Source organism: Oryza sativa, chromosome 6 (genome assembly GCF_034140825.1).
Source record: "Oryza sativa Japonica Group chromosome 6, ASM3414082v1".
Taxonomy (NCBI): domain Eukaryota; kingdom Viridiplantae; phylum Streptophyta; class Magnoliopsida; order Poales; family Poaceae; genus Oryza; species Oryza sativa.
In genome coordinates, this window is record NC_089040.1 from 25,315,611 (window position 1) to 25,456,063 (window position 140,453).

At 43.3% G+C, this 140,453-nt stretch overlaps 12 protein-coding genes and 2 long non-coding RNA genes across 28 annotated transcripts in view; 7 read left to right on the forward strand and 7 right to left on the reverse strand.

Moving 5' to 3' along the window:
- Positions 1-2,833, forward strand: part of LOC4341518 (zinc finger protein WIP2) — a 3,284-nt gene extending 451 nt beyond the window's left edge. The window contains exons 1-2 of the mRNA XM_015786670.3: positions 1-549; positions 1,956-2,833. The exon at positions 1-549 is cut by the window's left edge and continues 451 nt beyond it. Coding sequence (XP_015642156.1) covers positions 1-549; positions 1,956-2,411 — 1,005 coding nt within the window. The 3' untranslated portion in view covers positions 2,412-2,833. The remainder of the gene's footprint in view (positions 550-1,955) is intronic.
- A 35,559-nt stretch (positions 2,834-38,392) lies between these two features.
- Positions 38,393-40,546, forward strand: LOC4341520 (zinc finger A20 and AN1 domain-containing stress-associated protein 8). Its single transcript, NM_001402878.1, has 3 exons — positions 38,393-38,481; positions 38,658-38,719; positions 39,459-40,546. The coding sequence occupies exon 3, from the start codon at positions 39,472-39,474 to the stop codon at positions 39,985-39,987; it is 516 nt and encodes a 171-aa protein (NP_001389807.1). The 5' UTR covers positions 38,393-38,481; positions 38,658-38,719; positions 39,459-39,471; the 3' UTR covers positions 39,988-40,546.
- Positions 40,547-40,585: 39 nt separating this feature from the next.
- On the reverse strand, positions 40,586-47,474 carry LOC4341521 (uncharacterized). 5 transcript variants are annotated; one of them, XR_010741805.1, is made up of 14 exons: positions 46,760-47,474; positions 45,459-45,661; positions 45,133-45,330; positions 44,960-45,031; positions 44,725-44,820; positions 44,413-44,492; positions 44,264-44,339; positions 43,959-44,169; positions 43,653-43,849; positions 43,421-43,526; positions 43,230-43,322; positions 42,498-42,674; positions 41,642-42,414; positions 40,586-40,948 (listed from the first exon to the last, which is right to left on the reverse strand). XR_010741805.1 is itself a non-coding variant. In XM_015787700.3 (13 exons), exons 1-12 carry the CDS (start codon positions 47,310-47,312, stop codon positions 41,645-41,647), a joined length of 2,655 nt encoding a protein of 884 aa, XP_015643186.1. In that variant the 5' UTR covers positions 47,313-47,474; the 3' UTR covers positions 40,586-40,948; positions 41,642-41,644. The 5 variants fall into 5 exon arrangements, 3 of the variants coding, with proteins under 3 accessions (XP_015643186.1, XP_066167353.1, XP_025882420.1); XM_015787700.3 differs by lacking the exon at positions 42,498-42,674; XM_066311256.1 differs by lacking the exons at positions 40,586-40,948; positions 42,498-42,674 and adding an exon at positions 41,129-41,148.
- A 1,392-nt stretch (positions 47,475-48,866) lies between these two features.
- On the reverse strand, positions 48,867-54,024 carry LOC4341522 (uncharacterized). Its single transcript, XM_015786443.3, has 12 exons — positions 53,442-54,024; positions 53,116-53,318; positions 52,600-52,797; positions 52,438-52,509; positions 52,247-52,342; positions 51,214-51,293; positions 51,048-51,126; positions 50,729-50,972; positions 50,466-50,659; positions 50,246-50,351; positions 50,076-50,162; positions 48,867-49,944 (listed from the first exon to the last, which is right to left on the reverse strand). The coding sequence occupies exons 1-12, from the start codon at positions 53,959-53,961 to the stop codon at positions 49,115-49,117; spliced, it is 2,709 nt and encodes a 902-aa protein (XP_015641929.1). The 5' UTR covers positions 53,962-54,024; the 3' UTR covers positions 48,867-49,114.
- Positions 54,025-56,152: 2,128 nt separating this feature from the next.
- Positions 56,153-59,187, reverse strand: LOC4341523 (putative pentatricopeptide repeat-containing protein At3g13770, mitochondrial). Its single transcript, XM_015786424.3, has 3 exons — positions 58,648-59,187; positions 56,566-58,104; positions 56,153-56,372 (listed from the first exon to the last, which is right to left on the reverse strand). The coding sequence occupies exons 1-2, from the start codon at positions 59,057-59,059 to the stop codon at positions 56,669-56,671; spliced, it is 1,848 nt and encodes a 615-aa protein (XP_015641910.1). The 5' UTR covers positions 59,060-59,187; the 3' UTR covers positions 56,153-56,372; positions 56,566-56,668.
- A 3,742-nt stretch (positions 59,188-62,929) lies between these two features.
- On the forward strand, positions 62,930-65,673 carry LOC4341524 (protein gamma response 1). 2 transcript variants are annotated; one of them, XM_015787182.3, is made up of 3 exons: positions 62,930-63,179; positions 63,366-64,340; positions 64,651-65,673. In XM_015787182.3, exons 2-3 carry the CDS (start codon positions 63,368-63,370, stop codon positions 65,397-65,399), a joined length of 1,722 nt encoding a protein of 573 aa, XP_015642668.1. In that variant the 5' UTR covers positions 62,930-63,179; positions 63,366-63,367; the 3' UTR covers positions 65,400-65,673. The 2 variants fall into 2 exon arrangements, with proteins under 2 accessions (XP_015642668.1, XP_025881897.1); XM_026026112.2 differs by having other exon boundaries at positions 62,930-63,064.
- A 2,992-nt stretch (positions 65,674-68,665) lies between these two features.
- Positions 68,666-74,952, reverse strand: LOC4341525 (transcription factor bHLH48). 6 transcript variants are annotated; one of them, XM_015785978.3, is made up of 8 exons: positions 74,438-74,952; positions 74,201-74,341; positions 73,852-73,917; positions 73,727-73,771; positions 72,411-72,479; positions 72,224-72,298; positions 71,174-71,360; positions 68,666-69,163 (listed from the first exon to the last, which is right to left on the reverse strand). In XM_015785978.3, exons 1-8 carry the CDS (start codon positions 74,780-74,782, stop codon positions 69,120-69,122), a joined length of 972 nt encoding a protein of 323 aa, XP_015641464.1. In that variant the 5' UTR covers positions 74,783-74,952; the 3' UTR covers positions 68,666-69,119. The 6 variants fall into 6 exon arrangements, with proteins under 6 accessions (XP_015641464.1, XP_015641462.1, XP_066167356.1 ...); XM_015785976.3 differs by having other exon boundaries at positions 71,174-71,411; XM_066311259.1 differs by lacking the exon at positions 73,727-73,771.
- Positions 74,953-78,239: 3,287 nt separating this feature from the next.
- Positions 78,240-80,244, reverse strand: LOC4341526 (cytochrome P450 93A3). Its single transcript, XM_015787242.3, has 2 exons — positions 79,214-80,244; positions 78,240-79,138 (listed from the first exon to the last, which is right to left on the reverse strand). Exons 1-2 carry the CDS (start codon positions 80,147-80,149, stop codon positions 78,488-78,490), a joined length of 1,587 nt encoding a protein of 528 aa, XP_015642728.1. The 5' UTR covers positions 80,150-80,244; the 3' UTR covers positions 78,240-78,487.
- Positions 80,245-88,950: 8,706 nt separating this feature from the next.
- Positions 88,951-100,133, forward strand: LOC9272153 (uncharacterized). The gene is made up of 14 exons (XM_066311764.1): positions 88,951-89,023; positions 89,292-89,422; positions 89,513-89,785; positions 90,002-90,132; positions 90,518-90,591; positions 91,311-91,379; positions 91,560-91,628; positions 91,757-91,810; positions 91,886-91,951; positions 92,049-92,168; positions 98,711-98,838; positions 98,913-99,188; positions 99,319-99,443; positions 99,528-100,133. The coding sequence occupies exons 1-14, from the start codon at positions 88,951-88,953 to the stop codon at positions 99,529-99,531; spliced, it is 1,593 nt and encodes a 530-aa protein (XP_066167861.1). The 3' UTR covers positions 99,532-100,133.
- A 1,722-nt stretch (positions 100,134-101,855) lies between these two features.
- LOC4341529 (FT-interacting protein 1) lies at positions 101,856-105,207 on the reverse strand. 2 transcript variants are annotated; one of them, NM_001421647.1, is made up of 2 exons: positions 104,657-105,207; positions 101,856-104,574 (listed from the first exon to the last, which is right to left on the reverse strand). In NM_001421647.1, exon 2 carries the CDS (start codon positions 104,533-104,535, stop codon positions 102,061-102,063), a length of 2,475 nt encoding a protein of 824 aa, NP_001408576.1. In that variant the 5' UTR covers positions 104,536-104,574; positions 104,657-105,207; the 3' UTR covers positions 101,856-102,060. The 2 variants fall into 2 exon arrangements, with proteins under 2 accessions (NP_001408576.1, XP_066167264.1); XM_066311167.1 differs by having other exon boundaries at positions 101,877-104,574; positions 104,716-104,907.
- Positions 105,208-107,861: 2,654 nt separating this feature from the next.
- On the reverse strand, positions 107,862-117,981 carry LOC4341530 (transcription factor TGAL8-like). Of its 4 annotated transcripts, XM_015788513.3 has the most exons (11): positions 117,720-117,981; positions 116,868-116,962; positions 113,806-113,936; positions 113,277-113,335; positions 113,076-113,186; positions 112,586-112,729; positions 112,150-112,227; positions 111,876-111,909; positions 111,417-111,688; positions 108,638-108,943; positions 107,862-108,234 (listed from the first exon to the last, which is right to left on the reverse strand). In XM_015788513.3, exons 2-11 carry the CDS (start codon positions 116,954-116,956, stop codon positions 108,076-108,078), a joined length of 1,383 nt encoding a protein of 460 aa, XP_015643999.1. In that variant the 5' UTR covers positions 116,957-116,962; positions 117,720-117,981; the 3' UTR covers positions 107,862-108,075. The 4 variants fall into 4 exon arrangements, with proteins under 4 accessions (XP_015643999.1, XP_015644003.1, XP_015644002.1 ...); XM_015788517.3 differs by lacking the exons at positions 116,868-116,962; positions 117,720-117,981 and adding an exon at positions 114,788-115,163 and having other exon boundaries at positions 113,076-113,206; XM_015788516.3 differs by lacking the exons at positions 116,868-116,962; positions 117,720-117,981 and adding an exon at positions 114,788-115,129 and having other exon boundaries at positions 113,076-113,199.
- A 2,919-nt stretch (positions 117,982-120,900) lies between these two features.
- LOC4341531 (uncharacterized) lies at positions 120,901-128,590 on the forward strand. Its single transcript, XM_015788511.2, has 9 exons — positions 120,901-121,497; positions 122,790-122,930; positions 123,848-124,252; positions 124,428-124,532; positions 124,848-124,988; positions 125,543-125,746; positions 126,419-126,505; positions 126,902-127,013; positions 128,185-128,590. Exons 1-9 carry the CDS (start codon positions 120,991-120,993, stop codon positions 128,226-128,228), a joined length of 1,746 nt encoding a protein of 581 aa, XP_015643997.1. The 5' UTR covers positions 120,901-120,990; the 3' UTR covers positions 128,229-128,590.
- An 8,327-nt stretch (positions 128,591-136,917) lies between these two features.
- LOC9270305 (uncharacterized) lies at positions 136,918-137,930 on the forward strand. The gene is made up of 3 exons (XR_001546453.3): positions 136,918-137,418; positions 137,509-137,691; positions 137,780-137,930. It is a non-coding gene; the product is annotated as an uncharacterized lncRNA (long non-coding RNA).
- A 1,174-nt stretch (positions 137,931-139,104) lies between these two features.
- Positions 139,105-140,453, forward strand: part of LOC112939398 (uncharacterized) — a 2,191-nt gene continuing 842 nt past the window's right edge. The window contains exon 1 of the long non-coding RNA XR_003243085.2: positions 139,105-140,453. This exon is cut by the window's right edge and continues 498 nt beyond it. This is a non-coding gene — a long non-coding RNA (uncharacterized lncRNA).

A 140,453-nucleotide genomic window follows, 5' to 3' on the forward strand; every position in this document is an offset into this window, starting at 1 on the left:
CTCCCCCTCCTCAGCCTCACTCCCTCCACCACCCACGACGACGATCACCACCACCGCCGCCATGATCAAGATCATCACCACCATCACAAGCAAGGCCAAGAAAAGAACAGCCATGGCGGCGGCGGCGCCGCTTCTTGCAGCAACAACGACGACAAACGAGAATCACCATCAGCAGCAGCAGCAGCCGATGATCAGGCGGCGGAGGTGACCGTGGCCCTGCACATCGGCCTCCCGAGCCCGAGCCCCTCCGACGCCGCCGCCGCCGCCGGCAACCAAGCTGCAGCAGCAGCAGCAGCAGAAGCATCGGCAGCAGGTGGAGGAAGCAGCAGGATGCAAGTGGAGGAGGAAGGAGGAGAGGAGGAGGATGAAGACGAGGCGGCGGCGGCGGCGGCGACGGCGACGCTGCCGCTGGGTTGCGCGTCCATAGGGATAGGGAAGCTGACCAAGGGGCAGTACTGGATCCCCACACCGTCCCAGATCCTCATTGGCCCTACCCAGTTCTCCTGCCCCGTCTGCTACAAGACCTTCAACCGATACAACAACATGCAGGTTAATCTAATCTCAACCATGAACAATCCTTGCTTTATCCTTTCTTTCCTTTGCATCCATCTGGTAATCAATTATCTTAGCTTTAATTGCTGTTCTCTGATTAACTCTTCTCCTCTTGCTGTGTTCTCATGCGGTTTTAATTTTCTTTTTTTTTTTTGGTTAATAGTGGTTCTTGGTGTTTAAATTTGAGTTGATCATTAGTCGTGAACGATCGAATTGGAGCTAGCAGTGCATGCATCGATCGATCTGTATGCAAAGCTTCTTGCGTCTTCTTGTGTTTGTACATGTGTGACACTGTCTGGATCAGTAGTTGACTAAAATCGGAGGAGTAGCTTGAGTGTGTATATCTGGTGGTGGATCTGGGAGGAAGAGCCGCTAGCTGCTCGGCTCGAGTACGTACTACCAACTGTACTCGCCGTGTGGAGTAGCTTTGATAGTATCTGACGCCTCTCTCTTCTTCCTCTCGCCGTGTCCGGCGCTGGATCTCTGATGATTTGATTGAACCGGGCAGAGAGAGTAGACAGACAGAGAGGCATGCAGTAATGGCTACTGCTACCTCCCAAACGGCCATTGACATATGGAGATCGATCCATCGATCGATTCAGTATTACTGGTACTACTGGGAGTAGTGTTCTTGGAGTTTGAGCCGGCTATGCTCGTTGTGCCTTTTCAATTCGGAAGCAGTGAGAGATCTGATGAAAGGAGGAGGAGGGGAGTAGTAGCAAAAAGGCATCTTTATATATCTCTTTCCCTGCAGATTGATCAGTTCCTTCAAGCTTACACACACACAAACGCACAGATGTGCATCTCAAGCAACAGCTCCTCTCCTTCCTCCTTCTCCTCTCCCTGACGTCTCTCCTAGCTTCTCTCTCTCTCTCTCGCTGTTTTGTCAGTGCAACAAACCCCACCACGAGCAGTGCCATTCAGACCTTCACACACACACACCACCTTGCTGATGCCACTGTCCATCTCTGCATGCTCTGACCCTCTCCCCCTCTCCTAGCTTCGTAACATCCCTTTTGCAGCTTGCTTCTCTCTCTCCCAATCCCTCTTCTTGGATGCCATCTCTGCATAGATCCATCAATCAAGGAGAGAGGGAGAGAGAGATAGAGTGTGAGCTCCTCTCTGATACATCCAGCTGGTCCCTCTCTGCAAACTTAACTTATTCCTCCCATCTTGAAACACATCCACACACACTTCACTTGCACCGTTCTAGCTCCAACCTATGCATCAACAACAAGCTTGTAAATAAACAACCATATTATCAATGGAGGATCTTTAAAACTCAAACTCATTCACCATTCTAGCTAGCCGCTAGCTTTGCAAACACAGCCTTATATGTTATCAATAGAGGATGTATCATTGATTGATGATAATGGTAGGACTAATATGTTGATAATTTGCAGATGCATATGTGGGGGCACGGGTCGCAGTACAGGAAGGGGCCGGAGTCGCTGCGGGGGACGCAGCCGACGGCGATGCTGCGGCTGCCGTGCTACTGCTGCGCGGCGGGGTGCCGGAACAACATCGACCACCCGCGGGCGCGGCCGCTCAAGGACTTCCGGACGCTGCAGACGCACTACAAGCGGAAGCACGGGATCAAGCCCTTCATGTGCCGCAAGTGCGGCAAGGCGTTCGCCGTCCGCGGCGACTGGCGCACCCACGAGAAGAACTGCGGCAAGCTCTGGTACTGCGCCTGCGGCTCCGACTTCAAGCACAAGCGCTCCCTCAAGGACCACATCCGCGCCTTCGGCCGCGGCCACGCCGCCTGCGGCATCGACTCCTTCGACGACCTCGACGCCGATGACGACCCCTCCTCCGACCTCGACCACGCCTCCGCCTCCGCTTCGCGAGTAGGGTGAGTGTTTGATCGATATCGAGATCGAGATCGAGCTGAGCTAATTAATTTCCATGATAATTAGTTAACCGTGCTGCTACTACTACTATGTCTGTGATTCTGTGTACACCACGGGATTGGAATGGAGAGGATATGGGGGTATAGATGATGCATGATACTGCGAATTTTCAAGGGTTTTTTTTTTAATTTTGGGGGTATATTAATGAATTAGTTGATGATGAGGAACAAATTAATTACTACATTTGCAGCAAGCTAGCAGATGTGTGTGTACGTACTTTGTTCTCTAGAAAGTACTACGTACGACTTGAGTTCTAATCGTTTGGTTGGATGGAGATACAGAACCCTATAGCGGCTTCATTGTATGTGCAGACTTTTCATTTGATTTGGTATATGGTCAAATTGGTGATACGGGTTAATTAAGATTAATTATCTGTGTCATTTTGAGAAGATTTATATCTATACATATATATATATTAGAGCACTATATATGCATGCATTCAAGTAAGCAGGGTTTTTGTACTGCTCTATAGCTCTAGCTTGATTTCTATTGATATACTGCTGTAGATTGGCGCCATCGCATGTGTTCCTTTATATATGTTTTGAAACAATATATGTTAATTTCTTTAATTATATATGAAAGCTAAGAGGTTAATTTGTTTCTCTACTTGTACTATATGTTTGTACTCTCATAATGTTGCGTTTGACTGGGGAAGGAAGTGGGAATAGGAGTAATTAAATAATTACTAGCTAGCTAATTAACAATGTTGAATTGATTAATTTCAAATCTGCCAGTTTAAATTTACCAGGGAAACAATTAGATGGCCAATGCAAGCTAATTACAAGCTCTAGCTAGCTACTACGTGCTACTCCTTACGTGAGCCATTACTGTTTTGTTTCTCTTGTTCTGTGATGCACAAAATAGAAATCCAACACTCATTGCCATGCATGCAAGAGGTTGATGTGTGTTATTCTTTGGCAGAACGCATGTACAAAGGGTTTTAATTTTTAGCCTTATGCAGTCTTAAATTTTAAACGGTTATATATTATCTTATAAAAAGGGTTTTTTTTTTGTGTGTTCAAATGTGTATGACACTAACACTAGAAAAACATCGACCTGGTGTATGACTGGAAAAAAAATCATGTAGTAGAATATGTATGTGCGCCCATTTTCTTTAATTTTGTAACATCAACCTAGCTATTTGTGAAACTCGATTCTGCAACTATTGGACAGTACACATTGTTTTCCTGAATTTGTATATTTTGTTCAAAATAATAAATTGAAAATGGCTATAAACTAATTAAGAACATTTTTATGATAACAGTGTCCGAGCTATGATGCACAATAAAAACTGAGATTTCTTTCTGAAATGTAACAGATCTGTGGGTGCATGCATGCATGTATCTTCATGCATGTAATTGAAAAAAAATAATTAAACAAACATAGTTGAGAGTTTCGTTTGCAAGTGTTTTCTGCATTGCAAATTTTTCAAATAATGAAATCTCTATGCTGTTTGCTCTGGATAGCTGAACTCAACTGTTTTTTTTTTTACTGGAAAGACTACCGGGGCTTTGCCTAGTAGTATGAACTCAACTGTATTGGCCCGTCTATATGTTTAGGGTGTGTAGATGTTTGAAGCTGCAGAGAGATCTCTCTACCATTTGAATCCAACTGCATCGTGTATAACAATAAAGGCTAGTCAGCATGAATGCAAACATTTCCTAATTTGCTTTAATTAGATCTGTGCAGAGATCAAATAGCTTACTCCCTCCGTCCCAAAATAAACAAACATATATAGTACGAGATATATAAGCTAACTAAAATAAATAAACCTAATACAGGATGAAAGATGGATTTTCTTCTTTTGGGATGGAGGGAGTATATATTGATGTGTTATCTTTGATTTGCATACTGATATATATTAATTGGACAAGCTAATTAATTCATCAATTTTTCTGATACAGTAAATATTATTCATGTAAGCAATTAATGGGAGGAAAAACTTGTCTTGAAGAAGTATGATGACTTAAGCCTTCACCGTTTGCCTATGGAAATTTAAATTTTAAATGTTAATTTTGGTGTTGAATTTGAGGTGGTTTCATCATAGTTTACTTTTACATTAGCTTTTAAATTGCTTAAAACATAGTACTCCCTCTGTCCCATAAAAAATCAACCTAGTACCGGATATGAGGTATCCAGCTTCATAGTAATAGAATATACCACATCTGATCTTAGATTCGTTTTTATAGGATGGAGGGAGTAGATATTAAAGTTTTATCTATAAGTTATTTTTTGGTTGCTAAAACGGCTCATCAGAAGACTGAAATGGCATGTAGTAGAAAAATGGTGGAATCTTTTATTAATTTAGTACTCTCTTCGTCTTAAAATATGGTAATTTTTAGCTATATATAAATCTGGAGATACGCTTGTCTAGATTCAGATTATATTTTAGGACAGAGTTAGTATAATATTACAAGGATTGATTAGTGGAGTAAAACAGTCGTGCATGCAAGATGTGAACAATATAAGTGGAAAAGAATAGGGTTTTGTTGAAAAGAAAAAAGAACAGATGGGAATTGGAGGAGCTGTGTATATGCTTCATGTAGCTCTTTCAGTATGCATGCCTGCATGCAACACACACCCTGGTGGATCCCAATCCATGAGAATCTCATAGCTAGTTTTGCTTTAATGGTCTCATCTTTTGCATAAAGATATGTGCTTTGCTAGGCTTTATCTCTTTGAGAGACCTCCCCTAACCTAATAGCCCTGACAGAACCCTTTCAACAGTGTGAAGCCCATCCATGCAAGCTAGCTTTGCCCCAATGGCAAATGCAATGTGCTTTCAGCTAGTTATAAGAATCACGAGACATGGGTCAATATATCCCTGTCCAATTTGCATGGGTTAATTGAAAAAAAAGGAGTGATAAAAGGTAAAGGTAAATGATTGCACAAAATCTAATGGCCTATATCTGATGAACTATGCCCTGTCCTCTACAGTTTGTTTTATCTTTATCCGCCGCTGATTACACCCTGCAATGATCAAAGCTATAAAAGAGGGCTTAAAGTATTTTTCTTTTCCTCCTGCCTGATACCTTGAGCTAGCTTTTCTTCTTTTCTTAGCCTTTAGCTTTGCTACCTTTTTCAGGTTTATTTAAAGGATAATCGATCCCAAACAAAAAAAAAGGAAGAAGAAATCAACTATTATTTACTATATCCCATTTTTAAAAGTTTAATTAATCACACAAGCTAGATTTCCATTTTCCATCTGTCAATAAAAAATTCATCATATATAACCTTCAATGTGTATATAGTGGTAGTAGTGAATGCATGCATGCTATGTACAATTAGTAATAAAAAAATAGCATGTCAACATAAACTGTTTCATATTGTGCAAGCCTAATTAATTATTAAGCAGTTAATTGATTTAAGTTGGCAATTAGCTAATGAATTTTGAAAGGAAATGCGCGTGATAGTGCCAGGTTAACTGTAGATTTCCACAGTGGAGAGCTGTTTACCTGTCAGTCATATGACGCAGCAAGCGCCAACATACAGTTTTAAGCGTCATGTAGAAAATGTGTCATGATAGCGTTTTGTTTGTTAGCTTTTGGTTTCTTTTTCATGACTGCCGGCAGCCTGCGTACCGGGCTCTACTAGCTGTCTATCTCTACAAAACTGTAGCTCTGTCATTCAATTCTGAAGATAAATAAAGCCGACGCAGCCGTTAACTTCTTCGATCGATCATGTTCTCATCTTTAATTTGGTCCGAGAGAGAAGGAGCTAGCAGATCTATATTTTCTCTGTTCCCAAATATAAATATTTTTAACAGAGACTAAAGTAATGAAGAAAAGACCATTGAGCTTATCTTTAAATGAGGGGGTGATTGGCGAACGAGAGAAATAGCGCTCTAAGAAAAATACTTATATTCGACTACAAGTTTTAAGTCATAAAAAATATTTTTTATATATTTAGGAACTGACGGGTAGTAGCAGACCATGGCAGTCGGGATAAATGAATAATTTTATGATCATATCGGAGCTAATTAACTGATGAAATGCATTTTTTTCTTGAATTATTTGAATTAACTGCTTTGTTGAATTATATATCATCATATAATATGCTTTGGTGAAACTTGATGTTGGAGTTAATTTTGTGATTTCTTCTCGTAGTTTATTTTCTACCACTTGCTTTTATATATACTGCACTAATAACATAAATTTAATTTTTTTACCTTTAATTTTTTTTATTACGCTGTTCATTTTTCTAGGATTTATTGGCTTAGGTTATTTTAGTTAAGCTAAGCTTTTGGCTTTTATGGTATATAATCAAGTGGCTTTCAAGGCTTACCTCTAGTCCATATTAGCCAAAAGAAAGCCACTGAAACTTAGCTTTTGGCTTAAACAAAAGCTAAATAGTTCAAGAGCGGGGTTTATGTACGGCTATAGAAAAAAAAACCTAAGTAAAGCATGTCTATTTGTTTGGCTTCTACCTTTCGCCTTATAAGTTGCTCAAACAAGGAGAGACCATAGTGTAGTAGCCCATTTTCCTGTGTAAAAATGTTAGTAGATTTTGTTAATTACACACGTACTTGTGGGTTACGTGTGAAACGGTTATTCCATTGTAAATCCATGGCAATGCATGGTTCAGGCATCAATGAAAAAAGAGGTGCTTAATTCCCATGCATGTAGGAGTATGCCAACTTGCCAAGTGCATTATTAATTTGCTGTTGTTTGATAACAGTGAAAAAAAATTAAAAAAAGAGATATATACTTAATATATATAGGGTATATCCTAAAAAAATCATATGTATATAATAATTGATTTCCATCTGGATAATTTTTAAACCCTTTTTAACAAGAAAATATCGTGTGCAATTTATTTTCATATATATCGGAGCCTTTCGTTTGTGGCAAGATAACTCTAGAACGAAATTGATAATGCGACGTTAGACACAGCACTCGCATGCGTGGTATGGCTGGCCACACTTATTTGTTGCTATTCCATAGCTGGAGGCGTTGAACACTATATTTATTTTATTAGAAAAAAAATACTAAACTACTAATGTTTTATTCTTATTTGAAAAAAGGTTTTAAAAATCATAATATTCATTTTCCCTCTCCTATTGCTCTTTTGTGGACTGAAAAAAGCCCCTTCTTTTGCTCTACTACTTCCAGTGTAATAAATCTGGACAACGCTTTATCTGAATTTATATATAGTACGAGTCACGTCTTCTCTTAGGTTAAGTTTTTATGCCACGGAGAGGTATCTACTTCTCTACTTGTCCCTTTCATGCTAGCTTCTTCCGTGACCGGTCACTAAGATTCTTTCACATAAGGCCAAGCACATGTCATAATTGACTGCAGCAAATATACTCTAGGAGAGTAGTAGTACTGGTAGTATTTTTCATGATAAGAAAGAAAGATACCCTCTAGCTACTCATTTATCCCTGTCACGATTTGCTTTTTCTTGAGCACAACAAGTGAGCACTTTCACCTGCTCCATGTACACTCCATTCTGTTCCTATGCTTTGTTTCTTCCAGGATCAGCCCATACTGTACACCATGGACTCTCACTGTACAGTGATGTCAGATGTGTTAGGGAGAGAGTGAAGTGAAGTCTAGTCCCAAGGGAGTACAGGCCTTCCCAAAACAAAAATTTCCACACTCTCACATCGAATGTTTGGACACATATATAGAGTATTAAATGTAGGAAAAAACCAATTATACAGATTGCGTGTAAATTGCGAGACGAATCTTTTAATCCAAATTGCGTCATGATTTGACAATATGGTGCTACATTAAACATTTACTAATGACAGATTAATTAGGCTTAATAAATTCGTCTCGCAGTTTCCTGGTGGAATCTGTAAATTTTTTTTGTTATTGGACTATATTCAATACTTCAAATATGTGCTGGTATATCCGATGTGACAACCAAGTCCAAAAATTTTCCCCGACGATTGGAAGTTTAGTTCACGTCAAAATTGGAAGTTTGATTGAAATTAGAATAATGTGACGAAAAAGTTAGAAGTTTATGTGTGTAGGAAAATTTTGATGTGATGGAAAGGTTGAAAGTTTGAAGAAAAAGTTGGGAACTAGACTAGGCCTAAACAAGGCCATATAGTAGTTCTCCTAGCTCTCACTGCAACAAATTCACAGTTGGATGTGGCTTTTGAAACCTTCTGCCTCAGCATTGATGCAAGGCAAAATGGCAGCGAAGGAACAGCTTTACAGTATTTAATATTCGTGCTGCTGCTATCCCTGCTTCATGATAGCTTCTGCAGAGTGCGAAGTTGCTTGGGACGGTATTTTGAGGCCAAATTTGAATTTAAAATTTTCAAATTAACTTAGGTTTATATTTGTGTTATACGGAGTTTTTTTTTAATCTTGGTTTCTTTACGACTAAAAAAATAAAAGTCTTATGCCACTTTGTTTAAAAAATCATTGTTTAAGTACGTTTTCAGTTTATATATAAGCCTTAGCTGAATAAATCATTCGCCGAGCAACCAGTTAGCTGTGTTTAGTTCCTTTCAAAGTTAAAAATTTGGGTTAAAATTAGTACGATGTGACTGAAAAGTTGTATTTGTATAATAGGTTGATGTGATGGAAAAAGTTGGAAGTTTAGATCTAAACACAGCCTTACTATATAATGCTTTCTCTATCCCTCCCCGTTGATCAATGTCTGATTGACATCTATTTGTTCATTTATGCACGAGCAAATGGCATCGCTGCCTGTCTCCTCGTTTATTTGTGTACGCGTATATATGCATCCGCGCGCGTTTTGCATTTTACTCCTTCACCTTCACCTTCACCTTTGCATGCACGCAACACTTAAACAGCATCACATCTCTTGATCTATATATGAGGTTTACTGTGGGAACAAAGGGGTTTTTGTTGTCTTGGTCTCAGCATCTTTTGCAGATTTGATTGTCAAATAGGGATAGAGGGATTGGAGTAGTATTTAATTTTTTTAAGAAAAGAATATTTTTTAAATGCATAAAGTACTAGTATGTAGTAATGGTAGGTTTTTAAGGTACCCTTAAAATGTTTGTGAGCCATTCATTTCTTTAAATCTAGTGAATCTGATTCTATTATACTACATCCGATTCTATGTGTAGTAGAAACTTCATAGGACTAAAATTAAAGGAAAAATTACGAATTACCCCCTTAAACTATCGCGGTCGACCGAATTACACCTCTGAACTCGAAAAGCAGATATTGTTCACCCTGAACTTTTAATACCAGACGAATTACCCCCCTCGATCCAATTCAGAGCGGTTTTGTCCTACGTGACGTACACGTGGCAACCCAGTCAGCATTTTCTATTTTTTAAAAAATGTGGGACCTACATGCCCTTCCCCTCTTCCTCTCTCTCTTCACTCTCTCTCTCTCTCACGGTCACTGGGTGGTGCAGGGGAGGATGTGGGCGGCACCGCGAGCGGCAGCGGCGGGCACGGCGGCGGATGGGCGGAGGGCGGCGGTGCCCGGGGGCGGTGGGCAGTGGTGCACGGGGGCGGACGGGGCGGAGGCGCGAGGCGAAGCGGCGTCGCCGAAGGAACGGCGGCCCGTGGCTCACGGTCGGCCCGTGGCTCGTGGCCCGTGCTGGCGGTCGAGCTGGCGGTCGAGTACACGCAGAGCCCCGAGGAGGAGGACGCCGAGGAGACCAACGATGACGAGGAGGCGGCGGCGGCGGAGCTGGAGCTCACACTCGCCGTGGGCACCGCCGCCAGTGTCAAGAAGAGGTACAACCGCAACAAGCACCACTCCCCCGGGCAGAGCTTCTCGTCGTCGTCGTCGACGGAGTACGACGTGCTCGTCACTAGCGTCCGGGATTGGCAGGCGCATCACAGCGGCGCGACCACGGACGCTGACGCGGCCTCGCCGCCGCCGGCCTCGAGTCCACTCTCTCGACGGTACCAGAGAGAGTGAGAGAGAGAGAGGAAGAGCTGCTTGCCTCGCCCGCCGCCGGCCGCCCGTCGGCGTCCGCTCCTCGCCCGCCCGCCGCCCGAAGACGCCTCCGTGCCCGCCCGCCGCTCGCAGCTATCCCCGCTGCCGTCCTCGGCTCCTTGCTCGCCGCCCGCACCCGCCTTCGCCCCCACCGACTGCCGTCATCGGTTTCTCACCCGCCGCCTGCAGCTGCCTCCGCGCCCGCCAGCCGCCGGCCTCGGCTCCTCGCCCGCCACCAGCCATCACCGACTACCTTCGTCGGTTCCTCACCCGCCGCCTCCACGCCCGCTAGTCGCCGGCCTCGGCTCCTGGCCCGCCGCCTCCGCGCCTGCCCGCCGCCGGCCTTGGAGCCGCGGCTGCCTCCGCACCTGCCAGTCGCCTCCTATGTTCACCAAGAGAGAGAGAGGCCAAGGAGAGAGAAGAAAAGCGCAGGTGGACCCCACCAGCTTTTATTTGTTTTTCTGACTGTATCGCCACGTGTGTGCCACGTAGGCTGAAAACCGCTTATAATCGAGCTATGGTGGTAATTTATCCGGTTTTAAGAGTTTGGGCTGTTAAATGTCCGGTATTGTAGTTTTAGGGGGTAAATCGTACTACCGCAATACTTCGGTGGGGTAATTCGTACTTTTTCCAAAATTAAAATTAAAATATATAGCGCCATGATAAATTTGTATGACATATAGCATGTTTAGATAAATTAGTAAAGATATTTTAGTGCAGTTTTGAATAAAACATTTTTATACTCATGAAAATTCATAGTTATATTTAATTTCTACTACACCCAACTACCACTATTAGTAGAATATGCTGCCCTAATTAATAATTAGTATGACCGTGCATGACAGTTTCATTGTTCTCAGCGGCCGTGAACTCGATATAAACTGATGTGTATTGCTTGTCTTTGGATTTCCTTTTGCGTAGTACTTGTTATACACTGTAGAAAGCTAGACGCTGAGGCCGGTCGCTGCAGGGATATGCTATGCATCATCAGTTTTGGTTTTGTGTGGAACTGTGGACTGTGAGTGAGAGTCAAATACCAGTAGTATTCGTTTGAGAGGTCATATCATATCTAGAATCCATCCATAGAACAGGATGTGGATCAGTGAGTGTCATTGTCCAGGACAAAGAATAGAAAGAGCATCAAAATGACTTTTAAATTAGCTAGCTTCTTGTACTATTTGGCACCAACCATCTTCTGTCTTCATATAATGATCCCAAAGAAATCACAAATTGGATTTGGATCCCACTATACCTTTTTATCATGCATGTATGCTTGAAGGTAGGCACTAAACTATATAGTACTACATAGAATATGGTAGGGATGTGATATATACCTCCCACATTATGACATTAATTGGTATCTTTTGGGTACTTTTTTTTACCGACACTAAAGAAGTATGAATATCCTTTTAAAAATGAAAAATTGCTCCAACATAATTCATCAGTCGTTGGACGGTCACTTCTTAACTTGAAAGTTGCTTTCAAGGTTACAACTTAAGCAGCTTTGTCGTGTTTGAACAAATTATAATAGAGATAGCCTGTCAAAAAACCACTTTACGGGGCAGCAAAGTTGTGATCGAGGTTTATGCCTTTCTCTCTTTAACTATATTATACAAAATAGATTTTATAGCCTTAGATTTGACAAAGACCCTTGAGTGAACATGCATTCTTGTTTCTTCAAGCGATCTAGAAGTTTTAATATATGGCGACAATAGTCTCACAACTTACATCTAAGTTATCTATCTTTATTTTTCTGAGAAACATATATAGTACAAACGTATGTGCTAACAACACGCACATATTCTTTTTGTTTGAATTAAACCAAGTATCTCTGCTTTCTATAAACAACAATAAGACTGATCACTGCATACCACATTAACAATCCATTTCTTTTTTTATCTGTAACGAAAATATCAATCCTTTTATATGCAACTTAAACAGTACTCAGAAATTGTTTAACTTAAAATATCAAGTAACCCAGCAGCTAGCTAGATTCAAAGGAAGATATTAATTTTTGAATGGGTATTGAATATTCTTTAATACTAGATGATGCCCCGTGCGCGCTTTACTGCGGGATATATATTAGATAATAGTGAAATGATGAAATGATTTGGATTGAAATATTATGAAAATGATTTTAGAATGATAATCTAGCACGTGTATGTTTAGTTTTAGAATGAAGTAAATTGTAGATATAATTATTATATGTTTGCATGTTGAGCTTTGTGTGCTTAATGTGTTGATGTGGCATGCTTGCATGTAGATTTTAGGAGTGCTAATAAATACTATGTTTGCATGTTGAGCTTTAGTTGTTTAGTGGGGCATTAGCTTTATAGAAAGGAGAGTAATAGAACAAAGTTCATTAAGAAATAAAAATACACCCAACCTGTGCATTGATCCATCAAGGATGTACATAGCTTAAAGGGAAGATAAAAAAGAAAAAAAACAACTAAGACAATCAGGCTGCCTTATTAATGTTATAGATCGAACTAACTCTATAGCATAGCGAACGAATATACCTACAAAACCATGTCTAGATTCTCATCGAAAACATAAAACAACGCTCTAATAAGGAGTAACAAACAAATGCTATGCTGTCGAATCCGAATGATCGGATCATGGGTTTTCACTCTTGGAGTCTTCGCCGTTGTAATCCATCTCCATGCCACCATTTTATTTGAGAAACACGTACAAAGATAGGTGCTCATAACACGTACACCCTCACCTCTATAAACACGCAAGCATACACCTGATCCCTATGAAAGTCATGCCACCATTTGGTTCTGAAGAGCTCATCGATAACAATTTAGGCGATCCATTCACTGAATCGACTTCATCTGTCGTTGAACAATCTTCCCAATCCAAATGGCAGCCACCTTATGGTTATTGGACATACTGCATTGATTTAATAATAACAGACATACATATATACACTATATTTAAGTATATATTTAATTTAAATAGTATCCTTATTAATGTCATTAATTTAGATATCAGAAGTGCACCCTAGGTCCCTAATACGACAGTTGGATAGATTTGCTCATATATATCATCACGCACGCGTACGGTGACTGCGGTCTCGGGAGAAGAACAGCTACAGTATATAGCTAATATTCGGCACAGGCAGGAACGCCGGATCTATTGATATTATAGGCATATAATGATTTAATATATTCCATAAATAAGTCATGGTATTGCAGATGTATATTAGCATTAACGCATCATTAGATCTACACATGTAAAATAAGCAGTAAAATATGAACAGATCAAATATGCGCAACATATTGAACACGTACCGAGGTGGTAGAAAGACCGGCTGCTCGGCAGGAACTTTTCGCGATTGCAGGCGTCTACGAAGGCGCGCAGCACGCGAGCGAAGAGGAAGACGAGCCGTCGCGGACGAACAGGGAGCAGTCGCGCTAAGCGCTTCCCAAAAACATTATTGCCGCCTTCTCCCGGTGCAGGACGTCGAAGGTAGAGGTTCCGGAGACCTGCTCTCCCGATCGCCGATGCACGCCGGCGAGCGGGATGGAGTAATCTATGAGCGACGGCGCAGCACAGAGTAGGAGGCAAACCCTAGATTGATTTTTTCGTGTGTTGCGTGAAGACGGCAGGTCGGTTTGTATAGAGAAGGGTCGCTTGATCAGGTCGCCCGCACGATCTCCACTGCGTGTAACCGAACCGGATAAGTCGCGCGTAACTTATCCGGACTCCACGTCGTTTTCACGCACCGGATTTTTCGGAACGTTTCCAAAACAAAAACGAATCCGAATTTGCAGCAAAACAAAACTGCAAAAAGAGGCTGCATCTGCGCAAGGTGAGGAACCAATTTTTGGCGGACCATTCGACGCGTACGTCGTGCACGCGCGCCGCCTGCCGTGCCCGACTAGGACAGGCGAGCGAGCGCGCACGTGTTCCCCCTCTTCTCTCCACCACACATGCTTCAAGTGGCTAGGAGGGCATCCTCCTTTTTAAGGAGGTCCCCCTCTCCTAGAATAAGCAAGGTGGTACTAAACTCCACATGCATACCATCCCATGAGGTGGGCTGTTGTGATTTTCCAAAGAATTAATCTTCGAGTGGGCTAAGGCCCATCCATTAATTCCAACAATCCCCCACCAAATCTCAAAATCCCACTGAGATTTGCCTTTTCCAATGTACTGTTTATATACCAGCGGTTCGATGGAGACCGATTAAGGTTGAACATCCATCTAGAACTCCAAGCTACACTTACTCACAACTTGAACAATGGACTACGCCTTGAATTGCAAGTCTTGTGCAAGCAAGTTTCACTCAAAGTCTTATCTGGTACTAGACCGTCTGTAGACTACCCCTCGGGTGGAGCGTATAAGTCATACTCCTATGTCTTTAGTAAACTTCCTAGAAGATTCACCCAAAATCTTTATAGACTGCGACCAACAGTCAAGCTCACAAAGGTGAGTTCTTTCAAGAATGCTCTGCAGGACAGCATCTTCTCTAATTAAAGTCAACAGAACTCATTAAGGCATAGCCAACCTGCCTTGCAGCTCACGAGAGTAGATGCATCTTCACTTAGAGAGGGTATATATCGGTACTCTCCTCTAGTTTACTAATGGTTTGTTCTTCCCAGGATCTAATTCACGGGATCTCCGATCACATAGACTGGGTTACCACCATAGTATTACTCACATGGGTCTCAAACCCATCTTCTTCGATGCATTGTCTATCACATTTCATGATAGTCCCTTCGTGAAGGGATCTGCTAGGTTTCTAGTTGTTTGGATGTAATCCAACGTTATAACTCCGGAGTTTCTCAACTTCCTGACAGACTTCAATCGTCTTTTCACATGTCTAGACGATTTCATATTATCCTTAGAACTATTCACTTTGACAATTACCGTTTGATTGTCATAGTTCATAAGGATAGCCGGCACTGGTTTTTCAACAATAGGCAGATCCATTAATAGATCACGCAGCCATTCTGCCTCAACAGTAGCAGTATCCAGTGCCGTCAATTCTGCTTCCATGGTTGACCTCGTCAAAATGGTCTGTTTGCAAGACCTCCATGAAACAGCACCACCAACTAGTGTGAAGACATATCCACTAGTGGCTTTGATCTCATCCACATCAGAGATCCAGTTAGAATCACTATATCCTTCCAGTACCGCAGGGTACCCAGAATAGTGAAGCCCCAATTCCATAGTACCTTTCAGATAGCGCATTACTCGCTCAAGCGCACGCCAGTGATCATCTCCTGGATTAGAGGTAAACCAGCTCAACTTGCTCACAGCAAAGGAGATATCAGGCCTAGTTGCACTAGCCAGGTACATCAGCGAGCCAATGATTTGGGAGTATTCCAGTTGATTCCTAGCAATTCTCTTGTTCTTGCGAAGCAACAAGCTAGGAACATAAGGCGTTGGAGAAGGCTTACTATCAATGTAGCCAAAGCGATTCAAGATCTTCTCCACATAATGGGACTGCAAGAGTGTAATCTCATTCTCACCTCTAATTAGCTTGATGTTGAGGATAACATCAGCTACTCCCAAATCCTTCATATCAAATTTTTGAGACAAGAATGATTTAACCTCATTTATCACCTCAAGATTTGTCCCAAATATCAGTATGTCATCAACATACAAGCACAGAATAACTCCCTCACCCCCACCATGGCGATAGTATACACATTTATCTGCCTCATTGACTGCGAAGCCTGCAGATGTCAATGTTCTATCAAATTTCTCATGCCATTGCTTAGGAGCTTGTTTCAGACCATACAAATACTTCAACAATTTGCACACCTTGTCTTCTTGACCTTCAACTACAAACCCATCAGGTTGATCCATATAGATCTCCTCATCCAGCTCTCTATTAAGAAAAGCTGTCTTAACGTCCATTTGATGAACGAGAAGACCATGTGAGGCTGCTAGGGAAAGTAGCACACGAATTGTGGTCAATCTGGCAACAGGTGAGTAAGTGTCAAAGAAATCTTCGCCTTCTTTCTGAGTATAGCCCTTAGCAACAAGCCGAGCCTTGTACTTTTCAATGGTACCGTCAGGCCTCAGCTTCTTTTTGAACACCCACTTGTACCCCACAGGTTTACACCCATAGGGTCGCTCTGTCACCTCCCAAGTTCCGTTAGCGATAATGGAATCCATTTCACTACGGACAGCCTCCTTCCAGTAGTCTGCATCAGGAGATGCATATGCTTCTGAAATTGACTTAGGAGTGTCGTCCACGAGGTACACAGTGAAATCATCACCAAAGGACTTAGCCGTCCTTTGTCTTTTACTCCTTCGAGGAGCTTCACTGTCATCCTCCTCAGTGACATGTTCATGTGTATGTTCAGTTTGTTCTGGTGGTGTGATTGAACTGGGAATTATTTCAGAAGGTTGACTAGAACTACTATGTGTATCCTTCATTGGGAAAAAGCTCTCAAAGAAGGTAGCATCACGAGACTCCATAATTGTACCAACATGCATGTCAGGTACCTCGGATTTAACTATTGAAAATCTATAGGCAATGCTGTGGTGAGCATATCCCAGAAAGACACAGTCCACAGTCTTAGGTCCAAGTTTGCGCTTCTTCGTTATTGGTACATTGACTTTCGCCAAGCACCCCCATGTGCGCAAGTAAGAAAGTGATGGTTTTCTCCCAATCCATATCTCATATGGTGTTTTGTCCTTATTTCTGTTAGGAACTCTGTTTAACACATGACTCGAGGTCAACAATGCCTCCCCCCACCATGCCTTAGGTAGTCCTGCGGTGTCCAACATAGCATTCACCAAGTCAGTCAGTGTGCAGTTCTTCCTTTCGGCAATCCCATTAGACTCGGGAGAATAGGGAGGCGTCCTCTCATGTATAATGCCATATTCCTCACAGAATAAGTCAAACTCTTTTGAGAAAAACTCTCCACCACGATCAGACCTAAGTCTTTTTATCTTTCTGTCAAGTTGATTTTCAACTTCTGCCTTATAAATTTTAAAATAGTCTAGAGCCTCGTCTTTCGTTTTCAACAAGTACACATAGCAAAATCTAATAGCATCATCAATCAATGTCATGAAATATCGTTTTCCACCCTTCGTCAACACCCCATTCATTTCACAAAGATCTGAATGTAGGAGTTCTAGAGGTGCCAAGTTTCTCTCCTCAGCAGCCTTGTGAGGCTTACAAGGTTGCTTTGATTGCACACAACTATGGCACTTAGAACCTTTGACAATGGAAAACTTAGGAATTAAACACATGCTGGAAAGCCGAGACATCAAGCCAAAATTAATATGACATAAACGTGAGTGCCAGACATTAGCCTCATCATCCACACTGCCACAAATATGGTTCACAGACTTATTGCAGAAATCAGAAAGGGAAAAGCGGAACAAGCCTCCGCACTCATAACCTTTACCAATAAAATATCCATGTTTAGACACGACTACTTTATTAGACTCAAAAACCAACTTAAATCCGTCTCTAGTCAGACGGGAGCCACTAACAAGATTCCTGTCGATAGAAGGGACATGATGCACGTTCTTCAGCTGCACAATCTTTCCCGAAGTAAACTTCAGATCTACCGTGCCAACACCATGAACAGAAGCATGTGACCCATTCCCCATTAGGACGGTGGAACCCCGTGCGACCTGATAAGAAGAAAACAATGAGATGTCAGCACAAACATGTACATTGGCCCCAGTATCAACCCACCAATTAGTAGACTGATTAACTGAAAAAACAGTAGGTAAATTACCATACCCGCTTCCATCTCCAATGTTGCCAATGGTCATATTAGCAGACTTAGAAGTCTGCCCTGCAGGTGCCTTCATCCCCTTACGCTGTGGACACTTCCTAGCCAGATGACCAGGTTGGCCACACACAAAGCAAGTCATCTCATCCTGATTAGGATTGTTGTTGTTCTTCTTCTGCTTCTTGAAGTTGGTGGTCTGCTGAGCTTTGTATTTCCCCTTGCTCTTGTTCTGGGCCTTGTGCACAACATTGGCACTAGACTGCCCACCATCGCCCTTAGACGCATCATCTTTTTTCCGAGCTTTCTCCTCAACATCAAGAGACGCTATCAACCCCTCAACAGAGTATTCCTGTCTCTTGTGTTTGAGTGCAGTACCGAAACTTCTCCAAGATGGAGGAAGTTTCGCAATAATGCACCCGGCCACAAATTTGTCGGGTAAGACACACTTAAGAAGTTCGAGTTCCTTAGCCATGGTTTATATCTCATGAGCCTGTTCGACTACAGAACGGTTGTCAGCCATCTTGTAGTCATGAAATTGCTCCATGATATACAGATCATAGCTAGCATCAGTAGCACCGAATTTAGTATTCAGTGCATCCCACAACTCCTTAGCGTCGGTCATATGCATATACACCTCGACCAGACGATCGCCAAGAACGCTAAGAATGCATCCCACAAAGAGAGTATTGGCTTCCTCGAATTGCTTCTGCTGTTCAGCAGTAAGAACTCCTTCAGGTTTGCCAGTACTCACCCAGAAGCATTTCATAGCTGTCAGCCATAGAGTGACCCTGATCTGCCATCTCTTAAAGTGCACACCGGTGAATTTATTCGGCCTCAGTGCATCGACAAAACCAGCCATAGTAAAATCACAGTGCCTATAATAAGGTTTTTGGATTGTTGAGATTATAGGCATATAATGATTTAATATATTCTATAAATAAATCATGGCATTGCAGATGTATACTAGCATTAACGCATCATTAGATCTACACATGTAAACTAAGCAGTAAAACATAAACAGATCAAATATGCGCAACATATTGAACACGTACCGAGGTGGTAGAAAGACCGGCTGCTCGGTAGGAACTTTTCGCGATTGCAGGCATCTACGAAGGCGCGCAGCACGCGAGCGAAGAGGAAGACGAGCCGTCGCGGACGAACAGGGAGCAGTCGCGCTAAGCGCTTCCCAAAAACCTTTTTGCCGCCTTCTCCCGGTGCAGGACGTCGAAGGTAGAGGTTCCGGAGACCTGCTCTCCCGATCGCCGGTGCACGCCGGCGAGCGAGATGGAGTAATCTACGAGCGACGGCGTAGCACAGAGTAGGAGGCAAACCCTAGATTGATTTTTTCGTGTGTTGCGTGAAGACGGCAGGTCGGTTTATATAGAGAAGGGTCGCTTGATCAGGGCGCCCGCACGATCTCCACTGCGCGTAACCGAACCGGATAAGTCGCGCGTAACTTATCCGGACTCCAGGCCGTTTTCACGCACCGGATTTTTCGGAACGTTTCCAAAACAAAAACGAATCCGAATTTGCAGCAAAACAAAACTGCAAAAGGAGGCTGCATCTGCGCAAGGTGAGGAACTAATTTTTGGCGGACCATTCGACGCGTACGTCGTGCACGCGCGCCGCCTGCCCTACCAGGCCAGACGAGCGAGCGCGCGCGTGTGTTCCCCCTCTTCTCTCCACCACACATGCTTCAAGTGACTAGGAGGGCATCCTCCTTTTTAAGGAGGTCCCCCTCTCCTAGAATAAGCAAGGTGATACTAAAATCCACATGCATGCCATCCCATGAGGTGGGCTTTTGTGATTTTCCAAAGAATTAATCTTCGAGTGGGCTAAGGCCCATCCATTAATTCCAACAGGATCCACGGCCCGCGGCTACACGAATCAACCGGCTTTTGCTCCCTCGATCGCACGTACGCTGCCGTGCCGGTTGCATACATTGCCTGCTTATTTTAAAGTATACTCCGGCCGTGCCCTGCAGCCGGCCGGCACGGCCCGGAACAGTTTGCTCGCGATCGCGTGCACGAGTATGGATTGTTCCATCATCAATCGAGATAGTACTATGGTTGTGTTTAGTTTAGCGCAAAGTTTAGATTTTGGTTGAAATTGGAGATGATGTGACTGAAAAGTTATGTGTGTATGACAAATTGATGTGATGAAAAAGAACTGAAGTTTAGATTCAAACTTTGGATCTAAACACAGCCTATATATAATTAATTAAGCTGATGATTTGTTGATCTAAGAGAGGTCAATCATGCAGCTAATTAATTTCCTTAATGAGTAAATTGCAAATTGGGCTGGTTCTTTTTACCAGTGTTGCAACTTAAACCAGGCATAGGACAATGTTTTCACTTTACACCAGGAAAATTTGCATAATGTTTCAGTTTGGTCCACTTCTTCTCCAATCTGTGTCTCCAGTCTCCACTACTACTATCCCCGAGCGACTCGCGTGCACCATGGGTCTCCAAGCTCAAGCAGCCATGCACACGCGTCAATTCGAGGAGGACAACTCATGGATGCATCTCGTGCTCACTCATCTGCTGTTGGCATCCTCCTCAACGGGGAGAGAAAAGCACAGCAGAGCAGAAGAAGGGGGGCGGCGCCTCGGCGGTGGCTTGATGCTCTCTGGCAGTCCTGCAGCAAGTGGAAAGGAGATGGAGTAGGGGCCGGGCGCTGGCCAGCCCAGCAGCCACTATTTTCTACCATCAGGGGAAATTGATGAGCTCCCTAGATTGGACAAAGTCAAGATCAGGGAATTCTAATGAGGAAGAAGGCTGCCTGACATGCGGGCCACTAGCCCAAAATGCCAAATTGGTAACAATGTTTAGTCCAAAATGAAAAGACTTGCTAATGTCTGGTCCAATTTGCAAATTAGGTAATTAAACCTAGTCCAAAGTGGAATTCACTCTTAATTTTATTTGTCAGTAGTTAACCTGTTGTGTGTAATACTGCATTTTTATATATAGAGGTGGAGATCAGTATCCCTATGACCCTAATATATATATTCGACATTTTGCGGTGTTGCTTCTGTTTGATATATACTACCAGAGGATGTATAGACTTTATATATATCCCTTGAATATTATCGATAGTCACTACTAAAAAATAATTTTCTTTTATAGGTAGCTAAAATTGGTTTGTTTATTGGGTGTTTTTTAGAATTGTTCTGTTTGGCGTATGGATGCCCCTGCTTGTATTATGGAGCTATTGAACCGTGAATCTCAACAAGTTGTTGAGTAATCAATAAAGCTTTCTCTTTCTCGAAAAAAAAAATAAACAGATGTACCGTATGTTAAGAGAGAATATTTTTCTCATTTCTTAATAGAGGAAATTGCACGCCCCCAAACCCTTACATCCCTCGCCAACCATCCTTTCATTTCCACCAGTCCTATAATCGAACACTATGCATATGAGCATTTCCTGGATGTACAACCCCACCCTCTAAATACAATGTAAGTTGAACTAGTTCATATGAAAATCCTATAAAATTATTGTATTTTGAATGAACCCTAAAGTTATCATAGCTGCCTTTCCACTTTCCTAAAATAAACATACCTTGTATAGGATGTGGCACATTCTAGTACAGTAAATCTAGACATATTTATGTGTGCTAGAATGTGTGTTACATCCCATACGAGGTTAGTTTATAGTAGATTTTCAGCTGAATCTGAGGTTTTCACAATCTTTTTTTTTCACTCCGGAAAAACACTGTACTTAATATTAGTTGTTTTAAAAAAAAATTCCAAAACGTGCCATTCCGTGATTTTAGCAGGAGGCTTGAAGGAGAAGAAAGCGGATAGACATGGGGATCAAAGAGAAAAGCAAAAGATAAGGAAAGAGAAGGAAAAGATCATTTCTTGGCCTCTTCCCTTTCCCCCCTTTACATCAAAGGACAATGAATTGAAGGCAAAGAAAGCTAGCCAAGGTACGTGGCACACACGGCCAAGATCCTATAGTAACAGCAAATCAAATCAAAGGATCCCATAGATACAATAGATAGATATGTCATAGATATATACTCCCTCCGTTTTTTAATAGATGACGCCGTTGACTTTTTCTCACATGTTTGACTATTCGTCTTATTCAAAAATTTTATGCAAATGTATAAGATATAAATCACACTTAAAATACTATAAGTGATAAAACAAATTATAACAAAATAAATTATAATGACGTAAATTTTTTGAATAAGATGAATGGTCAAACATGTGAGAAAAAGTTAACGGCATCATCTATTAAAAAACGGAGGTAGTATATATAGCTATAGGTTTTGTAGGATAATAGAAGAGAATTGAAGTAGCATCACTATATGCATAGATTGGAGAGGCCACCAAAAGGAAAACATCGAGGCTTATATGCCCTGTGGTCGTGTCCACGAAAGTGAGCCCATGTTTAAAGCAAAAGCAATACCAGCATCTCCTTGAAAAGACCTGAGCTTAGCTAGTGGGATTTATACATACTTTGGGTTAAATTCCCCTGCATGATTCCTGAATTTTTTTTCCCTTTTCTCTGCCATGCTAATTTCATAATTAGTGTGTAGTTTGACGTCCAATGTACGTATAGATCAATGCCCTGAATATAATCTTTGTACTTAAGTCCCATTTTGTGAGAAAATTGTGACCTGGAAAAAACATCACCTTAATTAATTGACCGGCTTGTAGTTAAGCTAGGAACAGACAAGCTTGCATTGCATTGTCTTTTTGTGATGCTGTGCCACAGTGCTAGGCCGTAAGCAACTTGGTTCATCATGCATGCTGCACTTGACCACTGCCCGTACCACACAGCTCAGCTGTGAATTATTGAAAGCATGCATGCATGCACACTAATTTCTAATTTCTGTTCTTCAGAATTTGTATCTAGTATATTGTCAAGAGAGTTTGGAAATGGGCCATCATGTTTGCTTTGAAGTCTAGAAATTAATTAATTAATTACCATATCAATTAAAGAAAAATAGAAAGATATATACAGTTGGATCATGATAAGGTATAATTAAATTATGACTCTGTAGATCGTTGATATATATATAGTTGTTTAGAAAATATAAATTATATTTATGAAAATAGAAGCAATTAATAGTTGTAAACAAAACATGATAGAAACAATTAAAAATATGGAAAGAGAAGCAAGATTTATATATCAAATCAAATTATTATCTTGATGGTTATAGCTCAATGCATGCAAAAATGGGCAGAAAATCCATTAGTTTTATATTAAAAAAGTTTCAAGGCAGCTATAGCTACTTAACAAAGATAACTACTTCAAGCATCAGTTTAACGTTTCAATTAAGCACATCAGAGAGTAAAAACTGAAACTCAAATTTGAAATCACACACAAAAAAGACAGGCTTTTAGGCCGGCCGATAAATCATAAATGGATGGTTCAAACAGCTCTTCCAAAATACTAAGCATTAATCTGTTTCCAATATTATGAATTCACTATGGCTATATATGCTTAAAAACCGTGTCTAGACACATTAATTTTCGTTGTACTATATTAGGTGGACAGAGAATATGAGAAGTACGCGTACCCATAAATACTCTAAACATCAATTGTATAGTACTCATCCGGTATAAATCTACTCGATGCATCGTATATACACTCCTATCATGCACATGCGTCTGCCAGCAACGAACTCGATCAATTGGCGTCTATGTAGCTATCATACTGTAGCACGAGCATTAATTATATACTCCGTTCAATAGATTGCTTATTAATATTATGCCTGCCAACCCATCTCGCACGCGGTACATAATACATTACTCCCCCATCTTATTCTGAGCGCAGCCATGAGTTTTCGTATTCAAATTTAATCATCCGTCTTATTTTGAAAGATTTGTAAAAAAAATTTAAAAAACATAAGTTCTGCATAAAAGTACTATTCATGTTTTATCATCTAATAACAACAAAAATACTAATAAAAAAATTCAAATAAGACGGATGATCAAAGTTAGGCACGGAAACTCATGGTTGCGCTTAAAATGAGACGGAGTGAGTATATATTTGTGATCGACGATGATACAAGGTACAAATAAACAGTGCCCGTCTCATTGCATCCCGGTAGTAGTTTCATCTCCTTTTCATTTTTCGATCTTAATTATCTTGACGTGATGGTTGTTGTATCAATGCAAACTACATATGCTTATTGTTTGGCCAAATATGCAGGGGGTCATTAGCCTTTAAAAGGCATCTTTCTTCGTCCCAAAATATAGTTCTTCCTCTCCTCCTAGCAGATTTACGATGATGAGGATGCACTAGAGGGTTTGTGGCTGCCTGATTTAGGTGCAACGAGCTCGAGGCAAGGTTGATAGTCAGCAGCCACCAGCAGCTCTTTCTGTCCACTTGGAAGGCGCAGATGCAGAGGGCGCAAGCTGCATGCATGGCCATACCCACATTGTGTTTTTTGAAAGAGCTTAAGACTCTAAAAAGGAGCTAATTGGTAGCCAACTTTCAATAATCTAGAAAAGCTGGGTTTTCCTAGTTTCTTAATTATAGTTAATTTTCTAGATGCTATAGTTACATATTCTCATAATCTGGATAAAAATATGCACTATTTGAGGAAGTTGGAGATTCTGGGAGAAGCTATACATCTGCTAGAAGCTCGTCTTAGCGTCCTAGGAGAGCTAGATCATCTCCAAGGTTCTGCTTGATGCTTCAATAGTTCTGCCTAGTGAAGTTGTTGATTGATGCAAATTTGTTTGTGGTTGTGTGATCCGCTTGATGTGCAAATCTTTTGATACGTGTGTATGGAGTTCAACATGTGTATGATGTTGTTGAACTTGTATATGCAATTTGTTTGATGTTGAAGTTGTGATCTGTTTTTGTTGTTGCTGATTTGGATGCAAAGCTTGTGATTCATTGTTGCATTAGGAATAACTATCGTACAGGAGTATAACAATTTTCTTTAGGGGTTGAAATTAACATCAATGTCGGTAAAAAAAAAAAACCGACAGTGATGGCTAAGGCTATTACTGTTGCCTTCATACTACTAGCTAGTTCAAAAACCATCAGCAATGTCATGTTTGAACCGACAATAATAGGATTTTTTTAAGTTGTGATCAATCATTAATTAATACTAGATATTAAGATTGATTTGTGAAAATAATGGCATTGATAGTTTTGTGAAAAACACATTTATATGTTTTTTAATAAATGTTTAAATATAACTAGAAAAGGAAATAACCAGATATATTCGTTGGAGACCTAATGTCCAAAACGTAAAAAAAAAAATGGCGACTACTGTTAATGAGCTATGGATAGCCTGGAGATGATGAGATAAATCAGCCAGCCTTTTTTTCTGGCTAGTCATGTATAGAGGCCAACATGTCATGATGATGGTCCATGGAACAACAATGCAAACAGTCAATAGAATCCTTTTACACATTCATCATGTACATACTGAATAGTGAGAATTACTCCATATACTCTCTCCGTTATAAAATATAAGAACGCAAAATCGGATAGGATATATTCTAGCTAATACTACGAATCGATCGAATCTAAATAGAGAATTGTCCATATTTTAATATTAAAACATGTTTCATCCGATTCTAAATTCTTATATTTTGAGACGAAGGTAGACGAAAGTATAGTACTACTAGTAGTATATATATTATTTACTGACAGTTATTTTTATATTGCCGGTGGGTGTATACGTAATATTTGTGGATGATGAAAATCCTATGTCTAGATTGTGTCAGGAGTGTGTATTCTATGTTTTTCTTTTTCTACTTTATAAATATGATAACATAAATTAATTACTGGTAAAAGTCTGTATAAATGCTACTGGTGATGTGTCTCTCAACGTACCTCTATCATAGAAAAAAAAATCCAATTTCTAAGGGGTGATGTGTCTCTCAACGTAACTCTATGATAGAAAAAAAATCTAATTTTTAAGCACAAATCTAGACAAATATTTATCTACATTCATCCGTAATTTTTTAAAGGAAGGGGGTAAATGGTCATCGATAGGGTGCAAAAGGAACAAAATTATTAATTACTCCTGCCTCAACATATGCACGTACTAGGCAGTACGCTAGCGTAGTGAGAAGGGTGAGCAATAACTTACTCCCTCCGCTTAAAGAAAAACAATCATAACAATATCTAGAATTGTAGTTAGAGATTGAGGTATTATAGGACGGAGGATGTAAGGTCGCTAGCTTTATATTAATGGATTACTTTGAAGATAGTACTAGCTAGGGTAGCTATAGCTTTTGCATATCCTCTACGATCGCTGGCACGTCAATGTCGGGTCCATTTGCAAATGATACTGGAGAAGAGAGATCTGCATGAAACTTAAAATTTCCTAAGCTAGCAACCAGTGTGTAAACTAAATTATGCACGATAGCTTAAATTAGTACATGCATGTTTTGTTAGACAAATACTTCTTTTGTCTCAAAAAACCAACTTCTGGTTATAAATCTAGATATAGCATATGTTTAAATTCAAAGCATTTAAACGCTGTGAGGGACCAGAAAGTTCAGACAACTAATGTAGCCTAGATGGGACACTTTCCTGGCATGGTCCTAATTGACATGTTGGTTTGCCTGGGTTGGGAACCCATTCCTCTGGCATGGAAAACGGAGCAGTCCATTAATGCGTGATTAATTAATTATTTGCTAATTTTTTAAAAAAATGGATCAATATAACTTTTTAAAGCAACTTTCGTATATAATTTTTTTTTCAAAAAACACACTTTTTAGCAGTTTGAAAAGCGTGCGCGTGGAAAACGAGTAGGGGGAGTTGGGAACCTTGACATACGAACAGAACCTAAGTCTGAGTTCTAAACTTTAACTCCAGCTTATAGTAACTTCTTTGGTTTTATTCCCCTCAAAAAAACTTCTTTGGTTTTTGTTAACAAGTTTTTAACTGCTAAACACCGTATTTTACGCAAAAAATTTATATATAAAAGTCTTAAAACATATCAAATAAATCTATTTTCAAATTCATAATAGTTAATTGAGTACCTAATTAATCATGCACTAATGAGACGCTCCGTTTTGTGTGCTGCTAATATGCTACTATTGTAATATGGAGTTTCAAAAGGGCCCTAATTCCAAACCTTTTTTAAAGCACACGGTTTAAAAAAATACATGAATAGGAGAAAAAAAATGTAAAATTGAAATGTCACGTGTTACCGAAACTTATAAGATTGTAAGTCAAAAGAATTTAACAGATGATGTGTTTGAATGGTTAATAGGAAAATAAAACTCATTTTGATATAATCTAGAGAGAAGAGAAATATGCATCGGACTTCTTAAAGAAAAACATATAAAATAAGGTTTGCGATCATGTGTAAATTTCTTATGGAGTTGAGGCATAGGATGCAATCCAAAGCAATTTACATACTACAGTCCTATATAAATTCCAAACATGCAGTTTAGAGAGAGAGAGAGGGGGGGCACTCTTTAAGGATTTGAATCCGTACAAATCCTTCCATCCAAAGGAACCCTAGCTTGCCAATAAATATTACTTATTGTCATACTTTTTTTTACAAAAAATGGTCAATACCAAAAACGTGTAAAAAAACAAAATGAGTCAATTATATATGTATATATATTACTCGTATACGGCTGTAGAAAATATGAAGATGAACCAAACATCAAATTACCTTCAAAACCCACCGGAAAACCAAAAAAAAAAACATTTCGCTCACTGGTGGTACGGTGGTGGATCTTTAGGGCATGTACAACGGTCTTTATTAGTGGTCTCTCTCTATTGCCATGCAAGTAAATTTGATGACATGGAAGAAAGAGAAATGAGTATGGTTGTTATGCATGACAACAGCTCAGAGTCGACTCTTAGCATTTATTAGAGCAGATTTTGTTGCATGGTGATGAAAGAAAGTAAAGAATAGTAAGAAAAAGTATTTTGATACATTAATGATTAGAGACTATATTGTCTCTAACTGTTGTAGAATGCTAGTCTCTAGATAATATAGAGCTAATATTTAACTCTACCTTTGTAAATGCCCTTACGAGGAAACGCATGAAGATAATTATAAACAGAATGAAGACAACTAATAGTGTAGCTGCCAGGCATTTTGTTGGGCCATCCTGACCAACTCAGGCCCAGCAACAACTGTACTAATTGGGCTGCTGTCCTGACTGACTCAGGCCAAGTTTTTTTTGTTGAAGAGAGATTGTTACCTCAAATAGCTAGCTACTAGCTAGTCATCAGACAGAAAGCTAAACTGTTGAAATATATATTCCGATTCCACTTAAAAAAACAAATATATTAGATATGCTCCCTTTGGTTTTTAATATATAACACCGTAACTTTTTGATATACGCTCGATCATTCATCTTATTGAATAAAAATTTATTTATCTATGTTATTTATTTATTTATTTTGTTGGAACTTGATTTATCATTGAAGGTACTTATATTTACACTTTTACACAAACGAATGGTCAAACAGTATATTTAAAAATAAAATACATCATATATTAAAAACGGGATGGATTAATACATTTCGGATGGTTAATCAAACGATGATACGAAATACATATATATAGCTAGCAAAACGTCCATCAATCCATCGTAAATACATGTTTTACAATCTGATTAATTAATTAGCACGGAAAATAATGTCAAAACGATGCTCTCTCTTGCATCTTGTTCCATCCCGTTATAGGTCGTAGTCGCCCATGCATTGCATTGCATGCTACGATCGATCAATGGAGGTAGTAGGCGAGGAAGGAGCAGGCGACGATGGCGGCGAGGGGCGGCGCGGCCGCCACGACGGCGGCTGCCGAGGTGGCGGCCGCGGCGCCGCCGGCAGCGGCGCCACCGGCGGCGGCGGCCTCGCCGCCGGCGCCCGGGGCAGGCGCGGTGGGCTCCGCCGCGGCGGCCGCCGCGCCCCCGGCTTCGGACTCCGAGGCGAGCACGGCGGTGGCGGACGCGGCGAAGGCGATGGCGAGGACGGCGAAGGCGACGGCGATCTTCTTCATCTCCATAGTATCACAGCCGGCGGGTGCGGTGGCGGGAGGGGATCGACGACGACGACGACGACCGGCCGGCCTGGTTTGGTCTTCTTCTTCTTCTCCGACGAGCTCCCGCCGCCGCGCGCGCTGGAACGGAGGGGGATTATTAGTGGTAGCTCTGGATTATTGGGGAGCGAATCGAGAGGCGGGTGGCCAATCTCTTCTGCGCGTCGTTGTTGGAGGAGAAGAGGGTGAAGAGGAGGGGAGTTTATAAGGGGAGGAGGGTGTCGAGAACGAGAGGTTAGGAGCGTGGTTAGGAGCTAATTTACGGTTGGTTAATGGTGGGTGGTTAGGAGCGTGCATGGGCATGGCTGTTGCTTGTGTCTTCACGCGCATAAAAGTTGAGATAAATTAAGTGAGCACAAACGCAGTTTATTGATTTAATTAAGGAAAAAAAAAAGTACGAATTACCCCTAACTATCGAGCTCGACCGAATTATACCCCCGAACTTAAAAACCAGACATTCTACACCCTCAATTATTAATATCGGATAAATAACCCCCGACTTAATCCGGAGTGGTTTTGGATCCTCCAGACAGCAATTTTTTTTTAAAAAAAATTAGTGTGCCCCACCTGTGTCAGTTCCCCTCCCCTCTCTGTCCCTCGCTACTCTATCCCAATCTCTCCTCTCTCTCCTCACCAGCACGGTGGCGACCGCGCGAGAGCAGGAGCAGGCGTCGCTGCCAGCGGCGGAGGGCGGAGGGCGGCGGGCGGCTGAGACGGAGGCGGAGCGGGCGGCCGGCAGCGGGAGGCGGAGCTCGCCCGGGCAGCCGGTGGTGGAGGCGGAGGCGGAAGGCGCTCTCCGACCTCCTCCTCATCGACCGGTGACGCGGCCGCAGCGGGTAGGACGGCGACGCCAACTTCCTCTCCTCGGACGTCCATGCCCGGACCAGGCCGCCACTCTCCTACTCGTCATCATCGTACCGAAAAGGCGACGGCATTGTGCCGGCGCACCACGGCCGATCGATCTGTTGTCTGTAGGCTTTGGAGGCGGTGCGGCGTGGGTCGACGGCGACGCGCCGCCGCCCACGACGACGCGAGGCGCGCGGGTGGAGGCGGTGGTGGCGCTGGCGTTCAAGACGGCGGTGACCGACGACCCGTCGGGGGCGCTGCCGACGACCCGTGCCGGTGGGCCGGCGTGACGTGCGTCCACACGTCGTCGTCGTCGTCGGGGCCACGCGTCGTCGGCGTCGCCATCGCCGGGAATAACCTGTCCGCCAGTACCTGCGCAGATCGATGCATCACATGCATGCACTGTCAACTTGTTCTAGAGAGCAAGATCGAAGCTAAGCTTAATTAAACTAATCACAGTGTGTGTGCATATGCATCGTCACTGCATTTTTTGGTTTCAAAGCCCAAGAAACCTGGAAGAATCTCAAGAGAAAACTAAACTAATTAAACAAGAAGCTGATTAACTTGTCATCAGAGAGACAGGGCGCTGCTTGCTGAAATTAAACCAATAGTATTAACAAGGGACAGTGGCAGAGGCCGTATCTGCCCCGGGACGGCCTGCGCCGGGACAGGAGCACCTACTCCTCCTCGTCGGCGTCGAGCAGCCGCCCGGGCAGCGACCGGACCAGGGCGCCGCGGAAGCACTGCCGTCCGTGCTCGGCTCGCTCGCGCTCCTCCGCCGCCTCAACCTGCGCGGGCGAGCTCTGCCTCCGTCTCAGCCGCCCGCCGCCATCCGCCGCCGGCAGCGCCGCCTGATCCCGCCCTCGAGCGGTCGCCACCGTGCTGGTGAGGAGAGAGAGGAGAGATTGGGATAGAGTAGTGAGGGGTAGAGAGGGGAGGGGAACTGACAGGTGGGGCCCATTGATTTTTTTAAAAAAAAATTGCTGACTGGACTGCCACGTAGACTCAAAACCACTCCGGATTGAGTCAGGGGGGTTATTTATCCAGTTTCAATAGTTGAGGGTGTAGAATGTCTGGTTTTCAAGTTTGGGGGTGTAATTCGGTCGACCTCGATAGTTCAGGGGGGTAATTCGTACTTTTTCCTTTAATTAATGGGACGGTATATACTAAAAAAACATCTCTTAAAATCTTGTGAATTTTGAACCATTATATCACTTTAAAATTCGTGCAGTGAACCTAACCCCTCCTACATCGCCGCTACCGCCCAACCGTGCCACCGCTCGGCCTCTCGCCGGAAGACGTCATCAGCACCAGTGAGACACCTCTCCCCACCGGCCTCCTTTCCCTCCCCCGCCCCCCTCTCTCATTTCTCCTCGAGCCGTCGACAGCAGGATGCTCCTGCCACCAACGTCAGCTCACCGCCCTCCTCCATCCCCATAGCTTTGGCACTGTCCACCTGTCCCGCCGCCCACCGCCAGGCTGCCAACTCCCATGACCATTCCTCTAAGCCCGACGACTCCCTTTTCTTACCCCTCCTCCTCCTCACACTGGGATCTTAATTTGCCAGCCCTCTGTCGGAGTTTGGGTTGTCGCCGGTTGTTGGAGTTGGAGAAGAAGCACTTGGAACATGAACCGTGAAGCACTCTAATGATCCAAAATCTGCAAAATTTGGTAATGCATTTTTTTGTCGACGGGAGATTAGTAATTCCGTTAACCATATACTCCCTCCATCCGAAAAATGAGTTTTGATTGGATGAGACACAATCTAGTACTATACAAATCTTGACATGTTTTGGTTGGATAGAATATATCATGTCCAGATTCGTAGTTCAGCAATTAATATTTTTTATATTTTGATGTATCTCATGTAACCAAAACTTTTTATATTTTAACGCGAAGGGTGTACTTAAGTAGTTCAGTAATTAATATTTTGTATTTGTATTGATTTTATCGGGGATTACTATTTAACGCATGGAAGTTTCCACCGCACACTTTCCTCTTTTTTTTTAGAAACTTTAGTATTGATGGACTGAGCATACATTGGGCTTTGTCACCAAATGGTATGATAGATAACACGATGTCAGGGAGAGAAAACAGAGCGAAAGCAGGGGGACACAGACAGACGAACGGCGTCAGGATGAGCATCCAAAATACGAAAAGAAACAACCGTGTACATTCAGCAATCGCATCATCGTTTACACCTTTATTCGAGCTGTGATTCAGAAAACAGTCAGACATTTCACATTAGGAATAAGTTCACTTTAGTTTCCTCTATTTGTCGCCCAATCCAATTTTCGTCCCTTGATCGCAAAACCAGATACTACCAATCCCCCAATTTACGAAAACCAGACAAACAAGGTCCCTCGGTAGTATGGAGGGCGGTTTTGACCGACGTGGCGCCTACATGGCTCCTTTGACTAGGTCATCATCCCACGTGGCATTGACGTGACGCTTATGTGTCAATTGGATCCCGGAAAAATATTAAATCATGTGGGACCCACATGTTAGTTTCACACACAAATTAATAAAAATGGTGGGGCCCACGTGGGCCCCACATGTCATTCTCACCGCTACCTCTTCTTTCTCCCCTCTTCCCATCTCCCCTTTCCGCCCACCGGTGCCCCGCTCCGTTCCGTTCTTCTAGGGCCGCCGTCCGCCCGCCCGCTCCGCCCCGCCCCGCTGCGCGTAGGATGACGATGACGAGGAGGCTGGCAGCGTGCCCTTCTGCCCGGCGTCACCATCTCCTAGCCACTGCATCAAGTCATCCAACTTGGGGCCGAAGAAGAAGTCGGCCAGCGCCACGCCCTCGACGTCCGGGCTTCCGTTGCCGCCTACCGGTGGCGAAGGCGGAGGCAACAGCGGTCCCGAAGCAGACTGGTGGTATCGTGGTGGATTGGGGACTGTGGCGGAGGATTGGCACCAGTCAGAGCGGCGACGGCCGAAGCAAAGCGCGACAGTGGTGAGAGAATGACACCATAGCAGAGGGGTGAAGGCGCGTGCGTGGCGCGGCTGGCCGACGCGACGCATCACCGGCAAGGGGGCGGAGACTGTCGCTGGCCGCCGCCCGGTGCAACTCTTCCTCTGCCCGTGACCGTTGAGCCGCACCCACGGCGCCCCGCCATCGAGCTCTACACTGGATTGCAAAGGGAGGAGACGGGGATGCCGACCAGCGCGGAGAGGCCGGCGAGCCGCCGCTACTCTTCCGCCCTCCCGTCGACCGCCGTCCCCCACGCACCGCTGCTCCTCTCCCTCCCTCCTGTCGGACGGCACGCGTTGCCTCCTCTCCCGCCAGCCGCCCCGACGAGCTTGCCTCCTCCCTCGCAGCGCTCTCGCCACGCCGCCCGCCGCCCGTTGTTGCTCAGCCCACCGCCCGTCGCCGCTCTGCTTCCACCCGCCGCCCCTCTAGTCTACCCTCCGCCCGCCGCCCGCCATCGCTATGCCCACCGCTCGCTGCCGCTCGCACTTCTCCTCGCCTTGTAGGGAGAGAGAGAGAGGGGATAGAGAGAAGAGGGAGGCTGACATGTGAGACCACGTGGGTCCCTCCTTTTTAAAAATATTTTTGTGTAGCTGACATGTGGGTCCCACGGTTTTTTATATTTCCCCGGGATCCAATTGCCACGTCAATGTCACGTGGGACGAGAACCTAGTTAAAGGGAGCCACGTAGGCGCCACGTCATCCAAAACCAGGCACAATACTGTCGAGGGACCTTTTTTGCACGGTTTTGTAAGTTGAGGGATGCGTTGTAACCGGTTTTGCGACCAAGTGACGAAAATCGGACTAGGTGACAAATAGAGGGACCTAGAGTGAACTTATTCCTTCACATTATTGCCAACAACAAAAATACACAAACGTGAGTTCTCGTGCTCGTGCTCCTTTGAATCCGTCCAGTTTGAAAGTGTTCTTCAGGCCGCGTTAGGCCCAAAAAAGTGGCTACTGGACGAGAAGTCAGCCAAAGCCCAAGATCAGCTTTCACCCGCCCACGGCGCCAGACCAGGAAGAAAAGGTCGCCGACCAGGGGGGCCCACTGGGCGCTGTCACGGCCCGCGTCGCGTGCGGATCACGCCCGCAACGCACGTCGCACGGCACGGGCCGGCTTTCATGTGCTCGCGCCGCCGGCGGCCGCCCACAGTTACTGCAGTGTCGCGCCAGGCGGCGGTGGCGGCGAAATCGATCGATGCTGGGTCGCCGTCGATCGTGTCTCCGAGCCCTTCGTCAAAATGAGCAAGTTGGGGGGTGGACTGCGGTATGGTCGTGCCAAGGTCTGGATCGAAAATTTTGAAGAACATCGGCTATAGTTTTTTTTTAAAAAAAATAATAACAGTTTAAATCCTCGGTCAGATTCTAGCTTGGTTTTTTATTCTCCGTCTCACTCCCTCCAGCTCAGAATAGTTCTGTTGACAAAATCACCAACAACATTAGAGTTGGATAGGGTAACGAGCTAAACAAACTTTATCTTCGCAACATTACCAATCCCTACTAACATTCGGTAATTTTATCAATTATTAAAAGAATATTTGGTAATTCTAGAAACTTCAACCCACATTACTTAAAAAAATAATTTTTCACAGCGTCACCCTATCATTTTTTATGGCGAATATTTATGAAAACCACAACAGAAAATATAACAAGGGGTAGGAAGTTTCGAACCGCCAGCAAAAACTGATCTTCGTTAGCGGTTGATTTAAGAGGGCCGCCATCAAAGATATTATGGTTTTTGTTGGCGGCACACTTAATACACCGCTAGCAAAAATGGCAGATCTTCACTTGCGTTCGTCTTTTTTACAAGCGGTCCACTCATGCAACCGCTTCTGAAAAGGTTTCACCACGTAGCCCCAGCGAAAAAATTACTCGAGCTATAAAAAAAATATATCTCCCCACCCTATCCTTATCCCTTCACTCCTCACCTCATACTTCTTTATCCCTTCGCTGCAGAGAGGATCGCTGCAAAGAGAGCGGTAGCAGCGGCTCGAAGCGGTGGTCGGGTGCACGCGGCGGATCCAGCGCCGGGAGGGGGTGGAGCTCAGCTGCGGCGGACCTTGGCAGCGGCGGCGAGGAGGCCCGAGGCGACTCCATCCAGCAGGTGGCGGCGCGCTGGCAGATCGAGGCGGCGGATCCAGGTCTTCCTCCCTCCTCCCCTTCCCCCATCGCCACCACCCCCTCTCCCTCTCTCAGATCTGGCGCACGGGCCGCGGTGGGGGTTGCGGCGGCGCTCTACAGCGGTGGAGGCCAGCAGGGCTCACCAGCGGCGTCGTCGAGGCGGAGGCAGTGGAGGCCGACGGGGCTCGGCAGCGGACTTCAAAATTTTGTTAATGTGTTGATTTTTGTGATACTTGAATGCTTGAGTGAATGGAAATTGTTGATTGTAAATTTTTCATGTAATTTTTTGTGGATTTTTGAATACTTGGATAAATTACTGTGAAATTTTTGAATGGTGGAGCGTTGACGGAGGGCGGACGGAGCGGTGTCGCTCCGTTTTTTAAATTTGGCCAGAATTAACACTGGCGGCTAGCACATTGTAACCCGCCAGCGATAATTCATTTTCGCTGGCGGTCGTCTTAAGTCAGCCGCTAGCGAAAATGGATCTTTGCTGGCGGTTGGCTTAAGATGACTTCCAGCAAAAATGAATTATCGCTGGCGGTCGAAAACCGCTAGCGAAGATCGTGATCTTCACTGGCCTTTGGTTTGTGGCGGCTGCGATTTCCGCCAGCGAAAAGCCAAAATGGCCGCCATGAAAGATGATTTTTGTAGTAGTGCCACACTGCCACATAAGTATAAGTACATTAAAATCTTGGTAAGTGTCAAACCAAACATTACCTCCACATATCTCATTTTGGAAAAATAAAAAAAAAAGAACATTCCTAACTTTTAGCTTTACCAACAAATGGCAAAGTTCGTTTTAGCAATGGATGGAACAAGCCCTAATGCGATAATCTTTATGCAGAATGTATGGTGTAAAATGTGATTAACATACAAGAGGAAAATATTTCGACTATTGTTTAGTTTCTTTATCTCAAATATAGCAATTTCTAGAATTGAATCCTAGAATATATTTCTATATTTTTTTTACTTTTCGTTCTAATATTCGTGGCTGATCCTAAAACTTGGAGTACTTTATGCATGAGTAGAGGCAGTAGAAATGTGGGTGCGGGAGATGCAGTTGGTGCACGTACAGGCAGGTGGACTACTACCATACACACGTAGTACAAGATGATCATTGCCAGCTCGCCACGTACAAAACGTAACGCTCTAGAGACGGACAAAATCGCCATCCTTTCCAGCCACCACCTATGCATCATCGCATACATATATGCCCAGCGCTCATCTCATTCTTCCCATCGATCTCTCGTCCGCTGCTGTACTGCCGCGTAGCATGCACACAGCTCGACCGATCTGCAAGAGTAGTTTATACGTACGCGTGATGCTGCTTGAGGGTAGAACGTACTAGCGATAGGCCGGCTAGGGCGTCGTATACTCTGTTTTCAAATATATGCTACCGTTCTTTTTTACATTGATAGATCATTTTATTTAAACGAATTAAATATAAATATAAAATTTATGTTTAAAATATTTTTAATGATAAAACAAGTCACGATAAAAACATGTACAGTCTTTCTAATCAATGAATGGTCAAATGCTATATTTAAAAGTTAAAAAGAAGTTCATAATAATTAATATGAAGGTAGCCTAGGCAACATATCGAGAGCGAGGCGTGATCGCACTATCAAAATACTCCATTCTTCCTTAAATGTTTGACACCGTTGACTTTTTTAAATATGTTTGACCATTCGTCTTATTCAAAAACTTTTATGAAATATGTAAAACTATATGTATACATAAAAATATATTTAACAATGAATCAAATGATAGAAAAAGAATTAATAGTTACTTAATTTTTTTGAATAAGATAAACGGTCAAACATATTTAAAAAAGTTAACGGCGTCAAACATTGGGATAGAGGGAGCAGTAAAGTAGGGTGAAAAATACGTGAGAATAACACGCAAACATTTTTAGGTGTTCGGCGCTGCCTTCCCAACTCAAGCAGCTTTGTGCAAGCCGAGTACAGGGCCGTAGTTCAGCCGCATAGGCTTTTGGGCTTTTGTTTTCGTTTCAATTTCTAGTTTTTTGTTTTTTTGCAAAAAAAAACTTTGCATTTGGAAATCTCTACCTTTACTTATAGTAAATTTGTGCTAAAATTTGCACATAGAGAATATATATCTTTTACATTTAATGTATTTTTTTACAGTATAATGCTTCTATAAACGAGTTCTGAAATCAGGAGAGCTCTATTAATTCCTAGAATGGGATTTATAGTCAAAAGTTTTTATATATGAAAAGTCTGTAAACATAATATATAAAAGTTTATAGGTAAAATGTTTCATTAAAAATGTTTTTTTGACTAATTTTCATTAAAATTGTAATTCAAACTTTAGTTTCATCTGACACTTAGGTTATGATTTGCCTTGTGATTAACTATGGAACGTGCACATGCTAATATGATACACAAGCGTGGGCGATCCACTAGTGCACGCCCAATGAATGGTCACCCATTATAAGACCCCGGTGATATATGGGTATAACATATGGATGATAATTTAAGCGACAATAGGGATAAAGCTCCTTAGGGAATAAAAAAGGAAGAGGTCAGGTGTTAATCATCAAGGAAACAATAGGCATACAATGTGGCGGGATGGAAGGCAGATATAATTTTTTTTTGAGGTGTATTGTGTTAAGTCAAATGTAAAAAAAAAGTGAATATAATTAAATCTTTCAATTTCTTCCAACTACTAAACTAACCTTTTGGTTTCTATACCTCCAACCTTACCTTTTTCTCCCATGGAACAAACCATATAATTAATACAATTATAAAAACAAAACCCTTGAATACCCTTTTTTTATATTTAATATGAAACTCGACAATGTTAAAGAGAGAGCTTCATTTATGATATGAAGATTACATTCCTAATTTAGTAAGTTCAAGATTCTTGCAGCAACATAAAATCTTCATTTCGCACAAGTTCTTAAACTCTAAATTCATGGACAGTCAACCAAGAGTATAAGCTACTCTATTCCACAATACCATTCTATTAGCAAAGTAAAACAACATTGTCACATGTGCTAAAGTCTATGACAGGACAAATAGCCCTTTTTAAAAAATAATTCAATAAAAAAGTGTGTTTTAAAAAACTTAACTAAAACAAGGTTCAGAAGATCTTTTCTCAAAAAGAAAAAAAAAGACATATAGTCCTCCAACTTTTGAGTTGTACAGCCACGGCACTTTCTCTTTCTCCTCTCCCTCACTGTCCATCTACAGAAGAAGAAGAAAAGAACACACACACACAAAAGAATCGTAACCCGGCAACCTGACGGTGGGGGGCCCACCCCGCACGGAAAAATCGAGGTGGGCCCCACCGCTCCGGGGGAAGGGAAGGGGCATTTCCGTAATTTCGCGGCCTCCACCTCCTCTTCTTCCTTGCTTTATCTCTCTCCCCCACCTCCCCACGTTTCGCCCCCCATTTCGAAGCCCACCGAATTCCATTCCTCGCGATTCCTCTCCCCTCGCCTCCTCGTCCTCCCCCTCCTAGGGTTCGTTCCTACTCCCTTTCCCCCCCCCCCCCCCGATTCAATCGCGCCTCGATCTCTCGCCCCCGGTGCTCCTCCCTGGCCGATCCGGGATGCTGTTGATTTGAGGGGTTTTCTTTTTTCTTTTCTTTTCTTTTCTTTTTCTTGATGGTTTCTTGATGGGGGGTTCTGTGATGCAGGGATCGCCGGAGAGGAATCGCGCGGAGGAAAAAAAAAGAAAAGGGCTTCCTCGTCGTCTAAGGTTCGTGGCTCGATTGCTTCCCTGTTCGATTTATGATTATTATTGGTTTAATTTAGCGTGTTTTTTTTCCTTTTTCCGCGGTCAAAAGGTGTGATTTTTTTTGATTTGTTGATTTGATGTGTTTGGGGTTGGGGTTGGGTGTGGAAGGAACGGCGATGAGCGGCGAGCGAATTCGGGGGAGGTATGGTGTAAAGGCGGTGTTCCCTTTACACGTATTGGGGGTGTGGTTGTTGCGCCTAGTTGATGGATGGATGAATGGATGGATGGCTTCTTTGGGGCGCTTTGGGCAAAGTCAGTGAGCAGATATGGCTGCAACTTTATGGATTTGTTGCTCTGTTGCGTAAAGCGGCGTAAAGTTGGGAGCCTCTTTCTAGAACCAATATATATATATATCCCCTGCTCTCTGATGTTGTTAGGTAATTAGTCTGTTGGGCTAGATAGATTTATAGCAAGGCAGGTTGGACTGTTAGTGGTACATCCACTTTTCTTCGGAGTTCTTTTACATGATGCTTTGCTAGAGTGAAATTTGACATGTATACTATGCTTCTTGTTTTTGTCGCGGTGTATTTTGCGCAATCAAGAACATATGCCATCATTGGCAGATATTGTCTGCTCAGTTTTGCTACCCTGAAGTGGAACATTTGATTGTAATGCATTTGCTTTTAGAGAGTGGAAAAATGGAACCTGTTTTTCTTCTTTAGTCTTGTATTTACGCATTTTTTCTTCTTCTGATTTATAGTTAAAAGGAAGCCATGGAGCACAAGGAGACTGGATGCCAGCAGCCAGAAGGCCCGATCCTTTGCATCAATAACTGCGGCTTCTTTGGCAGTGCGGCTACCATGAACATGTGCTCAAAGTGCCACAAGGAGATGATAATGAAGCAGGAGCAGGCCAAGCTGGCAGCCTCCTCTATCGACAGCATTGTCAATGGTGGTGATTCCGGGAAGGAACCAATTATTGCTGGTCACGCTGAAGTAGCTGTTGCTCAAGTCGAGGTGAAGACGCTTGTTGCGCAGCCTGCTGAGATTGCTGGTCCTAGTGAGGGGGTCACGGTGAACCCCAAGGGGAGGGAAGGACCAAATCGGTGCTCCACTTGTCGGAAGAGGGTTGGTCTTACCGGATTCAACTGCCGATGTGGCAACTTGTACTGCGCAATGCACCGCTATTCCGATAAGCATGACTGCCAGTTTGACTATCGGACCGCTGCTAGGGATGCTATTGCCAAGGCTAATCCGGTGGTGAAGGCGGAGAAACTTGACAAAATTTAGGGGTTTCATATGGTTGGTGAACGAAGCGTCACAATCTGCGGTCTTCATCATCCATCTTTGCTGCATTATCCATGCCTTTTCCTTTCATGTTGGCTGCTACAATCTAGTTGTTCGGCATTTGTGATGCATGGCACACCACGGCAGCTTCAAGAACCCTCATCTCTGGTCAGTCCGAATGGTTTGCATGTTGGCTATGTTGTGTAAGCTTTATTTATGATCGTCTTGCGCTGACGGTATTGTGGCTTCGCATTTAGCTAGCTCTGTAATGTACTATTGTATCCGAAGTGTTACATTGCAACCAGTAATAGTAATCAGCAATCGTCCGTTATATGGTACTGATGACCATTCCTGTGTGCAGTACATCTCAATCTTCTACATGGTAAACTCTGGGTGAGGATTCACAATATATATACTACCTGGATATCTCCCACAAAGACTTGTTTAGAAGTTTAGGTGACCTGGTGAGAATGTGGTTCTGTGGTTGGTTTGTGTAGGCTTTGGCTTTACCTGGATATTATACACTGGAATATATACTTTTGCATGTGGAGCTTCTCTATGTGATCTATTTTTGGTTGTCTGTTAGGTTTGAATATGCAACTAAATGAAATAGATGGTAAAAAAGATCAAACAAAAGGTGAATATCATAAATGTTTGGTTCCGTGATCAATATCTTCGCTTGCTACAGCTACACAAATTTTCATTTATGTTCTATGTTTGTTCTTTTTCTTTATTTTGATTGTGGATCTGCCATTGAATGTCTCGATTGTCTCCTCGCTGTCACCAGATCTTGGATCTCGTATTCTCATCTGTCGCAACTGTATGATTGATTTTCAGTCTTGATGATCAATTCTTCACTGGCTGACACATCAAAAGTTTTCTCTAGACACAAAAGGGTGCATCACAATTGCAGACTTGCAGCAATTTGCACCAATCAGATTAGTGCAATATGATCCATAGTTATCTGAGAAAGAGAGGAGTATGTTGTAATCATGGCCTCCAGATAATGTTTTATACACCAAGATGGTAATATAATGCATTTGGAATGAGGCATCAGATAATGAAAAGAACCTGCTCTACTTGTTCACCCACCTCGATGCATGGAATCATATAAACCTTAAGTCAAACTTGACTATATCATATTGTCCACTTTAATTCAGATAGCTTGAATAGAGTACAAACAAAGTAAATTCAGAACCTGCTCAGATTTCATATAGTCCACTTAACATCAGATAGCTTTGAATGAAGTGCAAACAAAGTAATATCTGAATCTGCTCAGATTTTTATTTTAACCCACATAGAAGTTACGCTTTAGGAATCAGGTCAAGAATATCCTTGATCCTTAAGTACTCTTTCATTTGCAGAACTTTTTGTGTATACTCAACTGCATCAAGAGGTATATACTCTTTCTAAGAAAAGAATGGCAAGATAAAGAGCTGAAATTGCAGAGTAACATCACTGCTACTCCAGTAAACACTGAGAGGCAGAGTGTACATGTAAACCAAACTCATTTTCCCATTCAACTGCTACTTGCCATGCTAATTTGTACTAATTACTAAATTGAGCATTGAAAGGATCAAAGAATTAAATTAGCCCAAATTAATTATCTTCCACCACCTTAAAAAATTAGAGAGATTGCCATGTCGTTGTCACTCACTTGTCAGGCTGCAAGGTTGAAGTAGATGGTGTAGAACTCGTCCCTCAAGGTGAACAATGGCTCGAGGAGGAAGCTCCTCCTCACGCCGCTGGCGAAGAAGCTGATCGCATGATACCGCCGCAGTGGCTCGGCCTGCGCGAAGCTCGCCGCCTGCTCGAATCCTGCGGCTGCGGCGGCGGCGGCGCCGCCGCGTGTCCTGCAGCCGACATGCACCTTCGCGCCGGCGCCGGCGACCAAGAAGCACCCCGGCTTGCTCCCGAGCTCGAGCGAGACGGAGCCGGGCTTCCCGTCGAGCCCCGGCGCGACGTTGAACAGCGTGCTCGAGCTGTTCCCGGCGCGCACCACGGCGAGGCCGTTCGACACCGCCGTCCCCGGCAGGCCGAACGGCTCGATCGTCGCCGCGGCGACCTTGAGCCTCGCCGCGCCTTCGCCGGCGCCGGCGCCGGCGCGCTGCCGCAGCTCGGCCCTCGAGCCCGGCGGCACCACCCTGAACGTGGCGCGCACGGCGGCGTCCGTGCCGCCGGCGCCCTCGGGCCGCTCCAGCATCGCCAGGGAGGTGTCGTTCACGGTGGAGAGGAGCATGGTCTTCCCGCCGGACTCCTGCGTGAGCGTGACCAGCTGGGAGTTGTACGAGGCAGGGACGGGGGTGATCCAGTCCGACGCCGCGGTGGCGGCGCCGCCGGTCTTCGCGTCCCAGTCGCCGGTGGTGAGGCCGGCGAGGAGGAACGGCCCGAACAGGATCGCATTCAGAGATGCTACCTGTGGCCGATCGTCTGAAGATGAAGATAAACCATTTTGCAGTCAATCTCTTGTGAAAATTCTGGTTCATCTTAATTAGTAGTAATTACCAATTTACCATCTTAGATGCATTGGATTTTGGTTTGCAATTTTTTTGCTATCCATGTAACAACCAGTTTTTTTTTCAGCGGTTCAGGTCCCCTATTTTTTTCAATCTAAGCACATGCAAGCCCCTAAGGCTGTGTTTAGATCCAAAGTTTGGATCCAAACTTCAGTCATTTCCCATCACATCAACCTGTCATACACACAAAACTTTTCAGTCACATCATCTTCAATTTCAACCAAAATCCAAACTTTGCGCTGAACTAAACACACACTAATTCCAAATGAGAGCACGTATTATCCTGAATTCTATTTCCAATTTTGTACATTTTTCAAATTTTTCAAAAAAAATTAATATGGTGACATTTCGATTTTTTTAGGAAAAAAAATTAAACAAGGTAGAGGTGATCTGGATAATGAACATAAGTAAAATAGATGTGAAAACAATTAATTGATTGTCAACTTAGAATTGACACTGAATTCAATATTAGAATTTGGGATAAAATTTTGGCAGGTATGAACATTTCTTGTACCGATAGTAAAGCCCAAATTCACCGAAATGTTGGTGAAATGCAAAATCACTGGATAGTACTGATTCTGACTTCTGGATACTGGTCTGTTGAAGTAGGGAAAGCAAGTAGTATTCGATTGCTTTGATATATTGTTGTGTGTGGGCTTTGTTACTGATCGATAAACCTTTGATTTATTTCTTCAAGCTGAATAGAAAATAAAACTCAAAATTCCATACCTTTTATTGCTTCTGTCCTTAGGTTAATTGGGAACTGGAGTAGCAAGTGATCATCACCACTATCCCACTGCTTGCTGATTGTGAGGAAAGTCCCTGAATAAGATCGAGATTGAGGCAGAGTTATATCTGTAGTTCTTCCAACATATTATGGGCGACAAATTACCGTGCTCTCTCAATTCTTATGAGCATACCTGGAGATGCTAATTGCAGATCTTTGTCATTCAGAGTTGCTTTTGCACCATTCATTGATGTCCATGATGGTATTCTCACATTCAGTGTTGCATATTGCCCGTTTGTCTGTGTCACAAAAATCAAACTGATTAAACTATGATCCAAGACTAATCATTGTTGATTTCTCTCTCTCTCTCTCTCTCTCTCTCTCTCTCTCTCTCTCATACAGTGAAAATCCAAGATAAATTTTACCTTTGCAGCAGAAATGGAAAGTGAGACTTGAAGATACTGATCTGATGAGCTGAGGGGCTTCACTTGTTGAGTAACAGTAAGACCTGCAGTTCTCCAGTTAAATGTGCTCGGTATGTACTGAATAATGTAGAGCCCTGGCTTGTCTCCTTTCTGCTCAAAGTAGATAGAATCCCCCAGCTTGGAGAATGATTCTATCCCTGAAAATAAAACCAGACAGTAGATAACATTACAATCCTACTTGTTTTTTCAGAGCACTTAACATTATACTGTTCAGTTCTGAACTTCTGAAACTAACTGTTCACTTACCAGTTCCATAACAACACCAAAATGAATTGTACTGTGTTCCCCACCCATGGTAGCTTACTGCTTTAGATCTTCCAGGGCCCTGGGGTAGCATGTAGATCATCACACCAGGATCTCTTCCTCTCTGAATGCTTAGGACACCATTTATCAGTGCTCGCTCGTAGTAATCTGCATACGCAATTTCCTTTGTCCATCTGAATAGGTGGCGAGAAACCTGCATACTTTGTATTTTCACTTTGTATCTAATTCTAGGAAAGAAAAATGGACTTAGGAATTTGATCATTGATGATCATGAACAAATAAATCACCTTAAGCATGTTGTAGGTAGTACAGGACTCCTCAGTCTCAGTGGTTAGAGCCTCAGCTAAATGTTTTGGATTTGACCTGACAAAATCCATTTTGGGCATTAAGTGACCGAAAAAGATTTCTGTGAACTTCAACCATTCAAGTTCATTACCAGAACTCACTGACAGATGTGCCACCAGTGGCATAGCTATGAGAAGAATTAACTATGTCCATGAAGAATGTTGCAATCTCCTGTTTCATAAATAGGACTTATGGTCAGATGCACCAAGATTCATTCAAGTTTCACCACAAGTATTGAAGTGTACAATTATTTGCAAGAAAGCACACACTGCAAGACATAGTAGCTTTTCAGTAAAACTATAACGGACACCCATAGAAGTGGATTATAGTAGCAACATCATGAAGTACCATGGACCATGTGTCTCTCTTCTCTCTTGAAATCAACATGCCCCATAAGTTTTACCTTGTAAAGAGGATCACCAGTAACTTCATATCTCATTTGCCCACCGATGACAACAGGAATGTGTGTATTTGCATGAAAACCCGAAAGACTGTCAGCCTGAACATCAAAGATTACGAGTTATATTCTGTCAGATTACGAGTTCTAGCTGGATTAGTTGTACAATAAATTACTAATTACAAAGTGAATAGCATGTAGGAGAACATAGAGTGCCATAGGGGAATTAAGATCTTCAGACCTGAACTGCAAGCAATCCTAGAAAGCAAGGCTTGTCGAAAAGATGAGCCAGCACCAAATGCCTCTGGTCTTTCTGCCCAAAATTGGAGATCATTCATAATAGCAACACAATTAACTCGCTGAAATAAAACGTGCTTCCAATCAGCACAAATCAAGATTGACAAGAACGATTACAGTAATGGTGTACAGCTGGTAGAGGACGTCGTTCATCCCGCCGGTCTCCTCGTTGAGCGACGTCCAGTGCCTCTCGATGGTGTACCTCTGGATGACGCTCCTCACGCGGCCGGCGAAGTAGTCGGCCATGGCGACCACCATGCCGAGCGCCTTGCCGTTCCCGGCCACCGTGTGCTGATCCAGCAGGCCCTGCATGATCTGCACACGCGATGCAGAGGAAGAAGAAAGGCACAGGAGATCTTCATGACTTCATTCAGACATTTGCACGAACAGATGAGATTCATGGCCATGGTGGAGATGCAGATGCTTTGGGTTGCGTTGCGTGCCTTGTGGATGGTGTAGTAGGGCGCCCAGACGGGGCGGATGGCCTCGAAGCGGTCGAAGAACTCGGCGGGGAAGGCGGAGAGGTAGCCGGTGCCGGCCGCCGCCTGGCAGTCGTGCAGCGCGTCCACCACCGCCGCCATCTTGCCGGCGAGCGTGCCGTTGTGCGTGCTCGCCCACATCTTCGCCGCCGCGCTCAGGTAGTGCCCTGCGCGCCAAATTTTGTGTTTTACTAGTAACTTTTGTCCCGTTTAAATTTGTTTAAATGGTTCCTAAACAATTTATATGCACAAAAATCTGGCTGCATTTTTCATGAACCAAATTTTAAATTTCTACTGCCGAATAAAATTGCTTGAGTTTTGACCCACTTGATGAAAATTTAAACAAAAAAGTTAGTACTACATTGTAGCAGAGCTATTTTTACATCTATGTAATTGGGCCAGAAATTTAAATCAAATCCAAGCCCTCGAACTTGAATGGGCCGGAATTACGGTCCATCCGTACTAGGCCCAACTGATAAATGGGCCTAAGTTGGGCTCTAATCTAGTTTGGGAAAGAGTAAATTACGGTCCATCCGTACTGTATGTTTTTACGATCAAAGTTGTGAAAAACCACAAGTTATAAGGTATGGCATATTATCACAGGTTTTATGATCTCAATACTTCATAAAACCCATCTTAATTGAAATCTTAACAAATTTAGAATATCTTAAACAAAATTTTGAAAATAGTAAAGAATTAAACTATCAACCTTACTCAAGAATTTATTAGTTAAAAATTTATATACACTGTATATTTCAAAAATTTCAATATATTCATGTTTAAAATGTATAAGCGTGAAGCTTTGTGAAATTTGAAAATCATATTATAAGTTATTTTGACACTTTTTCCTAATCAAACATTTATAAGTATGACTAAATTTCTAGAAAAATATATAAACATTTTCAATACAAACAAACATATTATTATAATATATTAAATGTTAGTTTTAATTGAAACTAATTTGGTTTTTGTAGATGTTGTTAAATCTTTATATAAATTTAATCAAACTTAAAGAAAGTTGATTAAACAAAAAAGGTCAAAGCGATTTATCATATGAAAACGGAGGGAGTATGTAATTTTTCTGTAGCTTTAACCATAAAACCTTTTTTTTTCTAGGGAGTATGTGGATTTTCTATAACTTTAACCATAAAACTGACCTGGTTTTTCTGAAATTTAGTCTCTATGGAAACACTAATCTAACATGTGGGACATGGCCATGGGTTAGTTGGAAGCTGAAGGCGTGGGGGCGTTGTGGTTTTTCTCACCGACGAAGTGGCCGCGGAGCTCGACGTCGGGGCCCTCCCATCCGCCGTACGGCTTCCCCGGCGCCGGCAGCCCGGCCTGCGTCCTGAAGCTCCACACCAGCCTGTCCACCTCCAGCAGCAGCAGGTACTCCAGGTTCGTCTGCTGCGCTCGCCCGTACACGCCGTCGCCGCCGCCGTCCATGTCCAGCCGCACGTCGTGCAGCGACACCTCCTCCAGGAACCCAAACCCTCCGCCGCCGCCGCCGCCGCCTTCGTCTCCGGCGACGGCGGCGCCCTTGAGCGACCTGTACAGCATCGCCCAGTCGAACTCCGACGCCGACGCCGCCGCGAGCGGCATGAGGTCCATCCACGCCGCCTCGTCGGTGGGGTTGAGGTGGTCGCCGTGGAAGTACTCCTCGCGCCACCGCCACTCCGCCGCCGACGACGACTGCAGCCGCGCCCGCACCGTGTGCGACGACAGCTGCGTGGGAATGTTCGTGCACTCCTTCGCCACCGCCACCGCCACCACCGCCACCACCATCACCACCGCCGCCGCCGCGCGCCGCCGCGCCATTTGCTGGATAAGGCGCGCCGCGACGCACGCCGACGCCGAGAGCGAGCTCTCTCGCTCACAAGGTAAGAAGAATAGCGTGTACTACACAGGCACACACACACAAACCAGCAGCACAGGTGTGGATATGGTGAGAAAAAAACTACCAAGAATCCAAAGACTTTCTATCGCTTGCGCCCACAGCGAAAAGGACACCCGTTTTTATGTATCAAACGAAATTTATAGGCAGCATCATGTGGCGTAATGGGTTGCACAAAGTACAAGCACTCATGCATGCAGAGCCGAGCCGATCGTCACACAATTAGAAAAGTGTCAAGAGTTTTGTATTGAATATGGATACAAAATTGATTATAGTTTAGGTGTTGGACTTTATTATAAGCTCTCTTTTAATACATAGATAAACATATTTATTGTGACCGCATGATAATTTAGCGCGTGTGAGACTGTGAGAGTGGACGATAGATTGAGGACGTGCTGATTGAGGGTCGTACTAACTCTACGCTATAATTATGTTAGATACGGGAGGAGTGACCAATTGACCATAATCAATACATGAGAAGCTAGGTTTCGGCTAAATCTCGTTAACTAATATTGTGCCTTAATGTCATTATCAAGTTAGGATCTTTTACATCGATCTTCCGCATTTGGTTTTTGATATCGTTTTCGGCAGTGGTTCTGATAAAAAAAAAAAGAAACAGTAATTAATCCAGTTGTTATTAAGACAAGATCGCTAATTAGCGATCGATCGCTTGGGGGATCGTTTTCTTTTTCTCCATTATTTTTGCACCATATAATTTTTCTTTTTATAAGTTTATATATCTAAAGTTTACCCACCTAAAAATTTATAGCTTAAAATTTTATATACCTGATTCAAATTCGAATTCAGATTAAATATTTTTTATATACAATATTTCCTTACATATAGTTTATACATACGAAGTTTACTATATATATTTATGGGTGTAAAGTCTATGCATATGAATATTTTCTTAAGGGTATTAGATTTTTTTATTATGTTATTTTTTTTCTAACTTTTTTTAAAAAAAAATTACGGTACAGTAGGAAGGAGAAGGCATGTTAGGAGGGGCCCTTCCTTAGTTCCTTATTAAGACACAACAGATAACTACGTCCCTTTTTCACCTCGGTCGCAAACTCACATGTCGCACACGACAACTGCGTCCCGTTTGTCACGTTGCGTCCCCTTTGTCACGTTGCGTTTGCTCTTGCTTGCGCCCGTGAGATCGAACAGAGATGGAAAGGGAGAGGCAGCCAGCATCCCAGCATCAAAAACCTCTTTTTATCTTTTTGCCACATCTGATTCTCATTTCTTCTCGTCGGAGCATCAGCTCAGCAGAAAGCCAAGAACTCAGATTGGTGTCAGGGCAATGCAATCAGTGATAGTAGTTCCTAAAGATTCGTGAAGCGAAAAAAAAATACTCCTACTACCGATCTCGTGACGGCTCTGCAATAATATTGGACGGTAGTAGTACTGTTATACTACTAAGTTGATAGAATAGAAGCAACAAAAATTCTCCAAGATTCCACGACAGCAATCAATTGGGGCCTAATTGAACGGCACAATATTTATGGATCGCCTTTCCCTTTCTTTCTGGATCACGAGCACACATGCACGCATTGATTGAATCATCACGGCCATGGTGAAGATTGTTAATTAGGTAATCAGGTCTTAGGTACTAACTATGTTTAATTTCATATCCATTACAGGTAGTGTAAGCCATGGACAAGCTTGGTGATCTGTCATTCTGTCCATGGCAAGGCTGGGCTCGCTGTCACATGGCGGTGGATCACTTGGTGAGGACGTTGAAGTAGACGGTGTAGAACTCGTCCTGGAGGCTCTGCAATGGCTCCAGGAGGAAGTTCCTGTCGGTGCCCGTCGCCGAGAAGCTCAGCGGGTGGTAGAGACGGAGAGGTGCCGCCTGGGTGAAGCTTGCGGCGCGGCGGAACGCCGTGTCGTCGTCGTCTTCGCCGCCGCCGGCGGCGGTGGGTTTCCGGCAGCTGACCTGAGCCTTGGCGCCGGCGAGGTAGGCCGTGGTGGGGGCTGCCACGAAGCATCCCGGCCTGGTGGCGAGCTCCAGGGACACCGTGCCGGGGAGGCCGTCCAGCCCGGCGACGGCGTTGAACCGCGTGGCCGGCCCCGGCCGGCCGACGCTGAGCGCGTCGGTGACGGCCATGCCCGGCCGGTCGAACGGCTCGAGCGCCACGTCGCGGCCCTGAAGCCTGCCGGTGGCGGCGTCGATGGCGCTGGCGCCGGAGGGGGAGTGGTAGGCCCGGAAAGTGGCGTGCACGCACGCGTCGCTCCCGGCGACGGGGGACTCCTGCATCGTTAGCGCGCCGTCGGCGATCGACACCGACAGGACGAACGCCGCCGCCGCCTGCGCGTCGCCGTCGCGCTGCGTGAGGGTGACGAGCTGCGAATTGAGCGACTGCGACACCGGGGTGACCCAGACGGCGACGGCGGCGGCGGCGTGGGTGGCGTTCACCTCCCAGACGCCGGGGGTGAGGCCGCTGTTGGAGTCGTTGCTGGTTTTCACGGTCTGGTTGCCGTGCGTCAGGCCGGCGAGGAGGTGAGGCCCGAACAGCACCGCTTGGATGGACGAATACTCCGGCCGATCATCTGAAAAATTTCATCAACCATTTCAGACTATATTTCAGAGACTTTTAACTTGCCGTGAAAAAGAGTTCTGATGATCATATAAATTTCATTAACTTGGGCCAAAAAAGATGTTGATCGTGTAAATTTCATACCTTTGATCGGCTCGGTTCTTAAGGTGATGGGGAATTTGAGAGATAAGGTGTCATCGCCCCAAAGTTTCGTCACCGAGAGGAAATCGCCTGAACATGAAACAAACATTGAGGCAGGAATCACACCCATGGGAGCAGAAGAAATAGCACATCAAATCAACAACAGAAGTTACCTGCAGATGTCAAGTTGAGTTTTTGGCCATTTAGAGTTGCTATTGCTCCATCCACGGATGTCCATGACGGTATCCTCACATTCACATTTGCCGGTCGGGCATCTCCCTGCATATATGAGAAAATTGAAGAAAAAACAAAGTATCAAGCATTCTTTAAGAAGGAAAAATATGTCACCTTTAATTACGTCATGGCTGAAGAGGTGATTTAGAATTAAGTTACCTTTGAAGAAATGAAGATTGAAACCTCAAAGTGAGAATCTGTTGAGGACAGTGGTTTGGCCTGCTGCTTAACAGTCAGGCCTGCCGCTTTCCAATCAAAGGTGCTTGGTATGTACTGAATGATGTAAAGCCCAGGGATTTCTCCCTCTTCCAAGAAGTAGATGGAATCCCCTAACTTTGAGAATGACTCTATCCCTGCCAATGCAAATTAGAAGATTCAGACACAAGGATGGAAGATCACTTGCACAAATATTCAGGAATTACCTGTCCCATAGCAGCACCAAAATGTAGCATTTGCATTACCCCAGCCCCCTGGGTTCTTGGGGGGTAGGCCAGAGGTGGGCATGCCACTGATGCTCTTGGATCGTCCCGGGCCCATGGGAAGAAAATAGATCATCACACCAGGCTCTTTTCCCCTCTGGTTGCCCATGATCCCATTGATAAGTAGCCTCTCGTAGTGATCGGTGTATTTACCTTCCTTCGTCCATCTGAACAGGTTTCGTGAGACCTGCAATTGTAGACGGGGGCAAATTCAGAGCTTCCTTCTGTAGAATTATCGCGTTTGATGGAAGGGATGGCTCACCTTAAGCAGGTTGTATGTGGCGCAAGTCTCCTCATTTGAGCTGATTTTGATCTCATCTACTAGCCGCTTCGGATCGTGCCTGACGTGTAGGATGAACTTAAGTAGGGACAATGGTAAGAGAGCCTAAGAAAGTAAAATGGTGATATGGCTATGGATTATCACTCACCAGTGTTCCATGGTAGATGTGCCTCCTGTTGCAAATGTATGAGAGGAGTTTACAACATCAAAGAAGAATGTTGCAATTTCCTGTGCCATATATTTTGTTTCAAAGTCAGCTAACTCAAGTTGAAAAAAGTTTTAAATGCTGCATCATTTTTTTATTGCCTGACGAGTAAGCCGATATGGTAGGGCACAATTATAAGCCCATCAAGGTGAGGACTTTTGGTGCAAATCCCAAATTAACTACCGAGAAAATCCCTTATATACCCCTGAAATTTTTCCTAATCCCTTCTATACCCCTGAATTTTGCTTACTTCCTTATATACCCCCAAAATTTGATTTTGATCCCTTGCATACCCCTCCCGTCAGTTGACCGTTAGTTGACCGTGTATTTTCTATAAAAATGACCATTTTACCCTTGGATGAACAAAGAAATTCATGAATTACATTATTAAAAATATAAAAGCTTCTCGCATGAGACTATTATAGTTATGAGTTTGTTGTGCGATGCATTATTTATCCCAAAAAAATATTTTTAGATAATGAAATAAAAAAAATACGTATTTATTTTTTAAAAAAAAGGTCATAAAAATGAGGAGCATTCATATAAAGATAGGTATACCAATGTTCACAACATTTTTTTTATGAATGCTCCTGATAAAAAAATCCATTGTCCTATTAAAATTTCAAATAAAAATTTTATTTTTTTTACATTTATTTTATTTTCAAAATTTATGTCAAAATTTTCTGCACTAATTATTTAGTCTCATTAGTTTTATAAAATGCACACGATGTGCACTCAAACAAAATTTTCAATTATTTTTGAAGCTTATATTTAAACCTAAAGCATCAAGGGCAAAAAAGACATTTGCAACCAAACGTAACAGTAAAATGATGGAATATGTAACGGTAGGGGCATGGAAGGGATCAAATTGAAATTTCAGGGGTACAGAAGGGATCGGGTAAATTTTAGGGGTATGAAAGGGATTGAGTGAGTTTTCAGGGGTACACAGTGAATTTACTCACTACTATCAGTTTACCTTGTAAAGTTGATCCCCAACTACTTCATATCTCTTTTGTGCACCAACAATAACAGGAACATGTGTGTTAACATGCAATCCCGATATGTCGTCATCCTGAAAAGCAAACAAAAGATATCACCTGTCTTTGCTGCAAAAGACTCGATTCGCAAAAGAAAACAAAATACCATAAATGAAACTCAAGTTCTCACATGCAGCCCAAGTGGTCCAAGGAAGCACGGTTTGTCGAAAAGATGTGCCATCGTCAAATGCTTCTGGTTTTTCTGCACAAAAGACAGGAACGACTTTAATTTGTAAGAAACACATCTTCCACACAAATTACCAAATACTAGATGCAACAGAATTGCAATTACCGTTATGGCATAAAGCTGATACATAACATCATTGAATCCACCGGTTTCCTCGTTTATCGCTTCCCAGTGCCTCTGAATGCTGTACTCCTGTATCAACTTCTTCACACGAGTACTGAAGTAATCAGTCATCCACACCACAATCTCAAGACCTTTCGGGTTTCCAGCCAATGTATACTGATCAAGAAGGCCTTGCATGATCTGTCAAAACATCAAGAGTCACAACCCACAGCAACACACAACACCAGATGACAGACCACCAGATGGACAAGTTATGTAATCAGAATCAGAGCATACAGAGCAATTAAATAACTGATCTAAGTTCATCACTATGTAGTGTAATCAGAATCAGAGCATGCAGAGTAAAGAACTGATCTAACTTCATCCCTATGTAATGTAATCAGAATCAGATCATGCAGAGTAAAGAGCTGATCTAAGTTCACCACTCTGTTTATGTAATCAGAATCAGATCATGCAGAGTAATTACAGGAACAGATCTAAGTTTTCATCACAATGTACCTTGTGGATGGTGTAATAGGGCGACCATGCCTCGGCCAGCTCATCATACGCGTCGAACATGGATTCAGGGTAGGCTGAGAGGTAACCCGTGTTCATCTTCTTCTGGCAAGAGTAGAGGATGTCCACCACTTTGGTCATCTTCTCCCTCAGCGCGTCGTTGTGCGTGCTCGCCCACATGTGCGCCGCCGCGCTCAAGTAGTGACCTGCAAATCAACACAAACACCTCAGATGGAGTAGAGATCGATCGAAGTGAAGTGACCACAAAAACGGTGAACAAAATTGATCGCCGCAAGATGAGATCAAGAATGGCATACGGTGATACAGACCTGTGAAATGGCCGCGGAGCTGGCCGTCCGGCGCCTCCCAGCCGCCGTAGGGCTCGCCGACGGTGGGGAGCTTGGCCTGCTGCCGGAACGTCCATGTCAGGCGGTCGGGGTCGAGGTAGAGGAGGTACTCGAGGTTGGTCTGCTGCCCCTGCCAGTACATGTTGGCGCCGTACGGGTCGACACGGACGTCGTGGAGCGACGCCGGCGAGAGGAACCCCGCCGGCTCGCCGCCGACGTCGCCGCCGCCGCGGGTGATGCTCCGGTAGAGCGCGAGCCAGTCGAGCTCGTCCCGGGGCCCGGCGCGGCGGGGCAGGAGGCCCATCCACGTCGCCTCCTCCGCCTGGTTCAGGTGCGGCAGCCCGTCAGAGTGCCTCCCCTGCGTGTCGTTGAACAGCCTGTCCGTGCACAGGTGCAGCGCCGCCGCGCCGTCGAGCAGGGACAGGAACGCCGCCGCCGCCGCCGCCGCGAGCACCACCACAGCCGCCGCCGCACCCCCGGCGAGGCTCCTCCTCCGCGTCATTGATCGATCAGCAAAAGTACGTCGTCGTGGTGGTGGTGGCGAGGTGAGGTGGGGCGCGGGGTTTTATAGAGGGGAGATTCGCGGGAAGAGAAGCAAAATATATAATAACAAACAAACCAACAAACAGGTGACGTGGATAGAGGTGAGTTATCCAAGGTGGATGTGTCGTATCTGAAACGACAGAATTGCGAGGTGAAATTGCCGCATCCTAATTCCTTGTCATTTTCTTACTGCCAAAGCCTAAAATTTGCCGCATCCTAATTCCTAGTATTTGAGTCAGAGTAAGGTCTGGTCAGGTCAAGCCATTGTTAACACAAAGATAGAAAGGTCCCATCGTTTGGCTTATTTCCTAATAAGCCAAAACGGTTTATTAGGAAATAAAAATAAATTTATAGGTAAAACTTTTATAAATATGTTCTTTGTGACTTAAAAGCCAATGTTGTAAAAGAAACTATATTGAAAATATCTCAAAATCAATCTCAAAATCAAGTTTAAAAATTTAAATTTTGACTTTTTCTTTGGCTGATTAGGCTATCCGATGGGAGCCAAAGACAGATTTTTTTTTCGTCAAAGGTCAGGTCAGGTCAAGCCAACACAAAACAGTAAATGAAGGGGAACGGCCGTAAAAGAAAGGAAACTGCCCAACCAACTTTTCCATCTAAGATTTTGGCTTGCTAATCACGAACAAGAAAGGTGATCAACGCTCCACATAGTCCAAACTCTAAACTCTAGAATTCTAGATCATGTTATTTTTGCCCTTTGATGTGAAAGTTAAGTGATTGGTGTGCAACTTCTGAGACCTGATTGGTGACCTCGTGATGAACAGAATGGCCATCAGGAGATCATCTCTGTGCAACTATGGATTAGTATAGAAAATGGTGACTGAGATATGTGAAGATGAGCACATGGTCACTGAAATGAACTACTGACGTAGTGCTTCAGACTATTCCGCTACTTTCCAATTCAGAGATTTATCTACTTGAGCAAGCATGCGCAGCTGGTACTCCTAAACCTGCACCAAGTCATCTTCCAGATCTTGTCCTTTTGCATCTGATGAACAAGCCAATTTTGCAGGGAAGGAACTGCTCTATAAGCACTGTTTTGTTATTCATGGCAAGGAAGTACTAAGAAGCTAGTTGTCAATTTGTCACCAAATGTAAATAGCTTCCATCCCAGCTAATTATAACCATGAAATGGAAGGCTTTTCTAATGAGAAATTTTACATTCCTTAAGAGATACCAAGAGGTAACAAAATTTTTAATACAAGTTTGGTATCTTCTAGTACCGTAGGTACCAAATTTTGTACTAGAAAATGTGGTACCTCCCGGTACCTCCTTAAGAATTGTAAAATAACTTTATTCTAATGTTTGGCTTTTTGCTAGTTTCATGAGTACAAACCAAGAACAAATTTTTGCTATCGTATAGTAGCTTCTGCTGTACTGACCGGCCAAGGGAGCTTTCTTTTTTTCCACCATTTTACTTGATTCCATTAGAAGACATTCAGATAAGAAAATGCTGCCTTGGCCAAGGGATGAATGATAGGTACATGCAGAATTTTTTGTCCGCATGTACCTATGATGATGGGCCAAACAGAGAAATCAAAACCCCATCTACCCACGAAAATGCTTTCTAGAATAATTTTTGCCAAGCATGATAGTATGCAAGGACCTTGGCGTTATTGAAGATTCATGATAAGACAACGATAGAATAAATATAGCTGCATGCATAATGGCTTCAGTTTTAGCTAATACTAACTATTATAGGTTCTGTGGACCTGCCATGGCACGCCCTGAACTTCCTTTCTACAGTTATACTAACTCAGTTCACAAGGTCACAAGGACTTTGAATAACAAGCTACCAATGGTGATTGAAATAAAGTGCCTAGCTTGCCTTCCAGTAATCAAAACACTAAGACATTTAACTATGAGTTGTGATATTGGATTGTTCTGATGTGAACCTTCCTAAAATATTGGTAAACCAAAAGCTAAGCATTGCCAAATCTTTCATAAAGCGTGTGCATTTATAGCTGCCAAAATTTTGGAAAATTTACTTATGGGCTTTTGTTTTATCCTTAACATTTTTTTTGTCAACAAACCAAATGAATCTATCATTCTATTGGCATTGCCAATTTTTTGTTCTGGTTGGTTTGGTCAATAAACCAAACATGCCATCAGAAAATCACAATCAAACATACAATTAACTGCCACTGGAGATAGTCTACACTTACATTTGCAGAAATAAAGACTGGTGATATTTACATTTCTGGTTCACAGTAACAGTTGCAGTTTTCCAATTGATGGTGTTAGTTGAATTTATTCTTCCTCCAGACTCCTTTCTCCATATAATCAGGTTGATGCTCAAGATTTAAAATCCATCTTTTTTATGAATTCAAAATCAGCTCAGGTTAGAGTCTGCAAGCAAAGTATGTGAAGTTATAAATGCATCCTTATTTAGGTAAGCTACTTACAACTTACTAACTAATATGGGAGTCTTAAAATAGATTGAAGAAAAAAATATTTTAGTAGCCAAAGGCTCAAAGGTACAGAGCATCAACTGTTAAGAATATCATATTGTCATTCCTTGCAGTAAATCTTTGATGCTTACCTCTAGTGGGATGACCTGAATTAAGAATATCATACTCCAGTCCTCAGTCTGTTCAATGGTTCATTGATTATCCCATCACTCACAATATCATCATAACATATCTTCACCAATAATCTCCACAGGTGCAGTTTCCGTGTGTAAGTAGATGAAATCGATTTTTGTCCCTAAGGGATATCTCCCTTTCATAAACTTTTGAAACAAATTTGGCAAAATTATGGCAATCAACACATATGCGAAGATTCTTCATAACCCGGATAGTCAATCCTGGAGGAGTGTTCATCAATCCAAAAGTTATTGCCAGCTTCTCACTGTGACCAAGAAGCATGCGTTCTTTTTGCTCATCATCAACATCATGCAGCACACAACTCAAGTCTGGAACAAAGCCAGCTGCTTTGATATCGACAAATATCTCTTTTATCTTGGCATTTATGTCTTTCTTACTGGGATGGAACCGCTCACTTGAATGGAAGGTGTGAATAACCTTGTCAAGAATTATCCAGCTCTGCCCTGGTTCCTTGGTCACTGTCTTCTCCAACATTAGCTTCCTCACTTTGAAAACATCTTTCCACATCCCAGCAGCAGCATAAATGTTAGAAAGTATTACATAATTGCCAGCATTTTCTGGCTCCATTTCCAGAAGCTTCTGAGCAACAAGCTCACCAACATGAACGTTAGCATGGACTCTGCAAGCACCGAGCAGTGAACCCCAAATTGATGGAGTTGACTCAAATGGCATATTTTCTATCAAATTTAAAGCTTTCTCTAGTCGTCCAGAACGTCCAAGAAGATCAATAATGCATCCATAGTGTCCAGTGTGGAGAAGTGCACTTTGCTCTTTGACCACAGTATCAAATATATCAAGGCCCTCATCAACCAGCCCACCATGGCTACAACCAGATAAAACAGCCAACAAAGTCACACTGTCAGGCTTCACCTCTTTATGCAAATCTTTGAAGAGACTAATAACTTCATGCCCCAATCCATGCCTTCCATATCCCATAAGCATTGCATTCCAACTGACGACTGATCTCTCTAGCATGTTGTCAAATACTCTCCTTGAGTATAACAGTTTACCACATTTGGAGTACATATCGATCAAAGAATTCTGTAGAGCAACGAAGAAAGGCAATTCTTTACGAAGTATTAAGGCATGGACTTGTTTGCCATAATCCAAAGAAGCCAGGCCAGACAATGCAGTAACAAGGGTGGTGAAGGTAACATGATTGCATTGCATTCCCTCACTATACAATTGTCTGAACAAGTCCAAGGCTTCCTCATCAAGACCCTTTTGAGCATAGCCAGATATAATTGCAGTACACGAAACGACGTCCCTTTCTGGAAGCGTGTCAAATACTCTTCGAGCTTCTTGGATGTTTTCTGACTTGGCATACATGTCAAGCAGGGAACTCCCAACAAACATGTGTGACTCAAAATTTGTCTTGACTAAGAGAGAATGGACTTGCTTGCCCTGGTATATACTTTGAGGACCAGAACAGGATGTAAGAACAGTTGCTAAAGTGTATTCATTAGGGATGCATCCTGCCAGATAGAAGTAAAATGTATTACACATTTGACAGAAATTAATACAGCATATGTTGATATAATCTGATCCTTGAAGACAATGGCATGCATTCCCAAATGGTTAAGAATATTTATAACAGTAATTGCAAAACAAACCTCCAAACTGGAGAGATTGAATATCAACTTGAGAGGACATTAAGACGGTCAGGGAGATATGAAAAGTAATTGTTGTGGCAATATTCTAAATATGGCCATGACATAACTCCATCCATATTCTTTACAGTACCAAAAATTTTATAAACTTTACTTTATAATAATCATGCCCCGCATGAAAGGTAAACCCCGCATTATGGATGCCAAATAATGTATCTAACAAAGGTAGATTATAGAGTACCAGACAACATGCTATGAAAACTCTGTTTTTGTTTTTCTGTCAATCTAAATCATTCAGCCAAAATGCATTGCAGAAAATAAATTGCCATCTCTAATCTGATGCTACTTTCTGATCTGTGTGATCTCCTTATGTCAAATGACTCACGAGAAACGATCCAAACAATTTACCAGCTCTAAGCATCTTGATGAACAGATCCAAGGCCTCGACATGTCGTTCTGTTTGAGAATAGCCTGAAATCATCGTCGTCCACGAGACCACACTCCGCTCCGGCATTCTATCGAGCACGTTGCGCGCGTCGTCCAGCGCGCCGCACCGCACGTACATGGTAACCAGCCGGGTCCCCAGGAACACCGCAGGCCGGTACCTCGCCGTGATCATGCGCGCGTGCACCTGCCGCCCCTCCCAGAGCGCCCTCCTCTCGATGCACGCCGTGATGGCGGCTTCGTACTCGTGGAACCTCGCGCTGGCCCCCGGAAGCGCCATCCCCGATGCGGCGCGGAGCGGCGCGACGAAGCAGCGCTGGAGCGCGAGGCCGCGCGCCGCCGCCTCCGGTCTCAGGAGCCCGCGCGCGGCAAGCATGAGAGGCGTTGGGCTCACGCGAGCATTTCTCCGAACACCTCGCGCGCGCCGCCGTCAAGACGCCGAGCGCTCGACGAGGTGGTGGTGCGCGTGTTGGTTGCTCTTCTCCTACGCTAACGGGCAATCCTGGCCGTCCGATCGACGAATCTAGCGGCCTAGATGACGCTTCGATCCAAAGACTGTCTCGTAAGAAATCCCAAAACTAAGGGGCGTATTAGAAGATATCAAAATATTCACTCAAGGGCCCGGGAACTAGCTGGGCCAAATTCAATTAAGGGCTGAATTTACAAACGGTACAAATGTAGCCCCAATTTGTTCGTGGGCTCAATTTGTAGACGAGAATTAAGTAGGCCAAATTAAATTATGGGCTGAATTCCTCGGCAGGAAATGGATGGGCCAGATTTAGAATTGTACCGAATTTGTTGGTCTCAAATTAAATTATGGGCTGAATTCCTCGACAGGAAATGGATGGGCCAGATTTAAAATTGTACCAAATTCGTTGGTCTCAAATTAAATTAGGAATAAGTTCACTTTAGGTCCCTCTATTTGTTGGTCCCTGAACCGCAAAACCGGGTATGACCCGTCCCCCAACTTACGAAAACCGGACAAACGAGGTCCCTTAGCGGTTTTGAGGGTGGTTTTGGCTGACGTGGCGCCTACGTGGCCATTTTGACTCGATATTCATCTGATGTGGCACTGACGTGGCGCTTACGTGGCAATCCGATCCAGAAAAATAATAAAACCCGTGGCCCCCACATGTCAGTCACACAGAAAATAATAATAATAAGGTGGGACCCACGTGGGCCCCATATGTCAGTCCAACTCATCCCTCCTCTTCTTCCTGCTCCCTCCCCATCTCCACTCTCTTCATCTCTCTCTCTCTCCAGGCAACGACGGCCGCTCCTCTCCCTCCCACCTGCGGGTCGCCGCACGCCGCTCCCTCCCACTGGTCCCCGTGCGCCGCCGCTCCTCTCCCGCCCTCCCACCGGCTGCCAACGCTCGCGCACCACTGCTCCTCTCCCTCCCTCCCGTCAGCCGGCGTGCGCTGCCTCATCTCCCGCCGGCCGCCCCGACGAGCTCGCCTCCTCCCTCGCGACGACGGACAGCGCATGGCCGGCGGCGGGCGATGGTGGGCGACGGCGCGTGAGGCGCCTGGGGTGGCGGCGGCCATATCTCTCTTGCGCACGCTCGCCGAGCCGTCCGCCGCCCTTCTCCTCGATGGCCACCAGTGGGAGAAGAGGGATCGAAGCCGTGCGCCTCTCCCCGTCCCTCGGTCGCCGCAGCCCTCCTCCCGTCGTCCTCCCCCTCCGCCGCGCCCTCTCGCTCCCGCTCCCCCGCGCCGCCGCCTCTACTTCCTCGCCGCCGCGGCCGGGACAGCCGCGCCGACACCCTCCCCTCATCGGAGCTCCGCAAGCGCCATGGCGGCTCCGCTGCTTCTGGTGGTGGTGGTGGTGGTGAGGACGAGAAGCTCCACTTGCTCCACCGCCTCCTCGCGCGGCCCGACGTCGCCATCGACCCCACGTGCCTCGCGCGCCGCCGCGCGTGCCGTCGCCCGCCGCCGGCCATGCACTGTCCGTCGCTGCTCCGCCCACCCCGTGGCCTGCCGCCACCGCCGCTCCGTCGCAAGGACGAGGGAGAGCCAAGAGGAAGAAGAGGAAGAGCCAAGAGTGGAGAAGGAGAGGGGAGGGGAGCCGGCGAGCTCAGCTTGGGGGCGGCGGGAGCGGCGTCGTCAGCGTCGCTCCGCCCACCGCCCGCCGCCGCTCCATTTCGCCCCACTACCGCTCCGCTTCCTCTCGTCGCCCACCGCCCGCCGTCGCTCCGTTCACCACTAGCCGCCGCGCCGCCCATCGTCGCTCCGCTTCCTCCCACCGACCGCCGCGCCGCTTCGCTCCGTCGCCACTTTGCTCAGTCGCCGCTCCGCCCGTCGCCCCCTCGGCGCCGCCGCTCGCCCTTCTCTCCTAGCAGTGTAGGAGGGAGAGAGAGGAGGATAGAGAGAAGGAGGCTGACATGTGGGACCACATGGCCCCACCTCTTTTTAATTATTTTTTGTGTAGCTGATATATGGGTCCCACTATTTTTATTAGTTTTTCGAGATAAAATTACCACGTAATCGCCACGTCAATGCCACGTGGGACGAAGACCTAGTCAAAGGAGCCACGTAGGCGCCACATAGACGCCACGTCGGACAAAACCGTCCTCCATACTGTGGAGGGACTTTGTTTGCCCGGTTTCGTAAGTTGGGGGACGGGTCGTACCCGGTTTTGTGGTCAAGGGACAAAAATCAGACTGACCGACAAATAGAGGGACCTAAAGTGAACTTATCCCGTTAAATTATGGGCTGAATTCCTCGACAGGAAATGGATGGGCCAGATTTAGAATTGTACCGAATTCGTTGTTCTCAAACAAGAAGGCCTAATTCGTGGGTGAAACAAATTACATGACGTGAATCTAGCGGACTAAATTTGCTAGTGGGCTGAATATGTGAACGAGAACTGAGTAGGCCAAATTCTGTGGTCGGCCTAATTCATTCAAGGAAGTGAGTGGGCCACAATTTAATTATGGGTCGTTTTGTTGCAAGGAAGTAAATGGGCCAAATTCAAACGTGGCCCGAACTCGTAATTTGTTATGTGGGCCAAATTCGTTGGATAGTGTTAACTGGGCCAAATTCATCGCAGGCTGACTTGACGGGACATAGATGGGCTGAATTCATTTAGGCCTTGGTGGGCTGAATTTGTTGATAAAAAAACTGGTAGGCCTAATTCGTTGACAGGAACTAGGTGGGCTGAATTCGTTCACGGGTTGAATTTGTTCAATTAAGGGCTGAATTCACAAACAGTTCAAATGTGGACCAAATTTATTCGTGGGCTGAATTTGTTGACGAGAATTAAGTAGGCCAAATTACATAATGGGCTGAATTCCTTGACAGGAAATGGGTGGGCCAGATTTAGATTTGGACCGAACTCAATGGTTACAAACAAGAAGGCCTAATTCGTGTCTGAAACAAATTACACGATGTGACTCTAGCGTGCTAAATTTCCTAGTGGGCTGAATTTGTGAACGAAAAATAGTGGGCCAAATTCTGTGGTCGGCCTAATTCATTCAAGGCTGTGAGTGGGCCACAATTTGATTATGGGTCGTTTTTGTTGCAAGGAAGTAAGTGGGCCAAATTCAGACGTGGGCCGAACTCGCAAGTTGTTGTGTGGGCCAAATTCATCACAGGCTGAACTCGTTGACGGGAATAGGGCCGAATTCATTTATGGCCTTGGTGGGCTGAATTTGTTGATAAGAAATTGGTAGGCCTAATTCATTGACGGGAACTAAGTGGGCTGAATTCGTTTACGGGTTGAATTTGTTCATGAGAATTAAGTGGTTGACCGAATTTTCTCTAGGTGGGGCAAATTTGCTTGCGGACTTAATTTATACTGGGCTAAACTCAGTGGGACAATTAGTACTGGGCCAAATTCGTGGATGGATCTAAAGTGGGCAATATTGTTTTTTGGGCCAAATTCGTTAGTGGGATTTTTATAGGCCAAATTCGTTGATTGTTATTAAGTGGGCCAACTTTTTACATGAATCAATCCAGGCCGAATCTGCTCGTTGCCTTGGGTGGGCCGAATTCGCTAACTGGGTATAGGTGGGCCAAGTTTACTCTTGGGCCTAAAACTACTTGGCCCGAATGTAGGTGGGCCTAATTATTTTTGGGAACTTAGTGGGCCTAATTCACTTGTGGACCAAATTCGCGGACATAAATTAAGCAGGCCGAATTCGTTTGTTGATGTCGATGGGCCGAATTCGTTCATTTATATTCTCTAAAAATAAAAAAATAACAGGGGGGCTCGATGCAAAATCCCCTCACCGGCTGAAAAATTTGAGATTGTTTCGCGAGGGAAACATACGAAAAGCTTTCTCCCCCATTTCAAGCGGCGCGAACGGCGGCGGCGGCCGGCGAGGAGGGCGACGGCTAGGGTTTTTCTCTCTCTCCGCCGCCGAAATCGAATCCCCGAGGTGAGCTCCATCTCATACCCACCGAGTCTCACCGTCCCGACCCATCTCCTTCACCCGCCGCCGCCGCCTGCGCTGCCCCGCCGATCACCGTGAGCTGCTGCAGCTTCCGCCTCCGGTGAGCACCCGTTGCCGACGGACATCGTCTTCCTTCCTCATCCATCTCGTTCTACCCGCTCCATTCCTCGAATTCGCATTAGCCTTCATCTTCTCTTCTGGATCTGGAAGCTTTTCTGTTCGTCTTAACCCTAGTACTAATTACAGTTTTTTTTACCCAAAATTTTTTTTGGTGCCCTGGCTGTAGAGATGAATGCGAATGTGTTGGGCGGCGATGTGGTGGCGGACGATTTCAACTACTTCTCCGGTGTGAGCACCATCTTTGTGGCCAACATCCAGGAGGTGAAGGACCGGGTTTCCCAGATCGAGCTCCTCTTCTGCAGCCAGCTCTTCCCTCATGTCCAGGCCATGTGGAAGGCGGCCAAGGATGCGTGGATGGAGAGGGAGGCCGCCCTATTGAGCCAATTGGAGGAGCTGAGCAGCGGGAAGCGGCACGCGGAGGAGAAGGCGCTGCAGCTGGGGTGCTCCCTTGATGAGATGAAGGGGAAGCTTGCGGATGCCGAGCGATCGGTCGCGGGGCATGAGGTTGAGAAGAAGCGGCTTCTGGGGAGATTGGAGGAGGAAATTGGGAACAAAGATGAGGTTATTCGCCGGCTAGAGAGGGAGATTGCGGAGAAGGCTGCTGATTTTTCCAGGGAGAGAGATGCCCATCAGAGGCTTTTGCAGCTGGTTGAGTTGAAGGACAAGAATTTGCTTCTCGAGCAGAATAAACGGAGGGATGCGGAGGAGATGGCACTGCAGCTGGGGAACTCTCTTGAGGATATGAAGGGGAACTTTGAGCGATTGATCGCGAGGCATGAGGTTGAGAAGGAGCGAATTCCGGGGAGGTTGGAGGAGGAAATGGGGAAAAAGGATGAGGTTATTGGGCGGCTAGAGAGCGAGATTGCGGAGAAGGCTGCTGATGTCTCTAGGGAAAGAGATGCCCATCAGAGGATGCTGCAGCAGGTTGAGTTGAAGGATAAGGATCTGCTTCTCGAGCAGAATAAGCGGAAGGACCTGATCGAGGATTACACTAAGCTGAAGACACTCTACAAGGATTTGAAGTCTCAGTACAACTTTCTTGTTGGAAAGATTGGCCAGAATGAAGGCTCCAAGTCTCCTGTAGTCAATGTGGTGGATCGGAAAACCTCCGGAAGCCCTCCAAGCAAGAGAAAGCTCAAAGGTACTCCTGCCCTTTGATTTCCTTTCATTCAGTAGAGCTATTTAAACCTTGTTAATCAATCACCATTTTTATTCTCTAATTACTGTTACCTGGAAGTTTCATTTGAAGAATACCAAGTTTTAATTGCAATTGTGTACTATAATCCATGGTGCTCTGATCAATGCCGCGGTTGAAAGTATTATTAAGCACCTTTGTAATCTGCAAGTAATGTCCTGCCAATGCTATCATATTAGCACTAAGATCTATGCCTCCTAAATCGATACTGATTGATGTCTGCCTTAGCATTTTCTTTTACTTGCTTGATTTTCAGATCTGGTGGACACTAAAAAGGAGAACAATCAGGCAGTATCTAAGACTGTAGATGAGAAAAATGGTCCTGCTTCAAGTGCAAAGGCACAAGGTACCCACCATGCTAGCTCAGTCAGGAGTCCATTCAGTAACTCGCGCCTTTGTCTACCGTCTCGTACAACCAATCCTCCACCAAAGAATGCTACTAGCAATTCAAAAACAGAGGCAGCATCTAGTTTCACCCGCCCAAGTCTACACTGGAGGGAGACTCGCGCGCGTAAAGAACCAGGCGTTGTAGATCCACATGATGATTTCCTTGACACACCTCTGGAGGCTGTCAAAAATATGATCAGGAATCCTAAAACGCCAGAAGAAGCACAAGCCCTTGCTGCCTCTCCTCCTAAAGATATGGACTTCAATAACTCTGATGATGAGACTCAAGATGTCAATATTGCCACCCAGGGCCAGAAAAACATGCCAGTTCCCAAGCAGCAAAGTACAATTTCAATCCAACCACCAAATAAAGGTTTCAAATACACAGAACCTGTAAGAAAAAAGGCTGACCGGGAGAATCTGAAAGGCGTTGAGTGCAAGCAGTGCAAGAAATTCTATGATGCTGTTCTTCCAGATGGCCGCACAAATGGTGACGGTGTGGACTCTACAAGCATGAGGTGTGAGCATCATGATGGCGTATCCAGACATCGCTACAGGTACGCGCCGCCGCTGACACCTGAAGGGTTTTGGAACATTGGGTTTGAATCAGAAATGTAGCACATGAAGTATGATGCGCTCTTCATTGATTAGTGCAGTGTCGTGCCCTAACATAGGTTCTCAGTCACCCCCCAGATACTGTTAATAATGTCAGTAGTAAATCTCATGCTGGGGAAATGATCATTTCTTTTTTTAAGATTATATGTTTGGATAGAATGCCAATTTGTTGAAGATAGAATGTACTTACTGTCACATCGATTCTATGTAAATGACATCTGACATTGAAAAGCAGTCGAATAATCTTGAATAACAAGCGTTATAACGTTACTTGACATTTTTCTTCGATATTTACTAATTACAATCACATCCATGATCTCTTCTTTTTGCTGTTACCACTTTACTTCAGCATATGCAATTGTTGGCAGCAGACTGGTGAGGTCTGTCGAATGGTGAGCCATCTCTTCTTCCCATGAAAAGCCTTTCTCCTTTCCATTGTCCATTTGATCACGAGATTCAGGTCAAGATCGATCAGGACGATTTCACGTCAGATCTGCTAAGAAACAGGATGCATAACAACAAAGCAGGTAATTCTTTTAGAGGAAACAAAATAATAATATATGCCCCAAGAAAGAGTCCCAACTCCCAAGGAAGAGTCATTCAACTTAGGGTGCAGGTGGGGTGGGTCGACCTATATAGGGCCAAAATCACATTGGCCCGGCCCACAAATTGTGTAGTCCAACATGTGCCGGCGTTGCCGTGGGCCTGTGGCCCTACACTTCCTAGCACCGTCACCCACAGTCGTCACCGCAGCCGCAGTAGCGTCGCCGCCGGCGTGCGTGTCTCCCCAACCGGAGACAGCGTGGTGCGGCCTCAGTCTCCCTACAGTCCCCTGCTACATTCTGCCGGATCGACGTAAAAACTCACAGTTTACCACCTAGGCCTCGTTCGATTTAGAGAGGATTGATCCAATCCCTCCCTCGTAGAGATTAACCGAACAAGGCCTTAGGCTGTGTTAATTCTTTTGGAGGGGTTGGGATTTGGGAACCCCTCACCTCCGCACTTAAAACAGAGCTATAGATTAACACGTGATTAATTAAGTATTATAGCTATAAAAATTTTAAAAATGGATTAATATGATCTTTAAATCAACTTTCCTATATAAACTCTTTACACAGCGTACACCGTTTAGTAGTTTGAAAACCATGCACGTGAAAAACGAGGGAGGTGGATTAGGAACCCATGAGAAATAACACAACCTTATTTGACTTATAAGTGGCCTGCTTGCATCCCTAGTTCTAGACGCTTGTAGCTCGTCGGGCGCCGGCTGGTGCGTCATACCATAAGCAACCTTAGTTCGCCGCCGCTATCAGGGGTGAATTGTCCGGCTCAACGGACATTCTTCGGTGATGGATACTGTACTGCACGTCAACAAGGCTCTACAAGGTGGTATTTGTTCAGAACTTTCAGATCACTGAGTCCTGAGTGATGAAAGGCCGTAGTAGACTACTAGTGGTTTATCTATATGAAAGCGGAGTAAGCATAGTCATCCTCCTTCCGTTCCCTTCTTCTATTCTACGTACCGTGCTTTGCACGTATAGCGTACATAGATATCCATCGAATCCTATGTTTTATTTGTTACAACCTCCGTCCTATAATATAAGAGATCTTAGGTGGATGTGACACATTCTAGTAGTCTATCTCCAGATTCGTAGTACTATGATATATCACATTCACCTAAAATCCCTTATATTATAAGACAGGGGGAGTATCACATCACTATTTATATGGGCTTGATTCGTTACAATGTAAGTCATATACTACTATAACTATAAAACTTCGTAGGATGATATGTTACTTAATCTTTCATGTTTATTCTGGAGAGTTATTTATTCCATGTTTAGATTATGTTTAGATTAAATTGTCTCAAATATAGCTACTTCTAAAGTACCAATGGACATTTCTAGCCATGAAATCTCCAAAATACTACTCATCTTCGCAACCCCATCTTCCAACAACCATGAATTCATGACAATAAAACTAAGGGTAATATAGTCCATTTTTACCTCTCCCCATCTAAGTGAAAACTTTAAAAGTAATTATTTTGAGCCGGAGGGACTAGTAGTGTATTAGTGTAAACATTTTTCCATCCTAAAAAAATCTCTGAATGTTTAAGGATCTGATTTAAAAATTTTTGGAGAGTTGTATCTTGATGCGTTCAAATTTCATCATATCATGGTTCACGAAATACGAGTAGCACGTTACGTTAACGTTGCTCTAATGATCTTGCACAGAGTCCTGTGTGCAGAATAACACGTTGGCAAACGATAAGTTCCAGAACTATCTTCCGTTATGGCAACTGTACATTTGCTCAGTTGCACGTGCTAATTGTCTTCCTAGTCCTGTCCCTTCGCACCCATGTGCTCATGTCAGTCTTTCCACCTCAGCGATACAAATTACTCTCCAGTTTTCTGTTAAAAATAAAGTGCATACTAAGGCAAGTATAAAGGTAGAGACCGGTCTCTACGTTAATTACGTTAATTAGATGCTATCATGTTACAATAGTTAAGACAATATGGTCTCTAATTATTAATGTACCAAAATACTTTCTTACTAGTCATCTTTCATTTATTAGACTCACTGCAACGAAAAATTTCCTTAATAAATGCTAAGAGTCGACTCTATACCGTTGTCATGCGTAGCAACCATATTTCTCTTTCATTCTTTCTCTCTCTTCCATGTCATCAAATATGCTTGCATGACAATAATGAGAGACCGCTTAATAAAGACCATTGTACATGTCCTAAGGGTCTGTTCACTTTGATAAAAAAAAACTTACCAAATTTTGGTATAGTTGTCAAAATTTGAATAGGATTTCTTATATAGTTACCAAAATTTGGTAGCAAACTAAATGTAGCCACTTTTGGATAACTTTATCAAAATTTGATAAGGTTGAAAATGGTATCAAAGTGAACATGCCCTAAGTTCGACATCCTTAAGAAAGTTTTATCTTAGGTTTGTTATTTCTTTCATTCTTCCAAAATTTTGTAAACCAAACATATTCTTACCATTGGTGCCCTATTTGGTAATTCCGAAAGTTTCCACTCTTATAAACTCTACCAAATGTTTAATAAGGCTTTAGAATTAAAGCCATGCAATACTACCAAAATATGCCAAAACTTAGTACTACAAAATTTTTGTAGGATTGGAATTGCCAAAAACAACCCATTACTGCCCTAAAGTTTTTTTTTTCACATTAGACCACCATTTCTTCACTTCCATTTAACTTTGGACCCCTTAAACTTCGTTTAACTTGTTCACCAAATAAATGCTGCTCATATAACCTTGACATTAAACCATCGTAGTCAGGCATACACCAAGAATACATCAGCAAGAAAAGAATCCACAGTATCTCTCGCTCATCTCTACAAAAAAAGATAGCAGCAGTAAAACCTCCATATCCATCACCTCCAGCTCCAAGAGTCTCCAACAACAGCAACAACAGTATCTCTCTATATCTTGCATTCCATATGTACATCGTCTCAGAATCCGGCCTCCAAAATCAATGAAAGTCCCATGCACCGCACTGCTGCACTGCACAAGACGTTGCCAACCATCCACAGCAGCAGCAGCAGCAGCAGCAGCCGTCAGTCCACAGCTCACGCCTAGCTAGCTAGCTAGCTCTCCTGACATCCAGCCGCCATTGTCCACAGCTCACGTATGTTTGTTTGGCTTGCTCTGCTGACCTGCTTGCTATCACTACCACCACCGTTGGTCACAGGCTCACAGCTCCGTCTTTAGCTTGTTGCCTGTCTGGGCCGGCGCTCCTGCACAAAGACATGGGGAAAAAAAAAGTAGAAGAGGTCAAAGTTAGTGGTAGGGTTCCTGGGGTACAATGATTTCAAGAGGGGAGGACAATAGTAGCTAGGACAGCATCAAGTGACCAGCTGGTAACAGGTAAAAAGGGGGTTCAGTTCAGATCAGTCAAATTCCAAGAATTTGCCAAAACCAGTCTTGCATAAGTTAATTGAGTACTCCTATAGTCCTATTCAGTAGTTTCTTGAAATTATATACGAAAGCCAAAAAAGAAAGGTCCAAAAATGCATGCATAGGATAACATTGTCAGTAGCAAGGGGAATTCAGCAAGACCGTCTATTTTCGAGGAATGCAAAGCGAATGAGCTGAACCACAGAGATTAGAACGGCACCAAGTTGGGTCCATTTCAATGTGAAGCCATGAGGTTGAGATCTGCCCTGCTAAGACAGAGCTGCAAGGGGATGGGCCGCGTGATAAAGATGATGGCTGGGGAGGACTGGACAAAGCTTGCTGTATACCACTCAGCTTTGAGCGCAGACACCGGTACACGAAGAAGCTGCAATAATTTCTGGCAAAAACAGATTCTGCCAGCCGTAATGCAGTACAGATATCATGTAGTCAGGGCCTCAGGGGAGGGCCCTAAAGGTTTAATGATCCTTGAACGCTTTGCATGATTGGGTCTGTACCTCCAATAGCATTTGTCCCTCCAAGAGCTCTGCTTGGATCCAGAGCTGCAGATCAGTTAACCAGATCCAAACGGCAGATCACCTCTACTACACACCTTTTCTTCCATCTTACTCATTAGCAAATGCAAGAGTATAACTTCATGATAGTGCTAAAACATGATTCTTAGACAATGGAGCTGGCTCATTTGGCTCTCACAATATCTGTACTAGTTATCCAATCCACTCTCTTAGCCAAGCTATATAATCGACCTCTTAAACTGAACCATGTGCTACGGTGTATTCCTTGATAAATATATAGGATCCACTACAAACTTCAGTACCCAGCTACCCAGTGATAAAACTACATCTCTAGTTACAAGGACAGTCAAATGGCACGCAAAATGTATGTCATGCAATGCAAACGTAAATCTAGCCCACATGAATTGCCATAATCGAATGAAATTATCGTCGTTAGATATGTCAAATTAAGATCCAAACCCTTAGATTCGCTTATGTATTTGCTATTCAACTAGTTGAATAGAAAACAATACTACAGTACAGCGTACAAATAGTAGCACTGAGATTAAAGTTGTTTTAGCTGGCTCCCTCCATTGCAAGAAAGGGGATCCCTAGACAGGCACTGGACAACTTACAGAAAAAGTGGACCCTTCACAGTTGTACAAGTGATCAGAAGGGCCAAAGGGACCAGATCTGCATCTACAGGCCTTATGCAGCCAAGCCCAAACGGAAAGCCGGGAGCGATATGGTTTCTAGACATGCATTTATTGATTCGGGCCCAGCCACACCAACCAGTTGGGTCCGCTGGTGCCAGAGAGAACAGATCCACCAGACGAACACATCTATGGCCCCTTACCATCCAAAATGGTGGCGATGATGGCAATAATGATTGAGTGAACAAACAAAGGGAAGAAGAACAAACAAAGCATTCTCTAATCTTTCTAGAAAGTTACAAGTTCCTGCTTCCTTAAACCCCCTAGTTGCTAATAAACATTCACTATCAAATAGAAGCGGGCCCAATTAGGATAGTCATCTCCATCACATCCAAATCAGAAGGTAAATATTATTTATTTATGTAGAATTTATAACAAGTACTTTTATTAGCATGTGCATGAGATAAGGTATGATAATCTTTCCTAAAGATGTAGTAGTAGTTTTCCCTGGAAGAAACTGGTTTTTCACATATTTTACCACAATTTCCCATTTACCTATGTACTTCTAAACACTCTGGAACAACGAAAGAGACAAAAGTTGTGGTCCAATCAAGGCTGAAAAATTTTAAAAGTAAATGACAAACAACTAAATTCAATGAGATATAGGTTTGGTTGCAAGTTTTACCAGAGCTTGCTAGATCATAGCCGAAGAGGGAGGAACTTGAATTGCTAAAGACAGGGGGATTGGTATCCGTCCGCTTTTCCCACTGTGAAGGCGGCTGGAGCGGGTGTGCTAAATCACCATGCCAGAACTGCTGTTGTAGTTGCATGAGATTCCTTGCTCCATGGACGCCCATGTCTGGCCAGGTGACCTGCTCCAAATCCATTCCATTCTTGTAGTTCAAGCCTGTTATCCTTCCACACTATAAATACCATAGTAAGCAGAGTATATGCCCAATAGCATAATCAATGAACCTAAAATGTGAATCATGATCAACTTTAATTGAATTTGTTATTTCTGAGAGATTTACAGAATTACACGACATGCATAATAGAAAATTTACATGGAATTTCACAAATGCAAAATTCTGCAGAAAACATGTGATCCAGCTACAATGGTCTAATCATGCATATATCTCCAAGAGCAATATTATCATTATCAATGATGCCTTAATTGTAAAAGTAACTAGTTCTAGGCATTCTAAGGTAACCATTGTTCAAGTGTTAGCCATCTAGATACTACTTATTGTACTAATAGTAGTAGGCATTCTTTCTCTTTAAGAGGTCAAAGGCAAAATTTATATGGAATAATTGTAGACTGTTGGCTGTCAAGGCAAAGTCAAAAGCACGAACAATAAGTTTCACAGAAATGCACACTCTCCTTACTAGTACAAAATAGTGCAAATAAATGATGGGAAGAGATAAATTTCAGTTTTCAGCAGAGGCCAAACTACTCAGTTACAAAATAATTTAAAGGAGAGTTCTGGGCCAAAGAAATCAGCTATGGTCTATGAATCACTGATACTTCCCTAAACTGCCATCTCAGTATCCAATAGGCAACTGATACGGATATATGCGTATTGGCGAAGTATCAAAGCATTTTCCAGTATTAAAAAAAAAGGTCGATATGTGGGCAAGAAGGGAGCAATACATATACACAGGAAATTGTTGTTGTAAATCCACGCAAGCTAAACTTGCAGAAATCTTCAAGAAACAGTATTTGTCATAATGGTACCTCCGTAGTCAAGAAGTTGTCTAGCCCACCAAAGTCGACCCTCGGATTTACAGCTGCGAGCCTCATTGACAAGTACTGAAACAATCAAAATTACCAAACAACAATGACATGAGTGAACATCTTAAGGTAAATGGGTTATTTGGGACTTAAGGTATCATAAGCAAAAAAAAAAAAAAAGAACAGTTACCTCAACTTGCCTTTGAAGAGATTGGACATGATTGATGATCTCATCCAGTACCAGTGCTGTTCCTGATACCTGCTACAAAAAACAGATCAAACAACTGTTGTCGATAAAGTAATTACTTTTCCTGAGTTACTACAATAAAACAATGAATCTCATGATGGAAAAAAAAAACAATTCAAAACTATGACAAAACCACATAAAGTTTAACCTCAGTTTTGGATATAAAGAATGGAGCTACCACTATAAAACAAGAACATGAAACAAAATAGCAGCAGCAGTTTGGTTGCAGAATCCAAGTGCAGAAGTTGGTGCATAGTACTACTCTTCATTTTTTTCAAAGTTTGAAATGTGATCTTAAAATAGGCCTGTTTACGACTGTTAAGTTAATTAGTTAGAGAAGCTCTAAGCATATACAACAAAACCACCAGCTTATATTGGCAGTAATGTACTGGTTTGTTTAAGACAATGGCCCTCATAAATCCCACAGCGGATTGACCAATACAATCATTCACAGTGATGGACACCTCCAGCCCAAAGGCTGCTGTCCTTTCAGTAAAAATAATAGTCAAACTACCGCACCAATACAACAGGCTAATCACTTCCACATGAATTCATAGTTAATGAAGACCAACCAATACTCCCCAATGGTAAACTACCCTCACAGCCTTACTTCCACAATCCAACACCCAGAGATGCCAACCCATAAGCACACATTATTGCGTGTGCAATAGGGATAGCAACATTCCAAAGTGAGAGAGAGAGAGATGGAGATATGGAGATGGACTCATTGCAGCATTACAGCGACCAAACATACAAGCCCCCCTCCATTAAGCTACCGTCCTCCGGTGTCTTTTAAAGTGGCTGCCACATTCTGCCCAGACAACCCACCACCAAGGGCCAAACCCCATCCCCTCACCCTCTCGAGTTAGGTACACCGGATCAAGGTGTCTCCCTTATCATCCACAAGGGCCAAGGGAACCAAACCAAATGCCATATTATCCACCACGCCCACTTCTCCTCCGTCGTGCAATGCAACTCGCCCATATGGACATGTCGCCATGCCTTGCCAGAGCGAAGGATAAACTCCGCACCACCACGTTTAAGATCGCATTGTATTGGATCGAGCTGTGAATTTGCAAGAAATGAGCCAAGCAGACTGACCATGCTGCTGCTGCTGCACACCAACGCTTGGCATTACTCTTTGTTGGACTCCTAGTGTGCCTTTGGACCGAACAGAAACAGCTATGCGATGACAAATTTCACTAAGCCATCAAAAGCAGTAAAAAGACCACCGAAAGCAGGAAAAAAAAGGAGTGTACTTTGCACAAAACTCCTTGGCAATTGTATCCTTCCAAAGGCAAAAGCTGGAAGAAGTTTATCTCTTAGAAAAACTCAGCAAAATAAATTTGTAGAAGAAATTCGAAGCCAAGAAGATATTGCTGACCTTACTGCATCCGGGGACCAGCTCCTTGAGAAGCTCCATCCTCGCATTGATCTTCTCGCGTCTCGCCTGTTTATCACCCAAAAAAAATGATAATAATAATGTCATAAAAAATCCAAGAGGAAACGAATAATTAAGTAATTAACGAGGAAAGCAACCCCTGAAAAGGCACTAAAACAGCGACGTCGCCACGTCCTAATTACCCAATCATTGCCTAATCCACAGCTCGTTAAATTAAATTAAACCCCACAAATCTAATCCCGCGAGGAGATTGGCTTAAGGTTTAGCGAGTGATTAATTAAGTGGGTGATTAGCGGCGAGCCTGCCGGCGACGGCGAACTCACGAACTCACCCGCTCGGCGAGGCTGTGGCTGTCGGTGGCTTGCCCTCTTCTCGCCCTCACGTGCACGTACGCCGGCTTCTCGTCCTCGCCGCCGTCGCCACCGTCCTCGCCGCTCGCCGCCGTCTTCCCCTTCTTCGCAGCCGCCTTCCCCTGCAGCGGAATCCAAAGGAGAGACGAAATGAGAAACGAAGCCGAGGGGAAAGCAGCGGAGTGCGCGCGCGCGCGCGACGCGACGAGACGAGATACCTTGGAGGCGGGGTCGGGCTTGCGCTTGGAGGAGGAGGAAGGGGGAGGGGGAGGAGGAGGCGGCGGGGAGGGCGGCGAAGGGGAGGCGAACGCGGAGAACCGGGCTGCGCGGTCGACGAGGTGCGGGTCGGCGGGGAACGCGGGCGGGGGCGGCGGCGCGGAGGCGGCGGCGGTGGGGAGAAGGAGCTCCATCGCCTGGGAGGTCGGGAGCCCCAGCAGCGCGGTGAAGGAGCCCCCGCTGCCTCCACCGTTGGAGGAAGAGCGCGCGGCGGAGGCGAGCGGCGGGTGGATCTCGCCCACGGCGGAGGAGAGGTCCGGCGGCGGCGGCGGGGAATGGTGGCGCATTGGCGCGGAGGCGAGAGACGGCGGCGGCGAAGTTGGGGACGAGGAGGAGGCCGGAGGCGAGGGGGGTGGGGGAGAATAGTGGAGGTATTTATAGAGGTCGGCGTCGCGATGTGCTTTGCTTTCTCTTTGCCTTTCGCTTCGCTCTCGGCCTCTCTCGGCGCGAGTAAGGCAAAGGAGGAAGAAGAAGAGCAGGGAGAGAGATGGGATTTTTATTTACTGTTTTTTCACTATCTTTTTCACTGTTTTTTTTTACTACTACTGGTACTCGCTCCGTCTCAAAATATAATTATGTTTGGACTCTGACACAGTCTTCGAGATACTACTTTGACCAACAATATCTATAAAAGTAAGGTGTTTTAAATAAAAGACTTACATATTACTATACTTTAATGATAAATCTAGTACCATCAATTTTACATGATTGATATTTTTAATTTTTTATTATTAATGGTTAAAGTTAAAAATGTTTGACTTACCACTATTATATTTTAGGATTAAGATTTATATTTTAGGACGGAGGGAGTAGCATATACTCCCTCCATCCTATAATATAGCAACATAGTACCGGACGAAACACTTCATAGTACAACGAATCCGAATATGCTTCCTGTCCAGATTCGTTGTACTATAAAGTGTCCCATCTAATTCTAGATTGCTATATTATGGGATGGAGGGAGTAGTATTTTTTTTTCTTTTCTTTTTAGGGTGTACAATATCCTACTCCCTTCGTAAAAAAAAAACAAACCCTGGTTTCCGTGTCCAACGTTGGCATGAAAACCTAGTTTTTTTTTTTTTTGTTGGACGGAGGTAGTATGTATACTCACTACGTTGGCGGAATTGCGTTGGCGTGGGGATAGAGGTAAAATGTCTTGGTGTTGACTTTTACCGTGTTTAGGCAGCGAGCGTGGACCGTGGATCGTGTGGTTAAAGCGCCTTTAATTTTCTGGCCAGATGGACAGCCATGCTGGGAGGGTGGCTGCTGCCATGCCGAGGCGTGGCTATTATGCTCCCCTTCTTTTCCTATATACTAGTTGTCATCAAAAAATTAAATTTGAAACTGATTTTAAAGTACTTTTATCGAAGTTATTTGTCAACATTAATATTTAAATTGTCTATAACAAATATATATAAATTTTACCTGTAAATTATTCTTATTTTATTAATATGCCATATGATGTGTTATATGCATTTGGTCGAACGATGGAGACATACATATATGGTTCTCCCATCGTTCTGATTATTCGCTATGGTTCTTCGATTATCTTTGTATTGTTTTCCCTCTTTTATTAGATAATGTCGCAAACTTTTGATATAAAGTTGAATCATTTATCTTATTTAGAAAATAGATAACTGTTATTTATTTTATTGCTATATGTTTTATTAAACAATCTTTAAGTATGATTTATTCTCTTCGTTTCAAAATAAATAAATTTAATATAGGATGTGACAGTAATACAAATATGATCTTCACGGTAGTAAAATGTGTTATATTCTATATATTTGTTTACTACATTTTAGTATATTCATATTAAAGTTTAAATTAAGATGAATAGTTAAATATCGATTTAAATGTCAATAGCATCACCTATTATAAAAGGAGGTGGTAGTAGTTTTGTAATAGTACGGGACAGTGGGACACGCACAGGGTAAAGGAAAGGAAGCTTCTCCCAACATCCTGGGAGGTTAGAGGTGAATTAGTGTTCAGTTTAGTGAGGTTATCTTGAGGCAATCGAACACGTGGCGTCGTGGCCGAAGTTAGTGGAGTACTAAACACAGGATCAACACCATGTGGCCTTTTGGTAAAAGAAAACTCGGCTACCGTGTCGTGTACTCGTGTCGTGTGAACGTGCGGAAGAGAAGGGAAAAGCTGACTAGTAGTAGTAGGACGCATGGCGCAGCACGCACATCAGTACGCGGGGGGAGTACGTGCTCATGCTACTTTAGGGTCATTTTATTATCAATTTTAACGTAGGGGTTATTCATATTATAATTAAAACAAATCTTATCAAATTTTAATAATATTAAATTTTTGATAAAATAAAAATAGTTTTAAAATTTTAGCAGGGTTACTTATGTATTTATCAAAATTTGGCAACAAACTAAATATAGGCATTTTTTAACAATTTTGATAAAATTGGTATGGTTGAAAACAACGTCAATCTGAACAGCCTCATAATGCTAAATTTTAGTAAATTTTAATGTTGCTTAATTTTGATAGCATTAAATGTCTTTACAAAATTTGATATCATTCTTATGATAATAAGAACTATCAAAATTTAATAGGCTGATGTTGGTAAGGTACATTCTTTATTATCTTAAAAGCATTATTTTAGTTAAATGAGAGACATCTTAACATATGTTAAAAATATTTTATATACATATTCATAGCAGCGGCTAGCATTAAAATGTGTCGCATCCCTTCAAATTCTCTTATAATAGTATTATGTAACACAAGAATTATTATTAATATAAAAAATTATTTGATTTTCAAAATAATTTTTATATGAAACCTTTTTGTAGAATGAATTATTTAACTGTTCAAAAAAAGGTGCTAAAAAAAAGAGGAAAGGTAGGATTTGTTAAAACCTTTTCACGGGAGAAGAAAGATGAGACGAGACGAGACGTGACGAGCGCGGCGGCAGGCGAAAGCAACGCCTGGATTTGGAAGCCTCCGATACGATACAGACGCATCGGTAGCACCGCCCTCCCGGTGTACCCGCTGTGCTGCAGCCTGACCACTTCTCTCTCTCTCTCTCTCTCTCTCTTCCCTTTGACCGCGGCAGCGTCACGCCATCAAAAAAGCCCAACGTTGAAACTTTCAGCCGTCAATGGCTCATGGCCCATTATGTACTATGGGCCGATAGCCCACAAACCTCAGGCAGCGAGTCTCGGCCCATCTGTCTAGCCCAACCCACCTCGCTTCCAAATTCCAATGCTGGGCCTGCAATTGTCTGTCACTCCTGTCTCCCGTGTGTTTTCTGCTTCCTCTGTTCCACTAACTAGTGCTCGTCTGCTTTCTTTTTCTCGAAGAAAATGAGAAATGCCGGCGGCTGCAGGCCTGCAGCCGACCAGTAGAATAACACAGAAAAATATATATAAAAAAGGATTGGACTGGTATTAAGAAAATATGTGAATCACACAGATACAAATGGTAGCACTATACTCCCTCCGTTAGAAAAAAAAACTAATCCTAATATGTCTAGGTTCAAATCTAGAATTATTTTTTTTGACGGAGGGAATATTTGCTTCGTGCTCGTATTTATAACTAATTATCTTTTTAGTGGTAGGTGACGTATCCGTCGACAGTGAGATGTCAGTTGTGACTTAATCAATCTCAAATATGCCGATCCAATTTTTTGAATGCACTCATATAAGTAAGTTGTGCGTTATGTATTAATAAGGATGAGTTTGCAAGTCTTATGAGCCCATGAAACTTGTTTCTATAAAAAAATTGAATGACAGTGAATATTTGTTTATATGGCTGAATCATTTTATATCTGACATGTAAGAAAATGATAGTACATCCCTTCGCGGACTGAAATACAGAAATAGTTTCCCCACAAATGCAGAACCCAACTGCACTTCTTTTTTTCATATCGGAGAATATATCCAAGTGCACTAGATGAAACCGTGAACTGCATCTGCCTTATATGGGCGATTAATAGCGCGGCAGGACAAATCCTAGCCGTCCATCCAAAATCCAACTCACGTCAGCGATGCTGACGCAGCAGCCGGCAGCGGGTGTATCCGCGGCGAGACGGTGCAGACGAGCGGGCGCTTCCGCGGCAGCGTCAGCCCGGGCCCCTCCTCCATGTCCACCGGCGCGCCGCCGACGGGGCTCCACTCGAAGCACTGCACCATGGCGGCCAGCGCCGCCTGCACCACCAGCATCGCCAGCGACGCGCCGGGGCAGATCCGCCGCCCCGACCCGAACGGCAGCAGGTGGAAGTGCTGCCCGCGCACGTCCGCCGCCGTCCCGCCGCCGCCGCCGCCGGAGACGAACCTCTCCGGCCGGAACGCCGTCGGCTCCGGCCACCACGCCGCGTCGCGGCCGATCGCCCACACGTTCACGAACACCGTGGCGCCCGCCGGGACGTCGTAGCCGGCCACCGTGGCGCGCTCCAGCGAGCGCCGCACCACGAGCGGGCCCGTCGGGTGCAGCCGCAGCGTCTCCTTCGCCACGGCCTGCAGGTACGGGAGGCTCGGGATGTCCGACTCGTCGGCGAGCCGCGCGCCGCCGACCACCGCGTCGAGCTCCGCCTGTAGCTTGCGGAGGACGGGCGGGTTGTTGATTAGCTCTGACAGCGCCCACTCCAGCGTGATCGTCGTCGTGTCCGTCCCCGCCGCGAAGATGTCCTGGCACACGAGATCTCGATCGATCATGGAGTTCTTGAGGTGTTCGACCGTGGTCTATCTGAGGTTTAGTATTACCAGCATGAACGCCTTGATGTTGTCTCTGGTGAGACGCATCTCGGCGGCTTCGTCTTCGTGCATGTCGAAGAGCATGTCAAGGAGGTCCTTCTCGTCGTCCTCGCCGTCGGCCGCCGCTTGCCGGCGTAGCTTCCTCTTGGCTTCCCTCGCCGTCAGTATCCGCTCCATCATGGCGTCGAACTTGCGGTGCACCGCATCGATGCGCTTGCCGAGCCCCTGCACGTCCCAGTACTTGAAGACGCCGATGTAGTCCTGCAGGTTGAACGTGCCGGTGAGCTCCGCCGTCTCGGCGACCACGCTCCGCATCTCCTCCGCGTCGTTGTCGTCGCCGGTCCACCGCCGGCCCATCACCATGCGGGAGACGATGTCGCCGGTGAGGCCCATGAGCGCGGCGTCGACGTCGACGCGCTCGCCGCCGTCGGCGCTCGCGCGGAGCGAGCCGACGAGGCGCGCCACCTCCTCGCGGCGGACGTGGCGGAGCCGGTCGAGCGTTCGTCCGGCGAGGAGCTCGTGCACGCACGCGCGCTTCATGAAGCGCCAGTAGGGCCCGTACGCCGAGAAGGAGAAGTCCTGGCCGCCGTAGGTGAGGCGGTGGACGGCGGCGGGCTTGGGGCGGTCGAGGAACGCGGCCTCGTGGGTCTTGAGCACCTCGCGGGCGGCGTCCGGCGAGCAGGCGGCGACGCAGGGGACGGAGCCGAGGCGGAGGAAGAGGAGCGGGCCGTGGCGCGCGGCGAGGCGGTGGAGCGCCTGGTGCGGCAGCGGCGCGAGCAGGTGGAGGTGGCCCAGGATGGGCAGCCCGAACGGGCTCGGCGGGAGGCGCAGGCCGCTGCTCCGGCGGTGGCGGCGGCGGCGGCGGAGCGCGTAGAGAACAATCAGGCCGGCGACGAAGAGGAGGAGAGGCTTGAAGAGACCTCGAGCTACCAGCTGATGATCCATGGCGACGAAGAGCTTGGTTAATTTGACTACTCACTGTGTCACTCAGCTTAGCTAGCTATGCCTATGCTACCTCTGTTGGTTCTCACTTGGTTATATGCTTAAGCAGTTAAGCTTAATGCTTGTGGGTTATGCACATGCTGATGTTAAATGGATGTCATCTGTGTAGGGATGAAAATGGAGCGGATACGGACGGATATTGATCATACCATATTCGTTTTCATATTTTTTGCCGAATACGGAAACGAATATGAATAGCTCGAACACGGACTATCTCGAATACGAATAAGAATCGAATATGATCGGACACGAATACGGAAACAATTTTTTCTCGGAACACGAAAACTAATTCAACTTCTAATAGAAACAAATATCAAGATATATAATTAGCTCATTTTATATAAAATGTAGTATAATTTATAAATATTTTTGAAATTTTCAATAATATTAATAATATGGACTAGTGTTAAGAGATGAACTACTATTAAAATCTAAAAAGGTATATTGAAGGTCATAGAGTTATAAAGAAATGTGGTGTGTCTTGTGGCTTATGCGGATATCCGAATAGCACTGTTCACCGGATATCCGAATTATTATCCGTATCCGACGAAAACCCTGATACCATATTCGTATCTGTATCCGAGAAAAAATATCAGTATTCGTATCCGAACTATCTGAGAATTATCCGATCCGAAAGGTATCCGTATTCGTTTTTATCCGGAGCGGACGGAAACTATCCGCTCCGTTTTCATCCCTACATCTGTGTAAGCAATTTGTCTAAACTACTTATTCCTTGCTTGTTTTTTTTTTCATTTCAATAAATAGCAAACATTTGAGGACTTAACATTGCCCACTAGTATGTACAAAACCATATATATATATAAGTATTTTGATTTTGTCACATAAAAATGGCAGTGATAGATCCATCGTAACAAAAAAAATCCGATATTGTAGTGACTATACAAAATGAAAATGTGTTCTAAGGCTGTGTTCGCATGTCATGGATGGGAACTTTTTTCCTCCGCACGGAAAACAGAGTGGTCTATTAGTGCGTGATTAATTAAGTATTAGCTATTTTTTTCTAAAAATAGATTAATTTAAGTTTTTTAAGCAACTTTCATATATAAACACAGGGGTTGGGAACAAGGGGTTGCAAACACAGCCTAAGACCATATATATAAATTTGGTGGTGACCTGAAAAATTGTTTTAAACTCTTGAGGAAATATCCCCTCGTTTGTCTAAAAACAATCCGAATAGTTATGAAAAATTCTAAAAAAAATTTAACGACAATCATGCAGCAATATATATACAACTATACAAATTTTTATGTCCAAACTCAACTCACATATTGAGATATTAAAAGGGACAAATTCAGCAGACGAATAGTAATGGTATTATTTATACCTAATTTTTCTCTCTCTCAATGTGTAGGTCAAATTTAAACTTGATTTTTGGTGGAATATTATGTGTATGAACAAGAGATAATTTGACAATAAAACATTACATAATCGATATGCTGTCTTGCTAAAAATAAGATTCCCTTTTATATATCAAGCGTTGGATATAGAATTCTAGTGAAAATTTCACCTCTTTAACGTTTCACGCCATAAACCTGATGCTAAAACTGAACACATGAATATTGATCACGAGAGCGCCAAAACAATATTTTTTTCTTTTGTAATTTCATATAGCCAAGGGATCAAAATGGATTGAATTTTCCTGGGTTTCTAAATCTCGCTGGTGGTTGGAATTCGTTTTTGAATTTCTTGAAAACAATTCGAAAACATCCCTAAAACTCTAATTTCAAGCTGCCCTGAAAAAAAGATATTCCCTCCATTTTATATTATAATTAAGTTGTTTGACTATTTTCTTAGTCAAACTTCTTTAAATTTTAACCAAGTTTGTAGAAAATTATAGTGATATTTTCCATACAAAATAAATATATTATCAAAATATATTCAATTTTAAATTTAATGAAACTAATTTAGTATTATAGTTGTTGTTTTCTTTATAAACTTATCAAACCTAAAGAGTTTTGAAAAAAAAAAGATCGAAAGAATTATAATATAAAATGGAGGGAGTATATCATAAAGAGCTCTGCTATAAATACGATAAATATCTTACTATTAGTGTACGGTGCCTTCTAATCTCTAATACATGCAACAAATATAGGGTCCACAATGTTTCCATGGCCAATCAATTATCATGCATGACACTAGATCGTACCAAAATCGTAACAAGTTTATCTTACGTACATCAATTTCCTATCATAAAACCGACCGGCGTCGGAACCATAAACCCTTGGCCTTTAACGACAAACGCCTCCAAACAATAACCGGTACAGTAACTTATTAGTCCATTCCCATGATGTTCATTTTTTCTTTCGTTGAATCAATCGGCAGGAGAACTACCAGGACACTTTACTTTTTTTTTATTATTATTGTTATTATCGGGATCTGCCCTGTGATCTGCGAGAATCAATCCAGAAATCAAGACAAATAGACAATGGAAGCTCAGTACGATCCCCTCCACTGTGTTTGATCAGGTTAATAGTATGGACCGGGCAACATTGGATAATGGCGACATCTTCTTCTGTTCAGAGTATCTAGCCATGCCCGGCCGGCATGGCCGGCAGGTGTGAAATAGTCGTTGATTGAGCTAGCTACATATGGAAGCCACGAAAGCTACTCCCTCCTTGTTCCAAGAATATAGAAAAACTTGTAGTCTGTTGGTCTCAAAAAATAAACATATGTAGCTATGAATCTAAACAACATTTATAATATTATTTATCTCATCAACCAATTTTTAATTAAATTTTCGCTTATGGTCACGTATCTTTTCATCCTCACCTAATCTCTTATTTATCGAGGGGCATTAAAGTTTTTTTTTATCAATCTTAATCTCCGTTAAATCATGTAAAAATCGTTATATTTAAGAAGCGAGGGAGTACGTACATGCTTTGTTTCTGTTTGTTTGATCTGATCAGGTCCTCGTGGTTGGAATTAGTGAACTCACCCACCTAGAGATATTAGTATATTAATTTCTACTTCTTTGCTCTAAAATATAAATACTTTATGTTAAGATATATATATATATATATATATATATATATATATATATATATATATATATATATATATATATATATATATAGAGAGAGAGAGAGAGAGAGAGAGAGAGTGTGTGTGTGTGAAGGGAGGAGGGGCCCTAGGGAGGGTGGGGGAGGTGGGTTTGACCCATGGGAGAAGAGGGTGTAGAATAGATTCATTGTATATATACATATATATATACATATACATATATATATACATATACATATATATATACATATATATACATATATATATATATATACATATATATACATATATATATAATGAATCTGTATGTATATATATATATACATACATACAGATTCACTATATAGAGGGTGGGGGAGGTGGGTTTGACCCATGGGAGGTGGGGGTGTAGAATAGTTATTCTAGGGGAGGGGTGTAGAATAGATTCACTGTGTGTGTGTCTATATATATAGACATATATATATATATGTATATATATGTATATATATATATATATATATATATATATATATATATATATATATATATATATATATATATATATATATATATATATATCACTCCCTCCCCCGCTCACCACTTTTCTGCTCTCGTCTTGCAGGAATCGTGCAGTAACAGGACGGTCATCGTACAGTAACAAGACAACATTATTACAGTAACAACGTCAAAAAGTAGCCATGATGGATCTAGTTTCGTTAAGCGTTTTTTTATGAACATCATGGTGCAAACGGATTGGAAATACAAGATATGATGTGAGAGATATTGCTCTCTAAAGATTGAGATTTACCTCTTTTTTTAGTTCTCGTCTCACTGGAACAGCGTAGTAACACGATGGCCAATATGCAGTAACACATCTGCTTTTCGCAGTAACAACGTTAAAAAATAGTTATGATGGTTCTAGTTTCATTAAGCACTTTTTTTACGAACGCCATGATGCAAATGGGTTAGAAAAATAAGATATGACGTGTACGTTAGTAATCTTTAAAGATTGAGATTTAAAATACTCTAGATCTAAAAAACATTACTTCTATAGGGCCACTGTTACTATGCATGTTCTCTGTTACTGCAAATTTTATCATATTGTTACTGCCAAAAGTGCAGTAACAACCTATAAAATTTACAGTAACAACCTATATATTTTTGCAGTAACATATGATGTTACTACCCTTCTGAGATAATGTTACTGTCGAATCATAGTAACAAGGTATGATTGTTACAGGTACATAACCGATTTGTTCTCACACAATTTAAACAGACATATAAAATATGCAAACAATGTTTTCTATTCATATAACATCATGCAATGAATTGGTTAAGAGAGCTTGCCATGAACTATAAGATCATGGGCTCAAGTCTTGGTTTCACCAATTTATTTTTAATTTTTCTAAAAAAGGAAAAGAATAGAAGAAAAAATGAGAGATGGGAGGGAGAGAAAAGAGTCGGCAGAGAGAGATCGAGAGGGGGAGGGAAGAGAGAAGGGGCAGAGAGGAATCGGAGGGAATACGGGAGGGAGGGAAGAGAGAAGGGGGAGGGGAGGGGAGGAGGAGAGGTGGGAGCAATCGGGAGGGAGAGGAGGGCGCGCGAGGGGGGAGGGGGATCGGAGGGAGAGGAGGGTGTGCCCGGGAGGGAGAGAGGGAGGGATGGGCTGGGCCTGAGAGGTGGGAGGGGGGTGTAGAATAGTTATTCTAAGGGAGGGGTGTATAATAGAGCTAATATATATATATATATATATATATATATATATATATATATATATATATATATATATATATATATATATATATACTCCCTAGTCCTCGTTAGATCATAAGCATGTGCATTCTCCCTAGTCCATATGTGAGTACATGCCTGCATTGACTCGGTGGTTTGGCGCGTAACAAGGAGGATCCGATGCGGACCCATACAAATGTCAATGCAAATGTTTCATCATCATTACTTTAATTCTTCAATAATATTTAATTAAAAATTATTAAAATACTATATGTGAAAGGAATTTTAATTACAAATCCACATAGAGAGTATTATTTTTTTAAGTACTTTCTAACTATCGGTTGAGTAATTTATTTTTCATATTCAAACAAATTTTACATCATTTTTAATTGCTTAGACCCTGTTTGTTTCTCATACTAGGAGAGGATAAAATTTTGGATTATCGTGGCACGCTTTTCAAACTGTTAAACGATGCGTTTCGTGCAAAAACTTTCTATATGAAAGTTGTTCTAAAATATCAGATTAATCCATTTTTGAAGTTCGTAATAATTAAAAATTTATTTAATCACATATTATTACCACCTCGTTTTGCGTGAAATACTTAATCTTTATTTATCTTTAGAAGATTCAAACACCACCTATCTATGCGTAGACGCCTTTTACACACATTTGGGTAGAAAATGCGGCTATAGGCATTAGTCTTCTATTGGTTAGACTAATATTGATTACGAAAAAGTAATAATTATAGGTAAAACTTTATGCATGTGTAGTCTTAGCCGATCTAAAAGTACTCTGAATAAAAATATTAAAACTAAATTTAAAACTAAGTATCAAAATTTAAATTCTGACTACGGTTTAAGTAGAAGATGATAGCAAGTACGAAGCCAATACTATTTGAAGACTGCATACCGGGGTGAGGACTTGCGTCGCGAGTCGAGACAAGCCACTCAATCGCACAACAGCGAGCGTACCAAACAAGTTGGGTCAAGAAACATGACGTGGAGCGAGTTGAGACTTCTTCTCCAGGACTACTAATTTGCGCATACACACTAGCAGATGAATTCACGCACGTGCTCCCAACTACGTTATAACAAGTGTCGGGTTAGGGTTAGGTTTTCGGGACTGGGGTGGAGGAGGGTGGCTATGGAAAGGGGAAGTGGGGGATCAAGCTTAGAGGGATGGCCTAGGAGGCAACAATTTGACGATGTGTGGCGGACAAGGGCGGTTGGTGAGGTGGCGGTGACGCCATTAGAGCCGCGAGGTCAGCAGCGGGTTGTGGGCTGATGATATCGATGAGGGCAAAGTAAGGCGAATAGGAGGGGAAGGAGGCCGCTCTGGAACATTGACACCTTTTGGCGCTGGTGAGGCTGGAGATGATGGTGGAGATAGAGCTAACTTGGTTGCTGGAGGAAGAAAGAGGAGGCTTGCCAAATAGAGGCTTTCGTCGCTGGAAGAAGGTTGCTCAATTCCGTCCCTCTTCTCCATCGGAGGAAGCTTGCTGTAAAGAGAAGGGGGTTTGTCAGAGGGCCTCCACCATCGCTAGAGGGAGGCGACAGCGTCATCGCTTCCTCATTCGCTTGCACACGTGCACGGGTGAAGACGGAGAGAAAGAAATGGATAAGATATATATAGAGAGAGGAGATACGATGGAGTGGTTGGTGGCCATGGGCCGTGGGAGCGTGCGTGACATGCGTGGCCCTCTTCTTCTCTTCCCTTTACTGTGAATAAACAGGTCAATAGGTTGAGAAGGGGAAAAATGGTTAATTAGATCCATGCCACTTTAAGTATGCTGATTCAGAAAAATACCACCATTATTCGTGATATCTGTTGCGTGCCACTGGAATTTTGTAAGATTGAAACATGCCATTGCCGTCACGTTTTCTTTCATTGCCTCGTTAGATCCGTCAACCTACTTGGCTTCTCCGTCTCCGACATCGACACCAATCACCACCAGTAGCAGCAACAACCGTCTCTGGCACCGCCGCCAACTACCACCAGGAGTAGCAGCAACAACAACACCAACGCGCGCAATCCGCCTAAGTGAGAAGCTGTCGGTGACCTCCCGACGGAGAGGATGAGATGTTCATGCGTTGCAGCCTGAGTGAGGAAATAGAGAGGGGAGATCTATTTTCTCACCATTGCCTCTTCCTCCCCCATCCACCGAACCTCGCCGCCACGCCACCCCTCTATGTCGACTGTGCGCCGTTGCTGCCTTAACCACCCCGCCGATGGCTCTGGTACACCGGACAGACCACCACACCATGCATGTAGGCAACATGTTGTCTCCCTCATCTGTCAGCTTCCATGTGTGATGCCATTGGTGAGCTCGCGTGAGGGCTCCCGTCCTGACGATGCAGCTTCCACAACCTCTAATTCCATCGTCGATGAGGTCACCGCTACCTTGCCCTTTAGCCACTTGCATTGCGCACCCATGGGCCGCCTGCCACCGCATCCTCTATCCACCGGGGGAGATGTAGAGCGAGATGTTGAAAAGAGAAGAGGCGAGGGTGGAGGAGGAAGATGGAGCTAACATGTAAGTCTCATATGTAGGGGTATTTTAATTTATATTATAACAGAAAATGTGATGGCGATGGCATGGTCAATGGTACGCAATAGATATCACAAATAGTAGTTGTATTTTTCTGAATCAGCACATTTGCAGTGGCATGGATTTAATTTTTAAAAATACGTCCTGGCTGGGCTGGGTTGGGCTGGTCTGGTCCCCGCGGATCCGGCCGCAATCCAGCCTCAACCCGGCCCAACCAAACAAGGGCCTAATCAATTTCCCCGGCGCGGCAACTACTACTATATAGCCCAAGTCTGTTGGTTTCCCATCCGCGCGAAAATTGCAAGCGCACCGCCTCCCCCTTCTCCTCTTCCCTAGTCTACTTTAGGGTTTCCTCCCTCACCGTCGCCGGCGGCGACGGCCACCAGACGCGCGCATCCGGCGCGGCCGGCGTCACCGCCTCCCAGCCCCCTCGTGTTGCTCGCGTCTCCGGCGACCGTCGCTTTGCCTTGTACTCCGGCGCCTGCGTCGGCTACTAACTTGGGTGACTAGGCAGCAATAAGGTGACCTATAATGCGCGCTTCTTTTTCCAAATTGTGTTCTTAGTTGAGCAAAAATTACAAATTGTGTTCTTGCTTGCCCTGTCTGTGATCTGTGTAAGGCAAGCTAGCAGTAGCATTTGCCGGTGGCGTGTCTACGTTATGCTTACTACGTTACCGGGTCCCAAGGCCCCCGAGTAAATTATTCAATACTAGCTAAATTATACCATGTTAACTTATACTATATTAGTCAATAATTAGATAATTAGTATGTATCTTATCTTTCATAATTTTTGTTCTAGGCTCGTCATGTACTAGCTACTTGACCTATTAGTTTTTGTCATTGGGCGGGAAAGATATATAGTTGAACCCCGAGCAATTGGGGCTTCTTCTGTGAATTGATTCATCTCTCACACATGGTTCTCCACTATTCCCTGTCTATTGGTTCTTCATGGTTATAGAGCTGGTTGGATATTACTGGTGTTTACTTGCTTTTCTTTTTTTAAAAAAATTATCTACTGCAAATTTGTAAATTACCATGACAAGCCGACGTTATTTATCTTAGATAAATAATTGATCTGAACTTTGCTTTCATCGTTGCTCAGTTAACCTTTGGTAGCTTCTTCTATTGTGAATCAGGTATCATGCAGCTCCAGTTAAAATGGCATTATATTAGTCTATAGATTCATTTGCAGTAAGGATTTTTTTCCTCTTTTGCTTGCGAAGATCATTTATATGACACCTTAATTATGTTCAAAGCTTACTGGGTATTACTAGCTGGTCTGGCCCTACTCAGTTTTACGTGTACCTAGCTATATACGTAATGTGCCAGAAAATCAGTTTGTGATTTGACTAGCTAGTTGCTTCTGCCAAAAGAAAAAAAAACAAAAACAAATTAAAGATCGAACTTTCATGGTAATGTTTACTCAGTATTTGGGTCTTGTCCTTTCTGATCCAAGGTTGGAAAGATGTCTAAACGAAGGGGCAATTGCTCGAGCTCAAATGAAGAGAAGAAAACTTGCACAAATAGTAGAAAGAAAGGTGAGTCCGTTCTTGAATGTTGATTCACTTCCGCCATTTCTTACATGTATTTACACAGCTCTAAATGTGTTGCTTTTGAAGAGGAATCTGGTAGCTTAATTGATTATAGTGAAGGTGCCTAGAGTGGACTCAGTCAAGAAGTCATTTCAAACTTATCTGAAACTGTTGTCTCAGTGGCTTCATTCAATGGTGAGTGCCTATACAAATTAGTTTTCCATATATGTATCTGATCATCAGTTCTAAACATTGAAGATATTATCTTGTGCAGGAGATCAGACGCATTTTTCAGGCACAGGCATAGTTGTCAGAAACAAAGATGAAGTAACTACAAGTATTCTAACTTCAGCAAATGTGATTAGATGTTTTGATGATGACAGCAAGATCAATCCGTTTTTGGATGTTGGTACCCCTAATTTTCTCTGCACTCTGTTACTTACCTGTTTAAGATATGATAATAATTCTGCAGTGTTGCTTGCATTATCACTGCAGATTCGAGTTCTGCTTCCAAATAAGCAACGTGTCATCGGGTGGATGGGACACTTTGACTTAAACTACAATATTGCTGTTGTGGTGATCAAATATTTACCTGGTTTGCGAGCTGCGTCTTTTGATCACGAAGTGCGATTTGGGTCCCAAAGTAAGGTAGTAGCTGTAGGGCGTTCCTTCAACTCAGGCAAATTGATGGCGTTATCTGGGATAGTGACTGATGGGCCAACAGATTATCCTGAACACCTTATGATCTCCACATGTAAAATCACTAAGGTGCACTGCTGATATCTCTTCTTTCTTCTCGGTATTGTGGAAATTAATAATTGTCTCATGATATGAGTAGCAGAATTTATCACTAGTTCACTACATACACTGTACTATATCGTTTGGGGCCTTAAACATTTCATTCTCTTCATGTAGTTTTTTCATTCAATATGGTTTTATTTTTGTGCTTATCTTAGCTCAGTGTGACAGTATATTTTCTTCCAGGATATGGCTGGAGGACCACTCATTGATTTGGATGGGAACTTTGTTGGCATGAACTTTTTTTCGGAGGAGAGGACTCCATTCCTACCAAGGAACAAAATTTACCGAAGCTTGGTGCGATCTTGCACACTCTGGTATGCCTCGTACTTTCATTCAGATCCTCCAAACAGTCAAACACTTGCCAAGCCAGATTGAGCTAGAAATAGTTTAGGGGGTTAAGTGCTCCCGCAAAATAGTAGTTCGAGGGATTAAAGTGGACCTTTTTCATTTTTATTTGACAGCCTATCACATAATAGCGATTTGGTTTTGCACATAGTACTATGTTATTATAACTCTGCTAGATAAAGCAATATATTACTATGTTTTGCACGCCCTATAGCTGATTTCCATAATATGCTTCTTATGGATGGAAGTGTTAATCTTGATAGTATTTTTGATTAGCTATATGCAATCCATTCTTTTTGGGGATCAGCAGCTCTGTGTATTTGCACTATAAGAGTATACTACATTCTGCTGCAGGGTTGAAATCGACGATGAATGCACAAGCATAATTGAAAGATGCAGATCTAAGATGATACACAACAATTTTGTTGGTGAGTTCATCAGTTGAAGCACAATCACTCTTTGAAACTGCTAAATTGTTTATTGTCAGAAATCTATCTTCATTAATGTATATTATTAATCCTTGGTTGTAGTTTCCTCTCCTGTGGGTAAAGCTTAACTTTGTGGTGTTCCCTCTGCTCATAAATTGGATATATTTGTTAGGGGTATAGTAGATAAGATGCTTATCTTGTTTTGCAGTATGAAATATGCCATGTATCTATATATCTATGTACTAATATGAAAGATGGTAGTGGTGGTAGTGAATTTACCACCACCACCATCCAACTACCATTCGGGACCACAAAGAGTGAGACAAAGAATTTCCTGTCTCCTATACCCCACAGGCCACAGACCCCGCCAGAAGAAAAATATGACAATCGAATATTATGGAATTTTTCATCTATAAAGTAACAGAAAAAGTAGCATGATGATAATATGTTGGACAATAGAAACAACATTTTTATGGGCTTTAAAATATATACGGTACAATAAGTTATTCTTTAAAAAAGAAAATCCATTGCAGCAAACGGGCAATATGCTAGTTTTTCAATAATAATATAAAATAAATGCACTCCATATTTGTGGAACAGGGTAGATAGTATAATCACTATAATAACATGTAAGGTTTGTAATCTACTGTTGATGCCCTGGATAGAGCATTGCGTTGTTTTAATTATGTTCATTCATTTCATTTGTTTTCCCGCTTTAGGTACCTCAAGAGGAGTGGCAAAAAAAAGGAACCAGGAGCAAACCGTATCCATCACAAGCTTTTCAGAAGGTGAACCAAGATGAGCCAATCAAGTATCAAGTTCTAACTGTTATTAAATGATCATGCAAACTGTCCTCGTATTATAATGTTATTACTTATTAGTCATTTCTAATGCAGGGTCATTAATCTCTCATTGCTTGTTTTGAGTTTTGTTCGTTTTTCTTGCTTATTTTTTAAATTTTATTTTAGGTACTTCAGATGAAGAGAATGAAAGTGAGACTCAGAAGCTTCCTGAATATTCTACAAGTGATTCAGAAGGTGAATCGAGCTAGGTTATTTCTAACTGATTGTTACCAAATTATCATGCAAGCTCTCAGCATGTTATAATGCTGCTTATTGATCACTACCAGAACATGTAAATTAATCGCTTCACCTTGTTGCACCAGATTTCTGGGAGGAGGAATTGTTTCCTGAACTTATTAAGCCCTTGCCAGATGATGGTCAGTCATTGCTTTCAGTTTTGCTAGCTATTAGTATCACATGATCATTATTTACTCTTCACCTTGTTGCACCAGAATTCACGCAGCTTTTGAAAAAGGATCTAAAGTCTCGTAATTATCCCATGCCAATCAGGTTTTGGGGTGAGTCATTGCTTTCACTTTTGCTGGTTACTTTTGTTGCACATTTTGACGGTATTTTCTAGCAAACTCAACTGTAGTTTTATGTTTTTTTAACCAGGGGGTATGCGCTTGAAAAATACTTTTGAAGAGGAATTTGCTGAAGATACATGGTGCAAACTGAGTAAAAAGGTTGCTTTAAATACATCCCAAAGTGTTGTCTCACTTGCTTCGTTCAAAGGTGAGATTACAATGTTATATGATCTTTGTTGGAATTAATGAATGGGCCTTAGCCCACTCGAAGATTAATTCTTTGGAAAATCACAAAAGCCCACCTCATGGGATGGCATGCATGTGGAGTTTAGTACCACCTTGCTTATTCTAGGAGAGGGGGACCTCCTTAAAAGGGAGGATGCCCTCCTAGCCACTTGAAGCATGTGTGGTGGAGAGAAGAGGGGAAACGCGCGCGCTCGCTCGCCTGGCCTGGCAAGGCAGGCGGCGCGCGTGCACGACGTACGCGTCGAATGGTCCGAAAAATTGGCTCCTCACCCTTGCGCAGATGCAGCCTCCTTTTGCAGTTTTGTTTTGCTGCAAATTCGGATTCGTTTTGTTTTGGAAACGTTCCGAAAAATCCGGTGCGTGCAAACGGCGTGGAGTCCGGATAAGTTACGCGCGACTTATCCGGTTCGGTTACGCGCAGTAGAGATCGTGCGGGCGCCCTGATCAAGCGACCCTTCTCTATATAAACCGACCCGCCGTCTTCACGCAATATATGCGAAAATCAATCTAGGGTTTGCCTCCTACTCTGTACTGCGCCGTCGCTCGTAGACTACTCCATCCCGCTCGCCGGCGTGCACCAGCGATCGGGAGAGCAGGTCTCCGGAACCTCTGCCTTTGACGTCCTGCACCGGGAGAAGGCGGCAATAAGGTTTTTGGGAAGCGCTTCGCGCGACTGCTCCCTGTTCGTTCGCGACGGCTCGCCTTCCTCTTCGCTCGCGTGTTTCGTGCCTTCGTAGACACCTGCGAAAAGTTTCGACCAAGCAGCCGGTCTTTTCGTCACCTCGGTACGTGTTCAATATGTTGCGCATATTTGATCTGTTCATGTTATTCTGCGTAGTTTACATGTGTAGATCTAATGATGCGTTCATGCTAGTTTTCATCTGTAATGTCATGATTTATTTATGGAATAAATTAAATCCTTATATGCCCATAATCTCAACAATCCAAAAACCTTATTATAGGCACTGTGATTTTACTATGGCTGGTTTTGCCGATGCACTGAGGCCGGATAAATTCACCGGTGTGCATTTTAAGAGATGGCAGATCAGGGTCACTCTGTGGCTGACAGCTATGAAATGCTTCTGGGTGAGTACTGGCAAACCTGAAGGAGTTCTTACTGCTGAACAGCAGAAGCAATTCGAGGAAGCCACTACTCTCTTTGTGGGATGCATTCTTAGCGTTCTTGGCGATCGTCTGGTCGAGGTGTATATGCATATGACCGACGCTAAGGAGTTGTGGGATGCACTGAATACTAAATTCGGTGCTACTGATGCTAGCAATGATCTGTATATCATGGAGCAGTTTCATGACTACAAAATGGCTGACAACCGTTCTGTAGTCGAACAGGCTCATGAGATACAAACCATGGCTAAGGAACTCGAACTCCTTAAGTGTGTCTTACCCGACAAATTTGTGGCCGGGTGCATTATTGCAAAACTTCCTCCATCTTGGAGGAGTTTCGGTACTGCACTCAAACACAAGAGACAGGAATACTCCGTTGAGGGGTTGATTGCGTCTCTTGATGTTGAGGAGAAAGCTCGGGAAAAAGATGCCGCGTCTAAGGGCGATGGTGGGCAGTCCAGTGCCAATGTTGTGCACAAGGCCCAGAACAAGAGCAAGGGGAAATACAAAGCTCAGCAGACCACCAACTTCAAGAAGCAGAAGAAGAACAACAACAATCCTAATCAGGATGAGAGGACTTGCTTTGTGTGTGGCCAAGTTGGTCATCTGGCTAGGAAGTGTCCACAACGCAAGGGGATGAAGGCACCTGCAGGGCAGACTTCTAAGTCTGCTAATGTGACCATTGGCAACACTGGAGATGGAAGCGGGTATGGTAATTTACCTACTGTTTTTTCAGTTAATCAATCTACTAATTGGTGGGTTGATACTGGGGCCAATGTACATGTTTGTGCTGACATCTCATTGTTTTCTTCTTATCAGGTCGCACGGGGTTCCACCGTCCTAATGGGGAATGGGTCACATGCTTCTGTTCATGGTGTTGGCACGGTAGATCTGAAGTTTACTTCGGGAAAGATCGTGCAGCTGAAGAACGTGCAGCATGTCCCTTCTATCGACAGGAATCTTGTTAGTGGCTCCCGTCTGACTAGAGACGGATTTAAGTTGGTTTTTGAGTCTAATAAAGTAGTCGTGTCTAAACATGGATATTTTATTGGTAAAGGTTATGAGTGCGGAGGCCTGTTCCGCTTTTCCCTTTCTGATTTCTGCAATAAGTCTGTGAACCATATTTGTGGCAGTGTGGATGATGAGGCTAATGTTTGGCATTCACGTTTATGTCATATTAATTTTGGCTTGATGTCTCGGCTTTCCAGCATGTGTTTAATTCCTAAGTTTTCCATTGTCAAAGGTTCTAAGTGCCATAGTTGTGTGCAATCGAAGCAACCTCGCAAGCCTCACAAGGCTGCCGAGGAGAGAAACTTGGCACCACTAGAACTCCTACATTCAGATCTTTGTGAAATGAATGGGGTGTTGACGAAGGGTGGAAAACGATATTTCATGACATTGATTGATGATGCTACTAGATTTTGCTATGTGTACTTGTTGAAAACGAAAGACGAGGCTCTAGACTATTTTAAAATTTATAAGGCAGAAGTTGAAAATCAACTTGACAGAAAGATAAAAAGGCTTAGGTCTGATCGTGGTGGAGAGTTTTTCTCGAACGAGTTTGACTTATTCTGTGAGGAACATGGCATCATACATGAGAGGACGCCTCCCTATTCTCCCGAGTCTAATGGGATTGCTGAAAGGAAGAACCGCACACTGACTGACTTGGTGAATGCCATGTTGGACACCGCGGGACTGCCTAAGGCATGGTGGGGGGAGGCATTGTTGACCTCAAATCATGTGTTAAACAGAGTTCCTAACAGAAATAAGGACAAAACACCATATGAGATATGGATTGGTAGAAAACCATCACTTTCTTATTTGCGCACATGGGGGTGCTTGGCGAAAGTCAATGTACCAATAACGAAGAAGCGCAAACTTGGACCTAAGACTGTGGACTGTGTTTTTCTGGGATATGCTCATCATAGCATTGCCTATAGATTTTTAATAGTTAAATCCGAGGTACCGGACATGCATGTTGGTACAATTATGGAGTCTCGTGATGCTACCTTCTTTGAGAGCTTTTTTCCAATGAAGGATACACATAGTGGTTCGAACCAACCCTCTGAAATAATTCCCAGTTCAATCACACCACCAGAACAAACTGAACATACACATGAACTTGTCTCTGAGGAGGATGTCAGTGAAGCTCCTCGAAGGAGTAAGAGACAAAGGACGGCTAAGTCTTTTGGTGATGATTTCACTGTGTACCTCGTGGATGACACTCCTAAGTCAATTTCAGAAGCATATGCATCTCCTAATGCAGACTACTGGAAGTAGGCTGTCCGTAGTGAAATGGATTCCATTATCGCTAACGGGACTTGGGAGGTGACAGAGCGACCCTATGGGTGTAAACCTGTGGGGTGCAAGTGGGTGTTCAAGAAGAAGCTTAGGCCTGACGGTACTATTGAAAAGTACAAGGCTCGGCTTGTTGCTAAGGGCTATACTCAGAAAGAAGGCGAAGATTTCTTTGACACTTACTCACCTGTTGCTAGATTGACCACAATTCGTGTGCTACTTTCCCTAGCAGCCTCACATGGTCTTCTCGTTCATCAAATGGACGTTAAGACAGCTTTTCTTAATGGAGAGCTGGATGAGGAGATCTATATGGATCAACCTGATGGGTTTGTAGTTGAAGGTCAAGAAGGCAAAGTGTGCAAATTGTTGAAGTCTTTGTATGGTCTGAAACAAGCTCCTAAGCAATGGCATGAGAAATTTGACAAAACATTGACATCTGCAGGCTTTGCAGTCAATGAGGCAGATAAATGTGTGTACTATCGCCATGGTGGGGGTGAGGGAGTTATTTTGTGCTTGTATGTTGACGACATACTGATATTTGGGACAAACCTTGAGGTGATAAATGTGGTTAAATCATTCTTGTCTCAAAATTTTGATATGAAAGATTTGGGAGTAGCTGATGTTATCTTAAACATTAAGCTAATTAGAGGTGAGAATGGGATTACTCTCTTGCAGTCCCATTATGTGGAGAAGATCTTGAATCGCTTTGGCTACATTGATAGTAAGCCTTCTCCAACACCTTATGATCCTAGCTTGTTGCTTCGCAAGAACAAGAGAATTGCTAGGAATCAACTGGAATACTCCCAAATCATTGGCTCGTTGATGTACCTGGCTAGTGCAACTAGGCCTGATATCTCCTTTGCTGTGAGCAAGTTGAGCCGATTTACTTCTAATCCGGGAGATGATCACTGGCGTGCGCTTGAGCGAGTAATGCGCTATCTGAAAGGTACTATGGAATTGGGACTTCACTATACTGGGTATCCTGCGGTACTGGAGGGTTATAGTGATTCTAACTGGATCTCTGATGTGGATGAGATCAAAGCCACTAGTGGATATGTTTTCACACTGGGTGGTGGTGCTGTTTCATGGAGGTCTTGCAAACAGACAATTTTGACGAGGTCAACCATGGAAGCAGAACTAACGGCACTGGATACTGCTACTGTTGAGGCAGAATGGCTGCGTGATCTATTAATGGATCTGCCTGTTGTTGAAAAACCGGTGCCGGCTATCCTTATGAACTGTGACAATCAAACGGTAATTGTCAAAGTGAATAGTTCTAAGGATAATATGAAATCGTCTAGACATGTGAAAAGACGATTGAAGTCTGTCAGGAAATTAAGAAACTCCGGAGTTATAACGTTGGATTACATCCAAACAGCGAGAAACCTGGCAGATCCCTTCACGAAGGGACTATCACGAAATGTGATAGACAATGCATCGAAGGAGATGGGTTTGAGACCCATGTGAGTTATACTATGGTGGTAACCCAGTCTATGTGATCGGAGATCCCGTGAATTAGATCCTGGGAAGAACAAACCATTAATAAACTAGAGGAGAGTACAAATATATATACCCTATCCAAGTGAAGATGCATATACTCTTGTGAGCTGCAAGGCAGGTTGGCTATGCCTTAATGAGTTCTGTTGGCTTTAATTAGCAAAGATGTTGTCCTGCAGAGCATTCTTGAAGGAACTCACCTTTGTGAGCTTGACTGTTGGTCGCAGTCTATGAAGATTTTGGGTGAATCTTCTAGGAAGCTTACTAAAGACCTAGGAGTATGACTTATACGCTCCACCCGAGGGGTAGTCTACAGACGGTCTAGTACCAGATAAGACTTTGAGTGAAACTTGCTTGCACAAGACTTGCAATTCAAGGCGTAGTCCATTGTTCAAGTTGTGAGTAAGTGTAGCTTGGAGTTCTAGGTGGATGTTCAACCTTAATTGGTCTCTATCGAACCGCTGGTATATAAACAGTACATTGGAAAAGGCAAATCTCAGTGGGATTTTGAGATTTGGTGGGGGATTGTTGGAATTAATGAATGGGCCTTAGCCCACTCGAAGATTAATTCTTTGGAAAATCACAAAAGCCCACCTCATGGGATGGCATGCATGTGGAGTTTAGTACCACCTTGCTTATTCTAGGAGAGGGGGACCTCCTTAAAAGGGAGGATGCCCTCCTAGCCACTTGAAGCATGTGTGGTGGAGAGAAGAGGGGAAACACGCGCGCGCTCGCTCGCCTGGCCTGGCCTGGCCTGGCCTGGCCTGGCAGGGCAGGGCAGGGCAGGCGGCGCGCGTGCACGACGTACGCGTCGAATGGTCCGAAAAATTGGCTCCTCACCCTTGCGCAGATGCAGCCTCCTTTTGCAGTTTTGTTTTGCTGCAAATTCGGATTCGTTTTGTTTTGGAAACGTTCCGAAAAATCCGGTGCGTGCAAACGGCGTGGAGTCCGGATAAGTTACGCGCGACTTATCCGGTTCGGTTACGCGCAGTAGAGATCGTGCGGGCGCCCTGATCAAGCGACCCTTCTCTATATAAACCGACCCGCCGTCTTCACGCAATATATGCGAAAATCAATCTAGGGTTTGCCTCCTACTCTGTACTGCGCCGTCGCTCGTAGACTACTCCATCCCGCTCGCCGGCGTGCACCAGCGATCGGGAGAGCAGGTCTCCGGAACCTCTGCCTTTGACGTCCTGCACCGGGAGAAGGCGGCAATAAGGTTTTTGGGAAGCGCTTCGCGCGACTGCTCCCTGTTCGTTCGCGACGGCTCGCCTTCCTCTTCGCTCGCGTGTTTCGTGCCTTCGTAGACACCTGCGAAAAGTTTCGACCAAGCAGCCGGTCTTTTCGTCACCTCGGTACGTGTTCAATATGTTGCGCATATTTGATCTGTTCATGTTATTCTGCGTAGTTTACATGTGTAGATCTAATGATGCGTTCATGCTAGTTTTCATCTGTAATGTCATGATTTATTTATGGAATAAATTAAATCCTTATATGCCCATAATCTCAACAATCTTTACTTCTCCATATTTGTCTGTTTTCTCTATTCCATCACCTGACTATAATTGCAATCACTGATCTTTGTAGGAGAAGAAAGGTTTTTTGCTTGCACAGGTGTATTTATAGACTTCAATGGATCCACATCAAGAGTTGTGACTTCAGCAAGTTTGGTTAGAATATCTGCTGATGAAAACAAGATTGCTGATAACCTGAAGGTTGGCATCACAAACACTCCTTTTGCTTGTGCATTTGAGATACTCTTTAATTCTCACATTGTGTTTCTTAGCAGATTAAAGTGTACCTTCCAAATAAACGAATCGCCGTAGGCGAATTGCAGCATTGCAATTTGAGCTACAATATTGCTGTGGTCAGTGTCAAGGGTTTCTGTTGTCTTCGGACAGCAGAACTCGACAAACAGATGCAAATCGAACCTCATAGGGAGGTAGTAGCTATAGGACGTATCTTTGAATCAGGCAAATTAATGGCTACAAGTGGGATATTGTCTGACGAGGAAAGCAAGCTTGACTGCAGAGAGCTTATGATCTCCACTTGTAAAATCACTAAGGTACATTGGGTTGATTTCTTTCATGGTGTAAACAATTAATTGTATCAGAATATGAGTAATTTAATTCATCGCTTCATATGCGTGTCATTGAAAATTTCATCTATTCATGTGCTTTTTTTTTTTTTGCCAGGCCGGTATTGGAGGACCACTGATTGATTTTGATGGGAATTTCGTTGGCATAAACTTCTATGGAACAAAAGAAACACATTATCTACCACGATTAATGATACAGAGACTATTGAAGGATTTTGACGGGTACGTTTTTCATATTTTTTGTAGTTTTTTTTGGTATATGATCATATCAGCAAGTGTTATTCATCTGGATTTTATTTTTTTTAGGTAATTGCACTTGCTTCTCAATGACTTGTGTGATTCTTTCCATCTTTTCTAATATATGTTTGGTTTGAGGATGATGTGAGATGGGTTAGGTCCATTCATATATTTTTAGGATGAGATGGATCTGATTTTTGTTTGGTTGGAGGGATGGAACGGACCATGTTTAATTGGAGAGATGGATTGGACCAAGCCAACCGGCAACTGGATATACGCAGAATATTCCTTTTAGACAACCCAACCTACGGTTCAAACCCCAAGGATAATGAGATACTCTCTCCGTTTTTAAATATTCGACACCGTTGACTTTTTAGCATATGTTCGACCATTTGTCTTATTTAAAATTTTTTGTGAAATATATAAAACTATATGTATATATATAAGTATATTTAACAATGAATCAAATGATAGAAAAAAATTAATAATTACTTAAATGTTTTGAATGATGGATGGTCAAACATATTTAAAAAAGTCAACGGCGTTAAATATTTAAAAACAAAGAAAATATGTACGAGTGAAAATGCTATCTTCAATCATATCCAGTGTCGAACGTGCTGCTAATTTATTGGTTGTCAAGGTACCGTTTAATTTGAATTATTGGATCATATCGTAACCTCCGTGCCTACATCCATAATCCTGAACATGCTTATTCGTCCAGAGAAAAAAGATCCTGAATATGCTTATTTGTTGCAATGTAGCACTATTCTTCAGTTAGCCTCTACCATGTGCGAGTAGAGTTTCTTCTACGCTGGTTTGCATGGTTACGAGTTGAAATTTATTTTAAAAATACTTTTGAGAATTTGTTGTGGCCATGTAATATTATTGGATTAATTAGCTGTAGTGTTTCTTTTAGGCGTAGTAGCTAGCCACCTCAAGTAAATTCGGATAAAGCAGACCTTACTTAGGTCCGTCATAGGGTAGGGTTCACGTTTTTTTCTTTTTGACGAAAATCGACTGAAGAACCGTGAAATTTCGAGGTTTCGATGTGGGAAGAAAGTATATCCCGAGTGAAAGTTTGAATGGGTTTTGAGAATTCAAATTTCATAATCCACCAATCCCTATGCATCATCTGGCAAGTGATAGGTTTTGAAATCTCCTGTGATATACCAAGCGAACTTGCGGGTGGCGCAGCTGAGTCCCCGTCTCGGACGCTGCGAGTTCGCATATTTCCTTTCCATATGGCGACAGTCAGTGGGGCAATGACTGTCTAGTTAAAAATAAAAAAAAATTACAATGAGACCGCACACCAGCGCAGTTGGCACGACAACGGTGAAGCCAGTGACGGCCCCACGATGTCTTGCGAATGACCAGCGGCCACCAAGAGGATGGTCGAGGATGTACAGCAACCTCTATGATGGCGCCCTCGCCGATGCGTGTCCCCTTCTTTTGCCCCTTGCCGGTGGATGACGGTGGCCGGGCCGCTTTGGTTGTTTTCTGCCATGGACTCCCCGATTTCCTCCTTCGACATGGCCCCTGACGCGTCCTATATAAAATACGCTTCCTTGGTTTCCTCCTTCGACATGATCGGAGCGTTCCCCTTTTCCATTCCAGTCAACACAGCACCCACCATGTTCTTGATCACTGATGGCAGCGCCGCCTTCGTTTTGACGATGACTGGCTCGATCACGAATTCTCTCAGCGGAGGAGATGGGCATATTGGGGAGGAGACATGAGTTCCACCGTATTTTTTTATTTTTAACCGGACAGTCACTGTCTCATTCATATGTGGGTTCCACGGCAATTAGGGGATTTCAACTAATCCTTTCCGGAGAATTAGACGGCCTACCCGAACAAGTTTTTTATTTGGTGGGTAACATCAATGAAGCTAGCACGAAAGCTATAAACTTAGAAGAGGAAAACAAATTGAAGAAATGAAATTAATCTTTATGTACTGACTCCTAAGCGAATTATTTGGGATTGTGAAGTGAAAGAAATCATTTTTTCTACTAATAGTGGCCAAATTGGCGTATTACCAAACCACGCCCCCATTAACACAGCTGTAGATATGGGTCCCTTGAGAATACGCCTCCTCAACGATCAATGGTTAACGGCGGTTCTGTGGAGCGGTTGTCAGCTGAAACCACCATCGAAATCGTCTTAGGACATTATTTGTATTGGTTTTGGAAGTTGAGGGATACATCATATCAGTCTGGTATTGCAGTTCAGGGAGGAATTCAGACTTAGCGACAAATTGAAGGACCTAAAGTGAACTTATTCTTTCTTCATCACCCACTCAGTTTTGTTAGGCTATGTATGGATCTTGGTGGGGGCTAAAATAGCCTAATTCCAATTCAGGCCCAGATTACAGATCACGCAGAATGGCATTCCCTAAACTTTCTTATAAAGAGTTGCGTATTATTAGAATCCAGGCATGCACTTATTAGAATCCTCGAGACAAACATAGTTACATGGGAGGGAAATTCTCATATCTCAAGTGTCCAAATTCATCAGCAAAATGTAAACAAAAACAAAAACAAAACGAAATCTCATCTTTTTGGACTGAAAATTTCAAACATTTTGAAGCCGTACGTCGTCTTGCTCAGAGCATGCTGTCCGCCCGCGACGGCAGGCGGCGGAAGAAGTTGCTGGGCACCGCCGGCAGGCGGCTGCGGAACCGCGGGTGGCGGAGCAGGTAGAGGCCGGCGACGAGCGCCACCACCCTGAACGGCGTCACGTAGAGCACGACGGCGGCGACGAGGCAGAAGACGACGAAGAGGCACGTCGCCCTCGGGTCCCGCCACCCCAGCAGCGACTGCAGCCTCTCCCCCTGCGTCGCCATGTCGCCGACCACCGTCTGTATCCTCCCGGCGACGCTCCTCAGCCGGTCGTACCTCATGTACACCACGTCCTGCTGCCTCGACGTCGGGAACGTGTCGAACTCCTCGTCCAGCTCGTCGGGGTGCACCGCCTCCGCCCACGACATCTTCGTGTCCATGTGCGGCGGGTGGCGCGGCCGCCGCCGGTAGTTCCACAGCCCGATCATGAACATGTAGAGGAACACCGTGGGGAGGATCAGCTCCGGGTACCACACGAGGATGAGGAGGAGGACGTGCACCAGCGCCGTCGTCGCAACGTTCTTCCAGTGGCACACGTCGGCGAACCACCGCGCCGCCGCGGCGGCCCCCGAGAAGAGCGAGACGGCGCGGAAGAAGTTGGCCTTGCTCCGCCGCATGCTCCACATGTGGGACTCCACGTCGAGCATGTACTCCACCACCTCGCGCCGCAGCGGCGGCTCCGCGCGCCCCAGCCTCGCCGCCACGATCCCCATCGCCTGGTACCGGAGCGCGTCCAGCTGCGTCACCGTGAACGGGTGGAGGTAGTGCATCCGCGGCAGCAGTGGCTGCGTGTACAGGTGCACCATGTTCATCAGCGACAGACAGGTGAACCGCACGGCGAGGCGGAGCTCGCCCATCTTCTTCACCCCCGACGGCTGCAGCACGATCAGCGGGTACGCGTGCGTGTACACGCGGTCGGTCTCCAGCGTCGAGAGGCGGATGCGGATCTTGCCGACGCGGGCGTCCCTCGCCGGCGGGCTTCCTCCTCCGCCGCCGCCGGCGTTGTTGCCGTTGCCGTTGCCGTTGCCGAGGTGGTTGTTGTCGAAGACGCCGATGGTGATGACGGTGCACGGGTCGAACACCTCCCAGGTGTACTGCTCGTTCCAGGTCGGGCTGAAGGTGCCGAGCATGGTGCGCGTGCGGACCCACTTCTGGCCGTACTTGGCGACGCAGTAGGCGTCGGTGGTGCCACGGCCGTCGCGATTCTTCATCGGCTGGAGGCCGGCGGCGCCGAGGATGCCGACCTCGAGCACGCCGACGGGCGGCTTCCAGAGCTGCCTCGCCGTGGGGCGGGTGTCGCTAATGTACATGGTGGACTCGTCCATGACGTGGTAGGCGCCCTCCAGGCACGCCCTGACGTGCACGCGGCTCGCGAACCGGAGCTCCCGCCGCGTCTCCCCCTCGATGGCGCCGCCGATCCCGAACTTCTCGAGGTCGAACCACCGCGACTGGACGAACGGCCGGTGGTCCAGCCGCTTCTCGAACAGCGCGAGCGGCAGCGCGGCGCGGCCGAGGAGGTCGTCCTTGCGCGGCGTCACCCGGTCCTCCACCGTCAGCAACAGCTGCTCCTCGAACGGCTCGGCGACGACGAACACCAGGTCCTCGTTCCACCGCGGGTTCAGCGTCGGCGCCGCCACCACCGACGTCTTGAGGATCTGGTTCCCGACCTGCGCCTTGACGAACACCTCCGGCGCGCGCCCGCGCGCCTGCGGCTGCACGTCCTGCGCCTCGATCACGTTGACGCGGAGGTACCACAGCTTGGGCGACACGTACGCCTTGGACCGCACGCTCGCCACGCCCTCGCCGCGGACGGTGGCGGCGTCGGAGTGCCACGCCTCCGGGAACGCCTCGTCGGCCTGGGTACCAATCCACACGGCGAGCATCAGCTCCCCCCTCACCTTCAACCCGCCGCCGTCGCCGCCGCCGCCAACGCGCCGCTCCTCGAGGCGGTACCACTGCGGCGCGAGGGGGCTGTCGGGGGGCACCCTGGTGGGCACCTCGGCGAGGTCGAACACCACGCGGCCGACATAGTCGTCGCGGCCGAGCATCTCCTTGTCCTTGAGGTACACCTCGAGGACGTTGGACTGCACCCTCGACTTGGAGAAGGCGAACACCTGGTCCCACTCCGGGTTGGCTCGCCGGTCGTAGTGCTTCGTCGTGCCCTTGTAGTTCCCGAGCTTGACCTCGACGTACGGATCCATGGGGGACCCGGTGATGGGGTTGGGCGGGAGGTCCTTCGCCTTGACGACGCGCACGTACAGGAAGAACATCTGCTCGACGAGGTCGTAGGTGCTCGACGGCTTCTCCAACCCCAGCCAACCGGCGATGCCGCCGCCGACGGCCGGCCGCGCCGGCCCCGCCGCGCCCTTCGGCCATTGCTCCCCCAGCAGCGGGTTCGTGTCCTTCAGCTGGAAGTCCTCGTGGTGCGCGTCATGGTGGTGCCCTCCGGTCATCGTCATCGTCGCCGTCGTTGCCGGCCGTCGTCTTCAACCTTGTACCTGCAACCAAACCACACCATCGAATTAAAACACCGGAAAACTCCATGAAAATTCGCAGATAACTCGGCATCAATAATCTCACCTAAATGTTCCAAGATCGAGATTTCACTAGACGGTAACAATGGCGCGAGACATTTATACCTAGAACTCTACAAGGAGAAAGTGATGAGCAGGCATATGCGTGGTCACTGCACGGCCATGGAGGGGCATCCGGGAGGTGGCCTCGCCGGCAAGCAAAGCGGCGACGCCGGTGTCGGCGTCGACGTCGCCTCGCCGCGGTGAACCCGGCGACAAGGAAGGTATACGTAGCTAATTAAGCTAGGGCTTTTTGCTGTGCATCCATGTACATGGAGGACGGACAATGTCAGTGTGTGACAGTAGTGTAGACTTGGTGGGAGAGCAAGCAGCTATAGCTAAGCCAATAACAACTTTCTAGGGTTCTGAACTTTAAGCTGAGCAAGAAGAGGCAGAAGCCATGTATGGCAAGGAGAAATTAACAGAGAAGGGATCGATTCAAATTCAGAGAAAAAAAGGGACAGATGGTGATCGATCATGTGTTGATCAAAGGGGATTAAAAGATGTTTGTGGGTGGTAAATAAAGAGAGCTAGCTCATCGATTGATTGATTGATCAATGGGGGAATCGATTCTTTGAGTTGTGGTGTGGGCTTTGTTTAAGTAGCTAGCTAGCTAAGCCTTGTTTTTTTTTCTTTTCTTTCTTCTCAACTTTATGGACGCTTTGATTTGGGGCAAGGAACCTTGCACAGTGTGTGGAAACGCCGGTGATTTTCAGAGGTAATTTCCAGCTTAGCGACGCGGTCTGTTGCCGCTTTTTAAAATTTTTTACCTTTTTTAAAAAAACAACAGTAGCAGGGGCAAGGAAAGGGAAAGCGTTCAGAAAAAGCGATGCTTCTTTCTACTGTTGTGTTGCAAAGTTCATTTTTGACCCATTGGATTAGCAGAGCTAGCCGGAAATTGTGACAATACTATTTGACAACTCTGATAGGTGTGTGTATATATATACCATCACGTAAACTTTGGAGTCCTAATTAATTTGACCTACGTATCAAGAAGAAAAGAATATATTATGAATTCAGTTCTGACGGATCTTTAGTTTTCTTGTTTTTGTAGGATGAGTCTAGACATGAAATTTTGTGAAGTGATAAATGCTTCTATACCAATAATCTCTTACGAGTGGTGATAAATGATTTGTCACTGAACCTACATGTCATAGGCAACAAGTGGTAAATAGTTAATTGACACATCTTAAAAGTGGCAAATAGTTAAATGTCTCAAAAATACAAGACGTATTTTGACTGCCCCAAAACATGCTTCGACCACAATTTTCTACTACGCTATTTCGCTTATAATTACAACGTCACATACCCTGTTCGTTTCCTCTAAAATTAGGGGATAAACTTTTGGATTAAAATGGCATGCTTTTTAAACTGCTAAATGGTACATTTCGTACGAAAACTTTTTATATGAAAGTTGTTCTAAAATATCAGATTAATCCATTTTTTAAGTTTGTAATAATTAAAACTTAATTAATCACACGTTATTACCACATCGTTTTTGCGTGAAACACTTAATCTTGATCTTGATCTTCATCTTATCTTTAGTCATAAGAAAGTACCTCCGAATATAAATCCAAAAATATATTTTGTTATGGCAGAACCTAATTAAATATTATTGGATTAATCGTTTATAAAAACTCAAAATCAAATAGTCGAAATATGTCTTATATTTTTCAATGAAGGGGGGGGGGGGGGTATAATGTTAATCTTTGTTGTAATGTTACATTTTTAGAAGTAAAAGCATGCACTAGGTCATCCTGTAAGAGTTAGAAATTCAGAATCCATTTCCACTAGCTAGCAGCAACAGAACGATACACAGATTGCACATAGATGTTCTTAGCCGCCAATTCACGAGATAGTGGCTGAAAAATTCTGGAAGCTAGAGAGAACCAGAATGCCAATACAGTAGACATGAGACACATGACATGCGTTGCAGAATAAGCTTAAGAAAGAAGCAGACGGAAGTTGCCTTTATTCCGAGCAGAGGAGGCATGCATGCATCCACTGGCTAAGCTGCAAATGTGTCAAAAAGGCAGCAGCGAATATATTCTCTCGCCTCACCACCACCGGCAATATCAGTGTGTATCTTGCATCGTTCTCAGGCTCAGCATGAAACTAATATGTTTACGTGTTTCTAGTCTACAGATTGATAGCCACTGGTTTCTGTGTTTTATGATGAGGAAGTCTTCTTAGGTCCAGTTTTTTGGCTGTGTACATTCTATACAGAGACCGGGGGTGAACTCAGTTAGAATGTATCATTTTGGTGTATGTAACTGAGTCTTAATAAAGCTTCTATTATCTAAAATGAAACTAATATGGATTCCGAGGTCTAATCAAGCCCATCGGTCATAGCTAATCGGTGTATGCAGATGATTTCATGGTTGCATCATTGTTCTGTAGTCTTAAGCATACAGTAAGTAGCTTGGTTTGGTCAGAGGCAAGATCCTCTACATCAGGAACACACTGCATCTAGCCGTTCTGGATTCTTTTTCTTCTTAATTTCTTTCTTGAGAGCATGTGGCCTGGAAGAAAGTTGGTATAGCTTTCAGCCCAAATTAATTAACATCTGCAACTCCAGCCCATTGAAATTATAATTTACAGGCCAAGCCCAGGATGCTGTTAATTTGGGCTTTTACTCGAGGCGGCATCAGTGGCCTAAAGCTAATGATACTTGCAATTTCCTCGATACATTTGCAAACCATCTCCTTTTAGATTAAGAAAGGGGCTTGTTCCACTGAGGTTAATTTTTGCCGTACTAAATTTTTGACAACTTCAATAATGCCACATGGATGTTTGGTGGATTTTCTATGAATCTTTTACCCATACGTACAAATTCTACGCTACCAAATTTGGTAAGGTCAAGAGTTGCTAGTGTAAAGATTAGTTCCAATCCAAATAAGTCCTAAGATCAATGATGTTTGTAACTTTTTAAACCTTTTTAAACATTAGTAAAATTTATTTCAAGATATGATCTTTTTGAAATTTATTATTTTCAAGATCTATCACCACGATCTGACAAGTGTGACAATATTATTTAGTCACGCCATCCTCACTAGGGTGGCAAGATAAAACTGTCACGCCCACTACGAGTGACATGTCAGTATTGTTTTGTCATGCCAAGCACATTAGCTCGATTAAAAAAAGTTTAGATTCTGGAAGTAAGTTTTGAAAAGGTTCATTTTAAAATTAAACATTCAAAAAGTAAAAAAAAGAATCAAGATCAACACGTCGAGTCTATTTTTAAAACTATTTTCCCGATCGAATACACATACAACCTTATTTTGATCGTTAAGATGGTGCATATGCTCTCTCTAGCTATATATCTACTCCTCGTCTCCCTCTTACATGTCGCTATATAGCCTTAGCTACTCTTTGCATGTGTGCGTGTGTGGCTAATAACCTAAGCTAAGCCGATTCAATTGATTTCTAGCCGGCGGCCGGGTGCGGCCGGGTGGTGGTCCAGAACAAGGCGAGCGCGCGGAGGCGGCCGAAGTAGTCGTCGACGGCGACGAAGCAGCGCGCCGCCTGCCTCACCGTCAGCATCCGCCGCAGCGCGTGCAGCGTCCGCATCCTCTCCTCATCCGCCTACACATACACGCACAACGTCGTCACCGATGCGAAAACTTGCAACCCAAATCGAGGGTGGATTTGAAACTCTCGAATGGATGTTATCTTATTGTTTGCATGTCACTTAAATAACTATAAAAGATTTTAATTTTTTTTAAGAAGATATGTAGTATGCTATCACTCTACGAACATACAACTTAAAATTGTATGTTTGTGGAGTAATATATCACATATTAATTTATCTTCTTAATTTTCTTGTAAACAAATTATCTTTTTAATTTTTTTCATAACTACGTGAGACCATGCAAAAAAAACGAGAGGACATCCCTCGAGAGTTTTAGAATAATTTCCCAACCCAAATCAGCTTCAGTGCTCAGAGAAATTAACTTAAAAAGTCTAGAAGAAAGGATTGTTGATTTACCTGTCGTAGGAAGATGGCGAGGTTGGCGAGCTTGTCCATGGCGAGCTGCAGGTTGCTGTAGCTGCCGTACTGCCCCATGAAGCTCGCCGCAGCCATGGCGGCGGCGGCGGAGGGGTGGTACATCACCGGCGGCGTCTGCTGCGACGACGACGGCGCGTCCGAGGAGGAGACGACGTCGGAGAGCGACCGGAGCAGCGCCTGCAGGCCGCCGTCGAGCGCGTCCTCCTCCTGCCTCGCCGCCTGCTGCGCGCTGTAGACGGCGGCGAGCTGCTGCTCCGTCAGGGGCTCCACATGCCGGACCACAACCTGTGCATAAATGCAGTAATTGATTCAGAAAAGATTTACAAGGTTTGCTTATTTTAAAATGGAGGAAGTATCTAATAAGCTATACCTAAAAATTAATTCAACATATGAATTGTGCGAGATGCTATGTAATTCAACATATGAATTGCGCCAAATGCTATGTATGATCCATTTTGAATTTGATTATAGGACTAATGTTAAGGGCTTTTTATCGAGTTATATTAATTTGTTGCGCACCACGCTCTTTTATGAAATTGCTAAGAAGAAAAGTAAAATATATCTTCAAACTAATTAATCATGACAAAATTAAAGTCAGGAAATATTTTGAATATTTATAGATTCCTCTACCACATGTCATTCCATAGATATGTGTAAGTTCAAGTTCAATTTATATCTTAAAAAAGAGAAAGAAAAACAAAATCATGTAGCTGTACTACTTATCTGTTCTCGTTCATCTAATCAAATGAAAATTTTATCTTTTCGCATGGTAAAATATGGAATACTCGCAACATCGTTATTTAATTCAGTTATTTTAACAACAAAATTAGATTATTAGACGAAAGAAATTAACGAGCGACAACACGCATGTTCAGGGGTCCTAACTAAAATGCATCTCTATCAACGGTTCCAGACGATGTCTCCATCGAGAATGTGACACAAACGTAGCTAGATCGATCGGCTACCTCTACCTGCTCGATATATCGATCTCCACCAACCCCGGCCATCTGGTGATCGACGCTTGCGCATGTACGCATCTCTACTTCTCAATCCATGAAGAATTCCAAAGCCTAACTGCCCATCACCTACCTAACTACTCTCTTCGTCCTAGTACTGGATGTGACATTTCATAGTATAATAAATCTAGACACCTTCCTATCTAGATTAGTTGTACTATGAAATGTTCCATCCGATACTAGATTGTTATATTATGGGACAGAGGGAGTAGCTACTAGTAATTACTTTGGTAGCTGAGCGGCAGGTGGCAAGGGCCATTACCATTGCCATTGGGAGTTTTATTTTGTCGATTTCAAGAGTGCCACATAATCTTAAAAATGTTTTGTTTGGGTTGATGATTGGAACATATATATGTCTCCAGTGCACAATTTTATTTCGTGATTTCGTATATATGCTATCTGTAGCATTTAATCAGTCGAACAAAGCATCTATATATCCTCCTCCAGAACAATAGTTTTCCGTGCTCCAAGACATATATATAGGGCTCCTAGCTTAATTTGGAACGTATGGATTTTGTACAATTTTGGGTAAAATCCCGTAAATATAACGTGCTCTTAAATTTGTGCTTTCCTATAATATCCCGTAAAACTTTGGGTAATCCCAGCAAAAAGAAACTTTGGGTACCTAAACTGTATTTCTGCTATTTTTGCATTAGTTGTCAACTTAGGTACCTAATGTGTCTAACTCATGGGAAAAAAAAAAGAAAAATAGAAGAAGGTGCTGACTGATTTATAGTACACTGCTCTCAATATCCAAACTAGCACAAATAAATATATTTACTTGAATGTAATTATTTTTCTAAGAGTATTCAAGCTCATTTATGCGTTATACCTTTCTTAGCCTGCTCTTGCTTCTTTAAAGAATCAAGGTTTTAAATTTTGCTTCACAATACAGGTATGGACCGAAATTGCAAAATTAACAAAGAAATTGTGAAATTTCAAATTAACGGCAAATTCTTTTGCTGCCCCTTTCAAGTTTCAATCAGGCTTTTGTAACGAGGAAAATATATGGAGGCAAAGTATTGAGTAAATTTTGACCTTCATCTAGAACATGACAGGTAGATTGAAAAGCGTATGTGGAATTTTAATGAATTTGGACATTAAGACGTGGGTATAGATTCATCTCCAGCTAACATTTTATTTTATCGGGACAGCTGCTTAAGAAAATTCTTCCATTTTTCAAGGCACACCTCTATGGGTGTGCCACGTCTTGTACATAAAAAGATGCTTGCCTCCTAATATAATTTAGCAAATTAATGTCTCTTTTAAAAAAATATATGAACAGGAGAGGGGAGGAAGCTCACTACTAAAAACCATTTTCGCGGGCATTACATATTATTTATTTTTACAGGTGGACTTAAAAAAATCCTGCTCTGTGACTGCTTGTGGAAACGGTAGTTTTATGGCAGCTGACTATAAAAACAGGGATACTCTTAAAGTACTGTACCACTTATGAAAAATCAATTTTCGTAAACAGCAAAGGAGAAAACTGGTTGCAGTAGAGGAAGGCCCATGAGCGATGTTGGTGAGATGGATCAAGGTAGCACGTGAGGTGGTATGTTACTTGTTGGTGGGGTGTTATCAGTATAGACCATTGTAAAAGATGTCATGTACGGTACTTTGTAAGGGATTTGGACCGTCTGATTGATCCAACAAAACTTTCATACTATTTTAAAAAGAAAGCATGAATCTGATATAAAACTATAAAAAATTCAAACATTCACAGAAGAGAAGTAGCCTACCTTGATAAGCTCCGAGGGGCGGAAGCCGCCTATCCAGAGGAAGCATTGCTCTACGGCGCCCTTCCACAGGCCGGAGAGGAGGTGGAGGGGGTCAGCACCAACCAGCCTAGCCTTGTGAGCCATCAGCACCCCATAGTGTGACATGGCTTCATCGACATGGGGCTGCAGCTCGCCATCCGGTCGGTGCTCCTCCACAGCGGCCCGGAGCCGGCTGATCACTTGGTGGTGTGCCTCCTGCCACCGCTCATACTCCAAGTTGAACAATGCAGCGTCTGAAACGCCCTCACATAATGTATATATAAATGCATTTTTGTTAGATGATATGACATATATAAATACTTATGGTCTTTGCACCAAGACATGCAAATAACTATTGTTGCTAGGCGTGTTAAGTTTAACGTGAGATGGAGCAGTGTAAATCTCTTTATTATGATTAAATGCTAGTTCGAAAGTGTTAACCTGGGCTTAGAATTCCAGCACCGCAGAATGCACCCTGCAGGGAGATACAGAAACACATCATATAACTTATAAATTGTTTTTTTTACAAACACAAATTGTTCGTTCGAGATAATTTGTTCTTAATTTTAGATATTGATTATTTGCCTAGTAGTAGAAACTTCGATTCTCCTACAAATATTGGTGGTTTATAAATTGCGAGTAGTAATTAATATTTCCCAAACCAAATCCGTCCTCTGTGAGATGATTCAGTTCTTTGCTGCTTATTAATTTTCACCTGAGCTCTTGTGAATTGTATCTCCTGTTCAAGATGCGCCAGCCTGATCCTGCCTGTCTCTAGCTGCTGAATGTAAGCCTGTCACACAGACAAAAATAAAAAGAGAACAAATTAAGGATTAATTACACATGATAATATGAAGCGAAGGTATCAGATTCTGCAAAGAAAAAACAAATGCAAAGCCCATGCATGTGTCTAACACACAACTCCCATTAGGTGGTAGGTTAACTTCACTAGCTACTTCCACCATCTCTTTGCTTTTCTTGCTAGCTCCAAAGATTTTTGTTTATTTAGGCTTCTGAGGGCTGACTACTTGTTCATTTGTTGACTGATATTAGTACAAGAGTACTAGTACTAATTAACTAGCTTAGCTTGCTATTGAGCTGGTTAATCAATGGGGTATATAGTAATAGTAGTAACTATAGTAAGTAATCACCTTCTTCCTTAGCCTGCTCTTTCTTGCGGCCTCTCTATTCTGCGCCAGCCTTCTCAGCGTTTTGGGGTCCGGCGTCTTGGGCCCCTTGAGCTCTGAACTTGCTGACGCTGCCATGGCGCCGCCGCTGCCACTGCCACCTTCTTTCTAGTTGCCATATGGATACAAAATTATAGTAACATCTAAGATAATGGAAACTTTATTTAACTCACCCAGTTATACCAATGTGATACAACTATCCTTTTTTAATTAGATAATGGAAGGTTTATTGAACTCAAAAGTCTGAGTATACTCATAGCCTCTGTACCACGAAAGTGCACACAGCCAAAACACCCAACATACACAACTAAAAGGGAACACAAGATTGATCAAAAGCCATCTATCCAAAGACTAGAACGCCACCCATATGATGGGGTAAAAAAATGATACAACTGTCTAACCGAGAAAAATTCCGGACAACTACAGAGGCGTACGTGTGTAAAAAAGTTAAAACCTTGAATGCTGCCTTGGAGGTCTTGCCTAGGGTGAGTGGCCTGCCATCTGCCGCCGCTGGCGCCGGCGATCTCCTGGAAAAGCCGGCGATGGGCGGCGCTGACATCGAAGCCTTAAGAGGAGAACTGGCACCTTGTGAACAACACGCTTAAATTGTGATAGCTAGCTAGAGATACATATGTGCACATATTAACATATATACCTTTGGTGTTGGAGTTGGCTCTCCATCCATTGGCTGGGAGGGGAAGATGTTGAGAGTCTCTGCATGCACACATGAACAAGTTCAGTAATTATGCATTATGACTTAGTAATTTACATAGTTTGTAGGCAGGTGCTTGCATGCTTTCATGCACACATGCAACTGATGTGTCTCCCAGATATATATCTGTGCTAATTTTTCAAATGCGTGTGGCCAAGATCTTCAAAAAAGTGGGGCAAAAAATATGTTCTTTTTGGTTGCAATCTTCTAGCAAGATCCTGCGACCATATCAGCTATGTTTGTTACGTGTCACTCTTCTCCAATTAGCTAATAAAATCATGTATGACTATAATGACCAAAAGGAAAAGAAAGGGAATGAGAAGATTGGTAGCCATTCCTAATCTTACACATCTAGCTATAAGCTAAAGCAAGTCAAATCACAGAAATCAATGTATGCATGACATTCTTTGTGATTTTCTTCAAGCCATGTTTGTAATATACTATGACAAAATACTCTTAACAGTAGATCGACCTTTTACAAAATTAAGTGGTTTGTGGGGTTCTTCTTGAGTAGATGGCTTATCTTGTTCCTGGCCATCAAAGTAGAGGAGGAGAGCTTGATCCAAATCAGATGGCATGTCATATCCTTCAGGGTTCCTTCTTCTGCATTTACACATTATGACAATATACCATTAGTCTCTATTTTGCATTTAGTACGTAGCTCTACTGCGACTGATTTAGAGCTTGATTTTTCTTAATGGTATATTGTCCGAATGTGGTCCATGGAATTAGAAAGGAACAAATTGATGTTGGAAAAGGGTGCAAAAAGTTAAACATACTCATTGCTTTACAAAAAAGAGGGGGGGGGATGGAATTAGAAAGGAACAATTAAGCTGATTATCTGAATGTGGTCCATAGAATTAGAAATGAACAAATTGATGTTGGAAAAGGGTGCAAAAGTTAAACATACTCATTGCTTAAAAACAAAAAAAAAAGGGAGGGGGAAATATGGGTTCTTTTCTGCAGGAAAAAAACTTTTAGTCAATCAATTAATCCCCCCTAAACAACTAAAAACAGAGAAGAATTAAACATGTGGGGGAAGGGTAAAACTTCTTAAGCGATCTTCGCAATCTCAATCATTATATAAAATGCCACCTTAGTCTGAGAAAATCATCATATGCATGAGAAAACAAAAACAGAAGTACTCCAAGTAGCTAAGGTGAAAAAGGGCGTAGATTGATCACAATTAATCCATTTGAGGAAACAAGCATGATTGTCAGAAGGGAAATAAATTAATTTTTCAAACAATAACGTACACAAAGTCCATTATTTTAATGAAATAGAGATCCATTTCAGGGTAATCATGATTAAAAGCAGTATTGTCAGTAGGGAAATAGATTAAATTTTACAAATATGGACATACACAAGTCCTTTGTTTTAGTGAAATAGAGAATCAAGACTAGATGAAATAGATAATCAAGACAAAGGTTGAGGGAAGAAATTGTTGGTTTTACGTGATGCTGCCATGGAGGGAGGAAGAAGCTTGGATCATGCCAGAGGTGGAAGGATAAGCCATGAAAAATACTTCCTTAAACTAAACAGCAGTGCTTCAACCTTCCTTCTGAATCACTTCAGACATGATTCACCCATCTTGAAATGGTATCTGACAGCCTAGTAATCCAAATCCATCTCCTGCTTCTTTCCCATCTGATCTTCTATGATCAACCGATGAATTTATCGATACCCGCAAACTTTTTGTTCCTCTCCCAAACTTGCCTGCTGACTTGCTCAAATTAATCCCCTTCCAAGCAGGCCCTGCGGCTGTTCTTCTGACCAGAAGCTAAAGGATGACTTTTGGCTAGAGGAGTAGTTGTGCAAGAAATGGAACGGGAACCAGTGGTTAAAGAAAACTTGGAAAGCAGACATACTTATTATCGGACAGGAAAGAAAAAAAATGTAAAAAAGACTCTGTGAATCAGACAGTTTTGGAGCAGTTTTACCCTTCTCATTTAGTATCATATATTAATATTTCTGAAAGTGGATTTGGTTAAAAGAAACATAGTTATAGAGTCGGTCCAATTCCACTCTATGTTTGAATCTACTTGAATTGATGGATTCAATTGATTAGGTGATATTCCAAATTTCCAATGATTTGTATAACCTTGAACTTCTTTATTGTTGCTTTGTTAACAAATAGTCTATTTCTTTTGTGTCGAGCTACTTAAATTTTGTATAATCATGAAGAGCAGCAAGGGCAAGCAGATGGATCCTAATCGGTTCGTCCTTAAAATTCATGTAATATTCTCAAAAAGTGGAAAATAAATGGATTTGGGCAATACATAATTAGGAGATTTTTCCTAAACATACATGTGACTATTTTTCTAGTAGGACACATTGTTAGGTTACAGTATAAGTTGCGTTATTCAACCTACTGTTTTGGCCTATATATCTAGGTTAGGTGTAGTGTCATCCTCCAGCAGAGAGATCCATTTCACTCTACCTTAATTGTGTTATATAATTATAATATTGTAATTCACAAGATTTGGTCAAGAGAATGAAAAGACCTCCTAGGAGAACGAGAAAATGACAGAAAAGGCCACTCTTATACAAGTATAACGGAATTACTTGTTTTTATCTGACTAAGCAACCAACTAAATTGGATGGTATCTGTTCAACATTACATATCTTCTTGACTAGACTAAAGTTTCAAGCTAAGGAATTCGTCAGGCCAATTTTCTTGTTGTCTCAATTTCCTTTAAACAGCACTGAAAAGCCATCCTTTTGGACACATGGACATAGACTGACTGAACTATGATTAATTCCTGATGCGGAGTAATTGAGAAAATGATTGAATTAGCTAGAAGCACTGATAAGTGCTGAGTTCACCATAATTAGAATAAAAAAAATCTTTTAAGGGCTGTCTTTTGCTTATTTTCTTGCTTCGACCACAAGGGGAAAAAAAGAAGTCTATCTGTTGTGAAGTAATGTGTTTCAATTCTTTGGAACTTTCTTTGTCAATATCAGGACAAATATCCTCTTTGACATTGGGCACTAAAACAGAATTTTTGTCAATGACAGAGTTGTTCAAATTTACTACAGATCTAAGCCACTGTATTACTCAGTAGTTTAATATCTTGTACACATGACCACAAGAGTGGTGCCATATTTAGTCTCAGAAACCTACAGTCAAGTCTTAAGCCTTAAGTAGTCAAGTCTTAAGCCTTAAGTTATTACCATGGTTGCAATCAGTCATCAGTGGTAGAACTTGAACCACAGACAGGCCAGCTTGCCCAGCTAACAAACTAACAGACCCATCGTTTCGCTTATTCGGGGAATAAGCGAAACGGCATATTTACAAACGAAAAATAATTTGTAAATAAAACTTTTATATACGTGTTCTTAGCGATCTAAAAGCAAATGCTGAAAAATAAACTTCGATGAAAAAAAACCCCAAATCAACTCCAAATTTAAGGTCGAAAATTCAAATTTTCAAAAAGATGAATATATAAATACTATACACAATACTTTACTCTGGATTGGCCAAGCATTGCCTGGTTGATTAGGTACAATAACTAGCAGCACAAAATAATTTACCTGTGGAGTTTCAGCCACATTGTATCATCAACCGTGTGAAGCACTGAAGCTTTCAGGCTGACCAACCTTTCTGAACATTTCAGCTGCATTTGTACCTGCACTGAAAGCCTGAAGGTAAGGATATGACCCCCCGCATGCACTTCACTAAGAAATTAATAAATAGGTAAAGGAACCATAGTAACATTTGAAGCAAATTGCCGTTAAAAAGAAAAACAAAAGAGTAAAGTACATGGCCCGTTTGGACTTATATGATACCCAAGACAAATTTGAAGATCTAAAAATATATTTTGAGAGTTTAGGGATCTAGATGATACACCCACACAAGTTTAGATACTGCTCGTGCACTTCACAAAAAAAAAAGAGGAAACATTTGAAGCAAATCATTGAGTCAGTGTTAGACTTTGAATTTGTAATCGGGGAAAAAGCGGTCAGTATGACTTGTCAATTGTCTCTACACATAATTGTCCAGGCAGCTTGTGCCGTATCAAATTCACAGGATCTTGTAATCTTCACAAAGAATCAAAAAAAAGGACAGAACTCACCAAACCTCCAACTGAACTTAATAAGTAATTTGGCCAGTTTGCCAATAATCAAGAATCTTATGGCTTACTTGACAGGAGTAAAAACTAAATCAATGCAGAGCTGTGATATGCTCTTCTACTGTTGTAAATCAGAGACTCGATTCAAAGGCCTAAATTTTCATCAAATACCTAAACATTTTTTGTTGAGCGAAACTATAAATTTGACTGAAATCTTCAAACTGACTTGACTGGTAAAGTGATAATTATTCGGCCTAGAGAAAGAATTGCTTGGAGAAACAGAAGAGTAATTATAACCCCAAACCATGGGCACCTCAACGGAAATCCTCAATCCCAATATTTATCTCCGTCTTCTTCTCTTCCACCGCCGCCTCGTCTCCCCGTCGCCGTCAGTTGCTCCGCCCGCCGCCGCCGCAAACATCACAACCTCCAGGCCCGGTGGTTGCTCGCCGGATTTGCCCTTCCATCGTGACACCTCCACGGCGGAGGCGGAGAGCGGGAAGGATCGCCGTCGGCGGGGACATCGCCGTCGATGTGGCGGAAGGACGGGGGACGGCGGCGGCGCTGGCGTCGTTGGCGATTTCGTGATAATGTAAGGGCTTTTGTGTAAACATCCTGTTGATGGGCCAAATTCATGGGAGGCCCGAATTCGTCGACGTTAAAAAGGTGGGCCCAATTTACCTTCGGGCTGAATTTATCGATGGGACAGGGTGGGCCTAATTATCGGGTGGGCTCAATTTATAAACCAGAATTAAGTAGGCCAAATTCAGTAATGGCTCGAATCCGTCGATGTTAAATTTAATCTTGGGCTGAAATTTGTTCAAGTGAAAAAATTAATTCCTGGGCCGAATACACAGATGGGTAATTGGTGGGCTAAATACGCCTGCTCGCCGAAATTACTGATGAGAATGAACTGGGTCAAATTCAGCGATAGGCCTAAATCGTTAACTTGAAATAGGTGGGCCAAATTTAATCCTAGTCAAATTTGTCGATGATAATTAAGTGGACAAAATTTATCGGTGGGCCGAATTTGTCGATGGATGTTAAGTAGGTCAAATTCATGTTTGGGCCGAATACATCCTTGGGAGTTAAGCAGGCCAAATTCAATTTTGAGTCCAATACATTCTTGGCAATTTAGCGGGCCGAATTCATTTGTGGCCATTAGTGGGCCTAATGATTTGTTGGGTGTTCACTGGTCTGAATTTAGTTGGGGTCGAATTCATTGATGTGGAAACTAATGGGCCTATTTCTTTGATGGGCTGAATTCTTCACGGGAAATAGGAAAAGACCTTTTTCCTTGGTGGGCTGAATTCTTTCACGGGAAATAGGTAAAGACTTTTTTTTTTACCTTAGTGGGCTGAATTCTTCGAAGATAATTGCTGGGCTAAATTTACTTTCGGGCCAGATTCGTCGGCGTGAAACAAGTAGGCATTTGTAGGCAAAATTTACTTGCGGGCCAAATTCATAGACGTTAAAGAAGTAGGCCAATTTCATACGTGGCGAATTTGTTGGCGGAAATTTGGTGGGCCAAAATTTTCTCATGGGCATATATTTCTAACGTACAATAAGTGGGCTAAATTCGTACATGGGAATTGTCTGAGCCGAATTTGATGGAAATTAAGTGGGCCTAATTCGTTCGTGGCTTTGGCGGGCTGATTTTCTTGACGGTAAAATAGTGGGCCGAATTTCACTCATGGACCAAATTCGTTGACGGGAGATTCGTGGGCTAAATTCATAGGTGGGCTGAATTCCTCCGGGCCTTTTCGTGGCGGGATTTGTTGATTGGAATTTTAGTGGGCCGAATAATCTGTGGATCGATTTTTTTGCCAGGAATTAAGCATGCTCAACCGGAATAAGTCCAGATGTCCCTCAACTCATCGCCGTGTATGAATAGCATCCCTCAACCGCAAACCCGATATAACCCATCCCCCAACTCCGAAAACCGTTGCAAATCAACTCCCCAGGCAGTTTTGGAGGCGGTTTTGTCCTACATGGCAATTGACTTGCTTACGTGGCAGTTGACTTGCTGAGTCATCAAGCGGGACCCACATGTCAGCAGTCTCCAACTCATCTCTTCTCCCTCACCATGATTCCCTTCAAGAAACGGGAAAGGAAAAATCAAGAAGCGGAGGCGAGGCGATAGAATCGAGCAGCAAGATCAACGGCAAGACAAGTAGCACATGGTGGTTGCCGAATTCAGAGAAGACACCGGCGATCACATGAAACAAGAAAGGGGAACGAACAGAACAAATCAGAGACCACGAAATCGTCGAAGAACACGAGCAAACAGCAAACAAGCTAGCGGAGTTCTTCTAACGTGCGCGCAACGCGGAGCGGGTGTCCGCCATGCACAGCTGCGGGCAATGCCGCCGTCGTCCCCGTGCCAGAGCCTCTCCGTCCTCATGCTGCAGTACAACCCGACGCTCGGCGACATCCCCAGTGGCTTCCTTCTCGGATGGCCGGCGAGCTCCTCCCCCGCGCGCGGCCGGCCGACGAGATCCTCCCCGCACGCGGACGGCCGGCGTGCTCCTCCCCGCGCGAGGACTGCCGGCGAGATCCTCCACACGCGCGGATGGCCGGCGACTTGGAGGGGCTGCCTCGTCCTCACGACCCCCTCTCAGATGATGCCCCGGCGCCCTCCCGCCTCCTCTGCGTGCTCGAGCCGAGTCGCTCCCCCGCACGCTGCGTGGCCAGCCGACGAGTTCATCCCCCGTGCGCCGTCGTCGCCGCCCTGCTGATAGAAGGTCAAAAGGTGAGGTGAGGAAGATATGAAAGAGAAAGGGGAACAGATGAGGGAGAAGATGAGATGAGGTGGAGACTGCTGACATGTGGGTCCCATTTGATGACTCAGCAAGTCAACTGCCACGTAAGCAAGTCAATTGCCATGTAGGATAAAACCGCCTCCAAAACCGTCCGGGGAGTTGATTTGTAACGGTTTTCGGAGTTGGGGGATGGGTTATACCCGGTTTTGCGGTTGAGGGATGCTAATCATACACGGCCATGAGTTGAGGGAGAGAAAATGGACTTATTCCTGCTCAACCTATTAGTGGTCGTTAGTGGTCTGGATTGATTTACTGGGATGGGCCAAATTCATCCGTAGGCCTAATTCGTTGACAAGATTAGGCAGGACAAATTTATTCTTCCTCTTTGGTGGGCTGAAATGGTTGATGGGAATTCGGTGGGCCGAATTCGTTATCATTTATTGAGCAGGCTGAATTCGTTGACAAGATTTAAGTGGGCCTAATTTGTAGTATGGAAGTCGGTGGGCCCAATTTTTTAGTTGACGAGAAATAAATGGGCTGAATTCATTCATGGCCGTGGGAGTCGAGTACCTCGCATTACCTGAGCATGACATGTGGGCCCCACTTATCTACCCCACCTGTCAGTGGCACAGCCTCCCACCTCCTCGACCCCTCGAATTACCCGTCACAAAAAAAATTAAAAAAAAGGCGAGAGAAATGTTACTACACGAGACGAGGACGAGACTCGCCGTCGCCGTCCCTTTCACCGTCTCCACTTTTCCCTCTCAGATCTCCACTCTTCTCTCTCTCTCTCTCTCTCTCTCTCTCTCTCTCTATCCAGCCATGGCCGACGAGCCCCTCGACGCCGCGGCGGCGGCGGCGGAGGCGGAGACCCCCGCCACCGCCGCCGCTGCCGCTGCCGCCTCCCCGGCGCTCCTCCTCCGGCCGCGGCGGGTGGCGTTCGAGCACGGGCTCCTCCCGATCCCCAAGCTGGTGTTCCCGGAGGGCACGCTGACGCAGACCCTGGCCCAGACGAAGGAGCGCCTCATCGCCGCGGCTGGGGGAGACGGAGACGCCTCCGCGGCCCCGCGGGTGGGCGCCGCGGCGCTCGCGGAGGCGCTGCAGATCCCGCGGGAGCTGGCGGCGCTGGTGCTCGGGACGCTCGCCGCGGTGCTCCCCGCGGAGGAGGAGGCGGAGGACGCCGACCTCCGCGACGTGCTCCTCTTCCTCTACATCCAGTCCTACAAGCGCCTCGTCCCGCGCGCGCACAAGGATTCGCCCGCGGTCACCGACGTGTGGCCCTCCACCTCCGCCTTCGATGGCTACCTCTCCGCGCTCTCCCCGATCCAGGTTAGGTCTCGATCAATCCCCTCCCCCTCCCCCTCTTCCGCCGCCGCCCTGGTGGGCACTTGTTCTGTTAGCTTTGTGTGCACAGTGGTTTGCGGCAGCCGATTATGATCACTTGCGTTGGATTTGGGAGCGACCGAGTGACCCGTTTCAATGTAATTTCAAATGGATTTATCGTACAGAGATGGGCAATGTTTCTGCCAACTGAGGAATGCAATTGTGGGATCACTACTATAAGTTAGAAATAACATGATATGTCCATAGCTGAATGATTCCTATTTAAGGACTGGCCCCAAAAAAAAACTTTAGTCTGAAATGCTGTTTGATTCCTAAAAGATATTTGCTTTTGTACGAATACATTGTAAGAACTGACAAAAGCTTCAACTTTACAATGCTACTGGCACTTCACAAGAACATGAGAAACCTTTGATAATGGTTCTCTTCGCTTGTCAGTGTTATTTTTCTTTATCCATATCCATTGGAATATTTGATGTTGTGCAATGGTAAACTGGTAATATTTATGATAGTACTGGACACCAGTCTGTGGCTACTCGGGGTCACAGAGAGTGGGGCATTCAAAACAATTCAATTAATCATCAGGTTGCCTGGTAGCTACATTGCTCGCTCAAGCTGATTCATAATTTTGTAAGCTTTTCTCTGTAGCTGGATTGTAATATTATACCTCAAAATATGCTCTTCCAATATATGATGACTACAACTATTCAGTATTCACATAGACTGCAAATATGTGTTGGTTAAGTGTTGTAATAGTTGTGATAAAAATACTTCAGCACAAAATGTGCTGCTATTGCCACAATTTATTTGCAGACGTCACTGTTATAAGGTCTAAATTTAAAATGTGAGAAGCTTGACCCTTGGTCCACCTATTTCCTTTTCTAATTTATCCTGATATCTACTCTATATTCATCCTCATCCCTGCTTTTAGAAATTCCATCTCACCTTCTGTTCATATTCCCCTTTGAAATGCTGTTTACTTGTATTATTGTATCATTCTATCATGTCGTGTAGGAGTCCTATGGTAGGACTAGAGATGCCTCGGCTAGGCCGAAGGGCTCTTTTAGTCACTCTTTTTCATGACTCTGTGAGTTATGCAAGCATGGGACTGTTGAATGTTGACTGTTCCAGTTTGCTCCTTTTCATGATTGCCACAATAGCGCTTTGCCATCACTTGCGACTTGCTTTACTCCTGCTAGTGCAGAGACCAACAGTTTCTATATTTGTTACTTGTAAGGGCCTTTTTAATATTAATCTTCATTGTTTATGTTAATATGCAGCTTGTACGCAGTAACAGTCGCCGGTTTATGCCTTCACAAGCAGATGAAGAAGCTCATCAATTATCTTATCTGCAAAAGCATATGGTCAACATTCTGAGTCTTTTGGCAGATTCTGTTGATGGAGAGGGCGATGAGTCTATGGTTAGTATAGCTATTGTATAAATGTTTGTCTGTCCTTTTCTGATGTAGTTGTTTGTGGAAAAAAACATATAATTGTTTCCTGTTCAGTGCCCATGAGTCCATAACTACGATTAAATTTGTCCTCTTGATTCCAAATATAAGTCCTTTTAAACCTGTGCACAAGAATTTAGAAAATAAGGCCGAGTTTAGTTCCAAACTATTTCTTCAAACTTCCAACTTTTCCATCACATCAAAACTTTCCTACACACACAAACTTCCAACTTTTCCGTCACATCGTTCCAATTTCAACCAAACTTCCAATTTTAGCGTGAACTAAACACACCCTAACTGACTTGACTTTGTTGCCACATTGAAAAGATGAGTTATCTATTTGTGAGAGGAGTAGCATTTGTTTGGCAAGAGCAAACATGGAAGGGAAGATGAAAAAGGTGCTGGAAGACTGGAAGTTATAAACAGCATACATTTAGGAAAGATCAAATGGACCTGCATTTGGAATCACATTTTGGAATAGGAGGGGGTATAACTCAAAGCTTTATCAAGCAAATAAAGGACTGGAAAGGGCCCTCCACTGTGTGATAAAAAGAAATAATGAATAGTCAGATAACATATTCATATGATGATATGAACAGTTATGGGTACGGAAGCTTCATCGCCTGTTCAGGAAGCAGCTGACAAAGTAAATTCTAGGCTAATTTCTGCAATGAAATGTACTTTTTAATTTTTTGGATCAATAGAATATTGAAGATCTTGATGTATAGGTCCATCGTTGTGTACTACTTTCAAACTCCCAATAAATCTGGGCACTTTAAGTCATGTAGGATTAATTATTCCATTTGAAAAGTATATTCAACTTTATGGTATTTTTAGTCTCAAGATTCCCTGGACCCTAACTGTTATGCACATTGCTTTTTATGCAGGTATTGACAGCAGAGACATTTGAGCATCTCGGATTTTTATTTCAGTTTTCTGAAGGGACTCCTTTAAGCCAAGTGGCTACATTTTTTGCAAATTCTGATCCAGACATGCCTGCTGCACCTGTTCCCGCTGCTCAGGTTCATGATTGGATTCTGCAGAATATAGCTGCTTCATTAGAAAATACAGCAGAAAAATTGACAGCAAAGGAAAACAGCCAACAGAGTGCATCTGATCCTGATGTGACAATGGCTGAGGCTGTCACAAATTCAAGAATTCATAGCAGTTCACCAACTGGAACTGCTGTTCCAAACAATCAAGGACACTACCGAAATACAACTTTCCTGGAGGGTTTCTCCAAAACTTCTGTAGTGAAACAAGCATCAGATATCAAAGGGCATTCAATAAAGGTATGCATCTATTAGTTTTTGGTAGTACTATAAACATCTAGAGGGCGGAATAGCCTTACTTTGTTATTGATATCTCTGTGTGTTGTAATTCAAAAAACAGAAACTACCTACTCCAGACTCTTATTTGAAAGTCGAGATTTTGTCAGCCTACTATTGATGAAATTTTTTTTTGTAGGTTTTGAACTGCCATGACTCTGTTATCTACATATTAGCTCCTGTTAAATATGCCACTGTCTATGGGTGTTCTGACACTACTATCGTTCTTGGTGCTGTTGGTAAGGTATGTATATCATACAACTTTTGTTAACAATATTTCAGCTTGAACATGAAAAAGTATGAGATCCCTTGAATTTTTTTTATTGATGTTTCGACAACCAACACACTTTGTTAGAATTTTGCTCTACCAAAGGGCAAACCATTTTATGCCACTGATGCCTATTGACATGTGGGTGGACCTTGGGTCCATATAGCATCACAATGACCTATTGTGGAATGTGCTTGCAGATATACAACTTAATGTGATGCACATTCTAGAAAGGCCTATAGACACTTTTCTCTTTTCTGTTTGTAGTTCTAACAATTTTCATGCGATCAGGTGGTAAAAGTGGAGCATTGTGAACGAGTGCAAATCATTGCAGCTTCAAAGCGAATTTGTATCGCCAATTGTCGTGAATGTATCTTCTACTTGGGAGTAAATCACCAACCGCTTATTGTGGGTGACAACCATAAATTACAAGTGAGTATATCTTTTTCTAATCAACTATTTATATCTTATGGACAAATGTACACTGTTGTATATACATATCTGGTTGCTATAAAGGATAAATAGCTTTATGGACAATCAAAAAGGAAAAAAAAAAGGAAGCATGGAGACATACAGGATGTTCAAGTTTCTTAACAGAAACCTATGCTGATATCTGAATGTTTTCATATCCTTCATAACTAATTGTTAACCAATAAGAAGCCATCCCATCAAATTAAGGCGACTACATCATTTGAGATGCTAAAAGAAACTAGCGCATGTTTAACCTATGTCATTTTGGTTATTTGGCAATACTTGCTAGTTGGCAAGGAACCATTTCTAGTGAAGGACCACATATTTAGTTTTCCCTCAAAAGTGTTAAGGAATCAGACAAACCTTCGAGTTTATAATTTGATTTATTGATTTTGGTTCATTCACACAGAAACAAGTTTGCTTTAAAAACATGGAAGTTACACTTAATTTGATTCAATGTAATTCTCTTTGTATTTCAACAACATCAAATAAATTTTTATTTCTTGCTTTGTCAGGTTGCTCCATTCAATACTTATTATCCACAATTGGGAGAACATTTGGTGCAAGTTGGTGTGGATTCTAACATCAACAAGTGGGACCAACCTTTTGTGCTGGGAGTTGTTGATCCACATGATTCATTATCTCATCCTGCAGGGGTTTCTGATGTCCAAGCTGAATCTGCTACTTGTCTAGATCCTGATCTATTCACCAACTTTTTGGTATGTAACTATATGTTACCCTTCTCCGATTGTCTTTCCCAATTTCAAAGACACGTGGATTTAGTGAAAATCTTAGCTGCTTGTACTGAGCAGATTTCAGCTTTTCATTTGTTGGCATATGACAACCTTTTGTACACGTTATGTGTCCAATGTAATGTTGACATGTGTGACGTAGCAAGCAATCAAATGACTAATCGGCCTTTGGGGCTTACTAGTTGTACATGGTCCGAGGCCTAACTTGAATGGAGTTCAAAAGAGATGTAAAAGAGTTGAAGACTTTGGAGTCACTAAACCCTTCAAATCATCTTTTTATGTTATCATGCTGCACCTGCTTACCTAGTTTTTGGCCTGGTGTGGTTGACCAGTAGTATTCATTTCACGTTTCATTAGTACTTTAGTAGATTAAGTTGAATTGGATGTGCCTGCCTGAATACGTGGATGTATCTGCATTAACATTATCATGTTTTTTTTTTCTTTTGCCTTCTTTGACTCATCCAAATCAGTTTTGGTAAGAATTGATGAAGCCATTTTGCTACATTTTTTGGTTGTAACTAGTAGGAAATCAAGAATATCCCTATTGCTCAGCATTTGATGCAGTTCAAAACTTTAATCCCCGAATCACTATTTTTTCTCTGTAACAAAAATGTGATTGGTGCCTAATTTTCTGTACAGATTCCCAGTTGGTTTGAGGCACAAGGACCTACAAAATATAATCCATTTACATTGCCTGAAGTTTATTGGGCATCCCAAAGGAAAAAGGTATGTATGCATTACAATCAAGCTGCAACACAATTTTCATTTCTTTCTAACAGTGGTTTAGTCAGAAAGGGCTTATTTAGTGAGATGCTTGCTTGCTAGTTAGGGTGGTTATCTGATGTAACTGTGGACAATAGAGGAATTCGATAAAAATATGCATCCATTGTTTGCCTATTTTATTATCAATATTCATAGCAAAAAGTTGTGGTGGATGTTCCGTGAATATAGTTTGAGCAGGATTGATCAAGATTATGAAATCTAAGAATAATTTACTGCAAGTTGTGGGTAAAAGTACTCAGGAGCACAGATCATGTAAATTATGCTTTCTGATAAAACACTAACATGCTCTTGATTATCATATTTATTTCTGAAGTTCGATTCCTTTCTGTACAATTTCAGCATGTTTCTCTGGAAGATATTCAAAAGAATATCCGAGAATTGGAGCTTGATGATACTCGGAAAAAAGAATTGGCATCTGCCCTTCATGCCCAATTCAAGGACTGGCTATACGGTAATACTCACCTATTGATAAAATTTGCTTAGAGTCTTTCAAAAAAAAAAAAAAATCTTAGAGAATATATACTCCCTCTGTCCCATAATATAAGGGATTATGTGATACAACCCTGTCCAGATTCGTAGTACTAGGTTGTGTCACTCCAAAATCGCTTATATTATGGGACGGAGGGAGTATTAAGGTTTACATAGTTGCATGCCTATTTTTTCAAACTTGTGTGTGTCTTATTAGTTTAGACTCAGAACATTATCTTTTCATGGTTTGGCTGTTTTTTCTTAATCCATGGACTCATGGTTATCCTAAAGTATTTGATGCTCATGTTATCCTAAAGTAATTGGTGGTACTTGAGCACATGAATAATGTGATCAGATATTATGCTGGGCCAATTATGATCCCAAGTTAGACAAATGTGCCATGTGCAACTTCCTGTGCAGTAGTTACCAACTGGTGATTGCTTATGGATATGGGGCTGTAATTGTTTATAATGTACTCTTCTCATCTACATCAGCTACTATTCAATTGATGTTAAGGTGTGTTTGGATCCCAGCCATTGAATGCCATAGCTACAGTATTTTCGCCACGCTACAGTGTTTTCTGAGGCGGACGAAACGTCCGCCACACTCCTGTGGCGAGCCACGCCGTGGCGTGGCATTCCAAGCCGCCAACCAAGCAGCCCCATTTCTTGACCACCTTTTAAATAACAAATATGGCTATCACTTTCACTGCCAAGTGTATAGTCCAACAATGGTATTGGAGTTCTGGACCCCTGTAAGTGTTTGATTTGTCTAAATTTGGGCAGGACTTATAGGGATACCTGGAAGTGCAATTTTTAATTCTTACCATGGTTAGAAGCTTGAATCTTGATTGCTTATCGTGATTAGAGGCTTGATTATTTAACTAATCTATCATATATTAAAATGTTGGATACGATTATTTACGTATGTTATTGGTAGTTGTTCATCCAACTGGATATAAGCATAAAAGTAGTTTATTAAGTGAGTTGTACTGGTCGCTGAAGTGGTAAACTCAATCAGTGATTTCTGTGAAAAAAAAAATCTTTATCCTATTTCAGTGTTGACACTCATTCTTGTTCACGCAAAGGATGGCCTGTTCTATTTTGCAATACTCTGTTTGAACAACTAATAACAATTCTGTATTCCATTTCCAGCTTCAGGAAATATCCGCCAGCTCTACTGTTTGCAAGGGGAATAAAAGCATCTGGCTTTCTTCAACATTCATTCGCATGTGCTTATATGCTCCTTGAAGATTATGTACCTTCACCCGATTCCCTTCAACTCCGTCCATCCAACCGCATTGTCCAAGCTGACTCTCCAACTGAGCCTGATCCACCTGTTCTTCAAGCCATTGTTGTTTTCTTTTTAGGGAAGAATGTAAAGAAAAAGCGCGATGCCTATTTTTGCCAATTAATTTTGATCATTCGGTATGTGATGATTGGTGGATGGACTGCACCTTGGGTTTTTGTTGTTGTCTTTATTTATATATCCTCGATAAAATTTGCGAGGATGAATAGGGATTACTCCTTTTCTTTTGAAAATAAACATTTTTTTCGCTTATCTGATGAGGCCATATACTGTATTTGTACTCTTTATATCTGGGAGAAGATTGCAGCCAGATGTGCATCCATAGCTGTTCTCCTTAGTTGCCATGCTATTTTTTTACAAGACCGAAGTTTCATTTCCAGCATTTGCTAGTGTAATACGACATGCGAGAAATTGAGGAATACAAATTAGTTTCACATATGTTGAGGGAGTCAAGTTGAACTTTTTCCACTTGCAAATGCGTCTAGTCCTGGCCCATGAGTGCGTAGATTGAGCCCACGAGTGTGCCTAAGGCCGACCCAGCCTGCGAGTACAAGAGAATTCAGCCCGTGAAAACAGTAACTTTCATCAGCTGGTAGTTCACAAATATTTTGCCCAGGAGTGTGTAATTTCGGCCTAGTGCGCTTATTTTAGGTCGATATGTGCGAGTAATTTCAGCTCATGCAGATGCAGGTGTTCAAAACATAGCCCTTGAGTGCGCAGAAATACGGGTTGGTGGTACACACTTCTTTTGGCCCATAAATGCAAGTGAATTTGAAATATGTAAATAGTAATGATCTATTTCCTTGTCACGTATAATGTACTCGCTCCATTCATTCCAAAGTGTAGCACGCATACAATTTTATAAAGGTTAATGTTTGTAACCTTATACTAATAACTAAATTAACTATACAGTACTCATTCCGTCCTAATATATACTCTCTTCGTTTCAGGTTATAAGACGTTTTGACTTTGATCAAAGTCAAATTACTTTAAGTTTGACCAAGTTTATAGAAAAAAGCTCTGGACAAATTTATTATGAAAATATATTCAATTATTGATTCGATGAAACTAATTTAGTATTATAAATATTACTATATTTGTCTATAAACTTAGTCAAACTTGAAACAAGTCAAAACGTCTTATAACCTGAAACAGAGGGAGTAGCAATCTAGAACCGGATTTGATATATCCTAGTACTACGAATTTGATCATGCATATGCCCATATTCATAGTCATAGCTTGGATATGTTAAATCCGGTATTAGGCTGCTATATATTAGGACGGAGGGAGTATATGTTAGTGTTATGCATTTTGTACTATTATATTCATATTTATAAATACTTCCATATAATGCTTACTCCGTATTTTTTTAATTATTGATAATATATTCTAAGAAATAATTGTCAAAGTTCTATTTTTAATGCCGTGTAAACAACTTAGAAGCCTCATAATTTGAGATGGCAGGAGTATATGTTATACTCAATTATTGTAGATTTCTTTGTGTGGAACTCAACAACATAGATGAACTACATTGTAATAATTTCTCGAAATGATACAACCAGTGGCGGAGCTAGGAATTTTGTGAAGCCTGGGCAAGTATAAGAAAAATAGTAAACCCGTTACCACTCATGTAATGATGATATGCTTATTTTACTTATCAACTAAAGACAACAAATTTTTAATAAAAACATAATTCAATATAGATGTAAATTTTCACTAGTATAAACAGGATGATTTTGTTATAAAAAGCGATGATTTGTATACCTATACTCCAGTACTTTAGTGAATGAATTATGCCATCCATTGTGAAGCAAGCAAGTTGGTAATTAACTAGTGGCTACGGCCTAATTGCATGTTACAGTGCGGCAAATGCTACTCCTGCTTGTACCAGAAATCATCTACTACTACGTACGTATATATAGCCTGCCAACTTTGTCAAGGAGCTAGCTAATCATTCGGTTTTAACATAGAGAAATCATCCTCGATGCCTTCCACACGCCGCATGCAAAGCCCGGGCAATTGCCCGCGCTGGCCGGGCGGTGAATCCGCCGCTGGACACAACTATATAAAGATATCTAGTCATAAACTGAAAATAACGAATTTGCACTTTGATGTAAATATGAGGGACTTCATTGCAGAATAGGACTAGAGTATATCTGCGTGATTGTCACGCGTGCCAATTGAATGGGTCTTGACCAGTATATATATGTGGCAAGCTTATTGTGACAATATAAATATCGTGGCAGCATGTAAATGTTATGCTGGTGTACTGGCGTGGTAAAAGAAAGGCTCGAATTTGAAAATAAACTTTTAGAGCAAGTTTAATTGTATAGCTAACCACTGGCTCCAAATCATCTATATAGCTAATCTAATAGCCAGTCATACAATAGTTAACTATAAAAATATACTACACCATTCATACCCGGTCCCACCTCTTATACACACATAACGTCTTAGAGTCTGTGTTGCAGCTGGCTACAAATCTACAGCCCGCTTTCTTTTCTCTCTTCTCTTTTCTTCTCGATATGTGGTTATAGCTGGCTTATAGTTTGTTATTGTACCTGCTCTTAGAGGGTTTATTTTTAAAATATTAATTCTTAAAACCTTAAATAAAAAAGAAGTTCACTAACTCCAACAATCAAACTGAAGGTGACCATTAACGGCACATGTGTCATGATGAATAGGGTAGATACATTAAATAATGTAGCAATATCTGTTTCAGCGGTTATATATAGTCCTCGGAACAACTTATGTACCAACTGGATTGGAAATTTAGAGAGATACGACACAACATATATATATATATATGTGTGTGTGTGTGTTAATAGGAAGAGGAAAGGGAGGCATCGGGATTTCGACTCGAGGTTAGTAACGTCAATCTTGGTTGGACAAGTTACAAGCAAGAACATAGTGTGGAGTAGTTGTCTCACTTGTCTGGTTAAAAAGAACTATCTGTATGGATGTTATATCTCTTGCCTACCATCATAAACTACATGTGTTTATGTATGTTAGCATTCAGCAGATCTGAGCTTGCATCCTCCCTTGTCTTTCCATGCGCCCAGCTGACCTGAAACTTGAAGGTTCAACCGATTGCGGCGTCTCTTATGGCTAAATCCATTCCTGTCCGTGAATGCATCTAGCTTTACCGCCATAAAAATTGGTGAGCTACCGGATTATTAGTGAGATGCTCTAATGCACTATTTTCTTTGGGTAGCTAGTGAGCATACTGTTTCGCTTTGCTTTTTTTTTTAAATTTCTTTTTGAGCTTATGTTGATATCTCATTTTCTCCTATAAGGCCTTGTTCGATCTGGAGGGGATTGAAGAGGATTGCAGGGGATTGAGGGGGAACAATTTCAGACCACGGTATGTATGGAATAAATCCCCTTCAGTCCCTTGTTCGTGAGGATTAAATGAACCAGATCTAAGTTAAGTTGCATATGAGGGGAAACGAAATGACATGAATGATGGGCCGGATGTGGCCGCTAGCCGGGCAAATTAAACTCGAGTAGAAATTCAGGCCGAGGCATAAAAAATAATTCAGGCCGGTTCTTCTACCCTAAGTTCCAAACGTTTAGCTGCGCAAATAAAAAAAATGTACTACACACCTTCCATTCATGAAAAAAAAATAATGTAGAGCATGCAACATATATATCCGTTTCTGTGTCTCATGAAACATATATATATATATATATATATATATATATATATATAATCTCTCCTGTTGAATTGTTGGCAATCAGGCTGCTGCCAACCGGAGGAGATGATCGACAATGACACGTCGTCTATAATACTAGACGTATGTACAACCATGTCCAATAGAAGAGGGAGGCACCGGGATTTCGATTCGAAGTTGTGGATTGTAATCTTGGTGAAGTGAGGTAGCACTGTAGCAGTTGCGGTATACTGATTTCCTTATGTGAAGAAGCTACGACGACGCGTCGTTCTCCTGCAGTTCCTACTATGTAGTGCCATACTGCCATCCAATCCATTTGAGCTCAACTGTGAAGAGTTTTCTTACTGCCGCATATAGTTTACCTGATACTTATCCATTATCTTAAAAAAAAAGTTTACATGATACTTGCCACTACTAGAAAAAGCATTTTTACCGACGTTGGGTCTTTTTTTTTTTCGCAGACGGGTATGACCCTCCGAGCCAAATATCCGCTACAAAAATATAAACCGAGGTGGATTTTCATCATCCGCCTACGAAAATCAATTTTTCCAGGCAGACCTACTTAAGTGCCTGCGAAAATACCCAGGCGGACTTCTTAAGTGCTCCGCCTAGAAAAATATGATTTTTGCAGGCGAAACCTTATGTGGTCCGCCTGCAAAAATCGTACCTACCAAAAAAATCTTTAAGTCATCCTTATCTTGTCCTCCCCACCGGTCACACCACTCATTTTCTTAACTCCCTCTCCCTCAACAATTCTCTTCTCCTCTCCACCCCTCCCCACCGGCTCACCTCCTCTCCTCCCTCCCAATCCGATCGGAGGAGGGGAGCAACGGCAGTGCGGCGCTCCCCCTCTCTCCCTCCCCACTGGAGGAGGGGGAGCGACGGTGACAGCAGCGATGCAGACATGGGGGACGCGGCGGCGGCGTGGACGGCGACGTCTGCATGGATGGGCCGACGACGGCGGTGGTGGCGGCTCCCCCTCTCTCCCTCCCCGCTCCTAGATCTGGCTGGAGGAGGGGGAGCGACGACGACGTGGATGGCGACGACGGCATGGATGGGGCGACAGCGGTTGCCCGGACGGCGACGGCGGTGCGGACGCGGCTCCCCTCCCCTCCCTCTCCTAGATCCGGCCCCTACGAGGAGAGGGGAGGGCGGTGGCGGTGGCGGAAACCTCCCTCCCTCCTAGATCCGGCCTGAGGAGGGAGGGGGGTGGCGGCGGCCACCGCATGCAAAGGAGTTTGCCGGCGACGACGATGATGTTGTTTCTTTTTTTTTTCTAAGTTTACATGTTGATTGCCGTGGATTTGAATCCAATGTTTTGTGTTGATGAATGGATGTTTGTGATTGGATTCTGTTTCTTGGATGAGATTTGTGAGAATTTGTGATTTGTGATTTGAAACCTAGGGAAGGGTGGGGCTGGCGGGAAATTGTTTTTGGGCACCATGAGTATTTTTGCAGACGGGGCTACTATAACGCTTGTATCATCTGAGAAAATCCCAACGGCTGCCTGCGAGGCGATGCTTTGGCCCGCCAGTAAAACTTGGGGATTTTTACCGTCGTTTAGAAGCAGGCGGAAGGTTTGACCGCTTGCGAAAATATCTTTTGACCGCCTACAAAAACATTTTTTCTAGTAGTGCGGTGAAATTATACGTTTGACACAAAATCCCTTAATTGATTTCGTCACAGTTGCTTGCCTGATATTATACAATAACAGTTTCATCTCTGGTCAAGGCCAACCTAATGTACCAACGAACTAACTACTAATGGCAGCTGTAAGTCTAAACGCATTTAATTGTATAATACTATCTTCTTTTTAAAATATATGACACTATTGACTTTTTCATAAAGTTTGACCATTCGTCTTATTTAAAAATTTGTTATAAATATGTAAAGTATAAGTTAAGATTATATTTTATTTGATTAATTATAGAACAAGGGCGGATCCAGGTTGTTTTTTTTGGGAGGTGGCCTTGAGCCCTCGACACCCACATTGAATCCGTCTCTGTTCACTGGTCATGTGCATCTATCATCCATGTGGGGGAAATAGTGGATGCAACGTGACAAAACCTTGTAGACGTAATACTCTCTTCGTTTCTAAATATTATTTTACACTGTTGATTTTTTATCACATATTTGACCGTTCGTCTTATTCAAAAAATTTTGTGAAATATGTAAAACTATATGTATACATATAAGTATATTTAACAATGAATCAAATGATAGGAAAATAATTAATAATTACTTAAATTTTCTGAATAAGATGAACAGTCAAACATATTTTAAAAAAATCAACGGCGTCAAATATTTAGAAACGGAGGGAGTACATCGAACCATGTAGGGCATGATGTTTAGCACGTATGTGCACTACTAGGGGTGAAACCAGGAGTAGGGCAGCTTGGGCTAGACCCTACTCCTGAACAAAAATACCCATTGAACACACCAAATTTTGAAAATTTAGAACAAAGAAGACAAGCCTATGAAAACTACATCAATTGAGCCATACTTTTGAGAAATTTTTGGCTTTTGGCTCCACCACTGTGCACTGCCACGAATGCACTTTGCCCATGGAGAGATGATATACAGCCGGTGGATTATCTTGTAGGCCATGAGCTACTTCATTCGTTCGTATTAGAATATAAGAAGTTTTAGAGTTGGACACGGTTATTTAGAAAGTAGGTAGAAGTAAATGGTGGAGGGTTGTGATTGGATGAGTAGTGGAGATAGGTGGAAAAAGTGAATGGTGGAGGGTTGTGATTGGTTGGAAAGAGAATGTTAGTAAATACTATATTTTGAAACGAAGGGAGTAGCACATTTACCTATCTACATCCGGCGATAAGTAACACACACATGTCTATCTACGTTATGAATGACCCCCAAAAAAAATATCTTTATTCCCTTCATATAAAGTATGCAAGAAAAGAGGAAAAACAACATAGACAATAAGACAAAGGAAGATGTAAACGATCGAGAGGGCAAACTGATTACAAGCATGTAATCTCGGGTTGGGTATGAATAGGAGACATCAGGAATACTGACGAGGTGTTCTTCCTTCATCGTGTATGGAACAACTGCAACAGGAGTACCGAGATAAGTTGACATGGAGGCATGCCAGAGCAAAGCTGTTTTGGTGTGAACCTGACGTAATGTTCTCCATGGAAGTTCATGATCGTGCTTGTCTCTCAGCAACACAGATCATGCTGCTAATAACAGAAGAACCATTGTAAAAGGTAGGCCCATCGGTAGCTATCTCATCCAGGATTATACGAAATACTAGAAAATCGTTGCGCCGGTTGGCGCACCCATTTTTTATAGCCCGTAATATTATTTAATGGGATTTAAATTTTAGGTTTAAATGCTGATAAAAAAAAGCATCATTAGATCTATTGGTTTGTAGCAGAAATATACTATGTTTATTTAAGGTCCCTAGTAATATATAGGACTTTTACATGAATAATTTAGTTCTACTGAATATTTTTTATAAAAATCACACATTTCACAAATCTCTTCATTGAGGTTTAACTTCTATATTTGTAAAAAGGTGCGGAAAGCATAGTAACAAGGAATGTGACAAACTAGTTGTACCTACTATGGACGGCTTACCTTTCATTCATGATAAATAGAACATGCATCACATCCCTTTCAGTAGTCTCTCTCTCTCTCTCTATATATATATATATATATATATATATATATATATATATATATATATATATATATATATATATATATATATATAGGACACTCATATGGGGCACCATGGTGCCCGGGCACCATGGTATCTAATGCACAAAATCACTCAAATTTTTCAAAATTTTCAAATTGTGAGTATATACCTAGTTATAATAATTTGATTCATACCTATACTTATCAACAAAACAACTCAAATTTAACTTTATTTCACAATCCATGATTACATACCTAACTAATTATATGTATGGATGCTATATACCTAGAATCAAAATCTAACAAAAACAAGTTCAAATTCAGTTCAAACTTGCTTTAAACAAGTTAGTAAAGTAGTTAATGTTAATACCTAAGTAATTGAAAAAGTTTCATACTCATTTGAATTGGGTATATACTCAATTTCAACAATGGTGCCCGGGCACCATGGAGCACCAAACAAATTTACCATATATATATATATATGTATATATATATATATATATAATTCCTCAAAATAAAATAAGAATAGATACCCTCCTGTTGAATTGTAGGCAATAATCAGGCTGCCAATCGATGACCGTGACAAGTCCTTCATAATCCTAGACGACGTATGTATAACCATATCCAATAGGAGAGGGAGGCACCAGGATTCGATTCGAAGTCAAGGATATCGAACTGGGGGAAGTGAGGTAGGTATACCGATTCCCTGACGTGGAGAAGCTACGACACGCACGTAGTGCAGTCTTACCACCATGCCATGCATTTCCATCCAATTGTGTAATCCTACCGCTCTTATATATATATCTTTTGGCTGCCAGCTTGGTGAGGTTACTAATAAGCTGCGGGGTAGAGGGTAGACAATCGGAGATATTAAAGACCATCGCAGAATGCTCGCACCATAGCGATTTTGCGGTTTTTTGGCTGGCGTGTTCGCTTCGCACCATAGCGATTTTGCGGTTTTTTGGCTGGCGTGTTCGCTTCCGGTGGTATCCACATCGCCCCGCGTTGGAACTGGTCATCTTGCAAAAAAGTCCTCGATTAACTTGATAATTACTCTTACGTCCCTCACCCTATGTTCCTGTGTTTTGTACTCTTTCGTAACAGCCCTCAATGTCTTGGTATATACTACGTGAAGGAGACGAAATTCTAGATATAGGACCGCGCTCTGAAAAAAGGGAAATAAGGGTGTTTTCTGCAAAAGAGAACATCCCTATTCTATCCTCTCCATTCCCCTGAAACCCTACCCATCACTGTTCTCCCGCCCTTTCTCTTCCTTTCCCCTGCCCTTGCGCCGCCGCCGCCTTGCCTTACCTCCCCGGCTTCTCCTCGCCGACGACGGCTTTCCCCTCACGCTCTCCCGTACCCTCCTCCTCTCTTGGCGCTCCCTCCATCACCCCCCTCCCAGTAGAGCAAGGGGATTTAGGGACTGGATGGCGCAGCGTTGGATTTGGGTGCGGTGATGGAGTTTTGCCGGCGACGGCCTCCCCCTCACGCTCTTCCATGTCCTGCCCATCTCCTGCCGCACCCTCAAGCACTCTCCGCCCGTTTCTCCTCGCCACCCGTTGCAGCAGTTACCCTGTTTTGTGTTGGGCTCCACGGAGCTGCGACGACGGTAGCCTCGGCCAGGAAGCGACCCATGGACCAATGGTGGGAGCATTTGGCAAGGACACACTCACTCAAGAACCAGACATTGGCCTGTGATGGGAAACAAGCTCGAGGATGCCAGGTTCGGTCGCCATTGAGGTGGTTCCCCTTTTTATTTGCTTTTCTTCAGTTTTTACTCGCTTTGCCTACCGTGAGATAGTCTTGATCTGGTTTTTTCCTCTATGTCAGATGGCTATAGACTTGATCCTTCCACTCTCACAGCCGTCAACAACATCGGGGCGATTCGTTTTGCTGCCTGGTGGGCTATTGTTTACTGCTGTCTGCTTGCTGCTGAATGAAGCAGCTAGCAAATATTGTTCCAAACTAAAAGTTGTAGTGGTTTGGTGTGATGAGGAAGCCAGAAAATTAATGGTTAGGATTCAGTGGCCTTTCATTTTATCTTTATATAGGACTTCATTCCTCTAAATCTTGCCTTTATATATTGATTTTAATTATGCAGATTTTCTGTACAATTGGCACTGGACATTCTTTCTGTATCCAGATTCATTGAAGCATGTAATATTTCATCTTTGTACCATGCTTCTATTTAAGAGGTGTGCAGACTCTCACTGTTTCGTTTGAATATGCCAACCATCATGTTTATTTTGCAATTACCTACGACACTAGATGAAGCACTTATATGTAAATATTACTGCAGAGTGTTTATCATTTTGCTTAGGTTGCTTCTTAAAATCTAGCGCAGGTGATTGGAAGAAGGTTTAGCTGATCTTGGATATGTTAGGATTATTAGAAGCTAAATGTTTCCCTGATTTTACTTAAAGTAGCTGTTTGCCGCTTGATTTTAGCGATTAAAGTTTCTGGTCTGAAAGAAGTTAGGGTGTGTTTGGTTGGTGGGATATACCCGGATAGGACATGGCCGCCGCTTTTTGGAGGGTGTTTGGATGCTGGGCGAGAGTGGGATAGGGCAGCCCAGAGATGAATATTCCCTCCAGATGCTGGATAGAGGGATTCGGCTGATTTGGCCGGATGTAACCGCTCGAGGCTCGGGCGAGCCGGGCAAGCGAGTTGCGTGACTCGTGTCACCCCTCACCACCACGATGCGAGCGAGGTGACGAGCGCGGCGGCCGGCGAGAGGGGCGACGAGCTCGGCGGCCGGCGTGGGCGACGAGAGGGGCGATGAGCTCAGCGGCCGGCGAGAGAGGCGACGAGCGCGGCGGCCGACGAGAGAGGCGACGAGCTCGGCGGCCGGCGCGGGCAACGAGCGCGGTGGCCGGCGAGAGAGGCGACGAGCTCGGTGGCCGGCGCGGGCGACGAGCGTGGCGGCCGGCGAGAGAGGTGACGAGCTCGGCAGCTGGCGCGGGTGACGAGAGAGGAAGGCGGCGGCGGGAGGAGGCGAGCCTCGGTGGTGGGAGGAGGCGGCCGGCGCGGGCAACGAGCGCGGTGGCCGGCGAGAGAGGCGACGAGCTCGGCGGCCGGCGCGGGCGACGAGCGTGGCGGCCGACGAGAGAGGTGACGAGCTCGGCAGCTGGCGCGGGTGACGAGAGAGGAAGGCGGCGGCGGGAGGAGGCGAGCCTCGGTGGTGGGAGGAGGCGGCCGGCGGCGGGAGGAAGCCGGCGGGAGGAGGCTGCCAGCGGCGTCGGCGAGCCCAGATCTGGCGCTGCTTTTTTTTTTCTTTTTTCTTTTTCTTTTTTCTTTTTTCTTTTTTCTATGTGTATTTATAATGGAATGTGTATTTATAATGGAGTGTGTATTTATAATGGAATGTGTATTATGTATTAATTTGATGGGTTATATTCACCATCTCAAGTGAGAGGCGACCACACCTACAAATCCACCATACTTCCTCCAACCAAACAAAAAATTGGATCACCAAATCCACCTTTGTCCCTACAACCAAACAAAAAATTGAATCGCCATATTCAGACAACCAAACAAAAAAATGGACCGCCATATCCAGCAAAATATGGACCACCGTATCCCATCCAATCTTGACCAGGAACCAAACACACCCTTAGTGTTCTATACAAGCATGTTGACTGTTTGATAAAAAAAATCACAATACTGACTGGTTTTTGAAAGAAGTTAGTGTTCTAGACAAGTACATCAGGGCTTCTGTCCTAGATCCCCATCCATTTGTGCCTATGAATCATGTTGCTTCTCAGAACAGATGGTAAATTCAATATGCAGATTTATTTACTACAGCAAAAAAATAACACTCAATATGCAGATTAGTTTTCTATTAAGCAAGCATGTATAACTGGATATGTGCTTAGGACAGAGGTGATATATTGGTAGGAAAATTCCTATCCAGATTAGTTTCCTATTAAGCAAGCATGTATAACTGGATATGTGCTTAGGACAGGGGTGATATATTGGTAGGAAAATTCCTATCCAGAATCTGGTATAGCGCCACTGTAAACAGAAACTCCGTGTGTGTTTATTTCTACTTAGTGATCCTGGATCCTGCTAATATTTAGACCTTGAGATCCTGCTAATATTTGGACCTTGAATTATATCATTCCTCCACATACACAGCCTGTTGTAACTGCAGCTCTTATCTGTTCTCTCTGTTCTTACCTTGAATTATGCAGATTTTTGCATGGTCAAATTAGATAGCCATTAAAAAAACTATGGTATGTTGCTTCTCAGAGCACATGGTAGATTCGATATGGAGATTCATTTTCCAGAAAAAAGAGAGGCAATAACAGATTAGTTTTCTGTAACAAAAAATAGCACATCATTTTCTGCTGGCGATAGGAATTTGCCCAGTAATTCTGTGGCATGCTGCCACCAAAGTTTAGCATGTGTCTTTCGTGTTGCTACACAGAACATATTACCTATGTGATTAATACGATGAATATATCACGTTTGATTTGTCGGTTTAATTAGGTGGTGTTTATAGTTCATCCTGTGATGCCTTGGATCCTTTGTGCGGTTCACCGTGGGCATGTGGTTGGGTGCGTGTGTGCCATCGGTCCTAACGCTCTATGGCCCACCTGGAAATCACCTTGGTCCATGCTGCGCTTGGCCTATGTAGCTCTCTCCCTGCCTGACAGCCTTGACTTTTGGTGCACCCCCACGTTTACCCAGCATAGCCTCATGTTTCTCTATGCGATGTCACTATGTGCGACAGTGCGAGGCAGGCACGTTTCTTCATGATTCTCCTACCAACG

Excerpts from the sequence above, each read along its gene's own strand:
- LOC4341530 (XM_015788513.3), bottom strand. The coding sequence starts at position 116,956 with ATGCAGCTGAAATGTTCAGAAAGGTTGGTCAGCCTGAAAGCTTCAGTG. Across the intron at positions 112,228-112,585 it reads AGAGCAGGCTAAGGAAGAAG|GCTTACATTCAGCAGCTAGA; the intron begins GTGATTACTTAC and ends TCTGTGTGACAG. Across the intron at positions 111,910-112,149 it reads TACAATTCACAAGAGCTCAG|GGTGCATTCTGCGGTGCTGG; the intron begins GTGAAAATTAAT and ends ATCTCCCTGCAG.
- LOC4341526 (XM_015787242.3), bottom strand. The coding sequence starts at position 80,149 with ATGGATCATCAGCTGGTAGCTCGAGGTCTCTTCAAGCCTCTCCTCCTC. Across the intron at positions 79,139-79,213 it reads ACATCAAGGCGTTCATGCTG|GACATCTTCGCGGCGGGGAC; the intron begins GTAATACTAAAC and ends CTCGTGTGCCAG.
- LOC4341524 (XM_015787182.3), top strand. The coding sequence starts at position 63,368 with ATGAATGCGAATGTGTTGGGCGGCGATGTGGTGGCGGACGATTTCAAC. Across the intron at positions 64,341-64,650 it reads AAGCAAGAGAAAGCTCAAAG|ATCTGGTGGACACTAAAAAG; the intron begins GTACTCCTGCCC and ends CTTGATTTTCAG.
- LOC4341529 (NM_001421647.1), bottom strand. The coding sequence starts at position 104,535 with ATGACGATGACCGGAGGGCACCACCATGACGCGCACCACGAGGACTTC.
- LOC4341521 (XM_015787700.3), bottom strand. The coding sequence starts at position 47,312 with ATGGCGCGGCGGCGCGCGGCGGCGGCGGTGGTGATGGTGGTGGCGGTG. Across the intron at positions 44,821-44,959 it reads TAGGATTGCTTGCAGTTCAG|GCTGACAGTCTTTCGGGTTT; the intron begins GTCTGAAGATCT and ends TTTGATGTTCAG. Across the intron at positions 42,415-43,229 it reads AAGGACAGAAGCAATAAAAG|ACGATCGGCCACAGGTAGCA; the intron begins GTATGGAATTTT and ends CTTCATCTTCAG.
- LOC4341520 (NM_001402878.1), top strand. The coding sequence starts at position 39,472 with ATGGAGCACAAGGAGACTGGATGCCAGCAGCCAGAAGGCCCGATCCTT.
- LOC4341531 (XM_015788511.2), top strand. The coding sequence starts at position 120,991 with ATGGCCGACGAGCCCCTCGACGCCGCGGCGGCGGCGGCGGAGGCGGAG. Across the intron at positions 124,533-124,847 it reads TTCTTGGTGCTGTTGGTAAG|GTGGTAAAAGTGGAGCATTG; the intron begins GTATGTATATCA and ends TCATGCGATCAG. Across the intron at positions 126,506-126,901 it reads GGGCATCCCAAAGGAAAAAG|CATGTTTCTCTGGAAGATAT; the intron begins GTATGTATGCAT and ends GTACAATTTCAG.
- LOC4341525 (XM_015785976.3), bottom strand. The coding sequence starts at position 74,782 with ATGCGCCACCATTCCCCGCCGCCGCCGCCGGACCTCTCCTCCGCCGTG. Across the intron at positions 74,342-74,437 it reads AGCCCGACCCCGCCTCCAAG|GGGAAGGCGGCTGCGAAGAA; the intron begins GTATCTCGTCTC and ends ATTCCGCTGCAG. Across the intron at positions 72,299-72,410 it reads CTCTTCAAAGGCAAGTTGAG|TACTTGTCAATGAGGCTCGC; the intron begins GTAACTGTTCTT and ends TGATTGTTTCAG.
- LOC4341523 (XM_015786424.3), bottom strand. The coding sequence starts at position 59,059 with ATGCTTGCCGCGCGCGGGCTCCTGAGACCGGAGGCGGCGGCGCGCGGC. Across the intron at positions 58,105-58,647 it reads CATCAAGATGCTTAGAGCTG|GATGCATCCCTAATGAATAC; the intron begins GTAAATTGTTTG and ends TCTATCTGGCAG.
- LOC4341522 (XM_015786443.3), bottom strand. The coding sequence starts at position 53,961 with ATGACGCGGAGGAGGAGCCTCGCCGGGGGTGCGGCGGCGGCTGTGGTG. Across the intron at positions 52,343-52,437 it reads TTGGACCACTTGGGCTGCAT|GATGACGACATATCGGGATT; the intron begins GTGAGAACTTGA and ends TTTGCTTTTCAG. Across the intron at positions 50,660-50,728 it reads TTGGTGCTGCTATGGGACAG|GGATAGAGTCATTCTCAAAG; the intron begins GTAATTCCTGAA and ends TTGCATTGGCAG.
- LOC9272153 (XM_066311764.1), top strand. The coding sequence starts at position 88,951 with ATGTCTAAACGAAGGGGCAATTGCTCGAGCTCAAATGAAGAGAAGAAA. Across the intron at positions 89,786-90,001 it reads CCACATGTAAAATCACTAAG|GATATGGCTGGAGGACCACT; the intron begins GTGCACTGCTGA and ends ATTTTCTTCCAG. Across the intron at positions 91,952-92,048 it reads CATGCCAATCAGGTTTTGGG|GGGGTATGCGCTTGAAAAAT; the intron begins GTGAGTCATTGC and ends TTTTTTAACCAG.